At 45.1% G+C, this 144179-nt stretch overlaps 1 protein-coding gene across 1 annotated transcript; it reads right to left on the bottom strand.

Annotated features, from left to right (window-relative positions):
* Positions 1-60187: 60187 nt before the first annotated feature.
* On the bottom strand, positions 60188-123995 carry LOC144754784 (basic phospholipase A2 homolog). Its single transcript, XM_078642990.1, has 3 exons — positions 123835-123995; positions 123629-123735; positions 60188-61191 (listed from the first exon to the last, which is right to left on the bottom strand). The coding sequence occupies exons 1-3, from the start codon at positions 123855-123857 to the stop codon at positions 60923-60925; spliced, it is 399 nt and encodes a 132-aa protein (XP_078499116.1). The 5' UTR covers positions 123858-123995; the 3' UTR covers positions 60188-60922.
* Positions 123996-144179: the final 20184 nt, after the last annotated feature.

The raw sequence follows: 144179 nt of genomic DNA, 5'->3' as shown, positions 1-144179 counted from the left end.
ATCGGTAGGTAAAAGAGGATACCTTCTAGTGGTTGGCATCGGTAGGCACCAGAGGATACTATCTAGGGCCTGGCATCGGTAGGCACAAAAGGATACTATCTAGTGCTTGGCATCGGTAGGCACATGCGTATACTATCTTGTGCATGGCATTAATGGGCACATGAGGATACTATCTCGTGCTTGGCATTGGTAGGCACAAAAGGATACTATCTAGTCCTTGGCAGCGGTAGACAAAAGAGGATACTATCTAGTGCTTGGCATTGGTAGGCACAAGAGGATACTATCTAGTGCTTGGCATCGGTAGGCACATGCATATACTATCTTGTGCATGGCATTAATGGGCACATGAGGATACTATCTCGTGCTTGGCATCAGTGGGCACAAGAGAATACTATCTAGTGCTTGGCCTCGGTAGGTAAAAGAGGATACTATCTAGTGCTTGGCATTGGTAGGCACCAAAGGATACTATCTAGTGCTTGGCATCGGTAGGCACATGAGGATACTATCTAGTGCTTGGCATCGGTAGGCACAAGAGGATACTATCTAGTGCTTGGCATCGGTAGGCACATGAGGATACTATCTAGTGCTTGGCATCGGTAGGCACAAGAGGATACTGTCAAGTGTTTGGCATCGGTAAGCACAAGAGGATACTGTCTAGTGCTTGCCAGTGGTCGGTATAAGAGGATACTGTCTAGTGCTTGGCCACAGTGGCACAAAACAATAGTATCTCGTGCTTGGAATCGGTAGGCAAAAGAGGATACTATCTAGTGCTTGGCATTGGTAGGCACAAGAGGATACTATCTAGTGCTTGGAATCGGTAGGCACAAAAGGATACTGTCTAGTGCTTGGCATTGGTAGGCACAAGAGGATACTATCTAGTGCTTGGCATCGAAAGGCTCAATAGGATACTATCTAGTGCTTGGCATTGGTAGGCACAAGAGGATACTATCTAGTGCTTGGCATCGGTAGGCACATGAGTAATACTATCTAGTGCTTGGCATCGGTAGGCACATGAGTAATACTATCTAGTGCTTGGCATTAATGGGCACATGAGGATACTATCTAGTGCTTGGCATCGGTAGGCACAAGAGGATACTATCTAGTGCTTGGCATCGGTAGGCACATGAGTAATACTATCTAGTGCTTGGCATTGGTAGGCACAAGAGTATACTATCTAGTGCTTGGCATCGGTAGGCACATGAGTAATACTATCTAGTGCTTGGCATCGGTAGGCAAATGAATATACTATCTAGTGCTTGGCATTTATGGGCACATAAGGAAACTATCTAGTCCTCGGCATCAGTAGGCAAAAGAGGATAGTATCTTGTGAATGGCATTGGTAGGCACAAGAGGATATTATCTAGTGCTTGGCATCAGTAGGCAAAAGAGGATACTATCTAGTGCTTGCTAGTGGTTGGCATAAGAGGATACTGTCTAGTGCTTGCCAGTGGTTGGCATAAGAGGATACTGTCTAGTGCTTGGCCTCGGTAGGCACAAATATCTCGTGCTTGGCATCGGTAGGCACAAAAGGATACTATCTAGTGCTTGGCATCAGTAGGCAAAAGAGGATACTATCTAGTGCTTGGCATCGGTAGGCACAAGAGGATACTATAGTGCTTGGCATCAGTAGGCACAAGAGGATACTATCTAGTGCTTGGCATCGGTAGGCACAAGAGGATACTATAGTGCTTGGCATCAGTAGGCAAAAGAGGATACTGTCTAGTGCTTGCCAGTGGTCGGCATAAGAGGATACTATCTAGTGCTTGGCATCGGTAGGCACAAGAGGATACTATAGTGCTTGGCATCAGTAGGCACAAGAGGATACTATCTAGTGCTTGGCCTCAGTAGGCACAAGAGGATACTATCTAGTGCTTGGCATCGAAAGGCTCAAGAGGATACTATCTAGTGCTTGGCATCGGTAGGCAAATGAATATACTATCTAGTGCTTGGCATTTATGGGCACATAAGGAAACTATCTAGTCCTCGGCATCAGTAGGCAAAAGAGGATAGTATCTTGTGAATGGCATTGGTAGGCACAAGAGGATACTATCTAGTGCTTGTCAGTGGTTGGCATAAGAGGATACTGTCTAGTGCTTGCCAGTGGTTGGCATAAGAGGATACTGTCTAGTGCTTGGCCTCGGTAGGCACAAATATCTCGTGCTTGGCATCGGTAGGCACAAAAGGATACTATCTAGTGCTTGGCATCGGTAGGCACAATAGGATACTATCTAGTCCTCGGCATTGGTAGGCAAAAGATGATACTATCTCGTGCTTGGCATCGGTAGGCACAATAGGATACTATCTAGTCCTCTGCATTGGTAGGCAAAAGATGATACTATCTCGTGCTTGGCATCGGTAGGCACAAAAGGATACTATCTAGTGCTTGGCATCGGTAGGCACAATAGGATACTATCTAGTCCTTGGCATCGGTAGGCAAAAGATGATACTATCTCGTGCATGGCATTGGTAGGCACAAGAGGATACTATCTAGTGCTTGGCATCAGTAGGCAAAAGAGGATACTATCTAGTGCTTGGCATCGGTAAGCAAAAGAGGATACTATCTAGTCCTCTGCATCAGTAGGCAAAAGCGGATACTATCTCGTGCTTGGCATCAGTAGGCAAAAGAGGATACTATCTAGTGCTTGGCATCGGTAGGCACAAGAGGATACTATCTCGTGCTTGGCATCGGTAGGCAAAAGAGGATACTATCTCGTGCTTGGCATCGGTAGGCAAAAGAGGATACTATCTAGTGCTTGGCATCGGTAGGCACATGAGTATACTATCTAGTGCTTGGCATTAATGGGCACATGAGGATACTATCTAATGCTTGGCCTCAGTAGGCACAAAACAATAGTATTTTTTGCTTGGAATCGAAAGGCGGAAGAGGATACTATCTAGTGCTTGGCATCAGTAGGCACAAGAGGATACTATCTAGTGCTTGGCATCGGTAGGCACATGAGGATACTATTTAGTGCTTGGCATTAAAGGGCACAAGAGGATACAATCTAGTCCTCTGCATCGGTCGGCAAAAGCGGATACTATATTGTGCTTGCCAGTGGTCGGCATAAGAGGATACTGTCTAGTGCTTGGCCTCAGTAGGCACAAAACAATAGTATCTCGTACTTGGAATCGGTAGGCACAAAAGAATACTATCTAGTGCTTGGCATCGGTAGGCAATTGAGTATACTATCAAGTGCTTGGCATTTATGGGCACATAAGGATACTATCTAGTCCTCGGCATCAGTAGGCAAAAGAGGATAGTATCTTGTGAATGGCATTGGTAGGCCCAAGAGGATACTATCTAGTGCTTGCCTTTGGTTGGCATAAGAGTATACTGTCTATTGCTTGGCCTCGGTAGGCACAAATATCTCGTGCTTGGCATCGGTAGGCACAAAAGGTTACTATCTAGTGCTTGGCATCGGTAGGCAAAAGAGGATACTATCTAGTGCTTGGCATCGGTAGGCCCATGAGGATACTATCTAGTGCTTGGCATCGGGAGGCGCATGAAGATACTATCTAGTGCTTGGCATCGGTAGGCACAAGAGGATACTATCTAGTGCTTGGCATTGGTAGGCACAAGAGGATACTATCTAGTGCTTGGCATCTGTAGGCACATGAGTATACTATCTGGTGCTTGGCATTAATGGGCACATGAGGATACTATCTAGTACTTGGCATCGGTAGGCCAAAGAGGATACTATCTAGTGCTTGGCATCGGGAGGCGCATGAAGATACTATCAGGTGCTTTGCATAGGTAGGCACAAGAGGATACTATCTAGTGCTTGGCATCGGTAGGCACAAGAGAATACTATCTAGTGCTTGGCATCGGTAGGCACAAGAGGATACTATCTAGTGCTTGGCATCGGTAGGCACAAGAGAATACTATCTAGTGCTTGGCATTGGTAGGCGCATGAGGATACCATCTAGTGCTTGGCATCTTTAGGCACAAGAGGATACTATCTAGTGTTTGCCATCGGTAGGCGTATGAAGATACTATCTAGTGCTTGGCATCGGTAGGCGCATGAGGATACTATCTAGTGCTTGGCATCGGTAGGCGCATGAGGATGCTATCTAGTGCTTGGCATCGGTAGGCCCATGAGGATACTATCTAGTGCTTGGCATCGGTAGGCACAAGAGGATACTATCTAGTGTTTGCCATCGGTAGGCACAAGAGGATACTATCTAGTGCTTGGCATTGGAAGGCACAAGAGGATACTATCTAGTGCTTGGCATTGGTAGGCACAAGAGGATACTATCTGGTGCTTGGCATTAATGGGCACATGAGGATACTATCTAGTACTTGGCATCGGTAGGCACAAGAGGATACTATCTAGTGCTTGGCATCGGGAGGCGCATGAAGGTACTATCTAGTGCTTGGCATCGGTAGGCCAAGAGGATACTATCTAGTGCTTTGCATAGGTAGGCACAAGAGGATACTATCTAGTGCTTGGCATCGATAGGCACAAGAGAATACTATCTAGTGCTTGGCATCGGTAGGCACAAGAGGATACTATCTGGTGCTTGGCATTAATGGGCACATGAGGATACTATCTAGTACTTGGCATCGGTAGGCGCATGAGGATACTATCTAGTGCTTGGCATCGGTAGGCACAAGAGGATACTATCTGGTGCTTGGCATTAATGGGCACAAGAGGATACTATCTAGTGCTTGGCATTGGTAGGCACAAGAGGATACTATCTAGTGCTTGGCATCGGTAGGCGCATGAGGATACTATCTAGTGCTTGCCATCGGTAGGCACATGAGGATACTATCTAGTGCTTGGCATCGGTAGGCGCATGAGGATACTATCTAGTGCTTTGCATAGGTAGGCACAAGAGGATACTATCTGGTGCTTGGCATTAATGGGCACAAGAGGATACTATCTAGTGATTGGCATTGGTAGGCACAAGAGGATACTATCTAGTGCTTGGAATCGGTAGGCGCATGAGGATACTATCTAGTGCTTGCCATCGGTAGGCACATGAGGATACTATCTAGTGCTTGGCATCGGTAGGCGCATGAGGATACTATCTGGTGCTTGGCATTAATGGGCACATGAGGATACTATCTAGTGCTTGGCATTGGTAGGCACAAGAGGATATTATCTAGTTCTTGGCATCGGTAGGCGCATGAGGATACTATCTAGTGCTTGGCATCGGTAGGCGCATGAGGATACTATCTAGTGCTTGGCATTGGTAGGCACAAGAGGATACTATCTGGTGCTTGGCATTAATGGGCACATGAGGATACTATCTAGTGCTTTGCATAGGTAGGCACAAGAGGATACTATCTAGTGCTTGGCATCGGTAGGCACAAGAGAAAACTATCTAGTGCATGGCATCGGTAGGCACAAGAGGATACTATCTAGTGCTTGGCATCGGTAGGCACAAGAGAATACTATCTAGTGCTTGGCATCGGTAGGCACAAGAGGATACTATCTAGTGCTTGGCATCGGTAGGCACAAGAGAATACTATCTAGTGCTTGGCATCGGTAGGCACAAGAGGATACTATCTAGTGTTTGCCATCGGTAGGCGCATGAGGATGCTATCTAGTGCTTGCCATCGGTAGGCGCATGAGGATACTATCTAGTGCTTGGCATCGGTAGGCACAAGAGAATACTATCTAGTGCTTGGCATTGGTAGGCGCATGAGGATACTATCTAGTGATTGCCATCGGTAGGCACAAGAGGATACTATCTAGTGTTTGCCATCGGTAGGCGCATGAGGATCCTATCTAGTGCTTGGCATCGGTAGGCGCATGAGGATCCTATCTAGTGCTTGGCATCGGTAGGCACAAGAGAATACTATCTAGTGCTTGGCATTGGTAGGCGCATGAGGATCCTATCTAGTGCTTGGCATCGGTAGGCACAAGAGAATACTATCTAGTGCTTGGCATCGGTAGGCACAAGAGGATACTATCTAGTGTTTGCCATCGGTAGGCGCATGAGGATCCTATCTAGTGCTTGGCATCGGTAGGCACAAGAGAATACTATCTAGTGCTTGGCATTGGTAGGCGCATGAGGATACTATCTAGTGCTTGGCATCGGTAGGCACAAGAGAATACTATCTAGTGCTTGGCATCGGTAGGCGCATGAGGATACTATCTAGTGCTTGGCATCGGTAGGCGCATAAGGATACTATCTATTGCTTGGCATCGGTAGGCACAAGAGAATACTATCTAGTGATTGGCATTGGTAGGCGCATGAGGATACTATCTAGTGCTTGGCATCGGTAGGCACAAGAGGATACTATCTAGTGTTTGCCATCGGTAGGCACAAGAGGATACTATCTAGTGTTTGCCATCGGTAGGCACAAGAGGATACTATCTAGTGCTTGGCATCGGTAGGCACAAGAGGATACTATCTAGTGCTTGGCATTGGTAGGCGCATGAGGATACTATCTAGTGCTTGGCATCGGTAGGCACAAGAGAATACTATCTAGTGCTTGGCATCGGTAGGCGCATGAGGATACTATCTAGTGCTTGGCATCGGTAGGCACAAGAGGATACTATCTAGTGCTTGGCATCGGTAGGCGCATGGGGATACTATCTAGTGCTTGGCATCGGTAGGCGCATGAGGATACTATCTAGTGCTTGGCATCGGTAGGCGCATGAGGATACTATCTAGTGCTCGCCATCGGTAGGCACAAGAGGATACTATCTAGTGTTTGCCATCGGTAGGCACAAGAGGATACTATCTAGTGCTTGGCATCGGTAGGCGCATGAGGATCCTATCTAGTGCTTGGCATCGGTAGGCACAAGAGAATACTATCTAGTGCTTGGCATTGGTAGGCGCATGAGGATACTATCTAGTGCTTGGCATCGGTAGGCACAAGAGAATACTATCTAGTGCTTGGCATTGGTAGGCGCATAAGGATACTATCTAGTGCTTGGCATCGGTAGGCACAAGAGAATACTATCTAGTGCTTGGCATTGGTAGGCGCATGAGGATACTATCTAGTGCTTGGCATCGGTAGGCGCAGGAGGATACTATCTAGTGCTTGGCATTGGTAGGCGCATGAGGATACTATCTAGTGTTTGCCATCGGTAGGCACAAGAGGATACTATCTAGTGTTTGCCATCAGTAGGCACAAGAGGATACTATCTAGTGCTTGGCATCGGTAGGCACAAGAGGATACTATCTAGTGCTTGGCATTGGTAGGCGCATGAGGATACTATCTAGTGTTTGCCATCGATAGGCACAAGAGGATACTATCTAGTGCTTGGCATCGGTAGGCACAAGAGGATACTATCTAGTGCTTGGCATCGGTAGGCGCATGAGGATACTATCTAGTGCTTGGCATCGGTAGGTGCATGAGGATACTATCTAGTGCTTGGCATCGGTAGGCGCATGAGGATACTATCTAGTGCTTGGCATCGGTAGGCACAAGAGAATACTATCTAGTGCTTGGCATTGGTAGGCGCATGAAAATACTATCTAGTGCTTGGCATCGGTAGGCACAAGAGGATACTATCTAGTGTTTGCCATCGGTAGGCACAAGAGGATACTATCTAGTGTTTGCCATCGGTAGGCACAAGAGGATACTATCTAGTGCTTGGCATTGGTAGGCACAAGAGGATACTATCTAGTGCTTGGCATTGGTAGGCGCATGAGGATACTATCTAGTGTTTGCCATCGATAGGCACAAGAGGATACTATCTAGTGCTTGGCATCGGTAGGCACAAGAGGATACTATCTAGTGCTTGGCATCGGTAGGCGCATGAGGATACTATCTAGTGCTTGGCATCGGTAGGTGCATGAGGATACTATCTAGTGCTTGGCATCGGTAGGCACAAGAGGATACTATCTAGTGCTTGGCATCGGTAGGCACAAGAGGATACTATCTAGTGCTTGGCATCGGTAGGCGCATGAGGATCCTATCTAGTGCTTGGCATCGGTAGGCGCATGAGGATACTATCTAGTGCTTGGCATCGGTAGGTGCATGAGGATACTATCTAGTGCTTGGCATCGGTAGGCACAAGAGAATACTATCTAGTGCTTGGCATTGGTAGGCGCATGAGGATACTATCTAGTGCTTGGCATCGGTAGGCACAAGAGAATACTATCTAGTGCTTGGCATTGGTAGGCGCATGAGGATACTATCTAGTGCTTGGCATCGGTAGGCGCATGAGGATACTATCTAGTGCTTGGCATTGGTAGGCGCATGAGGATACTATCTAGTGTTTGCCATCGGTAGGCACAAGAGGATACTATCTAGTGCTTGGCATCGGTAGGCGCATGAGGATACTATCTAGTGCTTGGCATCGGTAGGCACAAGAGGATACTATCTAGTGTTTGCCATCGGTAGGCGCATGAGGATCCTATCTAGTGCTTGGCATCGGTAGGCACAAGAGAATACTATCTAGTGCTTGGCATCGGTAGGCGCATGAGGATACTATCTAGTGCTTGGCATCGGTAGGCACAAGAGAATACTATCTAGTGCTTGGCATTGGTAGGCGCATGAGGATACTATCTAGTGCTTGGCATCGGTAGGCGCATGAGGATACTATCTAGTGCTTGGCATCGGTAGGCGCATGAGGATACTATCTAGTGCTTGGCATCGGTAGGCACAAGAGAATACTATCTAGTGCTTGGCATTGGTAGGCGCATGAGGATACTATCTAGTGCTTGGCATCGGTAGGCACAAGAGGAAACTATCTAGTGTTTGCCATCGGTAGGCACAAGAGGATACTATCTAGTGTTTGCCATCGGTAGGCACAAGAGGATACTATCTAGTGCTTGGTATCGGTAGGCACAAGAGGATACTATCTAGTGCTTGGCATTGGTAGGCGCATGAGGATACTATCTAGTGCTTGGCATCGGTAGGCGCATGAGGATACTATCTAGTGCTTGGCATCGGTAGGTACAAGAGAATACTATCTAGTGCTTGGCATCGGTAGGCGCATGAGGATACTATCTAGTGCTTGGCATCGGTAGGCACAAGAGGATACTATCTAGTGCTTGGCATCATTAGGCGCATGAGGATACTATCTAGGTCTTGGCATCGGTAGGCGCATGAGGATACTATCTAGTGCTTGGCATCGGTAGGCACAAGAGGATACTATCTAGTGTTTGTCATCGGTAGGCGCATGAGGATCCTATCTAGTGCTTGGCATCGGTAGGCGCATGAGGATACTATCTAGTGCTTGGCATCGGTAGGCACAAGAGAATACTATCTAGTGCTTGGCATTGGTAGGCGCATGAGGATACTATCTAGTGCTTGGCATCGGTAGGCACAAGAGAATACTATCTAGTGCTTGGCATTGGTAGGCGCATGAGGATACTATCTAGTGCTTGGCATCGGTAGGCACAAGAGAATACTATCTAGTGCTTGGCATTGGTAGGCGCATGAGGATACTATCTAGTGCTTGGCATCGGTAGGCGCATGAGGATACTATCTAGTGCTTGGCATCGGTAGGCGCATGAGGATACTGTTGTATAGCTCCTATATATCCTTATATCGTGTTAAGTTAGCATAGGTACATTTGAGATTTAAACGCCATTTTTCCTTTCTTGCAACTTCTGCACACGACCCTTAATTGTTGACTTAGCTTTCAACCTAGTGGTTTGCCGTGGTGTATGTGAGAATAATATGTTATTGCTCTGATATCAGTTTTGTTTGTTAAACCATGTCTGCACGGAGAGTGCTGAAGTTTCAGGAGCAACACGATATGGAATTGTTATGAGGTCTGATCTCCACGCCTTCATAGTCATAACACAAGTGCAGCCTTTGCCAACTTGGGGTTGAGGCGGGATTGATATTGCTTTGCACGAGAATTGTTAACACACTTGATGCGGTGCACATGCAGAGAGAGCTGGTGTATGCTGATGTGATTCCTTCATGCTAGGACACTAAGGTATGGGCCCGCCCTAAAACAACCCAAAGAGACCTTCTTAGCTAATAATATAATATATGTGTTAGGGAGGGTGAGATATAAGTGTTGTTAACTCTTATTCATTACAGCATGTTAACATGCTGTCACCATTCGCTTTTTATGTCTTAGTAACTATGCTGATAATTTTGCTACTGATAATAAGTATACTTGTATTATCTAAGATACTGCGCCTGAGAAGACGGCATTCGTAAATAAACATTTCAAATGCACATGTGTCTTCTTTACTCCATGTTCTGGTTTGTAATGATAATATAACGAAAGAGTGTTCATGAGTCTCACGTACCCTGAGGTACTGTAAGTTCATGTTCTGGTTTGTCTAAACATTGGGAGTTTGATATGTCCAATGAGACACTGTAGCTAGCTCGGTAAGGGGTGAGTTGGTTGCTAAGGTAAGTTTTGGGACACCCTAATATACCGAGGTTCCACTCCTCTGTGCACAGTTCTGTGTGAGTACAGAAACCCTGCAACATGGCGCCCAACGGTTTCGGTGGTCTTATATCATGACACTCGAGTAGTTTATCGTTCATGCCTTAACCCCTTCACATCCGTTTCCGGAAAACGGGGTGTCGGTGAAACCTACCTATTTTTTGAAATAGGTCTTTATTCAAGCTTGATTCTTTCTTAAACGGTTTCTTTGAATTACTACCCAGTTGTGCTACAAAGTATTCTTTGTGTGTTCTTGTTTCCAGTGTTGTCATGGCGGCGGTGGCTATTGCGCAGCATAGTCGCGTAGCGGTACGCAACCATCTTCAGACGTACCAGGTCCCAGTAGATGGGATGGCTGTGATTTTCGTGGTATGTGCAGATCCGGCGTTTCCTTACGAGTTGTTTTACTCTTGGGTTACGTTTCCGGCTGTGGACGCTAATTCTGGTTTGTTCCACTCCTACACCGCCTCGGATGTCCCAGCTGAATATACGCCGTACAGGGCATTGGAAATACCTATTGATCATTGGCAGCATCGAGTTTGGTTTGATGGCGCCCTCCCCCACTCTTTGTCCGCTGCGAGGTTAGGTCCACTCTCAATTCCAGGTACAAATTGGCCTGCGTTGGGTGGCTTTACCCCGCACCCGAATCACGGGGCTTGTACCCTGGCAGAAATTCGCAGGCTACATGTTGTTTCCATTTCCGTGATTCGTGCTTTAGTGCAATACATCGGTCGACATCTTCCTGGTGGTCCCCAGGGGGGTGCGGCCGCTCCCATGGAACGAGGCGGAATGCGTCTCAATCCAGTGATGGTTAATTCGGTTTTTGGTGCGCGTCCTGTTGACAACGATGACTTCCCATTCTGGCTAGCAGAGAAGTTTGATCAACTGGAGGCGGTTTTTCCGAATTCTACTCCTGCTGATAAACATAGAATGTTAACGATTACTCTACCGAAGGATATTACTCCTGAACTTGCTGACTGTGAAAGCTGGGGAAAAACTTTTGCGGCAGTTTATACGAGGTGCTTCGGCACCCCTTCTATGAATGCTCTGCCTGAAATCATTAGACGTGTTCAGAATGATCACGGTCCAGAGGCAGCGGTTGAATTGGGTATGCGCCTGTGTGGTTCTTTTGAGATTGTAAGTGATCTCATTCTCTCCAATGTTAAAGGAGATGCAGTTAACTTTCAGGTGTCGAATGCTTTGGCTGCTCTGCCCGATGCCGACAAACCCCGCCAGTTAGCAAAGATTGTGGTGGCCGCTTATAAGACAATTGGCCGCACAAGTAGAGGTCTGAAATATTTTCCAGTGAAGGATAAAAAACAACCTCAGGGACAATCTGCAGTGACAGATGTCCAGCCCAAGTCCAAAAAACAGAATTGGCCTAAAAAACAGACACAGGGGAAGCAGACTAGGCAAACTCAGGATCCTGTTCCTGCAATACAAGCTCCTGCGCCGGCAGACAGAGTTTATGATTTGCGCGATCGCGCGATGATTAAATCACCTGATCGTTTTCAGGGTTCTGATCAACGCTCTCCTCGTTCCTTTCAGGAAACATCGGCCCAGAAGACCGGTGGTGGAGGAGGGGGTGGACGTGGACGTGGTGGCCAGCAAGGACGTGGTCAGTCCCGCCAGACATACGGCGCAGTGAAGCAGGAGGATTCTACGCCTAAGCGTCCGCAGTTTGCGAAGAAGAAAGTCGCGGCCTTAACAGCGCATAGATATGCCACAGATAGTGAGAACGCGGCTTCGGAATCTGACGTGGGCTCTGACCTTGCTGGACAGCGCGGCGGAGATTACCATAGTCAGAGAGGCGCTCCGTCCACTACTGAGGGTGACAGCGACTGAAGTTTTTGTTGTTATAGAAACAGCCGATACGAGATTGGCTCCCCCTGAAAGACTTTTTGAAATTGTCCTGTTAATTGAAGGTGACATACAGCGTACTGTCAGAGGGGTATTTTGGGAGAACCTTTCGTCTACGTACGACATTTTGCTTTCCGAGGCTGACTGGCCCCCACCTTTTGTGCTCGCAGCGCCGCGAGGGGAGGAGGTAATCCTTCCCAGTTTCGCGCACACTGTCTCAACTGAGCATGCGCAGCATTTTGCAGAAGAGTGGGCTCGTGCTCTTGCACCGGCTCTCTACCGCAACCAATGTGGTTGGGACAAATTGTCCCCATGCCACGAAATTCCTTTGCGGTCTGAGCCGCAGCCTCAGCCTCAATATCCCATACGGCGTGAAGCTAAAGCGGCCGTCGCAGAAATCCTTGAACAATTGGAATATCAGGGAGTTATTGAAACGTGTGTGTCACCAATGAATAATCCCCTTTTTACTGTGACCAAACCTGACGGATCATATCGTTTGGTATTGGATTACCGCCATTTGAACTCGCATTGCCGTAACTGTGCAGTACAGAATACTCACGGCTCTGCCCTAGTGGATAGTCTAGTGCGTAAGCGTTTCAAGACAACGCTTGACATTTCCAATGGTTTTTATGCCCACAGACTGGATGGCTTTAGCTCCCAATGGACAAGTTTTACGTCCGCTGGTGTGCAAAAATGCTTCCGGCGACTCCCAATGGGCTACAAAAATAGTCCTGGGGTCTTCACCTCCAGAATAGTCACACTATTGGAGGGAATCGATCCGGATGCATGTTCTTATGTGGATGATATTTATCTCACAGACGACGAAATTTGGATGCATCTGTGTCGAGTGAATTCCATAATTTGTACCTTTGCAGACATGGGTTTCAAATTTAATTTTGCAAAATCGCACATTGCAGAACACACAGTGTTGTTTTTGGGCTATGAGCTCAACAATGAAGGTAGAGGTTTGGCTCCTCACTTCTTAGAGAAGTGCGCACAATTGCGCGCTCCAACAACACTGAAAAAATTACAATCTTTACTGGGCTTTTTGAATTTCGGCAGAACTTACATTCCGGATTATGCCCAGCGTATCAAGCCTTTGTATGCTTTGATACAACCAACTTTCTCAAAATCATGCTGGCTGCCTGAGCATTCAGCCATTTTGCAATCCTTGCAGGCTGATCTGCTCGCTTCTAAATATTTACTGACTCGTGATAACCACACCAACCTGGTAATAAGAATAATTCCCGGGACGGTGGGTTTCACATACCTCACTTTTAATGAAGGTGACACAGTACCTATCGCTTACAAGTCACACTTGTACACTTCGGCTGAGATGCGGTTTCCCACAGTGGAAAAAGTTTTAACTGCTGTACAGATGGCAATTCTAAAAGAACGAGCACTGTCTCAGGGGAAACGCATGCTAGTGGTAACACCCTGTCCTCATTTGGAGGCAGTCACGAAAGCCAGTGTACCAAATTCAAAGGCTTTGCACCCTCGGTGGATTCAGTGGGCTGCGTCATTGTCATCCACGGATGTCATGTTTATTTTTGACGCATCCTTACGGTCGCAGGAGTACTTGCAGTATGAATTCGTTCATCCTGCTCCTCTGGCGATGCGACCTTTGGAGGACTTCCATTGCATCATTTACACTGATGGGTCAGCGCAGGTTGCGCATGGCTCTAAACATGCCTACGTTTCCGCATGCGCCATTGTGGTCGGTGCTATGTTGAATGATGAGTTCATTTCCAGGGAGGTACACACGTTGCCCCTGGGCGATTGCACCGCACAATTGGCAGAGCTTCGTGCTCTCTTACTAGCTTTGGAGTACGCAGATCCAAGTGTTACTACTCTAATTGTAAGTGATTCTTACTACTGTGTCCAATCTTACAATGAAAACTTGTTCTTTTGGATTCAAAATGATTTTCATGATTCCAAGGGTAGCACAATAAAACATAAAATGATCTGGGTTCGAGTGGCAGAGCTTAAGGCTATGTTGCCACTCGTTTATGTGATTCATACTCTCGGTCATCAGCGCGTAGGAGTTCACGCTGTTGGCAACTCGCTTGCTGATGAAGCGGCGAAATCAGCAGTATCTACATACTTAGTTGCAGCAGTTACTAGGTCTAAAACCAAGATTGATAGCGACATCTTGGCAGCGATTGCTGCCTCTGAGAAGGGAAGTAAACATCCTGCGGGATTCCCTTCGAAGTATAAATACCACTTAAGTCCCGAAAAGGTTCCTTTTGTGACAATTCCTGATGTTGGGGAACGGCTGATTCCCAACTCGGATCGCAGAGCAGACTTGATTACAGCGGCTCATGAAGGTGTGGCGTCTGCGCATGCGGGCGTCTCGGCCACTGTAACTCAATTACAACTACGTTTCTGGTGGCGGGGACTGTACAAACAGACGCGTGATTATGTCCTTCTTTGTGACATATGCCAGCAGATTAAACCTTCAACTGCTACGCGTCCGCCTCAGACTCAGTTGTACATTTCTAATAAACCGCTAGGCTGTGTTTATTTAGATCACTGCGGTCCATTTTCATCTGATACTGCGTATAAATACATCTTAGTAGCAGTTGACTCATGCACACGCTTTGTGTGGGTATGGCCACATCGCAGCGCTGATTCACGGACTGTCATTAGAGATTTGCGTATCTTTATAGGGATTTTTGCCTGTGGTACCTTCCATTCGGATCAGGGTCCGGCTTTCGCCTCTAAGGCGTATAAGGATGCCATGACTTCGATGGGGGTCCAAGTCAAGTTTTCGTCACCCTACAGACCTGAGGGTAATAGTGTAGTTGAACGAATGAACCGTGATTTAAAGCAATCTTTGACAGCCCGAGTTATAGGCACTGGCAGAAACTGGCTGGCTCACCTCTATGGCGTGCAGCGTGCTCTTAATAATCTCCCTAGAAGGTCTCTGGGTGGGCGGACCCCATACGAAATGCTCTTTGGCATCAAGATGTACGTCCCTGACCTTGACGGTCTAGACTCTGTGGTTCGCGCCACTTCCTTTGACGCAGATGAACATTGCAATGTTTTACAGAATCTACAAAAGACCAGAGACAGTCTTGCAAAGGAACATTTGCCCTCCACATCGGATGATGCGTTGCAGATCCCGGTAGTTGGCTGGCTACCCCAAGTTGGAGAACTGGTTCGAGAGAAGATCGACAACAAGAAAGAGTTTGGTCCCTCCTATCGAGCTCCAGTCCCAGTGCTTGGAGTGAAGGGCACAAGAACAGTCATTTTACCACCACTTCCAGGTCGTAAGGAAAACAGGTTTATTTCTATTGACAATGTCAAGATACACAGAGTGGCCGATTCTTCTTAGCATGACACCGGCTGTTTCCTGTCCTTCCATTGTGAGAAATTCAATTATGCCCACTGCCTCTAATATTGAACCTGAAGTGGCCATCGAATTACCTGCTGTTTCCAGTCCATTATTAAATAATTTGCCCGGAACTAACATTGATGAGACAGACTATACATACCCCACTGATTTGTCCATGCCTGACCTGCAAGCTCGTTTAGCCACGGAATCCAGATTTTCATTTGACTCTGCTTCCCTTGCCTCGAAAAAACCCTCTCAAATTGCGGTATATGCTAGCCTGTTTAAAAAACATTTTTTGATTCCTCCTTGGATATACATTTGGCTGGTCCTTTTTTCGGTTTACCTTTTTATGTCAATTGGTTTTGTGTTTTATTTTTTTCGGATTATGAATGGACACTATGTCGAGGAGAGAACTTGCATTACTCATTTAAATGGAACATTGGCCCCACTTTCCTCTTCACATTCTACACACAGATTAAAAAGAGACTTGACTTTGGTTAACATCACAGCATGGCCTGTTCTGGATGGAATCGCGTGGGATGCAGTTCGTTTTCAGATTCATGGCCCAACGGAAGTCGTTAATGTTCCTAATGTACTAAGAGTTAATATGGGGGATGTGGTGAAACAAAACATTCGTTCTGATGATTGGGATGTTAATGCTGTGGAAAGTTTGTTTTCTGATTTGAAATACTATGCTGCTTTTGATGCTGAGGATTTATATTTAGAATCTGCTAATTATGGTGAATTGTTCTGTTACCAACATTATGGCAATCACTTCTTACACAAAACATCTTCCCGAAGGGATGCTGTTAATTTTACTCAGTGGGAACATTGCCCAGCTCCTACACAAGGGAGTTCAGAAACGTTTCTTAAAAAGTATACTTATTTCACTGACTTTAACCAGTCCAATCCCGAGTCCTTTTATTTTAAATTTCACAAACAGCCACTGTCCAAGGTTAGACTTACCGATACAAAATTGTTGTACTCGAAGGCCTTCCTAGATCAATTAGTTACTGGGGGCTATGAGTTATGGAAGGAAACAATAGACCTTAAATCAGTTTGGGGTTCAAGGGCCTGGCAGGTACGAGGCACTGAGGCTTTGCACCGTGCATGTCTCATCCCGAATCATATGTTGTTTTTAAATGAAACCATTTCCCAGACCACATGCTTTGGATTGGCTACATCTAAAAGGTTAAACACTCCGTCTTTCCCGGAGTTGGAGGAATATGAGAATTGGAGTAATTTTACTCAATTGTCCATTAAAGATATACAGGCTCTGCTTCTTAATTCCTCCTTTAACATTTCCAGTATGAATCCCAAGGGTTGGCTGCGTTGGCACCGTAGTGCTGATTCTTGCCAAAAAAGATTTTTTAATATATCTGACGGTTTTAAGACTGTTAGATCTGATCCCCGGTTTGATTTGAGTCATACTGTCACCTCTTACTCTGTGGGCAAGTTGTGTCAAGCTTGGCTGAAACATTCAACTTTACCTGCGGTTAAGTATCACCTTTCCAAACTGAATGCAGACGTGGATTTGAATGATTTCATTAAAGGCCCAGCTAGTGGCAGGTCGAAAAGGTGGTTATATGGGGTTTACAATGAAATTTGGAAACTCTCACAGATTGAGGCTGCTTCACGCCTTAGGGCTATTGATCAGGCGAATCTTGAGAAAGTGCTTGCAGTTGTTGACAATAGCATTAACGTGCTTTCCTCTAGAATTTACACATTAGATAATATTGTGTCGTCTGTTGTTGATATTGTGCATGATGAAGTGTCAGTATTATACCATGGTCAAAATCAATTACGGTCAATCATGCAGTTTGCATGGACACTTCAGACTCTGAAAATGGGTAAAGTTCCCTGGGGATACATGAACGTTTCCTCTTTATTTTCACCGTTTAATTTGACAGACAAACAACGCTTGCTTTCAATGCGTGATGCTTCCTTTTCTATGCTCCATATTGAAAGGTTGGAATCTTTACCTTTTTCTGTGGCAGAAGCCACTACTGCTACGTGGCTTATCCACGGTTTAATAACACTGCCTTTTGCTTTATATAAGTTTTCAAATTGTATGAAATATGTGCCAATAGGTCGTTTTGAACCCTTAGGTAGCGGTTTTCTTCATGAGGTCTGGTCACTCCCATACACATACAGATGTTTTAAGGATGAACAAGAAGTTTATCTAACAGGGGATGAGTGTACTGAGACGCCAGATCATTCTTTAATGTGCAGACACATACAGTTACACGGTTCATGTAACAAGGACCGACCGAATATGGCTTGCGTTTTACAGGGCACGCCAGTTCCTGCTATCATCCCCACGTTTAAATTGTTAGAGAATGGTAGTTATTTAATGCTCAATAATGAAAACTGTTGTGGTTTAATTAAAGGTATAGCTTTCATAGTAACAGTTAGTGAGCGAGTTATTTGCTGCAGAAATGTTCTTTATCCTCCCACACGTGAACATAGGGAGTCTTCCATTTGGCCACAGATACCGACCTTGGGAGCAGAATTCAGCGGCATGGCTAGAATAAGAGCTCTATTGTCCCAGAAAGAGGTGGCCTTGAGCTCAGCCCGTGAAACTTTCGTGCTTCACATTGCTAACACCCGTACGGAGGTTCAGGCTCTTTTAAATACTGATTTGCCTTTGCATTTCGGAGCCATGGTCCGTTCTATCTTTAACGCATCCTCCACAACGGGCCTAGCACATTTTTTTAAAGTTGTTAGCGGTGGTCTCGTGACTTCCTTTGAGAAGATTTTTGGAGTCATCCCTGCCTTCTTCCATTCTATTTTTTCATCCTTATTTGGAGGGTTCCCGTTTTTACTTGCATTAGCGGCTGGCGCATTGGTGGTTTTCTGCCTTTTTAAATATGGATGCCCTTCCTGTGCAAGACCACGCTCAGCTGCTACTGACGCGGTTTCGCAACCGCATGCTTGATTATTATGGCACACTGCCGTTGGCGACTCTAAGCACGGCGTTTGGATTATCTTTTCGGTTCTCCTATTTCACCTGTGTCCAGCCTGTATTTCGCTGCCTGACCTGTGATTTCCTTTGGGCCATTGATTTGTGTCTCTGCGGACCAATATCTTCTGACGTCGATTTTGATCAACTGATGAGTCCTATCATTGCTCACGAGTTGGTTTGTTCTGACGAAAGGATTATGGCCTTGGCGGTGGCACATGGACTAATGGGTCCCTGGGATGTGTTGTCGGCAGCGCAAAATTTCTTGGAACGAAGTTTTCTTGAAAACCCACCGAGCTGTCCTCTGATGGTTATAGAGGATCCGGTGCTGGAAGATCACGTATGTTCCTTTCATCTTTTAAATTGGATGGCTGAACTGTTTTCGGATGAGGACAGTGACTTCCTCCTGGAGGCTGTTGCAGCTTACTTTTCATATACAGTCTTATCATAGACACTGCCTCAAATTGTCATGCTGATTGATAGCATTTCCTTGATTTTATTGACTTTTAGTCAAGACATTTTTTTTCTTGCCTATTGGCTTGAGCCACATTATACTTGTGGGCTATTTTTTAGCATTAGTTTTTATAATTGAATTTTTATTCATGCTCGTTTATAATTGGATTCTGCTCTCATGTGATGGCACTTCTGTTATCTTATTTAGTCCGTTCTCGGATCATGGGGGGGTGTTGTATAGCTCCTATATATCCTTATATCGTGTTAAGTTAGCATAGGTACATTTGAGATTTAAACGCCATTTTTCCTTTCTTGCAACTTCTGCACACGACCCTTAATTGTTGACTTAGCTTTCAACCTAGTGGTTTGCCGTGGTGTATGTGAGAATAATATGTTATTGCTCTGATATCAGTTTTGTTTGTTAAACCATGTCTGCACGGAGAGTGCTGAAGTTTCAGGAGCAACACGATATGGAATTGTTATGAGGTCTGATCTCCACGCCTTCATAGTCATAACACAAGTGCAGCCTTTGCCAACTTGGGGTTGAGGCGGGATTGATATTGCTTTGCACGAGAATTGTTAACACACTTGATGCGGTGCACATGCAGAGAGAGCTGGTGTATGCTGATGTGATTCCTTCATGCTAGGACACTAAGGTATGGGCCCGCCCTAAAACAACCCAAAGAGACCTTCTTAGCTAATAATATAATATATGTGTTAGGGAGGGTGAGATATAAGTGTTGTTAACTCTTATTCATTACAGCATGTTAACATGCTGTCACCATTCGCTTTTTATGTCTTAGTAACTATGCTGATAATTTTGCTACTGATAATAAGTATACTTGTATTATCTAAGATACTGCGCCTGAGAAGACGGCATTAGTAAATAAACATTTCAAATGCACATGTGTCTTCTTTACTCCATGTTCTGGTTTGTAATGATAATATAACGAAAGAGTGTTCATGAGTCCCACGTACCCTGAGGTACTGTAAGTTCATGTTCTGGTTTGTCTAAACATTGGGAGTTTGATATGTCCAATGAGACACTGTAGCTAGCTCGGTAAGGGGTGAGTTGGTTGCTAAGGTAAGTTTTGGGACACCCTAATTTGCCGAGGTTCCACTCCTCTGTGCTCAGTTCTGTGTGAGTACAGAAACCCTGCAACAATACTATCTAGTGTTTGCCATCGGTAGGCACAAGAGGATACTATCTAGTGTTTGCCATCGGTAGGCACAAGAGGATACTATCTAGTGCTTGGCATCGGTAGGCGCATGAGGATACTATCTAGTGCTTGGCATCGGTAGGCACAAGAGAATACTATCTAGTGCTTGGCATTGGTAGGCGCATGAGGATACTATCTAGTGCTTGGCATCGGTAGGCACAAGAGGATACTATCTAGTGTTTGCCATCGGTAGGCACAAGAGGATACTATCTAGTGTTTGCCATCGGTAGGCACAAGAGGATACTATCTAGTGCTTGGCATCGGTAGGCACAGGGGGATACTATCTAGTGCTTGGCATTGGTAGGCGCATGAGGATACTATCTAGTGTTTGCCATCGGTAGGCACAAGAGGATACTATCTAGTGCTTGGCATCGGTAGGCACAAGAGGATACTATCTAGTGCTTGGCATCGGTAGGCGCATGAGGATACTATCTAGTGCTTGGCATCGGTAGGTGCATGAGGATACTATCTAGTGCTTGGCATCGGTAGGCACAAGAGGATACTATCTAGTGCTTGGCATCGGTAGGCACAAGAGGATACTATCTAGTGCTTTGCATCGGTAGGCGCATGAGGATCCTATCTAGTGCTTGGCATCGGTAGGCGCATTAGGATACTATCTAGTGCTTGGCATCGGTAGGCGCATGAGGATACTATCTAGTGCTTGGCATCGGTAGGCACAAGAGAATACTATCTAGTGCTTGGCATTGGTAGGCGCATGAGGATACTATCTAGTGCTTGGCATCGGTAGGCACAAGAGGATACTATCTAGTGCTTGGCATCGGTAGGCACAAGAGGATACTATCTAGTGCTTGGCATCGGTAGGCGCATGAGGATACTATCTAGTGCTTGGCATCGGTAGGTGCATGAGGATACTATCTAGTGCTTGGCATCGGTAGGCACAAGAGGATACTATCTAGTGCTTGGCATCGGTAGGCACAAGAGGATACTATCTAGTGCTTTGCATCGGTAGGCGCATGAGGATCCTATCTAGTGCTTGGCATCGGTAGGCGCATTAGGATACTATCTAGTGCTTGGCATCGGTAGGCGCATGAGGATACTATCTAGTGCTTGGCATCGGTAGGCACAAGAGAATACTATCTAGTGCTTGGCATTGGTAGGCGCATGAGGATACTATCTAGTGCTTGGCATCGGTAGGCACAAGAGAATACTATCTAGTGCTTGGCATTGGTAGGCGCATGAGGATACTATCTAGTGTTTGCCATCGGTAGGCACAAGAGGATACTATCTAGTGTTTGCCATCGGTAGGCACAAGAGGATACTATCTAGTGCTTGGCATCGGTAGGCGCATGAGGATACTATCTAGTGCTTGGCATCGGTAGGCACAAGAGGATACTATCTAGTGTTTGCCATCGGTAGGTGCATGAGGATCCTATCTAGTGCTTGGCATTGGTAGGCACAAGAGAATACTATCTAGTGCTTGGCATTGGTAGGCGCATGAGGATACTATCTAGTGCTTGGCATCGGTAGGCACAAGAGAATACTATCTAGTGCTTGGCATTGGTAGGCGCATGAGGATACTATCTAGTGCTTGGCATCGGTAGGCGCATGAGGATACTATCTAGTGCTTGGCATCGGTAGGCACGAGAGAATACTATCTAGTGCTTGGCATTGGTAGGCGCATGAGGATACTATCTAGTGTTTGCCATCGGTAGGCACAAGAGGATACTATCTAGTGTTTGCCATCGGTAGGCACAAGAGGATACTATCTAGTGCTTGGCATCGGTAGGCACAAGAGGATACTATCTAGTGCTTGGCATCGGTAGGCGCATGAGGATACTATCTAGTGCTTGGCATCGGTAGGCGCATGAGGATACTATCTAGTTCTTGGCATCGGTAGGCGCATGAGGATACTATCTAGTGTTTGCCATCGGTAGGCACAAGAGGATACTATCTAGTGCTTGGCATCGGTAGGCACAAGAGGATACTATCTAGTGCTTGGCATCGGTAGGCGCATGAGGATACTATCTAGTGCTTGGCATCGGTAGGTGCATGAGGATACTATCTAGTGCTTGGCATCGGTAGGCACAAGAGGATACTATCTAGTGCTTGGCATCGGTAGGCACAAGAGGATACTATCTAGTGCTTGGCATCGGTAGGCGCATGAGGATCCTATCTAGTGCTTGGCATCGGTAGGCGCATTAGGATACTATCTAGTGCTTGGCATCGGTAGGCGCATGAGGATACTATCTAGTGCTTGGCATCGGTAGGCACAAGAGAATACTATCTAGTGCTTGGCATTGGTAGGCGCATGAGGATACTCTCTAGTGCTTGGCATCGGTAGGCACAAGAGAATACTATCTAGTGCTTGGCATTCGTAGGCGCATGAGGATACTATCTAGTGCTTGGCATCGGTAGGCACAAGAGAATACTATCTAGTGCTTGGCATCGGTAGGCGCATGAGGATACTATCTAGTGCTTGGCATTGGTAGGCGCATGAGGATACTATCTAGTGTTTGCCATCGGTAGGCACAAGAGGATACTATCTAGTGTTTGCCATCGGTAGGCACAAGAGGATACTATCTAGTGCTTGGCATCGGTAGGCGCATGAGGATACTATCTAGTGCTTGGCATCGGTAGGCACAAGAGGATACTATCTAGTGTTTGCCATCGGTAGGCGCATGAGGATCCTATCTAGTGCTTGGCATCGGTAGGCACAAGAGAATACTATCTAGTGCTTGGCATTGGTAGGCGCATGAGGATACTATCTAGTGCTTGGCATCGGTAGGCACAAGAGAATACTATCTAGTGCTTGGCATTGGTAGGCGCATGAGGATACTATCTAGTGCTTGGCATCGGTAGGCGCATGAGGATACTATCTAGTGCTTGGCATCGGTAGGCGCATGAGGATACTATCTAGTGCTTGGCATCGGTAGGCACAAGAGAATACTATCTAGTGCTTGGCATTGGTAGGCGCATGAGGATACTATCTAGTGTTTGCCATCGGTAGGCACAAGAGGATACTATCTAGTGCTTGACATCGGTAGGCACAAGAGGATACTATCTAGTGTTTGCCATCGGTAGGCACAAGAGGATACTATCTAGTGCTTGGCATCGGTAGGCGCAGGAGGATACTATCTAGTGATTGGCATTGGTAGGCGCATGAGGATACTATCTAGTATTTGCCATCGGTAGGCACAAGAGGATACTATCTAGTGCTTGGCATCGGTAGGCACAAGAGGATACTATCTAGTGCTTGGCATCGGTAGGCGCATGAGGATACTATCTAGTGCTTGGCATCGGTAGGCGCATGAGGATACTATCTAGTTCTTGGCATCGGTAGGCGCATGAGGATACTATCTAGTGTTTGCCATCGGTAGGCACAAGAGGATACTATCTAGTGCTTGGCATCGGTAGGCACAAGAGGATACTATCTAGTGCTTGGCATTGGTAGGCGCATGAGGATACTATCTAGTGTTTGCCATCGGTAGGCACAAGAGGATACTATCTAGTGTTTGCCATCGGTAGGCACAAGAGGATACTATCTAGTGCTTGGCATCGGTAGGCACAAGAGGATACTATCTAGTGCTTGGCATCGGTAGGCACAAGAGGATACTATCTAGTGCTTGGCATCGGTAGGCACAAGAGGATACTATCTAGTGCTTGGCATTGGTAGGCACAAGAGGATACTATCTAGTGCTTGGCATCGGTAGGCGCATGAGGATACTATCTAGTGCTTGGCATCGGTAGGCACAAGAGAATACTATCTAGTGCTTGGCATCGGTAGGCGCATGAGGATACTATCTAGTGCTTGGCATCATTAGGCGCATGAGAATACTATCTAGTGCTTGGCATCGGTAGGCGCATGAGGATACTATCTAGTGCTTGGCATCGGTAGGCGCATGAGGATACTATCTAGTGCTTGGCATTGGTAGGCACAAGAGGATACTATCTAGTGTTTGCCATCGGTAGGCGCATGAGGATCCTATCTAGTGCTTGGCATCGGTAGGCGCATGAGGATACTATCTAGTGCTTGGCATCGGTAGGCACAAGAGAATACTATCTAGTGCTTGGCATTGGTAGGTGCATGAGGATACTATCTAGTGCTTGGCATCGGTAGGCACAAGAGAATACTATCTAGTGCTTGGCATCGGTAGGCGCATGAGGATCCTATCTAGTGCTTGGCATCGGTAGGCACAAGAGAATACTATCTAGTGCTTGGCATCGGTAGGCGCATGAGGATACTATCTAGTGCTTGGCATCGGTAGGCGCATGAGGATCCTATCTAGTGCTTGGCATCGGTAGGCACAAGAGAATACTATCTAGTGCTTGGCATCGGTAGGCGCATGAGTATACTATCTAGTGCTTGGCATCGGTAGGCGCATGAGGATACTATCTAGTGCTTGGCATCATTAGGCGCATGAGGATACTATCTAGTGCTTGGCATCGGTAGGCGCATGAGGATACTATCTAGTGCTTGGCATCGGTAGGCGCATGAGGATACTATCTAGTGCTTGGCATTGGTAGGCACAAGAGGATACTATCTAGTGTTTGCCATCGGTAGGCGCATGAGGATCCTATCTAGTGCTTGGCATCGGTAGGCGCATGAGAATACTATCTAGTGCTTGGCATCGGTAGGCACAAGAGAATACTATCTAGTGCTTGGCATTGGTAGGTGCATGAAGATACTATCTAGTGCTTGGCATCGGTAGGCACAAGAGAATACTATCTAGTGCTTGGCATCGGTAGGCGCATGAGGATCCTATCTAGTGCTTGGCATCGGTAGGCACAAGAGAATACTATCTAGTGCTTGGCATTGGTAGGCGCATGAGGATACTATCTAGTGCTTGGCATCGGTAGGCGCATGAGGATACTATCTAGTGCTTGGCATCGGTAGGCGCATGAGGATACTATCTAGTGTTTGCCATCGGTAGGCACAAGAGGATACTATCTAGTGCTTGGCATCGGTAGGCGCATGAGGATACTATCTAGTGCTTGGCATCGGTAGGCACAAGAGGATACTATCTAGTGCTTGGCATCGGTAGGCACAAGAGGATACTATCTAGTGCATGGCATCGGCAGGCACATGAGGATACGGACTAGTGCTTGGCCTCGGTAGGCGCATGAGGATACTATCTAGTGCTTGGCATCGGTAGGCGCATGAGGATACTATCTAGTGCTTGGCATCGGTAAGCCCATGAGGATACTATCTAGTGCTTGGCATCGGTAGGCTTAAGAGGATACTATCTAGTCCTTGGCATTGGTAGGCACAAGAGAATACTATCTAGTGCTTGGCATCGGTATGCACAAGAGGATACTATCTAGTGCTTGGCATTGGAAAGGCACATGAGGATACGCACAAGAGAATACTATCTAGTGCTTGGCATCGGTAGGCACAAGAGGATACTATCTAGTGCTTGGCATCGGTAGGCACAAGAGAATACTATCTAGTGCTTGGCATTGGTAGGTGCATGAGGATACTATCTAGTGCTTGGCATCGGTAGGCACAAGAGAATACTATCTAGTGCTTGGCATCGGTAGGCGCATGAGGATCCTATCTAGTGCTTGGCATCGGTAGGCACAAGAGAATACTATCTAGTGCTTGGCATTGGTAGGCGCATGAGGATACTATCTAGTGCTTGGCATCGGTAGGCGCATGAGGATACTATCTAGTGCTTGGCATCGGTAGGCGCATGAGGATCCTATCTAGTGCTTGGCATCGGTAGGCACAAGAGAATACTATCTAGTGCTTGGCATCGGTAGGCACATGAGGATACTATCTAGTGCTTGGCATCGGTAGGCGCATGAGGATACTATCTAGTGCTTGGCATCATTAGGCGCATGAGGATACTATCTAGTGCTTGGCATCGGTAGGCGCATGAGGATACTATCTAGTGCTTGGCATCGGTAGGCGCATGAAGATACTATCTAGTGCTTGGCATTGGTAGGCACAAGAGGATACTATCTAGTGTTTGCCATTGGTAGGCACAAGAGAATACTATCTAGTGCTTGGCATTGGTAGGCACAAGAGAATACTATCTAGTGCTTGGCATCGGTAGGCACAAGAGAATACTATCTAGTGCTTGTCATTGGTAGGTGCATGAGGATACTATCTAGTGCTTGGCATCGGTAGGCACAAGAGAATACTCTCTAGTGCTTGGCATCGGTAGGCGCATGAGGATCCTATCTAGTGCTTGGCATCGGTAGGCACAAGAGAATACTATCTAGTGCTTGGCATTGGTAGGCGCATGAGGATACTATCTAGTGCTTGGCATCGGTAGGCGCATGAGGATACTATCTAGTGCTTGGCATCGGCAGGCACATGAGGATACTGACTAGTGCTTGGCCTCGGTAGGCGCATGAGGATACTATCTAGTGCTTGGCATCGGTAGGCACAAGAGAATACTATCTAGTGCTTGGCATTGGTAGGTGCATGAGGATACTATCTAGTGCTTGGCATCGGTAGGCACAAGAGAATACTATCTAGTGCTTGGCATCGGTAGGCGCATGAGGATCCTATCTAGTGCTTGGCATCGGTAGGCACAAGAGAATACTATCTAGTGCTTGGCATTGGTAGGCGCATGAGGATACTATCTAGTGCTTGGCATCGGTAGGCGCATGAGGATACTATCTAGTGCTTGGCATCGGTAGGCGCATGAGGATCCTATCTAGTGCTTGGCATCGGTAGGCACAAGAGAATACTATCTAGTGCTTGGCATCGGTAGGCGCATGAGGATACTATCTAGTGCTTGGCATCGGTAGGCGCATGAGGATACTATCTAGTGCTTGGCATCATTAGGCGCATGAGGATACAATCTAGTGCTTGGCATCGGTAGGCGCATGAGGATACAATCTAGTGCTTGGCATCGGTAAGCGCATGAGGATACTATCTAGTGCTTGGCATTGGTAGGCGCATGAGGATACTATCTAGTGCTTGGCATCGGTAGGCACAAGAGAATACTATCTAGTGCTTGGCATCGGTAGGCGCATGAGGATACTATCTAGTGCTTGGCATCGGTAGGCGCATGAGGATCCTATCTAGTGCTTGGCATCGGTAGGCACAAGAGAATACTATCTAGTGCTTGGCATCGGTAGGCGCATGAGGATACTATCTAGTGCTTGGCATCGGTAGGCGCATGAGGATACTATCTAGTGCTTGGCATCATTAGGCGCATGAGGATACTATCTAGTGCTTGGCATCGGTAGGCGCATGAGGATACTATCTAGTGCTTGGCATCGGTAGGCGCATGAGGATACTATCTAGTGCTTGGCATTGGTAGGCACAAGAGGATACTATCTAGTGTTTGCCATCGTAGGCGCATGAGGATCCTATCTAGTGCTTGGCATCGGTAGGCGCATGAGAATACTATCTAGTGCTTGGCATCGGTAGGCACAAGAGAATACTATCTAGTGCTTGGCATTGGTAGGTGCATGAGGATACTATCTAGTGCTTGGCATCGGTAGGCACAAGAGAATACTATCTAGTGCTTGGCATCGGTAGGCGCATGAGGATACTATCTAGTGCTTGGCATCGGTAGGCACAAGAGGATACTATCTAGTGCTTGGCATCGGTAGGCACAAGAGGATACTATCTAGTGCTTGGCATCGGTAGGCACAAGAGGATACTATCTAGTGCTTGGCATTGGTAGGCACAAGAGGATACTATCTAGTGCTTGGCATCGGTAGGCGCATGAGGATACTATCTAGTGCTTGGCATCGGTAGGCACAAGAGAATACTATCTAGTGCTTGGCATCGGTAGGCGCATGAGGATACTATCTAGTGCTTGGCATCATTAGGCGCATGAGGATACTATCTAGTGCTTGGCATCGGTAGGCGCATGAGGATACTATCTAGTGCTTGGCATCGGTAGGCGCATGAGGATACTATCTAGTGCTTGGCATTGGTAGGCACAAGAGGATACTATCTAGTGTTTGCCATCGGTAGGCGCATGAGGATCCTATCTAGTGCTTGGCATCGGTAGGCGCATGAGGATACTATCTAGTTCTTGGCATCGGTAGGCACAAGAGAATACTATCTAGTGCTTGGCATTGGTAGGTGCATGAGGATACTATCTAGTGCTTGGCATCGGTAGGCACAAGAGAATACTATCTAGTGCTTGGCATCGGTAGGCGCATGAGGATCCTATCTAGTGCTTGGCATCGGTAGGCACAAGAGAATACTATCTAGTGCTTGGCATCGGTAGGCGCATGAGGATACTATCTAGTGCTTGGCATCGGTAGGCGCATGAGGATCCTATCTAGTGCTTGGCATCGGTAGGCACAAGAGAATACTATCTAGTGCTTGGCATCGGTAGGCGCATGAGGATACTATCTAGTGCTTGGCATCGGTAGGCGCATGAGGATACTATCTAGTGCTTGGCATCATTAGGCGCATGAGGATACTATCTAGTGCTTGGCATCGGTAGGCGCATGAGGATACTATCTAGTGCTTGGCATCGGTAGGCGCATGAGGATACTATCTAGTGCTTGGCATTGGTAGGCACAAGAGGATACTATCTAGTGTTTGCCATCGGTAGGCGCATGAGGATCCTATCTAGTGCTTGGCATCGGTAGGCGCATGAGAATACTATCTAGTGCTTGGCATCGGTAGGCACAAGAGAATACTATCTAGTGCTTGGCATTGGTAGGTGCATGAGGATACTATCTAGTGCTTGGCATCGGTAGGCACAAGAGAATACTATCTAGTGCTTGGCATCGGTAGGCGCATGAGGATCCTATCTAGTGCTTGGCATCGGTAGGCACAAGAGAATACTATCTAGTGCTTGGCATTGGTAGGCGCATGAGGATACTATCTAGTGCTTGGCATCGGTAGGCGCATGAGGATACTATCTAGTGCTTGGCATCGGTAGGCGCATGAGGATACTATCTAGTGTTTGCCATTGGTAGGCACAAGAGGATACTATCTAGTGCTTGGCATCGGTAGGCGCATGAGGATACTATCTAGTGCTTGGCATCGGTAGGCACAAGAGGATACTATCTAGTGCTTGGCATCGGTAGGCACAAGAGGATACTATCTAGTGCATGGCATCGGCAGGCACATGAGGATACGGACTAGTGCTTGGCCTCGGTAGGCGCATGAGGATACTATCTAGTGCTTGGCATCGGTAGGCGCATGAGGATACTATCTAGTGCTTGGCATCGGTAGGCCCATGAGGATACTATCTAGTGCTTGGCATCGGTAGGCTTAAGAGGATACTATCTAGTGCTTGGCATTGGTAGGCACAAGAGAATACTATCTAGTGCTTGGCATCGGTATGCACAAGAGGATACTATCTAGTGCTTGGCATTGGAAAGGCACATGAGGATACGCACAAGAGAATACTATCTAGTGCTTGGCATCGGTAGGCACAAGAGGATACTATCTAGTGCTTGGCATCGGTAGGCACAAGAGAATACTATCTAGTGCTTGGCATTGGTAGGTGCATGAGGATACTATCTAGTGCTTGGCATCGGTAGGCACAAGAGAATACTATCTAGTGCTTGGCATCGGTAGGCGCATGAGGATCCTATCTAGTGCTTGGCATCGGTAGGCACAAGAGAATACTATCTAGTGCTTGGCATTGGTAGGCGCATGAGGATACTATCTAGTGCTTGGCATCGGTAGGCGCATGAGGATACTATCTAGTGCTTGGCATCGGTAGGTGCATGAGGATCCTATCTAGTGCTTGGCATCGGTAGGCACAAGAGAATACTATCTAGTGCTTGGCATCGGTAGGCACATGAGGATACTATCTAGTGCTTGGCATCGGTAGGCGCATGAGGATACTATCTAGTGCTTGGCATCATTAGGCGCATGAGGATACTATCTAGTGCTTGGCATCGGTAGGCGCATGAGGATACTATCTAGTGCTTGGCATCGGTAGGCGCATGAAGATACTATCTAGTGCTTGGCATTGGTAGGCACAAGAGGATACTATCTAGTGTTTGCCATCGGTAGGCACAAGAGAATACTATCTAGTGCTTGGCATTGGTAGGCACAAGAGAATACTATCTAGTGCTTGGCATCGGTAGGCACAAGAGAATACTATCTAGTGCTTGTCATTGGTAGGTGCATGAGGATACTATCTAGTGCTTGGCATCGGTAGGCACAAGAGAATACTCTCTAGTGCTTGGCATCGGTAGGCGCATGAGGATCCTATCTAGTGCTTGGCATCGGTAGGCACAAGAGAATACTATCTAGTGCTTGGCATTGGTAGGCGCATGAGGATACTATCTAGTGCTTGGCATCGGTAGGCGCATGAGGATACTATCTAGTGCTTGGCATCGGCAGGCACATGAGGATACTGACTAGTGCTTGGCCTCGGTAGGCGCATGAGGATACTATCTAGTGCTTGGCATCGGTAGGCACAAGAGAATACTATCTAGTGCTTGGCATTGGTAGGTGCATGAGGATACTATCTAGTGCTTGGCATCGGTAGGCACAAGAGAATACTATCTAGTGCTTGGCATCGGTAGGCGCATGAGGATCCTATCTAGTGCTTGGCATCGGTAGGCACAAGAGAATACTATCTAGTGCTTGGCATTGGTAGGCGCATGAGGATACTATCTAGTGCTTGGCATCGGTAGGCGCATGAGGATCCTATCTAGTGCTTTGCATCGGTAGGCACAAGAGAATACTATCTAGTGCTTGGCATCGGTAGGCGCATGAGGATACTATCTAGTGCTTGGCATCGGTAGGCGCATGAGGATACTATCTAGTGCTTGGCATCATTAGGCGCATGAGGATACAATCTAGTGCTTGGCATCGGTAGGCGCATGAGGATACTATCTAGTGCTTGGCATCGGTAAGCGCATGAGGATACTATCTAGTGCTTGGCATTGGTAGGCGCATGAGGATACTATCTAGTGCTTGGCATCGGTAGGCACAAGAGAATACTATCTAGTGCTTGGCATCGGTAGGCGCATGAGGATACTATCTAGTGCTTGGCATCGGTAGGCGCATGAGGATCCTATCTAGTGCTTGGCATCGGTAGGCACAAGAGAATACTATCTAGTGCTTGGCATCGGTAGGCGCATGAGGATACTATCTAGTGCTTGGCATCGGTAGGCGCATGAGGATACTATCTAGTGCTTGGCATCATTAGGCGCATGAGGATACTATCTAGTGCTTGGCATCGGTAGGCGCATGAGGATACTATCTAGTGCTTGGCATCGGTAGGCGCATGAGGATACTATCTAGTGCTTGGCATTGGTAGGCACAAGAGGATACTATCTAGTGTTTGCCATCGGTAGGCGCATGAGGATCCTATCTAGTGCTTGGCATCGGTAGGCGCATGAGAATACTATCTAGTGCTTGGCATCGGTAGGCACAAGAGAATACTATCTAGTGCTTGGCATTGGTAGGTGCATGAGGATACTATCTAGTGCTTGGCATCGGTAGGCACAAGAGAATACTATCTAGTGCTTGGCATCGGTAGGCGCATGAGGATCCTATCTAGTGCTTGGCATCGGTAGGCACAAGAGAATACTATCTAGTGCTTGGCATTGGTAGGCGCATGAGGATACTATCTAGTGCTTGGCATCAGTAGGCGCATGAGGATACTATCTAGTGCTTGGCATCGGTAGGCGCATGAGGATACTATCTAGTGTTTGCCATCGGTAGGCACAAGAGGATACTATCTAGTGCTTGGCATCGGTAGGCGCATGAGGATACTATCTAGTGCTTGGCATCGGTAGGCACAAGAGGATACTATCTAGTGCTTGGCATCAGTAGGCACAAGAGGATACTATCTAGTGCATGGCATCGGCAGGCACATGAGGATACGGACTAGTGCTTGGCCTCGGTAGGCGCATGAGGATACTATCTAGTGCTTGGCATCGGTAGGCGCATGAGGATACTATCTAGTGCTTGGCATCGGTAGGCCCATGAGGATACTATCTAGTGCTTGGCATCGGTAGGCTTAAGAGGATACTATCTAGTGCTTGGCATTGGTAGGCACAAGAGAATACTATCTAGTGCTTGGCATCGGTATGCACAAGAGGATACTATCTAGTGCTTGGCATCGGTAGGCACAAGAGGATACTATCTAGTGCTTGGCATCGGTAGGCACAAGAGAATACTATCTAGTGCTTGGCATTGGTAGGTGCATGAGGATACTATCTAGTGCTTGGCATCGGTAGGCACAAGAGAATACTATCTAGTGCTTGGCATCGGTAGGCGCATGAGGATCCTATCTAGTGCTTGGCATCGGTAGGCACAAGAGAATACTATCTAGTGCTTGGCATTGGTAGGCGCATGAGGATACTATCTAGTGCTTGGCATCGGTAGGCGCATGAGGATACTATCTAGTGCTTGGCATCGGTAGGCGCATGAGGATCCTATCTAGTGCTTGGCATCGGTAGGCACAAGAGAATACTATCTAGTGCTTGGCATCGGTAGGCGCATGAGGATACTATCTAGTGCTTGGCATCGGTAGGCGCATGAGGATACTATCTAGTGCTTGGCATCATTAGGTGCATGAGGATACTATCTAGTGCTTGGCATCGGTAGGCGCATGAGGATACTATCTAGTGCTTGGCATCGGTAGGCGCATGAAGATACTATCTAGTGCTTGGCATTGGTAGGCACAAGAGGATACTATCTAGTGTTTGCCATCGGTAGGCACAAGAGAATACTATCTAGTGCTTGGCATTGGTAGGCACAAGAGAATACTATCTAGTGCTTGGCATCGGTAGGCACAAGAGAATACTATCTAGTGCTTGGCATTGGTAGGTGCATGAGGATACTATCTAGTGCTTGGCATCGGTAGGCACAAGAGAATACTCTCTAGTGCTTGGCATCGGTAGGCACAAGAGAATACTATCTAGTGCTTGGCATTGGTAGGCGCATGAGGATACTATCTAGTGCTTGGCATCGGTAGGCGCATGAGGATACTATCTAGTGCTTGGCATCGGCAGGCACTTGAGGATACTATCTAGTGCTTGGCATCGGTAGGCACAAGAGAATACTCTCTAGTGCTTGGCATCGGTAGGCACAAGAGAATACTATCTAGTGCTTGGCATTGGTAGGCGCATGAGGATCCTATCTAGTGCTTGGCATCGGTAGGCACAAGAGAATACTATCTAGTGCTTGGCATTGGTAGGCGCATGAGGATACTATCTAGTGCTTGGCATCGGTAGGCGCATGAGGATACTATCTAGTGCTTGGCATCGGCAGGCACTTGAGGATACTGACTAGTGCTTGGCCTCGGTAGGCGCATGAGGATACTATCTAGTGCTTGGCATCGGTAGGCACAAGAGAATACTATCTAGTGCTTGGCATTGGTAGGTGCATGAGGATACTATCTAGTGCTTGGCATCGGTAGGCACAAGAGAATACTATCTAGTGCTTGGCATCGGTAGGCGCATGAGGATCCTATCTAGTGCTTGGCATCGGTAGGCACAAGAGAATACTATCTAGTGCTTGGCATTGGTAGGCGCATGAGGATACTATCTAGTGCTTGGCATCGGTAGGCGCATGAGGATACTATCTAGTGCTTGGCATCGGTAGGCGCATGAGGATCCTATCTAGTGCTTGGCATCGGTAGGCACAAGAGAATACTATCTAGTGCTTGGCATCGGTAGGCGCATGAGGATACTATCTAGTGCTTGGCATCGGTAGGCGCATGAGGATACTATCTAGTGCTTGGCATCATTAGGCGCATGAGGATACAATCTAGTGCTTGGCATCGGTAGGCGCATGAGGATACTATCTAGTGCTTGGCATCGGTAAGCGCATGAGGATACTATCTAGTGCTTGGCATTGGTAGGCACAAGAGGATACTATCTAGTGTTTGCCATCGGTAGGCGCATGAGGATCCTATCTAGTGCTTGGCATCGGTAGGCGCATGAGAATACTATCTAGTGCTTGGCATCGGTAGGCACAAGAGAATACTATCTAGTGCTTGGCATCGGTAGGTGCATGAGGATACTATCTAGTGCTTGGCATCGGTAGGCACAAGAGAATACTATCTAGTGCTTGGCATCGGTAGGCGCATGAGGATCCTATCTAGTGCTTGGCATCGGTAGGCACAAGAGAATACTATCTAGTGCTTGGCATTGGTAGGCGCATGAGGATCCTATCTAGTGCTTGGCATCGGTAGGCGCATGAGGATACTATCTAGTGCTTGGCATCGGTAGGCGCATGAGGATACTATCTAGTGTTTGCCATCGGTAGGCACAAGAGAATACTATCTAGTGCTTGGCATCGGTAGGCGCATGAGGATACTATCTAGTGCTTGGCATCGGTAGGCACAAGAGGATACTATCTAGTGCTTGGCATCGGTAGGCACAAGAGGATACTATCTAGTGCTTGGCATCGGTAGGCACAAGAGGATACTATCTAGTGCTTAGCATCGGTAGGCACAAGAGGATACTATCTAGTGCTTGGCATTGGTAGGCGCATGAGGATACTATCTAGTGCTTGGCATCGGTAGGCGCATGAGGATACTATCTAGTGCTTGGCATCGGTAGGCACATGAGGATACTATCTAGTGCTTGGCATCGGTAGGCGCATGAGGATACTATCTAGTGCTTGGCATCGGTAGGCACAAGAGAATACTATCTAGTGCTTGGCATCGGTAGGCGCATGAGGATACTGACTAGTGCTTGGCCTCGGTAGGCGCATGAGGATACTATCTAGTGCTTGGCATCGGTAGGCGCATGAGGATACTGACTAGTGCTTGGCCTCGGTAGGCGCATGAGGATACTATCTAGTGCTTGGCATCGGTAGGCGCATGAGGATACTATCTAGTGCTTGGCATCGGTAGGCACAAGAGAATACTATCTAGTGCTTGGCATTGGTAGGCGCATGAGGATACTATCTAGTGCTTGGCATCGGTAGGCGCATGAGGATACTATCTAGTGCTTGGCATCGGTAGGCACAAGAGAATACTATCTAGTGCTTGGCATCGGTAGGCGCATGAGGATACTATCTAGTGCTTGGCATCGGTAGGCGCATGAGGATACTATCTAGTGCTTGGCATCGGTAGGCACAAGAGGATACTATCTAGTGCTTGGCATCGGTAGGCACAAGAGGATACTATCTAGTGCTTGGCATCGGTAGGCGCATGAGGATACTGACTAGTGCTTGGCCTCGGTAGGCGCATGAGGATACTATCTAGTGCATGGCATCGGCAGGCACATGAGGATACTGACTAGTGCTTGGCCTCGGTAGGCGCATGAGGATACTATCTAGTGCTTGGCATCGGTAGGCACATGAGGATACTATCTAGTGCTTGGCATCGGTAGGCCCATGAGGATACTATCTAGTGCTTGGCATCGGTAGGCTTAAGAGGATACTATCTAGTGCTTGGCATTGGTAGGCACAAGAGAATACTATCTCGTGCTTGGCATCGGTATGCACAAGAGGATACTATCTATTGCTTGGCATTGGAAAGGCACATGAGGATACGCACAAGAGAATACTATCTAGTGCTTGGCATCGGTAGGCACAAGAGGATACTATCTAGTGCTTGGCATTGGCAGGCACATGAGGATACTGACTAGTGCTTGGCCTCGGTAGGCGCATGAGGATACTATCTAGTGCTTGGCATCGGCAGGCACATGAGGATACTGACTAGTGCTTGGCCTCGGTAGGCGCATGAGGATACTATCTAGTGCTTGGCATCGGCAGGCACATGAGGATACTGACTAGTGCTTGGCATCGGCAGGCACATGAGGATACTATCTAGTGCTTGGCATCGGTAGGCACAAGAGAATACTATCTAGTGCTTGGCATTGGAAAGGCACATGAGGATACGCACAAGAGAATACTATCTAGTGCTTGGCATCGGTAGGCACAAGAGGATACTATCTAGTGCTTGGCATCGGCAGGCACATGAGGATACTGACTAGTGCTTGGTCTCGGTAGGCACATGAGGATACTATCTAGTGCTTGGCATCGGCAGGCACATGAGGATACTGACTAGTGCTTGGCCTCGGTAGGCGCATGAGGATACTATCTAGTGCTTGGCATCGGCAGGCACATGAGGATACTGACTAGTGCTTGGCATCGGCAGGCACATGAGGATACTGACTAGTGCTTGGCCTCGGTAGGCGCATGAGGATACTATCTAGTGCTTGGCATTGGCAGGCACATGAGGATACTATCTAGTGCTTGGCATTGGCAGGCACATGAGGATACTGACTAGTGCTTGGCCTCGGTAGGCGCATGAGGATACTATCTAGTGCTTGGCATTGGCAGGCACATGAGGATACTGACTAGTGCTTGGCATCGGTAGGCACATGAGGATACTGACTAGTGCTTGGCCTCGGTAGGCACTTACCCTGTGTTGACCTCCTGGCTACGGGTGACGCCCGTCCCCTGCTGCTGCTTCTCTCGGTTTGGAATGCAGTGTCAAATTAACATCATTTTTGGAATATATAGATTCACCAGAAATTTCAATTCAGTGGTGTAGTGTAGAAATGCCATTGTCCATGCTAATTTTCACATGTATTCAAAATTAACCTTTACATAGATCCTAGACTCAATCCCTGCACAAACACCACACGCCAAAACCAGCTTCAGGCTTCATACTATCACTCACAATGTTCAAACACCATATCCAATTTGCATGCTTATTTGTAGTTACTCATAGACGTAAAAATGAGAGAAAAGAAAAGACATCGTTTCAATATACAAAAGCAAAATGGGTAATTCAACACCACGTTAACGAAGACAAATACACTCACACCACTTGCGCAAACAAGACTTGGCTTTTTCAAAACAGAGCCCATCCTATGCCATCGGGCATCCGCCTTGTTTAAAAAGGCTACAAAACCTCAATCCCCTTTTCTTTTCTTTGGGTTCTCAGAATGTAGTAATATTATGTATTTTCCAATTTCGCCATGAAGCTCCGCTTTCGCATTATACATTGTATGTTAGCACACCGTATGCAAATCAGTCAAATCACACTCATTTAAATATGTGGCAGCAGGATGAACAGTTTCAGGATGTTTATAAGAAAACATTTAAGTATTTAAAATTTCTGGGCTAGGGGCGGAATCTGGGAGGAATTTATTTCTTCTCATCCGAGCCAGCAGAGACTGACGTTTCAAGGTGGTTTGTGTTGGTATTCAGGTAATCACATATTTTTGAGGGATCTCATGAAATTACCACAGCAGGCACTGGCTTTACGTTACAATGGGACTGATTTAGAGTTTGGCGGACAGGTTACTCCTCGCACATGTGACGGATATCCCATCCACCTTATTACAATTGGCAGAGGTGCAACAAGGGGCACATTTCGGGGGGGGGCTACTAAAAATTTCAGGGTGGGCTGATTCTTCCAGCCATATGCAGAATGGAGATGCAGGGGCTCTAAGAAGGGTTGAAAACACAACAAAGCCTCGTTAGCAAGTAAATGTTCTTTTAAAGACCTGTGAAGTACTCGGGTGCGGCTGTGTGTGTGCCTGGGAAGCACACACACCACAGGGAGGGAGAGGGGGGGGGGCTGAAGCCCTTCGAGCCCAATGGGCGTTGCATGCCTGACAAGTGGATTATATCCTACAGCATTTGTAATAAGTGTGCAGGCTATCCCTGAGGTTCAGGATAGGGTAACCCATCTTTCAAACTCTAAATCAGGTCCTTAAACTCTTCTTGCTGTGCAGAGGCCACATCCAAGGAAGGACCAGTAAGGCCAGGTCTCAATCAGGCCAGTTGTTTCCAAATCCAGTCATTTAAGTCACCACATCTATCTCTGGACGGTAGTTGCCACAGCTATGAAAAATAATGACCACTAATGATATGTCACCCAAGTCATCAGTGGTTATGGTTCCACCCTTTTTTGTTTATTTTCAGCTTTACTAAATCTTTTAACCCATTGCGAGCGTTTGTCGGCCAACGGCCGTCGTGAGCACTACCTCCGTAGTGCTGCGAACGTCCATTGGCCGAAGTGGCCCCGCCCACTCCGTTAAACCGCTGTGGAATTGCCGCCGCGGTTAAGCGGAAAATAAACATACACACAAACACAAAAATTATTCACAGAGCTGCATCAATGTGAGTCTTAAAACCATTAAACATAAAAATAACGTAAAAATAAACAATTTGCTGAGTTTAAATTCATAAAGCCATAAGTTGACATCATCTGAAGCATCTCATTGTGTTTTCAATAGATAGAGACGTTAATCACTTCTTTAAAGATAATAATTTTGCACATTTTCGGAGGATATACGCAGTGCTTAATTCGAATCCGTGATTGCAGGTGGGACCTGCTGGCACTCATTTTTGGGTACTGGTACTTCTTTTTCCTCATCATGCTTTTATCTCAGAGAAACAGAACAAAAATCCCACAAAGAGAAAGGGAGGGAGAGAGGAAGAAAAGAAAAACAGAAAAAACATGACACAGGGAGAAATCAAGAACCTGCCAGAGCAAGATAAAGGTGCATGGAGTGTCTGTTCGTGGGTGGAAGAGGCATAAGGTGGAACCAGAACTAAGCAGCCTGGGTATTTGACACGCCGACATACAAGACAAACTTTGGGCTCCAACACGTACTCTTTTACAAATTTAGCACTGGCTCTGTGCCCTTGAATTTGCCTCACCCCAAAAATCTAAACACTTGTCTGTGCTTGGGAATCCACTAAGCACCAGATTTGCACTTTGGTGGACAACAAAGTCCGTCACACACGTGATGGTTATCCTGTCCACTGGATTCCAAGTGCTGTAGAACATAATGTACTTATTGTATGGCAGACAGGATATCCGGCACGTTCGGGATGGAGCAACCCATTTGCGGAATTCGAAATCAGGAGCTAAGGTGCTGATTTAAATTTAGGCGACTGGAGCAATTTCAGTCACCATGGTGGAGCACTTTACTCCTTCCATGGCAAGGGTACTCCACCCCCCAACCCCCATCCCCATTCAGTGATGTCAGCTGCCCGTGCGGACTTCTCTTGTATTTCAAGGAACGGCCGTGACAGCGGTTCCTGAAAATGTATTGTAAGTTTGATGGACTGCTCCATCCACATGACTGTCATACATAAAACGTACATATATATTATATTTTTGCAAAAAGATAATCTCAAAACAAGCTTTTGTTTTTTAAAATAAAAAAAAAGAATGACCCCTGTGCCATGGGAGCATTCTCCCATAGCTTGGGGATCATTTAAAAGTTGTCAATGCCCCTTACCGCCATGTTTTCGATTTCTGTGACTGGCTGTGAAAACAGTCATGTGTCCTCCCAGTCTAAATACAGCAGACGGACCAATGGCCAAACATCTGAAGGCCCATACTCCGTTGGAACAAAAAGAATATTCACCTGGGTAAAGAATTTTGTACTCATCACCTTCAATCACATCACCTCACCTATCTTGTATTTATACCATCAAAGATATTTATTCAGAGAACACTGTGAAAACAAGCACATCAATATCTGAAAATTCCTAGTACATATTTATTATTGTTATAAAAACAATCAACAACTCATTTTGTGTTATGTTTTACACCAGTGGTTCCCAAACTGGGGTCCGTGGACCCCCAGGGGTCCTTGACACATTCCCAGGGGGCCCTCAGGCAGCAGTTTTAAAAGCATTGCAAAGTTCCTTGTATAATCAGCAGTTTTTGGGCAGCAAAAAAAGTGTCAAGATGACTCCGGTGATTAATCTACCTGCTTTAGAAGATGGGGGGTTTTGTCCAGGGGCAGCTTTGACTCATCTAAGGAAGCGCAGATGGTTAATATGCCTGCTGAGAAGAATGTCTACCATGCATTTAAAAAAAGAAGTATTTTGTGTTGTGCATAGCTCAGTGGGTTCCTGTTTTTGCCATAGAGATTCTTTTGTTATTGTGCAGTTCACAAGTTCCAATCGTAATCTAGCACAGTGAGCTATGAATTGCCATCAAAGAGCTATATGCAAACTGCATGTTACAATTTAGTAAGTTATGCTTTTCTCCTGGTCTTTCATTATCCCGATTCTGCTAAAAACGTTTGTTTGGGCAGAAATAAATCCTTATTATTAAAGTCAACGCTAACCCCTGTGTTATGTTCTGAATCCTGAGTGTGTGCTTCTCCAGACCAAGCACTCTTAAAAAATGCCTACCTGTATGGATGACTGTGAATCCTACACCTTATAGTTCCCTTTGCCTTATGTAACATTTTCTATTTACTGATCTTCACATGTATGATTCATTGTCTCTGTATGTGTGTGGTGTAAAGTGCTCTGACACCGTACAGTGGAATAAGAGGTGCTATAAAATAAATTAAATACATGTGACAGTGGGGCTATGGAGAGATGAGAGGCACTGTTGGAGGTAGTAGTGAGGGAATCATTGAAGACTGTCAATCATTGAAGATAGCCAAAATATTGTTGTATCCTGGTGCATAATCAGGTAATTATTTACTACGCTTTAAAAGCTAATACAATTCAATATATAATGGCAAATGTGTTGTCAAATGCACCATTTTCCCCCAAATCTTCTTGGGGGAAGAGCACCCCAAAGCCCCCTTTGTAGTGGTCAGGCTCACTTGCTGCATTTGGTGTGCACTGTACGGGGACTGGTATGACAACATTTGCCAGACCAGCTTTAGGTTTCCAGTCCAGCTATTGTCAGGAGCCTCGGGCAGCGAAATAAAATCAAACAATGTTAAGTTAGTCATGAGATGTAGCACCAACCTTCCCATTAAGATTTTTCGAGTTTTGCAAATATTTTTAATATAAAAATAACAATATCTTTAGTAATTCTCAAGTCTAGTCTTTGTTTGATGTGCAGACGTGTGTTTATTTTTCTAATGTTTGACATTTAAATCATACAAATTGCTTGGGGGTCCCCAGCTTCCAGTAGTGACTCAATGGGGGTCCCCAGGAGTAAAAGGTTTGGGAACCACTGTTTTACACCATCAAAACAATATAAAATAAATGTCACAATCAACAGAAAGAACAAAATATTATCAAGCTTGTACATGAGCCTTTAAACTAATCCATATCAACCCGTTGATGTGACTGTGTAATCGTGAATTGATTTTTCATACACAGTCATTTAGTGCAGGAGGATTATGTGGCTATTCTTCGTCTTTGGATTTCGGTGGAAAAAATATTTGTAAACCACCTTCTTCAGGACTTTTAAACTATATATTCTTCCCTGTAATTTAGTAGAATCATATACTGTGAGTAGTAACTAAGAAATGTCTCAATATCCAGAACTCAAATGAGGCTCATAAATATCTAATGTCTCATGAGACGATTTAGATCAATGAATGGCTTTAACTCTGTTATCGATAGGGCTTGAATAAATCCTTACCAAATGCCCCACAAAGAATAAAGAAACGTCTTGTTGGATTTTACTTGTCATATTAAAATATTGCTCCTACTTTAATCACCAGTTTACTCAATGCATTCTCCCACTACTAAACAATGCATAGCGAAAATCCTCTGTTATAATCTTATTACGTTATCCAGCTCTAATGCCGATCGATGAATCTTTGATTCACCAAGGGTACGAAAAAGGAGGATACATACAATGTAATCTTCTATTTATCGTCCACTCTGCTCCTATAACAACAACAAAAATTAATTGTTAGATAGTTTATATAGAAGCAATAAATATTTAATAAGCATATTTAGCTATTGATGTGGTTGTTTTCAAAGTGTTCTCAGAACTGATCTTTTTGCCAGTACAAATACAGTATAGGTGTGGTGGTGTGAGTGAAGGTGGTGGGTAAAAAAAATCTTTACCCAGGGGAATATTCTTTTTGTTCTGGGCCGCAAATCTTTTTCCCTAAGTTTGTGGGTTTACTGTCATTTACTTTTCAAGCTTTACTCTGTCTGAGGTGTGTGTAGGAGGCAGAGCTGGAATAGGCTCTGCTGTCTATACACTGAAGGTCCATCTGACTCCAAATAAGACAGGTGGACTGTCAGGTTACGATGGTGTACCTAGCCCACCTACATTTACATCAGCCCCTAATTTTCAAAGAACCATGCATTCTGGAACCTGCGGTAGTGAGCCTGGTTGCAGAAGAGTTGGGATCTATTTCTTCCTCTCCAGTTCTTCTTTCCTCTCCTTCACTTGCATCTCTAGTTTGATTCTGGAGCTGTTTCAGTCAAAATCAGAATACCAGGAAGATGCAAAGGAAAGGTTGTATCCCACCTTAACAGCATCCTTTTTAAAAAAGAGGGTATACATTAGGTAAAATAATGTAGTAATAAAAGCTTCACAGCTCTCTCAGATAAAATAATTAAGAGAATAAGGAAAATATTGACATTGTTACTTAGCATGAGGAAATAGTAAATGAGATAAATCAGACTATATCATTAAAGTGGTGAACATTGACTTGAAGTCTGAGGGAACCATGAATACAATTGGGAGCCGTCAGAGATAACTTCGGTTGCAAGGCAGAGCCCAGCTCTCATCAGCAGGGTCAAACAGCAGCAAGCAGCACAGCAGAAAAGCAAGCCTTCGAGGTCAGCAGTCCAGCAGTGTCAGTCATTGTCAGGCGATTGCTCAAGGTGGTGGCAGCACCTTGATATTTCATTTTTGAAGGCGAGCAGATTGCGAGGGACTCTCCTCTGCTTTAACTTGTACCCCGCTGTATTGCTGCAGTAACTTTTTAAAACTAACAATTGATTTTAAAAATTGTGCTGTGTGTTCACGTTATTAATTGTACCTTTTTAACTTTCCTGAGCACTGTTACCCGGTTTCCCTGTGCCCCGTTCCACCGCGGCTTCTTGGTGCCGATTGTTGTGGAGGGCTGGGTCGGGCGCTATCTTCTATGAGTCCCGGACCCCTGCGGGACCCGAGTTAGCGGTCTAGCTGGAGGAGGGGCTTGTGTCATAAATAGATCCCGAGTCCGGGGGCCTGGGCGATTGCTCAGGGTGGTGGCAGCACCTTGATATTTCATTTTTGAAGGCGAGCAGATTGCGAGGGACTCTCCTCTGCTTTAACTTGTACCCCGCTGTATTGCTGCAGTAACTTTTTAAAACTAACAATTGATTTTAAAAATTGTGCTGTGTGTTCACGTTATTAATTGTACCTTTTTAACTTTCCTGAGCACTGTTACCCGGTTTCCCTGTGCCCCGTTCCACCGCGGCTTCTTGGTGCCGATTGTTGTGGAGGGCTGGGTCGGGCGCTATCTTCTATGAGTCCCGGACCCCTGCGGGACCCGAGTTAGCGGTCTAGCTGGAGGAGGGGCTTGTGTCATAAATAGATCCCGAGTCCGGGGGTCTGGGCGATTGCTCAGGGTGGTGGCAGCACCTTGATATTTCGTTTTTGAAGGCAAGCAGATTGCGAGGGACTCTCCTCTGCTTTAACTTGTACCCGCTGTATTGCTGCAGTAACTTTTTAAAACAAACAATTGATTTTAAAAATTGTGCTGTGTGTTCACGTTATTAATTGTACCTTTTTAACTTTCCTGAGCACTGTTACCCGGTTTCCCTGTCCCCCGTTCCACGGCGGCTTCTTGGTGCCGATTGTTGTGGAGGGCTGGGTCGGGCGCCATCTTCTATGAGTCCCGGACCCCTGCGGGACCCAATTTAGCGGTCTAGCTGGGGGAGGGGCTTGTGTCATAAATAGTGATGCACTTTAGGACACGCAGCGGCCGCGTGCAGCGGGCGAGCTGTCTGCGCGCCGAAGGAGCGCCAAAGGAGGGCCCGTCTGTGCCCGTCTGTGCTACGGACGTGCTTAGTGCCAGACCCCCTGCCTGTTTACATGGGAAGCAACAGCCTACTACTTTAAGGTATTCACGCGAGGATCTCATAGCGTTGAATGTCCTGAGTTGTGGTGAAGGGAATCCCTGGGGGGTGGCCGATAGTTCATCTCGGGTGTGCGCTGCGTGTAACTTTCACTTTCATCCCACGTTGAGCTGCCCTGGTCGAGTAAGCACAGATCCCATGCTGATTAGAGCAGGGTTAATTAATGCCAAGTCGCTGGTAAAGCATGCTGCCGACATGTTTGAACTTTTGGCGGAGAAGCAATTTCATCTTTTCTTTATTACTGAGACCTAGCTAAGTGATTCGTGTGCCCCGGTGGTGGAGCTAGCTATTCCACGTGGCTTTAAAATCACGTGGGCAGACCGCCCGCTCGGTAGAGGGGGCGGCATCGCCGTGATCTACAGGGACCAATGGGTCTTCTCCTGTGAGCTACAAGACGAGCTAGGGGATGCGGAGTTGCTCCATTTCTCTCTTGTGCTTAACTCACACTTCACCTTAGGAGGTACACTGGTGTATCGGCCTCCGGGTTATGTTGGGAATTTTGTTGGGGCACTGGAAGAGGTCATAGTGCCACGTGCCTTAAGATTTTCAAGGTATCTCCTTTTGGGGGATTTCAACATCCATGTTGATGTCTCAAACTCCATTGAGGCCATCCGCCTAGGGGAAGCCTTAAATATGGCCCACCTCAAACAATGGGTTGCTGCTCCAACCCCTGTGGGGGGCCACCTTCTAGATCTGGTCTGCTCCAATTTCGATATTGTCATGGCCCGCTCTGAGAGCGTGACATGGTCGGACCATGAGTTGATCAAGTTCTCCTGGTCTTTGGATAGAGCTATGGAGATTGAGAGTACCTCTCCATTTGCACATCCACAGAGGATCAACTTAGTCACCTTGTCTGAATCTTTGTCTCGAACCCGTCCGACATTGACCTCGGAGGTTGAAGTGGCGGTTAGTACCTTTAACACATGGGTGGAACAGGGGTCTGCTGCCTCCATTAATAAAGGTTGTATCCGTAGGATGCGGTTTACCCCCTCTAAACCATGGTTTTCCCACACCCTACGGGACCTGAAACTTGGATGCAAGAAACTCTAACGGGTGTGGAGACAAGCCTACCTGCCCGAGGCAAAGAGCAATCTGCATGCTGCTCAAAAAGACTACTATGCTGCTATCAGAACTGCCAATAGCAGTTACTATGCAGGGAGAATTGAAAAAGAAAATAATAACAGCAAGGAAATCTTTTCAATTGTTAAGAGCTTTTTATCTCCATGCGCTGCGCAACCTCTGTTGCCTTCATCTGATCACTAGTGCGAAGAGCTCTCCTCTTTCTTCGTAGACAAAATTGCCAAGATTCAAGAGGACTTGCGAGTCGTCTGCAACGGTTCCATGTCCTCTCCAGCACCACCCCCTTTCTCTGTGCCTAAGTCAGCTGAGCAGTTTATTGTCTTTTCTCCCTCTACTGAGTCTAACACCCTTGCAGTACTTGAGGCCTTGAAGTCGGGGTCCCCCTCTGACCTGTGTCCAGCTAGGGTTCTTGGGGGGGTAGCTGATACAGTATGCAAAGAGATTACCCAGATTGTTAATCTTTCTTTTTCCTCAGCAACTGTCCCGCTATGTTGGAAGCAAGCCAAACTGCTGCTGCTTTCAAAAAAGGCCGGATTGGATCCGGCAGCTCCTTCCAACTACCGGCCCATTTCACTGCTGCCAGCCTTGGCGAAAGTCTGTGAGAAGATTGCTTTTAGACAGTTAGACAACTTTATCGAATCTTCTCAGGCTTTGCACCCGGCTCAATCTGGGTTCCGGGCTGCCTACAGCACTGAAACGGCGCTGGTGGAGATGTCTGAGGCAATTCGGGGGTGCCTTGATTGAGGTGGCAGAGCGGTTCTGATTTTACTAGACCTCTCTGCCGCCTTCGATACGGTGTCCCATGCCCTACTTCTCACTAGACTAGCTGCCGTTGGCATCTCCAGTTTAGCACTTGACTGGCTGACGTCATTTCTGGACAATAGGACGCAACAGGTCTGGATGCCACCACACGCTTCTCTACGTAAGAAGCTCACTACAGGAGTTCCACAGGGGTCTACTTTGAGCCTCCTGCTCCTTAATGTTTATTTAACTCCTTTGATTTATTTGGCAGAACAATTGGGGGCCAAAATAATGGCCTAAGCCGACGATACCCAACTTTTGTTTACCTGGTCAAAGGACAATCTGGATACGTCGGCGGTCCGACTCTGCCTATCATCGGTCTTTCACTGGTTAGCACTTGCCCAGCTTAAGTGTAATGAAGACAAGTCCGAGGTTCTTTTCTATGGCTCCTTTCCTGACAAATTCAGAGACCTCTTATGGCCACGAGACCTGCCATGTCCTAAATCCATGGGTGGCCCACCAAGGAACCTGGGGGTTTGATTTGGGAATGACCTTAAGTTTGAGGACCACATTAAAAAACTTACGGGAGTATGCTTTGCCACTCTCAAAGCCCTACGCAGGTTTTTTCCACTCCTTCCGAGAGAGGCCAAAGAGACTGTGTCACGTGCTCTAATACTTTCCAGACTTGATTACGCGAACGGCCTGTTTAGCGGCCTACCTGCCTATTTGATCCAATGACTTCAGGTCATCCAAAATGCGGTCGCACGACTTCTGTTCAAATTGCCCAGGAGATCTAGCATCCGCCCTTACCTACGTAGCCTCCACTGGCTCCCGGTTGCCCACCAGATTATGTTTAAAACACTGGTTCTCTCTTTCCGTGCGATCCATCAGATGGGACCTGTGTACTTGAGGAAGAGGTTTGCCTTGTATGTTCCAAATCGTTGCCTCCGCTCGGCTAATCAGTGTCAAATGGTTGTGCCTAGATTCAAGTTCTCACGACTAGGAGGCCAGCCCATTGCGGTCAGGGCCTCTATGGCCTGGAACGCTCTCCCTTTTCATCTTAGGGCTGCCCCGACCATTACTGCCTTTAAGAAAGGGCTGAAAACTCATCTGTTTAATATCACCTTATAACTGTCAACTCTCTCCCGCCTTCTGAATAATGTCACGTTCCGCGCCAGGATACTTGCTTAGTAATAGAGCGCGCTATAAAAGCCTTTATAACATAACATTGATGCAGCACAGCACTTCTTCTGACAGAGTACAGTTGTAGGTCCAAAAGTGTCTGATTGGTTGGGCTCAGAGACCCAGTACCTTTACCCAAAAGTGATTTTGAAGTGGGGGTGACTTCAAATAAGGGTCTTTAAAGTGAACAAGTAATTTTTCTTCCTCAGCCCTGGCTCGAAACTATCTGTGGGGGTAATCGGCCATTGGGAGGGGTCAGGCCACTTCCTATTCAGATGAGTGCCAGCCCCCACCTCACTTCTTTCTGCTCAGGAAGAGCCATCAGAATGCAGATGAATGCTGATAAGTACACAGACACACCTAACCTTCCTGTGTCTGTGGCTGTCTAGAGGGAATGCAGAAAGTGTAGCTGTTACACACTCCACATGTTTACCGTAGGCAGGCTGCAGGCACACAGAGTTGTCAGAGCAGAGAAATGTCCACTCTCTAAAACGGTAATGTTAAATCCAACTTGACCTGTAAAGAGGATTTATCATTAATATTTCAAAGATTGAAAATGATGCGGCTACTCCTTTCTAATCAGGAATTATAGCTTAAGTGCATTAAGGAATTCCCAATGTTAACCTTTCAGAGGAGTAGATCTCACAGTAGTGAAAACATATTTAGCTGTTTTTCATGTCCTACCTTTTACTTACACAGCACCCTGCCTTATGGGGCACCTACAGCCTGCCATAGGGGTGACCTGTGCAATAAAAGGGGAGTTTAAGGTTTGAGAAAGGGTTTTAAATACCAAGTCAAAGTGGCAGTAAACTGCAAATACAGGCCCTGCAGTGGCAGGGCTGAAACAGGGTTTAAAGGCTACTTGAGAGGGTAGCACAATTAGTGCTGCAGGCTCACTAGTAGCATTTAATTTACAGGTCCTGGGTATATGGTGTGCCACTTTATAAGAGACGTACAAGTAAATTAAATATGCCAGTTCTGTATACACCAGTGTTACCATGTTGTAGTGGAGAAGACTATGCACTTTAACACTGGTCAGCAGTTGTAAAATTATCAGGGTCCTAAGGCCAACAGAAAGATACAGCAAAAACAAGAGGTAAGCAGGCAAAACATTTAGGGGAAGACCACCCAAAGGATGAGAGGTCTAACACTGGCCTTCACTCTAGCAACTGCAGTTGGACAAATAGACTATGGATTGTGCAGCTGTCTCTCAGGTCAATTTCCTATAGGGAAGTCTTAATGGAGCTTAGCCAAGGGATTTTTAAAGCTTTTGGTTGGATAATAAAATCATGAAGTGCATCCCTAGTCAACACACCAAATACCATGCCAATACAGTTAAGGCTTCAGTTTGCTGAGCTCTACAACAAGCATCAGTGGCGATCTAATCTTAATAATAATAGAGGAGTAGTGTGGCCAAGATTTGTTAAGATCCTTAAAATGTGGTGTCTTCAATCCCTAGGATTGTACCATCACATTGCCCCAAAGCTCTGCAGCATAAAGAGCAGCATTATTTGCTTGGGCTTTATACATTTCAAGTGTTGTGGAGATTAGATACGAAGTAGCCTACTTTTGAAACCTAAGAACAGCTGAGGCTCTTTGCCTAATGAGTAGGGAGCATTACATGATTTGTGACACCTATGAATTGTAGTCGGTAAGTCCGATTCCCAAACTATCAAATTTGTTAACTCTCACAACACTATTCACCCCAAGTCACATTTCTCCTCTAAAATATTTTAACGACAATTGAAATACATAAATTTGGTCAACTGGGCATTAACTTCCAACCTCTGAAGGAGGGTTTGTAGTACTTTTGGGGATTTTGAAATAAAGAGGGTGTTGTCAGCAAAACGTAGCACAGAATCTATCTTCCTGGCTGGAGTCATGGCATGTTTTTCACAATTAGTCAAAAAGTTATACAGCCATTAATAAAAACAAGGAATAGGGTAGGAACCAGGAGTCAGGCCTGACAGACACCTTTGTTGATACTGATTTTACCTGTCAGTTCTTCCTTTTGGTCCCACCTAACCTGAGCAAAACAGTCTTCATGGAGGTGTATTATCATTTTTAAAAGGTAGGGTGATGATACCATTTCAGCAAGAACTCCCAAAAACCTCATTCTATGAACCAGGTTGAATGCCGTTCTGAGAGCAACAAAGGCAACATAAAGGTTTTCCCTGCCAATGTCAACTGTGCTCAATTTGGTTAAAAGCAATTCTTTTTTTCCCCCAAAGCTATAGAATGTAATTTTCCTTTATCCAGTTGCTTAACTTATCAAGGACTTGTGTGAAGAAGATCTTTTGGATGTCATCTCGGAGACTAATGGGGATGATAATTTCCCGACAAGTTTCTACAGCCCTTCTTAAAGATGGATACAATCTCAGCACCCTTCCATGAGAAGGGAATTGGAGCACTTACGGCTAAGGCATTAAAGATTAGATTTATGTAAGGCACCAGATTTTAGTCTCTGAATGGAACAAGTCCACACAGACCCTATCTCTGCCTGGGATGTTCCCCTGCTTCTTGAAAGTAACTGTCTTATCACTAGCTTGCAGAGACAGGGTGATAGTATGTCTAATACTACTTGATCCGGAAGAATTGTTCTCTTCATGTAAGAAATCTGGAAGAGAAAATGGGAATGCATTTCCACGATGTGTTTCAAAATGATTCACACAATCGCTGACCAGGATGTGGATTTCTGGTCTCATGGTGAACTCATGACCACCATCGCTTATTATATGCTGAAAGCTCCTCACATCATTAGTCATGGCTGCTCTAAATATTTCTGCCTACTTTTCCAAATTCCCACTCAATTTTTGCTGAGTGCTGCATAGCTTTGTAGATTGTCCAGGCTTCCAATATCTTGGCCTTTTCTCCCTGCTTAGTAGTTACCAGGAGTGCAGTCTTGACAGCTCTGTAGGTCAATGTAAACCATTATTGGAGCCTTGGAACTCTAGTAATAGGTTTGAATTCTTTCTGAAAGTAGTCTGAGTTTCCCAAAAAAGTCTGGCATGACTCTCTCGGACTAGGCTGGGCTCATATACATTCTCCATCATCAGACTTAATGCAGTACCTATGAACTCATAGATCTTTGACATTACACCATTGGATTTACACATGGCATTCCATCTGACTGCCCTGCGATTGTTGTTAATTATCAACGCATTGAGATTCTTACAAGAGTTACATATCGAGTCATTGAGCTGTAAATCATGTACTTAAAGAGATAATGAGTAATTCTCACTCTCTTCCCTTTAAATTACCATTGCACTCCAAACCCTAATAACCAAAAGTATATAGTCTATATTGCTTCTGTAAACCCCCGTGAAAAGTCAGAGACGCATTGGCATCGGTAGGAAAGACGCAATTACATACACTTAGTCCACCGTGCTATTTTCCCTTACCCTGCCTTCTCCTCCTCTCTCTTTCAATGTGTATGATTTTCCAGATAGACCTCTACCACTGCTGTGCAAAAGAAATGGGAGTAGGCAGCAAACAGATATAATCAGAAATTGGTAAATTGAGAGAGGTGATGTAGCGGAAATAAGGGCTAGAAGAAGAGATGAGGTAGATCGTCAGATGGGATGAAAAATGGATGAGGTAGTGAGAAATATGGGTAGAATGAGGGACGGGTGAGTTAGACTAAGATGTATGATAGAAAGATGAGTTAGAGGTAGCGGTAGAGCAAGAGAGGTAGACGTACAAAGGAAGAGATGTGAGGCAGTGAGAAGTATAGAAAGATGCAAAATAGGGAAAGTCATGAAGTAGAAATAGGCAAAATTGGGAGTTATAAGGAGACAGGTCAGGTAAAGTGAGGCTGAGAGGAAGGTTTATGGAGTAGAGTGAAAGATTTAAAGAAAGATGAGGATCAGATGGTAAAGAAATGATTAGAGAGACCTAGGCAAAGTGGAGGAAGAGGTTAGGTTAACACACAAGAAGAGAGACAGGGTTAGGAAGATAAAGTTAGTTATCAAATCTAGAGAGAGATACAGTTGGCCAGGTGAGGTACAAAGAGACACAAATGGAGGGGGACAACTCAGGTGGAAAGAGTAGGAGAGGTGGAGGGGTGAGGAAGCAAACAATGGTTAGGTAAATAGAGAGGTTATGTTGTAAGGGGAGAGATCGAGATGGAGGAGAAATGGGGTGGTGAGAGCGGTATGAGATAGGAAGATGGGAGGTAGAGAGAGAGAGGAAACAGTGGAAGTGAGGTAGAGAGTGGTAAGGTTGGGAAGGGGGTGAAAAAAAGGAAAGGGAGTTGTGGTATACAGAGATGACAGAAAAGGAGAGGTGGATTAAGGCCAGGGATGAGGTTGAGACAAACGTGAAATAGATGTTGGATATACACAGGGAAAAGAGATGGACTGAAACAGAGCAGTAGGTTGCTGGGAGAGGATAGTGTAGAGTGAGAGTTTGGGTACAGTCTAGGGGTAGAGAAGTAGAAATGTATAGTCAAATAGAGAGTAGTTTGGAGAGTGTCCAGGTGACTTTAACAGAGGCCACCTTGAAGGGTGAGGGCCTGGGATATTGCCCACTTTGTTCATGGTCAGATGCCTCGGGTTGTTTTTCCTTGACCTCATAATATGTAACGGAATGGGGTGAACATTTTGTGTGAAAATGTTATATGGAAGCCCATTGGATAATTGCTGCTATTTCTTTACACAAAATGGCACCAAAATCAAACTTCTGATTTTTTTGATGGGGCCTAAAAAAATCAATTGGAATGGAGGAACAGTGGGAAATAGGTCCCAGGGCCCCCATATTAACACAGCATCTATTGACCATAGTGTATCATTACTGTATCTCTAATAATAACAGGGGTGGAGGGAATCTGAGCGTCAATTGGGGTTTGTAAAGCACAGATACTCATCTGTGAGAGCCTCAAGGTGCTGGAGGTGAGGGGCTGCCAAACCGTCTGAGTGCTGGGTTTCAGTCAAAGAATCAGGTCTTGAGCTCCTGCCTGACTTGGGTCAGCAACGGGGTTGTCTGAGGTGGAGAGGGAGGGTGTTCCAGGTCTCAGCTGTGAGGTAGGAGAAGGATATTCTTCCGGTTTTAGTCTTGTGGATCCAAAGAGCAGTGGCCAGGGCCTGCTGGGCAGAGCAGAGGAGTCAGGTGGGTATGTGGAATGAGAGGTGTTGTTCAGGTATTCTGGTCCTGCATGTGGAGGGCTTTGTAGGCATGTGTGAGGTGCTTGAAAGTAATTTTGTTGACCAAGAGCCAGTGCAGTTCTCTGAGGTGTTCGGTGAATTGTCTGTGGCAGGAATGTGGAGGACTAGTCTGGCTGCAGCATTTTAGAAGTTCTGTAGTTTTCTGAAAAGTTTCTGGGTGACGCCGTCATAGAGTGTGTTGCCGTACTTGAGGCTGCTGCTGATGAGTGCGTGGGTGACCGTTTTTCTGGACTCAGTGGGGATTCATCTGAATATCTTCCAAAGCAGGTGAAGTGTGTGGAAGCAAGATGAGGAGACAGCGTTGATCTGAATTGTTCATTGGGAGAGAGGAGTCCTGTATGATTACGAAATTTCGTGCCAGGTCCTGGGGTGGGCAGGGTTCCCAATGTGGAGGGCCACCAGGAGTCACCCCATGCTGAGGGTATGGGTCCAAGGATGCGGACTTAGGTCTTGTCTGTTTTGAGTTTGAGGCAACCAGTTTTTCATTCAGGTGGCAACTGTCTTCATCCCGCTGTGGAAGTTGCTTCTGGCGGGTGTAGGTTAGGTGGTGGGGGAGAGGATCAGCTGGGTATCGTTGGCATAGGAGACGATGTTGAGTCAGTAGTTCCTAACAATGGCTGCCATGTAGATGTTAAAGAGGGTGGGGCTCGGGGATGAGCCCTGGATAATTAGGCAGCTGATCTCGGTGGGTTCAGAGAGGAGTGGAGGTAGTCTGACTCAGTGTTTTTGACCTGGGAGGAAAGATTGGATTCAGTCCAAGGCCTTGTCATGGATGCTGGTGTTGTGGAGTCTCGTGATTACGGTGCAGTGGGAGATGGTGTCAAAGGTGGCCAGAGGTCCAAAAGACTGAGGGCTGCGGTTTTGCCCCTGTCAAGGAGAGAGCGGATGTTGTCTGTGGTGGTGAGAAGTGTGGTCACCGTGCTGTGGTTTTTATGAAACCGGATTGGGAGATGTCCAGGACGTGGTTTGCTTCCATGAACATGGAGAGTTAGGCGTTGATGGCCTTCTCGATGACCTTGACTGGGAAGGGGAGAAGGGAGATGGGTCTGAAGTTCTTGAGGTCTGTAGGGTCGGCAGATGGTTTATTTAGCAGACAGTTGATCTCGGTGTGTTTCCAGTCATCGGGGAAGGTGGCGGTCTCCCTTTTTCTCTATTCGTCTTCAGGTGCATCTGGACTCATTGAGGGTGGGAGTGAACCAGGTGGCTTTCTTTGAGTGTTGCTTGCCGGTTGCCTTCTTGAGCGGAGCTAGTGTGTCATAGCAGCTAGAGATCCATCGGGGGAGGTTGTTTGCTACGGTATTGGCTTCGGCAGCTGTCAGCATTGTGGTAGTGCTGACGGAGGCGATGAGCTGTTCTTCGGTGACCTTGTTCCAGCTGTGTCCAGAGGGTGGTGAGGGCGTTGATGTACGGTGGGTTTGGTGAAGGCAAAGTGCATGCAGTGGTGGTCGGTCCAGAGAAATTTGGTGGTGTGGCTGTAGGTGACGTGTCCGCTGGTGGAGAGAATGGGGTTTAGCGTGTGTCCTGCTGTGTGGGTTGGAGTGGTGACTAGCTGCTTGAGTCCTACATTGGCAAGTTTCTCCAGAAGGGAAGCATTGTTCTGGTTGTTGGAGTTGTCCAGGTGAAAGTTGATGTCGCAAAGTATTATGTAATTGATGGATGAGAGAGCCTGGGGGATATGAAGTTGATGATGGCTTCTGTGAAGGGCAGGCAGGGGCCCGGTGGTCTGTTGGCGAGGGTGACATGGAGGGGACGTTGGGGTTGGACTGGATGTGGAAGTGGAGGTTTTCCAGTGTGTTGTTCGGCCGTCCGAGTGGGGGGTCAGGCGGAGGGTGTCTTTGTGGATGATGGTGATGTCCCCTTATGGTCGGTTGGCACAGTCCTTGCTGGTGATCTTGTAACCATCGGGGATGGTGGTGGCGATCTCTCAGCCATGGATGGAGTTTGTCCAGGTTTCCGTGAGGAAGGCAATGTCGTAAGAGAATGAATCGAGGAGGTCCCAGATTTCTGTAGTGTGTTTGTAGAAGGAGCGCATGTTGAGGAGGATGCAGCTGAACATGTTGGATCCGCTGGTGGTTGGTTGGGCAACGGGAGGAGCTGGAGTGCGGGGGTGGGACAGGGTGCAGCTGCAGTTTCGGCAGAAGGGTACTTGGGTGTCCATCTGCGTTGCAGGGTGGCAGCTTCTGGTGTCCAGTGTGAATGGTGAGGAGGGTGCTGGCATCGTATCGGTGGATGGTCCGAGGACCAGGGTCTGAGGCACTGGACGTGGTCTAGGCATGGACAGGCACAGACGGGCTGCCCTTTGGCATGCCAGCGGCACGGCCGCATGGCGTTCGCCATTAAGTAGTGTGCGGGGGGGCTGGACAGCTGGGAGGTGGGAAACGCGGGGAGCAGGAAAGTGGGACTGGAGGGGGCAGGGCCACAGAGGATTGCAGGGACAAAGTGCAGTAAAAAGGCGCAAGACGGAATAAAGGAAAAATTGCCAAATGGGTGAAAGGAACAGAAAGAAAAGGCAGAAAACACCAGAAAAAAAGCAGAAAAGGAAAGACATAGGGCAGTCCAGCAGAGGAGAAACGCTCTACTATTATACCACCAGGGATGTGGGAGAAAAGCAGTAAAAAGCAACAAAAAAGCAGAGAGAAGCTAAGAAAAAAGAGACAGCGGGCAGTTCAGCAGCAGAGCAGAGATGCTCTACCACTTTGTCACCAGGGATGAGGCACACGCTGGTGCCTGCAGGTGGAGGAGGGCCTCAAAGCACTGACCCAAGGGAAGATCAGCGGCAAGAAGCTCGGGGGCAGCAGCTACCAGGCGGAGCTGCGCAAGGAAGAAAGCAGTCCACTGAAAGAGTGAGGTGAACATGCTGAGCCATGGGTGACCCAATCTCTGATACATTTCCTGGAATATATCTATATTAAGAGGGATAACTACTTAGAAGATGGGAACACTCAGATGTCTGCTTTGGCATGAATGTTCTCGACCCATCGGATGCAGGTCATCTGCTGAGAGAATAAGTGCCAATTGATACATTAACCCAAGGATAATGAATTGTAGGTAGTGGTTATAAGGGGCCTGAGCTTCAAATTACATTTTCCTTTACTTCAACACAAAAATACATGGTGCAAATATTTTTAACATCTTTTCTAAGATGTCAGGCCACCAGAAGTGATGAGATACTAATTTGCTAGTCCTTCTGATTCTGAGATGTCCTATTTCAGGTAAATCCTAGCCCCACTGTAGGATTCGTTTGTCAGAGTCAGGATGATGGGGGAAATATATGATTGACAAGAAATTGTGGCAACCCCTCAACTGGTCTAGATGTTCAGAACAGCATTCCTGCATATCCTTTTCCTTTCTTCCTTCTGGGGTGCTGAGGTTGTTCAGGAAGCTTTCCCCTTCATTTTCTTTTCCAGCTTTGTGTTGGTGGGGGCGTTATGGATGTAGTTGATAGAGCAAGACAATGCATCTGCCTTTCCATGCCTATATCCAGACTAATTAAAAATAATATGTTGAAATCTCGCGAACAAACAGACATGTCTAATGTTAAATCACTGCATTGATCTGAATATCCCTACATTTTTATCATTGGTCCATACCTTTACATCTTGTTGAGCTACTTCCATATAGTGCTTCAACTGTATAAATACCTTTTTGATACCCATTAATGACCTATCATGGATGGTATAATTTCATATAACTGTTAACAGGGCACTTACAAAGAAAAACAAAGTATGCATGGCTTTTGAGACTGAGGGTCTCTGTGATAAAATGGCTTTTTTTTGTAAAGTTGGAGGTACCTGTCTCCCCCATATCTTTAGCTACAGTCAGTATGTCATGAGGCAGGTGTAGAGGTAGATGCCTCCTTTAAAGTTTTAAAGGTTTGCTGTTATTCAAATTCCCAATGGAAAGAAAAATGTTTATCTGTTAACTGGTTAACTGAGGAGTTTGTAGTATGATTGTGGTGGTCTCCTTTAAACGCCAGTAGAATTTCCTGAACCCTTGAAAATGCTGTCTTTTTTTCACGTTTGTGGAAGTGGGTCATTCTTTCAGTGTGGACAATTGGCATGCATCATAAAAGTTACATCAACCTCACTCATTCTTGTTTGAGGAGACTGAGTTGTGATAATGGAAATGTTGCATGGAACAGAAGGGGAGGAAACATAATCACACAAGTGGTGTAACATCTGCTAAATGAGGAAAACACTCTCCTCCTTTTAATATTTGATCAATGTGTAATCACCTACATGAGTGACCTTGTTCTAACTCCAAGTGTTATTAGTCTAGAAATAATCTAGAAAGAGTATAAAAGAGTTAGAAGAAGACACTATACTGGAGGCGGAGAGGTCCAGCATCTGCTGTTAGAGAACACAGACCTTGTGTCAGAGTCTTTGGTCTTCAACCCAGGCAGTTGCATTTGACTGAGGGAGCCTGACCCTAATTTGCTGAAAGGGGAGGCTCAGGTGCTCTTGGGTATCAGTCCCACTCCTGTGAATCTAAGAGATATATTATCACTCTTGTTATACAGGGTGGATCAACGGGATAATTCCGATTCAGCAACTGTGAGCCAAGAAGAAGTTGAACCTGGTTCATAGGAGGGGATCATCAGCACGTACAATGCTTCAGGGAAAAAGTTATCCATATGTAGTTCAATAAATATGTGGGTTATGTCAAGAAACACCAAGAATTACTGAATAATAAGGAGCATCAATCAAGTTAAGTCAAATTCCAAATACCGCAATCATTTTGAGCATTATTACTGCTAAAGATTCTTTCCTCAAAACTCCTGATGTCAGTAGTATCCCGTCAACAACTTTGGTTTCTTCTGATTCCTTTTCATGCAAACTGGTAAATGGGCCTTTTTTAATGCTACTGTTCAGAACTCACAGAGAAACCCCACACCAAATCAGTACAAAGCCCATTACTTTACCTGATACTTCTAATTCTATTTTTAGAAATGAACCTTCTTGTTGACAACCTGTTGATAGTCTCTTGTGCTTATCTGTGGGTTATCCTAAACAGTCGAATATTGCCAAATACTCAAACCTCTTGGTAAAATATGCAAACAATATCTGTTTTCCACAACAAGGATAGATACCATTCTTCGCCTTCTCTAGTCTGTTGTAAGAGGTTGCTCAATGCTTCCGAACTGTATCGGTTAATCAACTCCTTCAGCATTGCTGGTGGTTGACAACTTCTGCTGAAAGTTTCGGTAGGGGAAATCCTCATCTTTCTCATCGTTGATTCTGTTGTAAGTCTAAGGTGCTAACTCAATCAAAGATGTGGATGTATTCAGTTGAATTACCACCGATGATAGAGTGTCTTTCAGTTCATCCTTTAATCCCTGATGAAAGCGCCACAGCTCACGCTTTGTCAGTCCATACTGCTTTGGAGTCTAAATATAATGCAAAGCCTTGAAGACCTGGCTTTTAACTTGTCCTAACATCTAAGCCCTTAAATCCCTGGACATAACCTACCCTGATCTCTTTCTGTAACGCCTTGATGCTCCTGGGCTAAGTTCGCGCTGGTAATAGTAATATAATGTATTGTATTATTAGCTCTTTGTATTAATTGCAAGCGACTCATACAGGCTGCCTGTCTACTATGCCTCTTTCCAAATATTGAATTGAAATATTATAAAAATGTATCATAATTTGAGAGACAAAGACAGGTTCGGTATAGGGCTGTACCCCTAGTTAAGCGTTTATGAGGTCCAATAATATAGAAGTTATTTTGGCTTATTGGGGTCAAAGAGAGGGCTAGGAGACGAAGTGTAGATTACACTGGCTAAAAATGGCTGAAAGGGCCAAACCTGGCCCTCCTGAATCACCTATATTTTTTGTACCGATAGAGCGGGTGTTTATTTGTACAAGCTGGTCGTTTTCCTGAGTTATCAACTAGGTCTTCAGCTGTAACAAGAAAGCTCATTCTTGCAGTACCGTGATGAAATATTCCTGAATCTTTTTAATGGGGTGTGCCCCATGTGAGGATATTCACTCCTCCCCCATAATCTTTGCCATTGTTCTTTCTTTGTTAGCAGTGCCTACCTCAAATGTCAGAACTGTGATAAGGAAGACTAGAGCGTGGAAAAATGAAGATGAATATGACAACCAAGTATTCAAGGCATTAACTGCTTCACAAGCTTCCTCCTCACAGCCCTACTCTGGCTGGAGACTACAACTCTGTGTGGTACCAGAATTTTGCTGTCAAATTTAAGACACGATATTTGTCTGACAATATTTCTGCACACAATATTCTGACATACAACGCCCCTCTCATTGACACATATGTTGGAGCACTAGAATTGACACTATCAACCAAGGGATCATAATAACACACAATTTTATTCTGATCTTTTGTGGAAGATAGAGAAGTGATGGCTCTGCAACAGGGAGAGGGATATTCAAGCTTAGCACATTGCATGTGTGTAGGCAAATGTGTATGCTTATGTATGTGTGTGTGCGTGCATGCCTGTTATCTATCCCAGAGAAAGCTTAGCAAATACCCGACTGAACCCAACACTTAAACATTGCTGAAAATATTTATTAATTTAAACAGACATTGGGCCATGACAAAATGGTCAAAAAAGAAAACATTGGCCAAATTATTTTCACGTAGATTGAAATAATGAAGACAGAAGAGTGGCGTAGCATTAGCCCCGTGGGGCGTGAGGAGGGTGAACTCCATGGGGCCTCCTCAGCACAGTACACTGACTGGGCCTGGGACCAAGTGGTAGGGGGTTTGCATTGGGGCCCCCTCAAGTTAGGTTACCTCACTGTGATAGGAGCTGGGCAGAGAATAATTAGCCGAGATGTGGATGAAAGACAACACTCTGTATGATAACTTAGAAATAAGGGCGATGAGGATAGGATGAATTCTGTAGACAATAGGGTTGTAACCAAGCAATTGTCAGTTTGAGATCAATGGAATCCCAGCATCTGATTTGGACAGGATTAGAGCAGAGAGGGCACTTGAGGAAATGTGACCAACAGAGTGGGGATCACTCGGGTAGGGAAATGCCCATGATGGCTTTGTGATTATAAAAAAACAACAATGTCTCAACTGGTATTATTGAGAAGATTAGTTATCAAGCATGCACCAAACATTGCAAAAAATGAAAAGTAGGGAGACTCATAGTTCGTTTAAATGTGCCCAAGGCATCATATATTTAGACACACAGATCGTCCCTTGCTAGCTGCTCCTTTGGACAGCCACCTGAGGATCGGAGCTCCGACTCAGATACCGACGATACCGCAGACCCTTTTGTTCCGGATTCAGTTAGTGTGGACCCAACTTCCCCCTATTTGCCCTGCTGGATACTTGGCTCCCATCCAGGTTATCCTGGTAATCTGCAAGGCCCCTTGCTTTTCAGCCTCCGGATTCCGACCTGAACCGGATCTGCTGCCAACCGTTCACCACGTCCCCATTACCTGGTCCATATTTATTGATCGACCGCCCCTCATCGTGGACGCCTGCTTGGTAGTACTCTGCCTCCAGTACCTCCAGGGTCCATCCAGGCCCCACCTCTGCTCCACGTTGTACCCATTAATACCTTACTCCCGGTGAGTTCACTTCCAATCACACCTCTTTGTACCAGTGCCACTTCCCAGCCCTTCACTCACTGGCGCAACCTCTTTCCTTCACAGCTTCATTCATGTCATGGGGTCCAGCCTGACTGAACCGCCGTCAACCTCTTCCTCCACCTACTCTTCCAACCTAAGCTTCCAGGTATACAATTGCCACCCAACTTCCCCCACCCCCCTCCCCTGCCTTTCCTTCCCCTGTTCCACGTTCTTATTTTCCTCTCTCCCTCTCTTGTACAGCACCTTCATTCAGTAATCCGGTCCTGATCATGATCCTAAATCACTAGGATCGAAACGCTATCGACATACCAGCACAACGTCCGGCGCCTTTCAATATGTTCCATAAAAAAGCTTAAAGATAGGTGTCATAAATTCATGTGAATAACTGACTATGAACCATAAGTCCCTTCTTCACCTCGCACCACCGCTGTTTTTACACTCGTCACCTGTGCCGTCCAGCTTTGAGTGTCACAAGCACCTGTGTGCACAAAGTTTTCGGGTTACCTATGTATTAATTGCTTGCAGTGCTGATACAACTGTTTCCAATTTTTCCATAAACCCCTATGTCTTTAATTCTTCAAATGTCTTGCACTCCTCTAAATATATGATTCCGTGGGCACATTTAAACGAACTATGAGTCTCCATACTTTTCTTTTTTTGCAATGTTTTGTGCATGCTTGATAACTAATCTTCTCAATAATACCTGTTGAGACATTGTCGTTTTTTTATACTTCCTTATCCAGGTCTTAATCTGGTCAATGGGGTTACTCCTGTTGTTTATACCTACATGATGGCTTTGGGGTCACCTGGGTAGGAATTAGGGGTCACTCAGTTAGGAAGGAACTTCGGCATCTCCATTGGCTCCCAGTAAAACAGCGTACACAATTCAAAGTGCTTTACACAGTTTTTAAATCTTTGACGGGCAGTGGCCCTGAATATCTGAGAAAACGCCTTCAATGGTATGTCCCCGGAAGAACACTGCGATCCGTGGCGGCAAAGCAAGAGACCATCCCTCGGGTGACAAAAGCCAATTGGGGTGGCAGAAGCTTCATCGCTTGTGCTGCTAAAGCTTGGAACCACTTATCAGCCCATCTCAGGAATGCTACTGAGCTCCTCTCCTTTAGGAGGGGGCTGAAAACATGGCTGTTTTATGAATAGCCATCTTCATTTCTGGTAAACAGTTAGGCACGGCTCAGCGCCAGAACACCTTAGGGAAGAAGTGCGCTTTAAAAGCTTATTAACATAACATTAACATAACCAGCTCCAACACCGGGTTAAGAAAGGAACCAAGCGGGCAAATAAGGGCATGGGTGAATACCATGGGTTTGTATAGTAAGCATCTTCCACTAGTGTGGCTTCATTGCATTTGGGGGGTATCCAGTAGTGTTTAATCACACTTGTTTTGAGGTATCTGAAGTTTCCGTTCGCACATGTGCCTGTGCTTCCGTGGTGTATTTTTCTGACGCGCTGTCTGTTGAGCTGGGTTGAGAGTTGGCACTGGCATCGCTGTGACGTGTACAGGCCGGCTTTTGCCCTTTGCAGGTACTATCTCGTTTGAACATGTTCTTCATTTTATACGTTTTGAAGTTCTTCCTGAAGCAGAGAGAGGCTGCTTTGTCACATTCACAAGTCTTTCGTCCGCACTCCTTAGGATAGCCCCCTGTAATGAAGCACAAGCAATAAGATTTATTAAAACCATAGCCTGGACAGTCCCAAGGCATGAGACCAAAGGTAAAAGCAATGAACAGATCTTTTAGTGCCCGACTGCCAGGCTCATACATTATCCATCTTAAAATGTATAGCTTAACATCATACTCAGTTTTAGGCAGCACAGCTGGCAACGGAACAGGTACAGGGTCCATTTTAGAAAATATCACTTTGTGACACTGTAAGCAATCCTAAAAGGAAAGTATCCTCAACAAACATTCATCCCTGTACTGCTCCATGTTGTTTTGACAAAGAAGAGCTATAAGACACTTCGGGGCACATGCATCAAGGGTTTTTGCATTCGCAAACGGTGCGAATCGCAAAATTCGGCCGTTTGCGAATGCAAATCCCTTTTTTGGGATGCATTAAGGTTTTTGCTATTTTCGCAATTTAAGAAATCGCAATTTGTGATTTCTTAAATGCAATGCTTGAACATTTTTTTTTGCAAATTCGCAAATAGGAAGAGGTAAATTACCATGAAGTTGAACTTCATGGTAATTTGCGAAAACTTTCAAAAATGCACAAAAGTGCATTTTTGAAAGTTTCATTTTACACACACACATGCCCTTGGGGCATGTGTGTGTGAAAAATGTTCTTAAAGTTAAATTTCAGGGGTGCACGGGGGTCCTTTGGACCCCCCCTGCACCCTTGATATAGCATTCTCATTTTGCGATTCCTTAATTGTGAATCGCAAAATGAGAATGGCTTCCCATTCATTCCTATGGGCCTCTAGGGATTCCTTAATTGTGATTCGCAAATTGTGTATCGCAATTAAGGAAAATTAAGAAATCGCAAAAAAAATTGCGATTTCTTAATACATAGCATTTTGCGATTTCTTAATTTTCGCAATTAAGAAATCGCAAAATGTAACAATGATGCATGTGGCCCTTTATTCTCAATCAAAATCCTGCTCAGTTCAGTGTCATTATCCTCATCAGTTGGGACAGTTCTCACTGTGCTCTGTACTGCACCATTTCCTTCCTTGGTGAGTAATATCTTTTGAGAGAATATTGTTGACAGTTTTTCCATTCAGGAAAACCCCAAACGATGCTAACAGATGTCAGAGCTCACTAGCAAGACACACCTGCTTGTAGCTACCTAGATTTTTTTTAAATCAGAAACAAATGTGAACCTTGTGTCTCGAATATAAAGTTATCAAGGTCAAAGTAATTAAATACACTCTTTTGAGTATCAGCTTGGCAATTATGTATAAGTGGCTAGGTTTCAGCACACACAATTAAACCCAGTCATTAGGTTAAGCAAGACTAACATGAGCGATCATGTCACATGAATATAATTCAAAAACTTAAAGTGCTACTAGAACACCGTATTGTCATACCAATTCTCACATGTGAATAGAAAATATTACTACATTAGAAATATGAAATATAGAAAATAAACAAAGTCATGCTTTATGAAACCCAATAAATAATGGTTGCATTAATTCAGATGCGTTGTCCACATATTTACCCAGCATTCCCTGTGCACCAGTCAGTCTCTCTACACGCGTGCCCAGGTGAGCAGACACTTTTGATAAAACTCGTTATTACTCAGCTCCAATTTTACATTATAAATCAGGACCTTGGTAATCTTGACATCCAATCGAACATAACCTCGGCAGGACAGCTCACATGACATCATAAGGAAAAGAGATTCAAGGAAACCCTAGAAACATATCCTGAGACCCTTTAAGGATTATCGATTTGCGTGTATTATCGTCTTGCACTCTCACCCCAAGTAAATTCAGGAAAAGATCTGAAATAACGGTAGTTACATATTTAATTGTTTTCTATCGATACCCCAAAAAATCCTTTTTATTACTAATATTTGTTTTTATAGGTTTTTTTTCCATCCATGTTGTGGTAGAAACCGATGGCAATAATCATTTAGTGCGACAAAGAGGTTATTGTCAATGTTTAGATGTGGAAATACAGAACTCCATGGTCTACGCCTTCGATGATAAAGACAATAGGCGAAGGTTTATTTCACGATTCGGATACAAACATTTGTTGACATCAACAGTCCAATTTCTCCATTCCAAATCCCTCATCACATTCCTTACATGCACATTACAACACATGCCGCAAGTTTAAAAACGGCCTTAAAAGTACATGAATAAAATATGCAGGGTAAAATACAAAACATTAAATATTAAAAAGAAGCCCAAGTTTACCTCCTGATAATTAAAGCAACTATTAAAAGACAACCAATTCTACCCGTTTGTAATGTCTTTCACACAATACATTTTCTTTGGTGTATAGCCTTCCTAATAAAAAGGAGCAGCATTAAAACACACACAATAATCACCAAGTGCAAGCAGGTGTTTCCGTACATTTGTATTATTTCTCATATTCTGAGCAATAAAAATTGGTTTAGCATAATAATACATAAGATTGTTATAAAAGTCGCAGACCGGCATAAAGTGCTGAGTGCTTTGCTTAGTCAAACCATCATGCATGCGCAGGGCGTTGTCATGTCCGAGGGACAAGTCTTATTAGGAAAAGCGACCAACTGATGGACCGTACCAGATCTAACTCTGGTCAAGACATAACGGTGTTGGATGTTATGAACCCAGAACAGATGGTATTGACAATCCTCCCGGTGAGTAAGGGACATGTAGAAAGCAACCGTTGGATTTTTTTAGATCTTTGTACATTCTGTGATCATGTCTGTTTTAAAAAAAAGTAACCTTAATATGCTTCTTGATGAGAGATAAAACTTTAAGTGGGTCTTGCCATACTGACAAGTTAAAGTACTAAAGTATGTATTCATAAAAGAGAGCCCGGGACTAAGACAAACATTATCCAAAGTTAGGCAGTCTAAAATAATTGATTTCGTAAAACATGTTTTCTCTTTTGACTATATGGAAAACCAAAGTAATAAAGGTTTTATTAAAAGCCTTCATATAATGCAGATCCATCTCCTTATGGATGATCAGGGATGAAGCCGAAACCGGTACATATAGCAGGTGTTTTAAAAAGGTGTTTTCCTCAACTTAGAGAGGGTTCATGGGGGTATAAACCCACATTCCCAGCCCAAAAGTAGGAGTGGACACCCTTAGGGACTCCCCAATATTTATTCCCGCATATCATTGTGTAAGGTTTTGTAATGTTAATCACCATTTTTTTAAATACCATAAACTCCCCAAATACATTCATCAGCTTCTGTAGGCCAATGGGTGTCCTAGATATCAGCACAGCATCATTGGCGTACAACGACACACGAATGGGATGACTGGCGATGCAGGGTGCATCGGCCTACAAGGCCTGCAAGGCATCATCAACTCCATTATTAAAAAGTGAAAATAGTGTGGGGGCAAATACGCAGCCCTGTCTAATACCTCTTCCTACTCTAAAAGTGGGAAACATTAACCTTGGGAGCCATATTGAACCTTAGATGATAAGTTCCCATAGAGGTGTGCAAGGAAGCAAACGCTCACCCTCAGGGCACAGAGGAAAACAGGGTTGACCATTCTGACCAGAGAATAGAATGGTCAAATGCACTGCTTACGTCGGCAAAACAAAGGTAAAGAGATCCCAGGTTTGCTCTAGTATACTTTCCAATCAGCATGTCCGAACTTACACATTGCTCAACCATCCCCAGGCCCTTTCTAAATCTGAACTGTGCTTCAGATAGAACAGAATTATCCTGTACCCATTCCTCTAACCCCATTAGTTGATTCTTACTTATCAATTTTACTGAGGAGTCCAGGAGGGAAAATGGGTGATAACATTGGGAATCTGATTCATCATTCTTTTAAAAAACGGGTATAATTATTGGGAAGAATCATACTCTCTCTAGCAGCATTAAACATCAGTGTCAAAATAGGTCCCCGTAGACCCAGGTTGCTTTAAAAGCATCTGCTGGTACACCATCAGGACCAGCAGCCTTTCCGCCTACACTATGATGTAAAGCGAGGACAACCTCTCCAAGAGTGATATTTGGAAGAAAAGAGTTCCAACTTGGGTCTCCCTCACACACAGTTAAGCTACAGTCCTCCAGATTGTTTAAAACTATCAAAAAAGAGCTACCCATGCTTCATAGGAGACTAAAGAATTAAGTTCTGGAATTAGGTTGTATTTAAAAAAAGCGGAATTAACCATATTCCAAGATAGCTTACTACCCTTTGTTTCAGCAGATTGGGTCAGTTTTAACCATGCCTCTCCCTGTAGTACATTCTTCCTGGCTACTAATACCTGTTATTAATTTTTATGGACAGACATAAAAGCCATATGGTACCAGGGAGAACTATAGAGGTGTAATAAGATAGGCTGTAGCTGAATTGGGATGATTTAAGTAGGTTTATTGATTAATTATCGGCTTTAATCATACGATCATTAAAGCCCCACCAGGAGCAGCTCTCTTGCTGCTCAGCCCTCTCTCCCAACTGTCATCCATCCACCAGGCATACACCACATTCTATCATTACATCACACACTCCAACATTCCACTATTCATCCACAGAGGCTGAGCAGCAAGACAGGTTAGTGGGGAAGGTACATGGCATCCAAACCAGAATACCACACCACCTTCCCCCTTAAAGGAACGCAAACAAATGAACAATGTAACATTGAGCATGGTCATTGAAAATTGAAACTTACTTTGAACAATTGAAACTTTCAATAAATGCATAAATGAATCCAATATAACCACCTCTTCCCTCTTTTCAAATAAAATAAAGAAATTAGATTGTTTCAATACATACTTCCGATTGAACTCTATGCCACCAACAGGACATACTAGCTGGCCAGACTAGCATGGTGAAGGTAACAGAGATTTTATCAATTTAAAAAGAATACGAAAATTAAAAGCACAAGAGGTACTATCTGCTACAAGACATACTTAACGTAGCTACAAGTCCTACTAAGTAACGTGTGCACAACGTACTGATAGGAATATGTAGGTGACTAATCCACAGCAAAAACAAATTAAGTAAAGGTGGCAAGTCACATGCAAAGTACTATAATTAAAATAAAACATAATACACTAAAATGTGTAGGTGACGAATCCACGTGAAATAAATCTTAACTAAAGATGGACAGTCACATGCTCATAAGATAACGTATAACACTGCAAATTAAATTAAAATCATGAACAAAAGGTCACATAGTAGGCAATATCTAAATGAATTGTAAGATTTGTATCCATTCCAAAATGGAAGAACAGGGGTAATAAAAGCATATTTCAATCATGTAGTATCCCAAAAATGAAGCATAAACAATAGAACAGTTACCTTTAAAATGTTCAAATAACATATTAATTGTACATATTAAATATGCAATGAATTAAAAATTCATACCACAGAAAGCATTTTAAATCCCATGTACAATTAGGCATAAACGTAATAAGACATCTTATATAATGATCACCAATACATATGAAAATCTAAATACAGTCCCCCATAAAACAATAAATTAAAATAAATGAAGTAGACACCGTTTTCAGGAACAGATGAATGAGTGTGAACATAACCGGAGGCTGACTTAACTCCATGTAAAATGTGGCTGTTCAATTGCAACTGAAATAATCCATGACCTGCAGCAATAGGAGTACAACAATTGATAGAAGTACTTACACGGGCTGCCAACGAAATGACTCGAACTGCCTTACAAAATAAGCATATAAATATAGAGTGCGCATCGCTGGACATAGATGCGCTTTACTAAATAAGGACGTTGCTTAGCCTTTACGTCACTGAGAAGATGGACGTGCTGGATATGAATGTCACTGCTGACAGGAATTAATGTAGACTAAGACTGCAACAAGTCATAAGCGTGCGCGTCGCTGTAATGAGACGCGCTATATTTAATAATTATAAGTAAGCGTGCGCGTCGCTGAAGTAAGACGCGCTATATTTAATGATTCCTTGCTGCCAGGTGGAAACGTTAAGGCATGATTGGCGAACTTTGTCAAAAGGTTGTGTTACCCAGGAAGAGCAGAAGTAGCCAACTTCAAAATGGCGGCATGTTGTCTACGTTGCGCCGTATGGCTCACGGCACGTTTGAGCACCCAAGACTTTAAAATCTGCACAAACGTCACGCGCGAACACCATGGTGAAGGTAAGAACTCTTGCGCATTCCAATTTAAACAGCACTATTACCATTGGACTGCCATGGCTGTGACAAACTCATAGCAGGATTGTAGAAATCTTGTTATCTGCTAAATGTCAAACGATGTTAAAGATTCACATGTCTCAAAGTTCACAAGTCACTTCATGTAATAAAATACAGACTAATTTCCATGACAGGGCAAACGACTGCAACAGCAACAGTGAAACATTCACATGTCGATGTCTTGAGAGTAGACGGACAACACAACACGGGCAGCTCTTCAATGTTGCAGTTCTCCAGAATCTTTCCATAGAATGCACAGATCATGTTGATGAGTGTTTGGCGAACACAATACAGCACACTTTGACTAGCTTTGATCTTGTAAGGCGCTTGAAGACAAAAGTACAGTATGTCAGATGTGCAAAAACTAAGACAAAACACACTTCTACGTGTTTTTCCCTCGTTCCCTTTTTTTAGAGGCTGGAGGAAGACAGCACAACTTCAAGATAGATTCAAAAGCATTTTCTCTGATAAGAAAATTGTTAATTAAAGGCGTGCAGATTGGGTAGGAAAGAGTATCTGCGAGGAGATCAAAATTGCAATAGTCCCTGATGTTCATCCATGCTGAACAAGTATTACCCACAATTACAAGTAGGGGTAGGCAGGAAGAAGCTAGATGCTGTGAACAGGCAGGGACTGGCATACTTAAACTGTATGCTGGCAGTAACTGGGCAGGGTAAAAATTACAGTAGTCCCTGATGCTCTTCTGTATTAACCAGGTAGTGCTCTCAATGAAGAGTAGGACCAGGCAGGAAGAAGCATTGCACTGTGAACAGGCAGGGACTGACATGCTTAAGCTGTATGCTTGCAGTAACTGACACATCCAAAGTTGTGGGCAACCAGTGGTAGGTCACTGGTGGGGCTTAGTTGGGGTGCCAGTAAGCTTGAATAGTTATTGAAAATAATTTTCTCTTACTTGTTAATCTTGATCAGGAAGTTTCTTGAAGATCCTTGATGTTATATGCAGTGTAGGTTCAGACCAATCGTCGCCAAATGAGAAAAGATAGGCTGTAGCCGAGTTGTGATGATTTAAGTAGGTTTATTGATGAATTATCAGCTTGAATCATAAGATAATTAAAGCCCCACCAGGAGCAGCTCTCTTGCTGGTCAGCCCTCTCTCCCAACTGTCATCCATCCACCAGGCATACACCACATTCTATCATTACATCACACACTCCAACATTCCACCATTTATCCACACAGGCTGAGCAGCAAGACAGGTTAGTGGGGAAGGTACATGACATCCAAACCAGAATACCACAATAGGGCAGCTGAGAAGCCTGAGTGGTCAAGCCATCCGTTATTTCTAGTTTGTGTGGGTCTCGGAATTTGTGTCAAAGAGAACTGATAGAACATGTGATATGATTAAAGATAAACAACAGTTTTTCATGGTCCTCTACCTCCTGCAAACAGTAGCTACTCTCAGCTGAATTCTTAGTTAATATTTCATGTAAAAAACTATTAGGCTCTATTCCTGTCCATTTAATCTGAACACTGTTAAGTCTACCTGGCTTATTATTAAGGACTGAAGTGGATACCTCAGTTACAAGCCCTTAAAGAAAAAGGTAACCTTATTGTTTATGGTCACTCATTAGTCAGAGTGATACTAGGGGTACAAACCAGATCACAAGAGGAAGCAAATACCAGGACATGGTCAATAACAGTATTAGAATTTCTACCAATAAAAGAAGGAATCTGTTTCCCATTAGTAACACGTTTATGCTCTAACATAAGAAGATCATATTTAAAAATTACTGAGTTTAATGCATTCACATAGACATTATGACAAAAATGCACAATACCATCCTCATCCAAGCTAGAATAAACACATATCTGCTACACAGGGAAGAGGCATGACTCTATATTGAAATCACCTGCCCATATCAATACACAATTGGAATGGATATGTAAAGTATACTCCACTCCAGTATGAAGATTTTGTAGATTTATTAGGAGGAAGCAGAGTACATCTACTCACAGCAAGCATCTTCTCCAACTGTCCCTACCACACTCTAGAAAACACACACACAGACATACTGCATCGGTCTCCATAGCAATGGTTACTAGGATGTAGTGATCCCACATCTCCTCTTTTTAATCAAACTAAGATAACTATAACAATTACAAATTTAATGAAATAAATTCCTGAGAATAAATGAGAATTAATTAGTTCATAAAGAATACCATGGATAATAAGTTGAGGATTATCCCCCACCTTTGCTAAATTAAAAACAAGTAATTACATAACATACCTGTATCTTGTTGGGAATTTTAACTCTCTACCAACACGTGACGTTTTTCCTGAGATACCAGAAGGCTGTACAACATCACTGGGAATAACTCTGGTAGATTGGGAAGTGAACTTTTTTGATTATTGACAGTGCTATCAGTGACTTCATCCCACATCCAACACATAAAGTTTGAGTAAGAAGGTTTTATAGCTTCTTTATTGTGGTTAATATTATCACACTTAGACAGTCTGTTGTAATGCCAACTTTTTCTATCACTCAAATCTGAAGATTTGGAATATGGCTTAACCACTCGCAATAGTGACGAGTATTTACCTTTTTTTACTTTATAAGGGAGTTTCACTTTGACCCAATCACCCTCTTCCAGATTAATGTCACAAGTGTTGTGTGTTTTGTCAAAATGAACTTGCAAGTTTCATGTATTTTTCTTAAATTGGACCCGACAACAGCTGGTGAACATTTTCCACAAGTCTTCATGGTATTCTAAGCAACGTTGTCTTTTGTGAACAGTTCTCTACCTCTTAATATTCTGAAAGGGCCATACCCTGTACCTGTAGGTGTGATCCTGTAAGCCCAAATTGTACTTAAAAGTTCCTTCTCCCAATTTTTTCCAGCATTGAAAGACGCTTGTACGCTACCCATGATGACCCTGTTGAATCTTCCCACAATGCCATTTCCTGCTGGATGATAAACAGGTGTTCTCCTTCCGCAAATACCATTTCTTTATAAAAAAAATTAATAATTTCCAGATGAAAATTATGGACCATTGTCACTGAGAATGTTCTTGGGAATTCCTTCTAGCATAAATACACTTTCCAAAAATGTTATGACTTGTTTTGTATCAAAGTTGTCAGTGATTTTAATTCCTGGCCACTTTGGGTAATCATCAATGACTACTATAATGTGTTTGTGTTGGCCATTTTCATCTTCAATAGGACCCAACCAATCAATACGGAGGTTTTCCTAAGGTCGATCTGGAAGAAGTCTAGAGCCAAGGGTGGGTCTGAGCACTCTTTGGGTTTTATCAGCATCTTGGCAAATATAACACTGTTTAACACATTTTTCTGTGTCTCTGTCCACACCAGGCCACCAATATGACATTTTGATACTAGCCTTTTACTTAAGAATGCCAAGATGACCTTCATGATTTAATTCAAAAACTTTGAGTTGTAATTTTGCGGGGACAACTATTATTTCTCCTCTGCAGATATAACCAGACTTGTCAATAGATAGTTCATTTTGTATTTCCCACATAGCTCTTAATTCACCTTGACTCTCATTTTTGCTGGGCCATCCTTTGGTGATGAAGGATGTGGCTTTTCTCAATACTTCATCTTGTGAGTATTCAGTGTCCCATTCTTCCTTGGAAATAGCATTAGAATTTTCGTACACCACTGCTACACTGAAGTCATCCCAATCAGATTGCTCTGAATTTTCGTACGGTAAGGGGGATCTACTGAGGTAGTCCGCTACCAGATTCCTTTTTCCAGGTTAGTATTCATATCATAAGTGAAATCTGAGAGTTTAAAGTTAATTTTTGCTATTCTTGGAGTGGCTTTGAATATGCCTTCTGAAGTCAACACTTTAAGCAATGGTTTATGGTCAGTACGGAGAATAAATGTGCTGCCCCACACAAACTGCCTAAATTTTTCCAATGGCCATACTGTGGCTAGCATTTCTTTTTCTACCACTGAGTATTTCTTTTCTGTTGGAGATAGTGATCGAGAAGCAAAAGCGATAGTTACTTCCTCACCTTTGTCATTGATTTGTGATAGAATAGCTCCTAAGCCTTTGCCACTCGCATCTGTGGTGATGATGCTTGGTGCTAGATTGTTAAATGCTTGAAGGGGGAAAGAAGAAATAAGAGCATTCTTTATTTGTGTGAAATAATCTTCAAGTTCCTTATTCCAGATAAATTCTCTGTTTTACCTTAAGTAATTGTCTTAAATTGTAGGTTTTAGAAGCAATGTTTTGTACAAATTTTGAGTAGAATTCGGCCATGCCGAGAAATGACCTTATATCATCTTTTGACTTTGGTGTAGGAGCCTTTTTGATTGCTTCAATTAACCCCTTTGTAGGAGAGATTCCATTACCACATAGTTTGTGGCCCAGGTAAGTTAGTTAATCCTTTTTCAGATAAGATGTGGAGAACAGTTTTTAGTCTCTCATCATGTTCGTTCCTTGTCACGACCCATAATTAATATAATGTCCTGGAAGTAGGTAATGCCATTTAAAGCTTTACATAATTTGTGCATTAATCTTTGGAACATGGCAGCAGCAGAGGAAAGACCAAAAGGCACACGCATAAAACAGTAACATCCAAAATGATTTATAAAGGCTGTTAGGCCTCTACTGCTGTCATGTAGCTGGATTTGGTGATAAGCCAATGTTAAGTCTATTGTCGAAAACCATTTAATTCCATTGGTCTTTGCTAGTAATTTATCAATTCTGGGTAAGGGAAATTTGTCTATTATGATATTTTTGTTAAGATCTCTCAAGTCAATCCGTAGGCGCAACCGTCCATCAGGTTTGCGCGCTACGACTAAGGAAGCAAGCCATTCTGCACTTTCTACAGGTTCTATTGTCCCTTTTTTTACTAGGATGTCTAATTCAGCCATGACACCATCTCCTATGCTAAACGGTATGTTTTTGGCTTCATGACAAACCGGAACAGCATTGTCTTTAAGTATAATCTTCTGAACAAAACCACACAGATTTCCTACCTTGCCCGAAAACACATTAGGAATTTTTTTAACAATGTCACTAGATAAGTTTGTGTCTGTCTCATCTAATAACATAACTTGGTTTTCCATTTTAGGATTAAGGATGATTCCTAGTTCACCCTAATCGATCCATCCTAGTACAGATGGTTCCTTTTCAGCTATGTATAATTTGCACATGGCGCTTCTGTTTTTGAACACAAATAGAACCTCTACATAACCTACCATGGGAATCTTTTCTCCAGTGAACGTTACAGGTTGGATGTCTGGAGGTTTCAATTTTTGTTCAAGAACTTTCGCAAATTTACTCTCCCATATGTCACTTTGAATGATGGTGTATGGTGAGCCAGAATCAGGTACTATTTGTAAATTAACACCACCTATATTGACTTCGCAAATAGGTTTCTTTCTTCCTGATGAACTTACATTCAATACAACATTTTCAGTATCATTTATATCGTTTATGCATAAAATAATGGCGGTATTCCCATCATCAATATGTTCAACATTTTTGTCTTCAATGCATCCTACTACTTTCTTATTGCCTTTCTTAATTCTCCTCCTGCAAACTTTTGTAAAATGGCCTGTAATACCACAAAAACCACATCTGGATTTCAAAGCTGGACACCATTTTTCATTCGCATTATGACCTTTGTAACCACATCTGTAGCAAGTCAATTGTTTCTCATCCTGAAAATTTCTTTTAACATTAAAGTTTTTCTAGTTAACTTCCTTATAGATATGTTGTCAAAATTGTTTTACATCGTTTGTGTTACTGGATACTTTGCTAGCTACATTACCTTCTTCATTATTTTTAAGTGCAACTTGTGCACACCTTTTTGACATTTCTCCCTTTTTGACTATGGCTATATTTTCATTCAATGGAGCATCTCCACATATCCACAGTTTTTCTTGAATAGCGGCATTATTGGAGTGCATAACAAGTTGGTCTCTAATAAAGCTGTCGTGAAGATTGCCAAAATCACAATTAATAGATGATTTTTTCAAAGAAGACACATAATCTTCTACAGATTCTGATTTATGTTGTTTCCTTTGAAAAAAAATCATTTTTACTAAATCCTACCCACACAGTGGGTTGAAAATGTGCATCGAGATCTTCAAAAGCTTCCATAAATACATTAGAGCTTCCTCCAGATCTATCATTTTTTTCCATTTGATAATAAATTCTAGACCATTCTGGTCCTAAACTATGTAAGATTATGTTTGTAGTCATAGTCTCCATCGTTCAATGCGAGGAGGTATCTTGGCCCTTGGATTGCCAAATATAGTTAGTAAAGCTTGTTGATCAGTAACTAGCACAAAAGGCTTTCCGTAGAGGATACATGCAAAGTCCATACTACAGCTTAGCTTTATTTTTCAGGTTGTGAATAAGCATGTTATGTTTGGGATAAACTTCTACTTGCATATGCCACAGTATGCCTTTGAGCATTCGGATGTCTGCTGTGCTTTGCAAGGATGGTGCCGAAACCTCTGTATGAAGCTTTGGATTGAAATATGCCATTTCAGTAGCATTCGCAGTGGCTTGTTTGATATTCTCAAAACATATCTCACATTCATGTGACCAATTAAATTAAACATTCTTTTTTTATCAACTCTCTCAATGGAGCACTTACAGTGGCAAAATCTCGTATATATTTGGAACAGTGGCTGGCCATGCCAAGAAATGTGCTCACCATAGAAACATCTTGCGGGGAATTAGCATTTGATAGAGGTTGTACTATTACAGGATCAGGTGTCATACACTCAGCAGAAAAGATATGGCCAAAGAATTTTAACTTTGAATGCAGATAAATGTCAGTTCCACAAGACAAAGTCTTACCTGCATCTGCAAGTAAATGGCATTCTATTGTGCAAGATTTATTGTGCTCTTTTTTTATGGCTCCAAAAACCAATATGTCAACCCTTCATTACAGGCTGTACGATGCATCAAATTGTGTCTTGTGGATGCCCCGTCCACTGAAATTTAAATCCCATTATATCCTATAGGGTTTATATTTCGGTTAACCTTTTTGCCAAGATCTAAATCGGGTCCTTAGTTCTATACTATTGAAACAGACTAACAAGTGTAGAAAAGGTTGTAATATATCTCCAACTTTCTTCGAGATCTACCTGATGACAATCTTTATTCAAATCAAGGCGAGAGAAGATCTTTGCTCCATTAAATTACATTGTCATGTCAGTAATATGTGGACCTGGATTTCACTGTCATTCATTTGACTTGTTTGGCAGGCGCATGTCAACGCATATGCATACAGTTCCTTCATTGTCATTTTTGGGAACTACCACTATGGATGAAACCCATGGCGTGGAACCAGTAGACCACTCAATGATATCATGTTTAAGTAACGATTAAAGGTCTTTTCCCATAGCATCTTAAAGCAATTTGCCTATGTCTTTGAGTAACAGGAGAGACATCCTCATTATAATGCAGCTTTATTCTCAAACTCTTACACTTTCCTAAACCATGAAACAAAGAAGGGAATTGACTAACTATTTCCTTGTGAGCATTCATGTTGTGGTTTATGGAAATCAGTCCCCCATCAGCAGCTGCGAAGAACCTGCGTAGACAGTCACTTGATGCTATACCTAGAATGACGCTAGAATTAATCAGTCATGTCTATCAGAACACTCTTCAGCTCTGGCAGCCATTAACACTCGCTCCAGATTAAGTTTCTTTCAGCCTTCCTTCTGAATGTGTCAGACAAGCATCCCTCAATAACTCTAAGACGTATAGCTTCTTTGTCATTAAATTAATTGAACTTAGTGTTTGAGTGTGTCAAGTCTCTCCACAGATTCATCAATGGTTTTACCAACTCTGTCATTCTCGACTGAAAATGTATCTTTTGTAATCTACATTAGGCATTGGATTCAACTTGTACCTCAAAGTTTCTTTAATCTGATGGTATGTGATTTCTTCATCAGTTCGCTGCATCCTCCTTATGACTTCTTTTAAACCATCATCAACACAATGTAAGAGGTCTTTGATCAGCTCTTTGCTATCAGTCTCTTCAAGTGCATCAATGAAATCATCAAATGTCTCTAGCCACCCAATCCATCTATCACCAATATTTGACTTTTTGGCGGTGTTGAAATGTGGTGGTGGTCAATTCAAGAAGGCGGCACATTATTAGCATTTATGGTAGTGGCTGACATTGAGGGTGTAGCTCTTTCAGAGATTATAGGCTGGCCACTAGGCCCTGTGTCATCTGCAACATCACTGAGGCCCTGCAGTGGATTGTCCTCCGATTGTCCTGGACAGTATGATACAGCGACCTCCTTCTTTGTATTCACTAGAGCCATTCACTTTCTGGAGACCTCTGGATTTATTCTGAGCCACCACCTGGAAGCTTTGGTGGTGTTTCACTGAAGGTATAGGATGGCTAAGTAAGCACAACCATTGTGCTTCTTCTAGTGTCTTCTCGCTCAGTGCTGCGGTCGTAGAGCTCCACATATCGAAGCTTCGGTAAGTGTAATAATAGTTACTTTCTGGTCAATTATTTAGTCAGCCAACTCTTTATGTATTTTACTACTGCAGTCCTTATCAGTTCTTTTCTATTTCTGTATGTATCCACATTTGACAGCAGTGCTCCATATAAGGAATGACTTTATGGGGCATGGTAGCACTGTACCTTAATGCATGGCCCAACCAGCATGTTTACGACCAGCGGCGTGTAGACTCTCTTCATTGCTTTTGTTATCCTCAACTGCTTCACAGCGGCTGAAGTTGTGCTTTGACTCCAAATCCATTAAGCATGGATTCCGTACGTCTACAATGACACATATGGCATGTATACGAGCAATTTGCTTGCACCACAGCAAACTCGCTGGGAGAGCAGTGACGATCTTTGAGTTACTTATCCCCTATCTCCTCACCATTTGTAGAGTCTTCCCCCGCCTGGGTACCCACCAATGACTATGCCACACACAGAGCTTAGTATTACACATCTTTATTTTTTTGCAGTCAACTTCAAACCTATCATTCTAAATCGGCCTCCACTGCATTCTGCTCGAACACCTACATCACAGCTCTACGGAGTCCATCAGGAGCCAAAAGGGTTCCAGCATTGCTAACTCAAAAGATACTACAGTACTGTCTCTAAGATTAGGAATAATAGGCCCCTGAAGAAAGGCAGGAAAAAGAAAGGAAGGCAACTCTTAGAAAAGGGACCCCCATGAGCCGATGAAAGTCTACCCAGAAAGAGAGAACCCCAAAGGTGGAACGTGCAAGGTCTGTCTGGTCCCCAAGAAGCCCTGAGGTCACAGGCAGCTGATCAGGTTAAGGGTGCCAATCCCTGAGCTATCCGAAGAAGGAGAGGAAGGAGGGTCTCTGCCACAAGATGTGGTAGCCCTCTACTCAGAAAAAGCAGAGGGCACACTGAACTAAACATAGCCCCTACAGTAGCATATCGACCTGTTAGTGGAGAGCTATGGGTGTGGTTCAGAGCACTAACAGCTTTTAGTAGCCCCTGCTGGGTGTTTGCCTTTATGGCAGCACTGTCCCCAGCCTGGTGGTCATACCCATGATGGGTAGCAAGACTGTACGGACTGTTTCCATGAAGAGAAGGGTCAAGGCTGATTTGCATATTGGCTGGATAAAAACTGAAGTGGAATGATGAGCAAAAAAAGTATGGGTTGGAATGCTACCCTTTATGATTGCCAGCACTTGCAATAATTACAAGCATTCCTCCCACCACTTTTATGTATTTTATGTACCGCCCTAAGTAGCATGATTATGCCCAGACGTGGGTCCCGTGCTGACTATGTCACTGGTACCAAGCTGTACCCAGCTGATAAGCCCATAACTAGGGCAAACTGGTCCCTGTTTGCTTATGTTCAGATTGGTAAACAGACATAATATCGACTACAAAATATCGAATGGACATAATATCGAGTACAAAATATAGGCTGGACAAAATATCGAATGTATCAAAAACACTAAAGGGAGGTAGAGCGAAGGGCTGGATTCCTGCTCCACTAAGTACTTAAATAAACAAAGAGAATTCAACTCACAGGGGGGGGGGGGAAGAGTGTTCGACACGGTTGAAGCACTCAGTGTTGTATAAAATACCCCTCACACACCAAAAGGCCCCTTGGTGTCATGCTTCATCATCGGGGTCTTCGCACCCCTCTATCGGGGTGCGGCGTGCTACGACCAACGACTACGCGGGAGCACTTATAGTAATGACTATGTATGGTGTGGATTGTGTGGGGTGTATTTATAAGTGAGTGGTGGGATGTGGTGAAGGATTAAAAAGTACCTGGCACATAAGTCTATAGAATAAAATGTATTCTGAACTCTGGCTGGTACTGTTAAAAGAAGTGCAGTATGAGGTCAATTCTGTTAATTTAAGGAACAGGACCTCTGGTGTGCGTCGACATGTTTCGGAGTCAAGCTCCTTCTTCAGGACAGGGGCACAACTTCCCCACCTTACTCACGTATTTTTAAGAAAAATAAATGTGTATTTACAAAAAAGTGAAATAGAGAGGCTTAGTGTGCCTACAGCGGTCTGCTACAAGTACAATGACCTGCAGAAAGACAAAAAAGAGAGATAAACCAATGGTTACCCTGTAGCGGGTAGTTCAAGCAGGTGCAGTCACCTGGAACCTCACCAAATGCTTATAATAAGCCCTGTAAAAAGAAAAAGAAACTCACAACACATACAACATATAACATAGAAACACTAGGAGTTACTAGCAGTAGTGGTCATACTTATGAAGCTTGTTTGTTGGCCTCATGAGCATAAAGGCACGTCAGGGGTGTTGCTTGATTCGCAATCTGTAGTAAGGAGGAATGATGCAGTTTTTAATAAATCATTCTTCACTTACTTAGGAGAAAGAAGTCGTTTTCTTGGTTGTTTAGGTTAATACTCACATACACAGGACGCTTTGATCACCGTCTTACCCCTCATGCTGCTCCGCTGGTGTGAGGCGGTAATCGGGTTTGCGCTATTTATACTTTTTTGTAATAGGGCGGAAGTGTCTACATGACCTAACATGGATGTTCCGCTCGTTGTCGTTAATTGTACCCATGTAAGGAGCATCCGCTCCCTGACCATACAAAGTACTCGTATGTCTGACACGGGCTCACATATGGCCAGCATCTGTGGGCGCGAGTGTACCCCTTGCGGCGCTCGCGTAGGGGGTACTGATGTTTAGCGCATGAGTGCCTATGTCCTCTGTTCAAAGTCGGGAAGGATATTGACAGATAGGAGGGCTCGTGGGTTAGAAAGGTTGAAAAAATTACGAAGACATGGCACATCAGTAGAATTTACATTCAAGGATGTTTTTAGTCCCAAAATCACTGAGAAAATAAAGTGGGAGTTGGTAATTATCACGCATGTACATATTGGTATTTCTCACTCTGGTAATTGATACCTCTTCAGTATTACGTGTGATTCTGAACATACATATTAATTAGATAGCTGACCCCAGGGCACCTCATCATTGAGCCCGATTTTGTGGGTGCCAAGTCTAAACACCCATCTTTGTTCCTTTTGAAATAGGCCATTCTCAGACGGTAGTTGCTCTATGATGGTCCAGTTTAGATCATTCACACAATGCTGGGCTGTGAGGTAATGTGTGGCCATTTTCGTGATGCTTTTCTTACAGCGCACATTGCTCTTGTGTTCATTCATTCTCGTCTTGATGGCCCTGGTAGTCATACCTACAGACTCGAGATTACAGGGGCACTTTATAAGGTAGACTACGTTTTTTGAGTTACAGTTGGAGAACCTCCTTTGCTCCCAAATAGTTCCATTCCGGAAAGTCTGGAAAGCACAGAATCTGGAGCGGTAAATGTCGATTTTGGTCTGAGGCCGGTATCAGTTGTAGGTGTGGGGGACGGTTTGTCCATGAAGTAGGCCTGTAATTTCAATTTTCGTATGAACTCTTGCATCTCAATGTTGACCCTGAAGATGTCTGGTTTTTGTGTAGGCACAAAACCCAGGCCTTTATTTAGCACTTTTTTCTGTATTTCCGTCAATGGTTTTAGAGTTAGGTTCACCACTAGGTCCCTCTCTGGTTGCTGGTTGACGGTTGGTTGGGCAAGGAGCCTGTCATACTCCTGGTTTGTCGGGGGTTCCCTTGGTCTTTGTCCTCCCATGTGACATGGTTGCCCTTCCGGTTCTTACCCCTCCAGATTCTGTGCTCCCAATAGAGCTACTAGCATTTGAAAAAGCCCTGATGACTGAGGTCAACAAATTGGATGTGTCGTCCTCACGAACATTTCATAACACTACCAAGGAAGAGCAACAAGCTACCAAAGCTCTATCAGAAGACATGAGTATCACTATAAAACCAGCGGACAAAGGCGGAGCCATCGTCTTGCAAACCACAGAAGCTTATGACAACGAATGCATGAGACTGCTGTCAGATAGACGCAACTACATGATTCTGCAACAGGACCCCACTGAGAACTTAAGGATAAAAATCGGAGGGATGATTGAAGAAGCCTTAGCACATGACTGGCTGAGCAAGAAGGAAGGGGAATTTTTGGAGCAGAAAAACCCTCGCATCCCCTACTTCTACTGCATCCCTAAGATCCACAAGAGCCTCACCCATCCACCTGGGAGACCGATAGTATCCGGTATCGGCTCTATTTTGGAACCCCTGTCAAAATTTGCTGACGCTTTTCTAAGACCACTGGTACAATCAACAAACACCTACCTTAAAGACACAAAAGCTGTCTTACAACTTCTCCAAAATACAACATTTGACCCTCAGACCCAACTGCTAATCAGTCTAGACGTAGAGAGCCTCTATACTAGCCTCCCCCACGATGAAACACTTCTGATCATCGAGGAAGTATTATTTTCCACACAATGGAAATATCAAACACCACGAGGGCTAGTATTGGAATGCATCTCATTGGCACTGCAAAAGAATTTTTTCCAATATAAGACCACGATTTATCAGCAATGCCATGGGACCAGCATGGGAAGTACCTTTGCTCCAAGTCTGGCCGGGCTCTACGTACACCACCTCGAGGCAACCAGGATTCTTCACAATTTGAACCCATACAGATCCAACATAAAATGCTGGAGGAGGTACATAGATGACATCCTTGTCATCTGGGAAGGTGACCGACAATCTGCGGAAGATTTCCAAGTCTGGTTGAATAACCAGAACGCATTCCTCAAATTCACGAGCTCGATCTCAGACCACATGTTGGTTTTCCTGGACTTAAACATATACGCAGAAGGAGGCTGTTTGAAAACCACTACTCATTTCAAACCGACATCCAGAAACTGCCTACTACGATACGATAGTTTCCACCCCAGGCACCTGCGTGAGAACCTACCTTACGGACAATTCTTACGCCTCAGGCGTAATTGTACTGATGTGTCAGATTACAAACTACAGGCGCAGGACCTGAAAGAAAAATTGAAACTACGAGCGTACCCGACCAGAATCATTGACAAAGCAATGAAGAGGGCCAAGAATAACAACAGGGAGGCACTATTGGAAGAGCGACAAAAAGAACCAAATGAAAGTAAACGTCCAATATGTGTGACAACATTCAACACTATGTCCAACGATGTATCCAAAATCGTGAATAAACATTGGAAAATACTAACATGTGGTAACTTGAATTTGGAAAAACCACTGTTCGCCCACCGCAGGGGACGCAATCTCAGAGACATGCTGGTGCACACCCGACCAAAACCTACAACAACTGCCATACAACCATCCATAGGTATTCAAGGTCATTTCGCCTGCGGCAACTGTAGCAGTTGCCATCTAACACAGAAAAGCACAAAACTGACTTTCCGGAATGGAACTATTTGGGAGCAAAGGAGGTTCTCCAACTGTAACTCAAAAAACGTAGTCTACCTTATAAAGTGCCCCTGTAATCTCGAGTATGTAGGTATGACTACCAGGGCCATCAAGACGAGAATGAATGAACACAAGAGCAATGTGCGCTGTAAGAAAAGCACCACGAAAATGGCCACACATTACCTCACAGCCCAGCATTGTGTGAATGATCTAAACTGGACCATCATAGAGCAACTACCGTCTGAGAATGGCCTATTTCAAAAGGAACAAAGATGGGTGTTTAGACTTGGCACCCACAAAATCGGGCTCAATGATGAGGTGCCCTGGGGTCAGCTATCTAACTAATATGTATGTTCAGAATCACACGTAATACTGAAGAGGTATCAATTACCAGAGTGAGAAATACCAATATGTACATGCGTGATAATTACCAACTCCCACTTTATTTTCTCAGTGATTTTGGGACTAAAAACATCCTTGAATGTAAATTCTACTGATGTGCCATGTCTTCGTAATTTTTTCAACCTTTCTAACCCACGAGCCCTCCTATCTGTCAATATCCTTCCCGACTTTGAACAGAGGACATAGGCACGCATGCGCTAAACATCAGTGCCCCCTACGCGAGCGCCGCATTTTCACACGCATGCGCGGCACTAAGTATTCAAGCTACGCGCATGCGCGCAAGGGGTACACTCGCGCCCACAGATGCTGGCCATATGTGAGCCCGTGTCAGACATACGAGTACTTTGTATGGTCAGGGAGCGGATGCTCCTTACATGGGTACAATTAACGACAACGAGCGGAACATCCATGTTAGGTCATGTAGACACTTCCGCCCTATTACAAAAAAGTATAAATAGCGCAAACCCGATTACCGCCTCACACCAGCGGAGCAGCGTGAGGGGTAAGACGGTGATCAAAGCGTCCTGTGTATGTGAGTATTAACCTAAACAACCAAGAAAACGACTTCTTTCTCCTAAGTAAGTGAAGAATGATTTATTAAAAACTGCATCATTCCTCCTTACTACAGATTGCAAATCAAGCAACACCCCTGACGTGCCTTTATGCTCATGAGGCCAACAAACAAGCTTCATAAGTATGACCACTACTGCTAGTAACTCCTAGTGTTTCTATATTATATGTTGTATGTGTTGTGAGTTTCTTTTTCTTTTTACAGGGCTTATTATAAGCATTTGGTGAGGTTCCAGGTGACTGCACCTGCTTGAACTACCCGCTACAGGGTAACCATTGGTTTATCTCTCTTTTTTGTCTTTCTGCAGGTCATTGTACTTGTAGCAGACCGCTGTAGGCACACTAAGCCTCTCTATTTCACTTTTTTGTAAATACACATTTATTTTTCTTAAAAATACGTGAGTAAGGTGGGGAAGTTGTGCCCCTGTCCTGAAGAAGGAGCTTGACTCCGAAACATGTCGACGCACACCAGAGGTCCTGTTCCTTAAATTAACAGAATTGACCTCATACTGCACTTCTTTTAACAGTACCAGCCAGAGTTCAGAATAAATTTTTTTCTATAGACTTATGTGCCAGGTACTTTTTAATCCTTCACCACATCCCACCACTCACTTATAAATACACCCCACACAATCCACACCATACATAGTCATTACTATAAGTGCTCCCGCGTAGTCGTTGGTCGTAGCACGCCGCATCCCGATAGAGGGGTGCGGGGGCCAAAATATCGAATGGACAGAATATAAACATCAAAAATATCGTTTTGAATCGAATGTTAAAAATATAGAAAGTTAAAATATCGAAGTATATAATATAGGTTATTAAAATTATCGAATTTTTAATAATATCGATTATTTTTTATAGTGTTTGTTATGTTATTATATGTGTGAAAAGTGTGTATTTATGTTATAATTATTTTTAATTAATGAATTATGTTTTTTTATTTTTTGCGTAATTTAATTCTGTAGCGGGTTGTGGGTTTATAGGGGAATAGGGTGGGAAGTAATTTAATTATAATTAATTAAATATGTAAATGTATATATTGGTATTCATTTTTAATTAATTGTTAATTAATTTATATTTGGTAATTAATTACATTTTAATTGGCAATTAATTTTTATTAATTGATTAATTGCTAAGTATGTTAATTTTACTAATTTATTTTCTGTAGCGGGTTGTGGGTTTATAGGGTAATTGGGTGGGAAGTAATTTATTTATAATTAATTAAATATGTAAAAAATGTTATTGGTATTTTTTTAGAATTAATTGTTAATTAATTTTTTATGGGTAATTAATTAAATTTTAATTGGCAATTACATTTTTTCAATTGATTAATTGCTGATTATGTTAATTTTACTAATTTATTTTCTGTAGCGGGTTTTGAGTTTATAGGGGAATAGGGTGGGAAGTAATTTATTTATAATTAATTAAATAATGTAATTTATTTAATTATTTTTAATTTGAATTAATTGTTAATTAATTTTTAATTGTTAATTAAATAATTGTTAATTTGTAATTAATTTGAATAGGTTACTAATAGTAAAAATTAATTGTAATTTGTAATTTTAATTGATTAATTATTATATTATATTAAATTGGTAATTACTTTTAATACGTTTTTTATAGATATTAATTTATACTGTTTTTAAATAATATAAGAAGTATTTACTTTCCCTACTGGTGCACTCTCTGGAGTGGGAATAGTAATTTTTACCCCTACGCTATCCAACGCCTTCCCTACTGTTGCACCCACTGGAGTGGGAATAGTAATCTTTACCTCTACGCTATCCAACGCTTTCCCTACTGTTGCACTCTTTGGAGTGGGAATAGTAATTTTTACCTCTACGCTATCCAAAGCTTTCCCTACTGTTGCACTCTTTGGAGTGGGAATAGTAATTTTACCCCTACGCTATCCAACGCTTTCCCTACTGTTGCACCTACTGGAGTGGGAATAGTAATTTTACCCCTACGCTATCCAACGCTTTCCCTACTGTTGCACTCACTGGAGTGGGAATAGTAATTTTTACCCCTACGCTATCCAACGCTTTCCCTACTGTTGCACCCACTGGAGTGGGAATAGTAATTTTTACCCCTACGCTATCCAACGCTTTCCATACTGTTGCACTCATTGGAGTGGGAATAGTAATTTTAACCCCTACGCTATCCAACGCTTTCCCTACTGTTGCACTCTTTGGAGTGGGAATAGTAATTTTAACCCCTACGCTATCCAACGCTTTCCCTACTGTTGCACTCTTTGGAGTGGGAATAGTAATTTATACCCCTACGCTATCCAACGCTTTCCCTACTGTTGCACCCACTGGAGTCAGAATAGTAATTTTTACCCCTACGCTATCTAACGCTTTCCCTACTGTTGCACTCTTTGGAGTGGGAATAGTAATGTATACCCCTACGCTATCCAACGCTTTCCCTACTGTTGCACCCACTGGAGTCGGAATAGTAATTTTTACCCCTACGCTATCCAACGCTTTCCCTACTGTTGCACCCACTGGAGTGGGAATAATAATTTTTACGCCTACGCTATCCAACGCTTTCCCTACTGTTGCACTCTTTGGAGTGGGCATAGTAATTTTAACCCCTACACTATCCAACGCTTTCCCTACTGTTGCACTCTTTGGAGTGGGAATAGTAATTTTTACCCCTACGCTATCCAATGCTTTCCCTACTGTTGCACTCTCTGGAGTAGGAATAGAAATTTTTACACTTACGCTATCCTACGGTAATAATATTGGATATTATTTAATTATATTATGTTACTATATATGTGTTTTAACAAATATGATTGTAAAAATTTTTTTTTAGAACTTTCAATAATTATTTAATTATTATAAGGTAATTTAAGTATTTGTAAGTATATTTTAGTAATTCATTTTTAATATTAATTTAATTTAACATTGTTTTTAATAAAGTCGATATTTTTATAAACTATATTTTTGTAAACGATATTTTTTACTCGATATTTTTGTACTTACCTGTTTGTAGATACAAAGTCGATATTCTGTCTGTCGATATTTTGTCGCCGATATTTTTGATAGTCGATATTATGTCCCTCGATATTATGTCAGTGATCCGTTCAGATTCAAGGAGGACCTGTCCTGACAGTTCATGCTGTACTGTTTCCATGAGGAGCAAGGTCAAGCTGATTTGCATATTGCTGGGTCCAAACTGAGGTGCCATGGTGAGAAAAAGAATGATGGGTTGAGATGCTACCCCATGCCAGCTGTTAGACAAATTCCAAGCATTACTCTCACCAACTTTTGTGTTTTATTCTACAAGCGTTAACAGACATCTGTGGAACAACTTGACCCTGGTTCTTGCGCTTGAGTATATTACCTTTGGAAGTATACAAGAGCTTCTGTCTGAGCCGCATTCCTAACTTGCTGGGTGAATCTTTAGCTAATGATGTATTGAATAGATTTTCAGAATTGGAGAAATAGTCCAATCTCCTTATTAGTTCCTGTCATGTCTGAAGAACTGCCTGAAGAGGAATTTATCGATGTGGGTTTACTGGCTATCTGCTATAATGCAAGAGAAGAATATTTGATCAATACGTTGTGTATATAATGATGTATTTAATGCCTCTCTTATCTTAAGTTCTATAATTTTTTCTTAAGATGGACTGTAGAGAATAATGATGGTCGTTGTGTAGTTAATGAGCATAATTAGTATTGCCTGTAACAAAAGAGAGAAACCACCATTTATATATTTAACTCATTTCTGGGGAACAGGCACATCCCACCAATAAACCATTCATTTGCAGGCAAAATCCATCCTTTCATATACATGTTCAAAAAAGTAAATTATAACTGTTGTACACAAAAAACTATAATACAGTGTTTATATTAATAAAAATAATAAAACGTGTTGAAAATAATATAAAAATATATTTCGGAACTACTCTTTCTAGGAAATAAATGAAGTAAACTGAAAATGGATAGTATTATTATTCTCTGCTTTTTTTAAATATATCTCAAGTATTTCTGGTTCCATAAATAACCTAGGGACAGATGTATCATTTTAGTGGTCGGAAAAACCGGCCGCAATTAATGACCAATATTTTTTTCAACCAGTATTGAATTATACAACTAATAGGTTGATTTGTAAAAGTCTGAATCGGAATGGGTCACAATCTGACTTACCTAATTACATTTCATTAGGTAGGTTACACATTGCCACGGACTCCATTTTGATACAGTCGAGAAATAGTAGCACACAAGTGTCAGCAGATCACCCTGTCTGTTGCTGCATTTAAATAAATAAATGATCTTTTTTTTTATTCAGCCAAATTTCCTTGTGTTTAAAAAATAGTTGTAATTTTTTTTAAGTTCTTCGAGAGTTGATAGTTTACTGTGTACTTTCCCAGGATTTAAAATAAAAATCATAATGAGGAAGGTGTGCAAAGGGAACTCTATTTGTGATTGAAAACCACCTAAACTTGGGGTTCAGTGACTTTTTAATGGTTTGCAACTAGAATGACAGTTGCAAACTATTGATACATAAGGTACAGATTTGCGGCTTCAAAGGTATGCCCTAAGCACTCCCCTTTCAAATTGCAATTCAAAATCTGTTTCAGATATCAGTCATTAGTTCGAAAGCAATTACCACAAATTAATTTACAACACGGTTTTTACAACCCAGACAAATAAAACACACTTTAATGTTATCAAATTTTGAATGCATTTACAAACGTGTAATGTCACAAAATGTATAGAATGTAAATGTACTTTATATGACATTAAATTGAGTTGTGCATGTCTACGTATCTAATTCCTTTTCTGTTTACGAATTTTGAACCCTGTAACTTTAAAATAATTTTTACATGTCTATTAATATAATTACTGTTCTGTATGATTTTTTAAATCTGCAAGCTCCGTGCTGGATTTTTAAAATGTAAACATGGGTATTTTGTTGGATGTCTTTAAGATACATTTTCAAGGGATGGACATGTGTGGTATTTTTGCTTCGAAGTTGCATGTTGAAGCATGTTTGTCCGACCCAGAGGTTAATCTTGAGGTCTCGCCTACATGGCGCATGCGCCGTACTGCAAGACGTCTTGGTTACTATTCAATGGGCTTACAACTCGCTCATGGCGTAGCATCAGTTGTGTTTTTTTGCTACTCTCATTTGTAATCTTTCATCTGCATAGTTCCTGCAGGCTTCCCTTCCTTTCATTTGTTAGTTCATCCCTGGAGCATTGAGCAATTGCATGTGTGCTTCATTGTCTTTATTCTTCCTTGTCTTTTTGTAAAGCACTATTTATTTTTTAAGAATTTCAACATTATTCCTGGCCGTGCAATGTGCTTTCCTCCTTTTAAAACAGGCATACAGCTTTTTATTTATGTTGCTTTCACCCTATCTGCTGTCTCTATTGACACTCTAGTTACGTACACCCACAACTGTACTACTCTATGCCACTCTATTCTACGCCACTTTACTTTGTCACTCTACTGTACTCCCATCTACTCCACTCTGAACGACTCCACTTCACACCTCTCAACTCTACGTCACTCTACTATGTCACTCTACTCCATGCCAATGTACTCCACTCTACACCACTCCACACCTCTCCAGTCTATGCAACTCCACTCAACACAATGCTACTCTACAGCAATCTACATCGCTCTATTCTATGCCACTCTTCTTTATGGCACTCAACTTTATGCCACTCCATACCACTTTACACCATTCAACTCTTTGCCACTCTCCTCTAGGCTATTCTATTCTCTCTACACCACTCCACACTACACCATGCCACATCACTCTACTCCACACCACTCTACTACACACCACTCTACTCAGGGCCGGACTGGGAACCACAACTGGCCCTGGCAAAGTGCTCGGCCGGCCCCCTCCCCACTCGGGGGGTTGGAGGTGCCGCTGAGCTCTTTGCCGGGGCCGGTTTTCGGCCGATTTTGTTACAGGGCCGATTTTGCAGCTATGCTGCAAAAACGGCCCTGTAACAAAAACGGCCCCCAAGGGCCCAAAACCGGCCCCCACCCGTGCGGCGCACCAGGGAATGCCCGGTGCCTGCTATGGCCAGTCCGGCCCTGCCTCTACTCTGTGCCTCTCTACTCTATGCCACTCCATTCTTTGCCACACAATGCCTTTCCACTGTATGCCTCTCCACCCCACTCTATGCACTCAACCCCACTCAACTCTAAACCACTGCAGTCTGCTTCAATCTACTCTACTCTACAATGCTCAACTCTAAGCCACTCAACATCACTCCACCCCATTCGTCACCACTCTACGCCATTCTACTCCACTCTATGCACTCTATTCCATGCCACTCCATTCCACTTGGTGCCACTCTACTCAACTGCACTCTACTCTATCCCACTCCACTCTCCTCCACTTCACTTACTATCTGCCAATGCACTCTAATCTACACCACTGCACGGCACACTACTCTAAATCACGTTATGCCATTCACCTCTGCACAACTCTACACCACTCTACACACTCCAGTCAATGCTGCTCTACTCTAAGCCACTCTACTCCGATCTATGCACTCTACACAACTCTATGCCACTCTACCCTATACCTCTACACTCTATGCCACTCCAGGCAACTCTACGACACTCCACACAACCTAATGCTACTTCACAGCACTCTACAACACTCTATTCTACGGCACTCTACAGCACTCAACTTTACATGACTCTATGCTACTACTCTATACCACTTTACACTATTCCACGCTATGCCCTCTACTCTATGCTACTCCATTCCCTCTACACCACTCCACACCACTGTATGCCACACATTGTCACTCGACTCCAAGCCACTCTACTCTACACTGCCCACTCTATGCCACTCTACTCTATGCCACTCTATGTTCTATGTGTGTTCTATGTTAGGAGATTTGTAAAGCGCACTTACACCATAGGTCTCTTGGCGCTGTTCCTACATAAGCTGCTGCGGGGGCCGGTTTAAGCACTTTGTCCGAAGAGCCAGGTTTTTAAGGCTTTTCTGAATGCCAAAAGGCTATCACAGTTCCTGACTGATAGAGGAAATGATTTCCAGAGTCTGGGGGCCAAATAGGCAAACCTACGCCCACCTAGACATCTTAATTTGATAGATGGAATGGACAGAAGATGAAGATGGGCGGAACGAAGATTGCTAGTAGGGACATGTCTCGAGATTAGGCTGTTGAGAAATCTGGGACTGGTGCAATGCAAAGCCTTAAAGATTATACAGCCCGATTTGAATGCGGAGCGTTGCGCCATAGGTAGCCAATGTAAAGTGCGCAGCAGCATCCTGGCAGACTGCCATCTTGGCTGCTTATAGATCAATCTCGCCGCTTGGTTCTGAATTATTTGTAGGCGGTTTACCAGACCAAGAGGAAGGCCAGTATACAGAGAATTGGAGAAATCAAGGCGGGAGAGTACCAACGCAATCACCACCTGGATCAAGGCTTGATGAGATAACAGATAGGCGATCTTTCTTATTTTTCGAAGTTGGAACAGAGAAGAAGAAATAACCGTGCCCACATGACCCCTCAAGGAAAGATCGGAATCTATACTCCCAGACTTTTCACTGATAGGGACGGAACAGGAGGGGGGCCTAAAGCGCCCGGCCAGAAGTGAGGTCCCCAGCTAGTGAGACTCTTCCCCGGCAACACCAATTCAGTTTTCCCTGGGTTGAGCTTTAGTTGGTTCTGGTCCATCCAGCCTTGAATATGCAGCATTGTGTCCTGGAATTCAGCCGCTGCATTTTGGGAGTCCAACTTGAAAACCAGCTGAAGATCATCAGCATAGTTGAATACAATTGCGTTCCTAGCCTTAAGTGAATGAATCAGGGGGCGGATGTACAGATTGAACAACAGTGGGGACAGGGATGAGCCCTGAGGGACTCCACATGAGGTAGTCAGGTTAGGGGCCGTATAGTTCGCAAGATATACCGCCTGCGTTCTACCTGTCAAAAAGGATTCTATCCACCCATAGGCTGTTCCCCGAATCCCCGCTTGTTCGACACGGTGCATTAAGATGTTATGGTTGACCGTGTCGAACGCTGCCGACAGATCAAGCAGTACAAGTGCCTGCAGGATACCCTTATCAGCATTGGCTCTTAGTGTGTCCATCACCGCCAAGATTACCGATTCTGTAGAGTGGGCGGGCCGGAAGCCGGCTTGGTTTGGTTCAAGATAGTTGGAATTTTCAATGAACTTCGACAAGCATCTAGCCACATGGGCCTCCAATATCTTCGAAAGATAGGGGAGGACCGAGATCGGGCGGTAGTTAGCAGCGACGGAGGGATCTGCTCCTGGTTTCTTGAGAAGGGGAACTAACATGGCCTTTTTAAAAGCAGTAGGCACTTCCCCTTTGCTCAGAGATTCATTGAGAAGGGGTAAAAGACTATATGGTAAGGCCGAGAAGACATCCCTCAGAATAGTGGGGGGACAACAGTCATTGGGAGATCCCGACTTGAGACATTAGTTCGAGTAGAGTGACAGAATCGGTTTCCATGAGTTGATCTAAAACAAATCGATTATCAGGGTTGGCCCCAGGGGGTTCCTCCTGGGCTGCCAGAGGTATGCTAGCCCTAATGGCCTCTATTTTCTCCACAAAGAAGCTGTTCAGTGCGTTACACCGCTCTTGTGTAGGAACCAAACAGGGAGTAATTCTGTCTTCGCTACTAAGGACATTAACAATCCTAAAGATTTCTCTAGATTTGTTAGAAGCAGCGAGTACCTTTGTGGAGAAATAAGAGGTCTTTGCAGCCAATAGGGCATTCTTATAGTCCCTGCGAGCAGTGAGATAAAGTAATCTTTCGTCACTGGCATAGCTGTGCCTCCACTTCCTTTCTGACTGGCGTAGGAGTAGTTTTTGTGATTTTAGGTCCGCAGTGAACCATTTGTGGGCTACGGCCTGTCTCGCCCGGGGAAAATTGAGGAGGGGGGCATGGATGTCACTAGCAGCTAATAGCCAGTTAGAGATGCCCTTTTCCATAGAGTCGACATTAATATTAATGTCAGCAGAGGGAAGGGAGCTGGTTAAAATGGCCATGAAATCCTGGGTGGCAAGCGATTTCCAATTTCTGGTCATTCCTCCTACGACCTTTGATGGCTTAGCTCTACCATTGAAAGTGACTGTGAATTCAATTAAGTGGTGATCCGACTAAGCACGGAGAGATCAGCGGGGATGACAGTTCAACATTGTACGACCATAATTGGTCCAGGATGTGGTCCTTTATGTGTGTGGGGGCCAAGATATGTTGGACCAAGTTTAAATTGGTAAGTGTTTCGGACAGTTCTGCCGACTGGGTCCCACCACCATTATCGTTAAACCAGTAATTCAGATCTCCTATAAGCATAACTCTAGTGTGGTTCATAGCGAGATTAGCTATCTGTTCGCTAAGAGAAAGGGGAAAAGAGGGCATGGGCTGGGGAGGACGATAAATGAGTACTAGCGCCAAAGATCCTGAATTTGTGTCGAAGTTGATAACCATATTCTCGACCTCGGGAAGGATCAACGAGTTCAATTTGTTGAACTTATGGCTTTTATTTATAATAGCAGCGACTCCCCCTCCCGTCTTCCCTGCAGGCCTGTTGACTGAGAGAATGTAATAGTCAGCAGGAAGGGCGGCTAGGATGTCAGGGGTGGAATCGGGAGTGAGCCACGTCTCAGAAAGCAGCAAGATGTCTGGTTTCGCTGACGTCAACAATATAAAAATATCTAGTTGATGCCTCACCATTGAGCGGGTATTAAGATACATAACCCGCAGGGAAGTCGACTTAGGTTTTGTAGGTGACTTCACGATTTGTTGGGAAGGAGCAGGGTAAGCTGCATTATCGTGCGAGATACCGTGCATCCTAATCAGGTCCAAGATGTCCGATGGGAGCCCGGATTCATATTGCTCGAGGGATCTAAGCTCTTCTGAGCAATAAACCATAGTTTGACCAGGGTTTGTGGCCCCTGGGCCCGGGCAGACGCGGACGGGCGCAGACGGGCTTGCCTTTGGCGCGCCTTCGGCGTGCCGCCGGAGCGCCCTCTGAGCGCGTCCGCTGCGCTCCCGCGTGCCTATACACATTTATACGTGTACTGTCCCTGCCTCTGAGCTCCGCCCCACTCTAGCTGATTGGCTAAGGCCGCTAGGAGGGTGTCAGGCAGTGTAGGCGATCAGTTTGAATGCCCCACGCGATTCGATAGTGAATTTTAAAACTCTACTCTATGCCACTCTACTCTATGCCACTTTTATCTATGCCACTCTGCTCTTTGCCACTCTAATCTATGCCACTCCACTCTACGGCCCTCCATGCCGTTCTACTCTACTGTATTCTGTGCCACTCAGTGCCACTCCACCCCACTCTATGGACTTTACTGTAAGCCCCTCTACACCACTGCACTCCACACACTCTACTCCATGCCACTCCATTCCACCTCATGCCACTCTTCTCCACTTTACGTCACTCAACTCTACGTCACTCAACTTTACGCCACTCACCTCTATGCCACTGCACTCTATGCCACTTCACTCTACGCCACTCCACTCTACAGCTCTCCTCTCCATTCTAAACCACTCTACTATACACCACACTACTCTAGTTCACTCCACCCGACTCAATGCACTCTACTTTCAGCCCCTCTACACCACTCCACCCTACCGCACCGCACCGCACCTCACTCCACTCTACACACTCTAGTTTATGTCATTCTATGCTACTCCCTTCCACTTGAGGCCACTCTACTCTACTCTATCCCATTCCACTATCCGCCTCTCTACTCTACACCACTCCACGCCACTTTATGCCATGCCACTCTACTCCAATCTATGCACTCTACTCTACACCACTATATTCTACCCCACTCTGCTCTATGCCACTCTACTTTATGCACCTCCCCTCCACTCTATGCCACTGCACTCCACTCTATGCCAGGGAATGTCAGAGAAGCTCAAGTTCGGCAAAGGAGCACTATTAACACATGGCACTATTTGATTTTCGGAATACCTGGCCCAGCTCTGTCCTATTAGACATTGAGAGATGGCATTCCGCAGTAGAACGCAAACACACAAATCCACTACGGTTCATTTACAGTAAATGCCAGCATTGAAAATTACTACACGATGTAAAAAATGCATTCTAAAAGCAAGTCGTTAAAATGATCCATAGTAAATATAATGTACCATTTTAAAACCTAATTAACAACTGGAAAAACGGTTCCAAATCGCTAAAAGAGGTTATACATTAGAAAAGTGTTTTAGCATTCATAAACCATCTGCTTCACCAAATCGGAGGGGTTGAAAACGCTAAAATCCTTTATACATCTGAGCCTTGTAATTGATGGTAGTGGTTCACAACAGCCAGTACCTCTGTGCTAGTTTGCCACAAAGTTGTAAAACGGACAAGGTGTTCTCCAGCATGCTCAATGTTTGTCTTTTGTTGTATCTACATGTCAACAGTGGTGAAGATCTGCGATTATAATAAACTTCTTTTTTTTTTTTAAGGCTTTATTTCGATATAAAAAATACCATAAAAGCATAATACAATGAGTTTAAAAAGATCAACATTTAGGCAAATTCATACTATTTACACAGATAAAACATTGTATGAGCAGTTAAGACAAGCATTAAATTGACAAAGAAAGCCATTTTAAGCGAATTGCCCAAGACCATTTTAGGAACTTGGACACGGCACAGGCAAACAAAGTACGTGTGTCGGACATTAATATTCGTAATGCCACTTTGTACTGCCGAGTGCCTAGTAGTCGGCATAATGGTTTGAGCCAGCACTGCCTCGGCGCTAAATAAGCCGGACATTCAAAGAAAACATGGGCAACCGACTCAACTCGTGTTAGGCATGTTGCACAGAAAGGAGAACGCGGGTGGGAAGTTTTCCAGCGGGTAGTTAATTCGCTTACAGGCAAAGTCCTGATTCTAAATTTAAAATACAAAGCCCGGTCTACAGGGTTAGATATAATATCAAGGTACGGTTCATAAGCCACCACATCCTTGATCTTCATAAAGTTAGTGGTGGATTTGCAATGTTTTGACTCGGTGGAGATTTTACAGTAGATCCAGTTCCAATACAGCTTCTTCAGAACGGCCTTGGGGGGGGGCAGTCCTGAATTCCCACGCATCTCCAAGACCTAAGTCCCCCAATAATCGTTTCACATCCCTCAACCACTTGATCTTAGACCAGCCCTCCATTAGCATAACCTCTAACAGAGCCTCTGCATATGAGGCCAGCTCGGGCACACGCCACAAGTGCACCCAAAGTAACAAGGGGCGTAATTGGGCTTGATCCTTAATCGATCTACAACCCATATCCATTAATACAGGAACTGTAGGGGTGCTCTGCGGAAGGGCCATCAAGTCCTTCAGAAATTTACTCTCTGATCTTGATAGCACTTCAAGGTTACACATACCCCACATCTCCGCCCCATACAAAGCGGTGCTTACCCCTCTTGCTTTGTAAATCTCCAAGACTGGGGCAATAGGCTTAATTGTAGAGGAGCGTTGCTCCTTAAGGAGGGCACCACCCACCCTTTTGTGGCCAAGTAACATCTTTTGGATGTGTGAATTCCAGTGGATTGAATCTGTAAGACGGATGACTAGGTAGTCAAATTCGGCCACCCTCTCCAGAGGTACGGAATTCAACACCGGGGGGCTGCCCAGTTTTTTGGGCGGGTTCAGAACCAGATATTTGGTTTTGCTGGTGTTAATAATCAAGCCTCTATGTGAGCAAAACTCCTGAAAACTATTTAGAAGGCTCTGTAAACCCATAAACTTCTTGGTATTTACACTATTGATTTTGTGCTATTGCTACTAAACCGAATTCTGACTTTGTAGAGTCATTTGCTAAATGGTATTGTGCTGTGCTCTGTCAATCAATATATTGATACATCTGAGCCCTATTGGGGAGGCAAACTTGACAGCACAGACTGTGGGGGAAAAAGGGGAGATAGAACTTGTCACGAGAACAGATAAAGACTAAGAAATCAAAAGCAACATACAGCAAAGGAAATGGAACAATGGAGTGAAGGATATAGGAGAGGGTAAGAAAGGGCAAAGAAAGTGGGTAGTTGTGAAGAAAAATAAAGGATAATGTAAGAGTGATGGTATGAGAGGGACTGGAATGAGCCAAAAAAAAGAGAGTAAACAGGAGATTTTATAGCAAAACCGAAAATGAAATACGGGTAGGACCAAGAAATGCAAGATGGGTAAGAAATAACAAGAGCGGAAAAGAAAAGGTCCATGAAAAATACATACATACGATTGAACTAACAAGAAAATGACACAGGAGTTGAAAAAGAGAGCGTGAGCAGCAGAAATAGATTTTGCACAATTGTAAAACATGGAAATAAGGTTGATGAGTGAGGGAAGAAGCAGCAAGTTGATTGAGCTGAAAGGAAAATTGCTAATGATAAAGGCATGAGGAAAAAGAGGAGATACTAAAATGTCAGTCGGATAGAAGATGTTGATGGGTATATGTGATGGAATGAGAGAGCAGAAGTGGAGGAAACCAAAGTGATGCGAGTTAAAAATTAGAGCAAAGGGTAAAGGTAGAGGCAACTGGTAAACTGGAGGTTGCAGACATGAGAAGATTAGACGTAGAGATGCACATGAAAGTTGTTTTGAATGATGATGTTGAGTGAATGGAAGAAATAAAGGTGATATAAGAGAGGAATTGAATGTGAAAAGGAGTGTAGACGGTATACATATTAGTTATTAGATAAAGACCTTTGAGCACAGAGAAAATGGAAGTCAACAAATGTTTCCAATAAACCCACCCTACTTATTTTGTCCTCTAGGGCCTTTTGTTTATTCTGGTTAGCTTTAAGGATCATTTCTGGCACTGTGTAACCCCAAAGCAATCAATGAGCCTTTGTAGTCCTCTTCCCTGTGTGTGAGGGCCTAGTTTATTTGTCAATACTGCCCTGCTGCCTGATCCCAATGACTTGCCCTTTCCCATATTAAAAACCCTAACTGAGAGAGGTACTTGGAAACGAGTTTTAAGGCCTGGACCCGTCTCTCACCGCTCAATCTTCATTCTGAGTGGACAGTAGAATTGATTGAGCAGCTACAAGATATCCTCTGATCCTACTGGTTGGCAGCCGGAAATTTGGGAGAGGGTGACGATGTGCCTAAAGAGTTCTGTTTCACATTGAACTGTGCAAGCGGGGTGTGGGTGACATTGCATGGATGTCACGGCCTTACGCCAGGCCAAGATGATTCAGCAAGGGCTCCTTTAGATTTTATTCCATGGGTAAGGTGACGATCCCCCATGATCACAGTTCTCCTTTGGTTCTAGCCACTTCTCTGTGGAGTGCCCCAGTCTTGTGTGCTCCAGTGCCACTCACCTGTTGTGCACCAACGTAGCTAGCAGTGTAAGCATGCATTCCACTAGGCAGGATCTGGGCCCCACCAAACCACGATGTGTCACAACTTCGAAACAGACTGTGACCAGGCCGCATCACCAACCCTCTTGTAGCCCAAACTCCAGGAGCAGGCATGTCCATCCCTAGGGGAGATGAAGGAAAGACCAGACTGACCCTCCTCCCTTGCAGCTTCCAAGTCTCATGTGAGGCGTCTCCTTCTGTCTCGACCCAGTAAAAACTTTCCAGCCTGTCTACCCCTCCGCGGCACCTCACACTTGTCCCTCAACCTCAAGGATTCAAAATGGCAACCAATGGGCCAATATCAGCAGGGGTGATTATCACTGCTCTTTCTACGAGCCAGGCAAGTTTCAGTATTAAGGTGGATAAAAGCGATCAGTCGGAAACCCTGCTTTTTTGTGTACCTGGCTAAAAAGTATTCAGTTGGGTTACTTTGCCCTAGTTTTTAATCCAGTTGCACAAATTGTGATAATAAGGTAGTGCTGGAAATGACAATCTTTTCCTTGGTATTCCTCTAGATTTTGCCTTCTCTATCCTATTTTTACTGAACAGTTTTTTTTTGCCATTAGGACTTGATGCAGTTTACTCCTCCTAACCAGTGATAAAGTGCTTGTACACTTCCGTCCAAACATGGTAAAATTGGTGGGAAGGGCATGGCCCAGCACGCAAGAAGGCGGATGCGCACTGAGCGAGCTCCAAGCAGATTTATAAACATCTGACGATAATTCTGCACGCCCGGCTCAGTAGAATGACAGTTCTCCCTTCCATGACTCCTCTAAAATGGCAACAACAGTCCCCTGAAAGTTTGGGAGTGCGGCTGGGTAGAGGCATGGCATGGTGTGGAGCGGCCTGTTACAGTTCTCTTGGGCCCGTTCATCAGATGTTGCTGTGGTGGTGATTAGGGTTGACCGGACCCGCGGCTGCCACCAGGAGCACTGTTTAACACTTCAGAACGAGAGGTGCAGTGAGTGGGGCCTAGGGCTGTGTTTCACCCCGGGGGATACGGTACAGACCGCTGCGGGCCGCCTGATTGGGCCGGTCTTGCAGCATCCCCCGAGCTGGCTCCCAGCAGCCTGTGAGGCGGTTTGCACACTCAGGAAAGAAAAACGCGAACTCATCGGCGCATTTAAGACACTCGACCTGAGCCGGCCATGAACTGAGATGCCGGCCGGGCCTAACTAAACGGATGTGAATGGGCATTGGCCTCTGTTTGCGGGGAGGGGGCGGCCGAGTGTGATTGGCGGCCGAGGTACACTGGCCTGCCTGGCTGGATTTGCTGGCGTTGCAGGCTTGTGATCCCCCTAGCCTTGAATATACCATCTCAATTGGCGTGCCTTGGAAAGGGGTCTCCTAACACACAAGGATCAAAGTGGAGAGTGGGGTGGGCCTCGACAGCTTCCATGCAGCCCCTGCTCTCCCTCCTCCACAAGTCAGAACAGCAAGTGGGGAAGGCCTAAGCATAAAAGACGCAGTGGGAAGCCAGCCAGAGCCTAGGGAAACACTGCTCAGCCTGGATCACCAAGCTCTCCAAACTAAACCCTTAGCCCTCTCCATGGGATACCGGGGGCAGGGTACTCATCCATACGGCTGAGACGGTGCAGTGCTGCATTAGGAAGTACAGCTCCGTGGCTGGCCCCTAGCTGCGGAAGTGGCCAGGCCAGGTTCTGGTGTGGGGTGTGGTTAGGGCAGTCCGAGTAAAATGAATATCAAAAGACCTGCTGCGGTTACAGACAGCCAGCCTTGGGAGTGGAGGGAGATCAAGCATCTACCAGTAGACTGGAACAGCTCAAAGCCCTCAGAATATCTAAGGACAAACCACCACGTCCTAGGCCAAGCAGAGCACGATAGACCAGTTAACATGCGCGAACCCTGGCGGCACAGACTGAGCAAAATCTCCCGTGTGGGGCCCTGACAATGCCACATTGCTTGATGCAATTACTCAATCGGAGGAAGCTTTGGAGGCCAAGATTGAGGATGTGGGAACCAATATGAAATATTTTCACCAAGACTTGAGGAAGGCCGTTGACCGTATTACTAAAGCCGAAACAAGAGTGTCTGAGGTTGAAGATTCAGAAGTGACCTTACAACAGAAAGTCACAGCATTAACTGCTACCGCGCATACGGCCAGGGGGGCCAGTCTCACCTGAAACACTGCTGAAACCACTGCTGGTATCATCACCGCTGGGGCCCTGACGCTGTTTGTTCTTCCCCGCCGCCGTTGCTCGCAACATCGCACGGCCGCAGCGGGGGAAGACTACAGCTCCCAGCGGGCATAGCGGCTGAACCGCCCACTTCCTGCTGGAGCGCACCCGGAGGCGCTTAAAGATCGCTTGCTCCCTCGGTAGAGCGGGAACATCGCGCATACGGTCAGGGGGGCCAGTCTCACCTGAAACACTGCTGAAACCACTGCTGGTATCATCACCGCTGGGGCCCTGACGCTGTTTGTTCTTCCCCGCCGCCGTTGCTCGCAACATCGCACGGCCGCAGCGGGGGAAGACTACAGCTCCCAGCGGGCATAGCGGCTGAACTGCCCACTTCCTGCTGGAGCGCGCCCGGAGGCGCTTAAAGATCGCTTGCTCCCTCCGCGTCGCGGTCGCGCGTGGGCGGCGCCGGGCGGAGCCCGGGCAGAGGACGGGCCGTCTGTGGCCGTCTGGGGACGACAAGGGACGGGACGGGCCAACCCTCTGCGAAGTCCCTTCTACCATGGGTAAGCGCAAACTACTAACCCCTACTAATGGAGGAGGTGTTAAAGCTAAAGTCCCACGTCACTCCTCTACTCAAGCCAACATTTTGTCCTACCTTACTTCTGCCGTGGGTAAGCTAAATAAATAAATCGCCATTACTGAACGGGAGCTGGGCCTGGATGATTCCGCTAGAGAAAGTTTGGGGTCTTCTCTGATTGACAGGCAGATCCCATTGGAGCCCAAGATCCTTATTAAGTCTAGCAAAACCATTTTACCCACGACTAGTACTGTATGCCCCGAGGACGAACTTCCTGCTAACACTCCAACAGAACAAGATCGTCCAGGGGTGCTTTTAAAAGCAACTAAGAAACGTGGCATGAGACAGCTTAAAAGGCAGAAAAAAGGATATTCTGTCACTAGACTTTTTCAAAACTCTATGAAAGACATGGTGGAGAGTATACTCACTGAGAAACTGGAAACGACTCTGACCCAGATATCAAGTGACATTATAGAGACCTTAAAGGAATGTGTAACAGAAATCCTGAAAAAATGTGAGCGCATAAATGCCTTTATAGCCTCTAAAGATTCCTCCCCTCCCTTATCTAAAGTCCACCTGACAAACAAAACACGACCCCAGCTATTACAGCCCTCGGTGGGGACAGGAGACAGTTTTCCATCTATCTCGCTGATCTCTCCCTCTTCGCCGATGCTGCATAGTGGTCTAACATCTTCAAACTTAGACAAGGGCCCTATGAGTTAAGTGACGAGTTTAGCCCATCATAGTCCTCCCCCCCCCCTCAAATCTCTCTTACAGCAGTGAGGGCTTACAATAAGGGCAGGGGTATGGATTACAAACCGATTATCAATCTTCCCCCGGAGGCCACTCCATATGTAGCCATACTAGCTAATGTACCCCCCTAAAACCTGGGGAGATTGAGACTCAGGAATCTCTGTTAGATAACATCAAGACATGGTGTGATGAGAACTGCACGGGGGAAACATCTCTCGGCTAGTATTAACATGGGAAGACGAGTAGGATGGCTGGGGAAGACAAAAAAAACCCTAAAGGGAGATTGCCTGATTGTGAACTTTAACAGACCACATGAGGCGTCTCGTTTATTCTGGAATGCCACGGAAACGAATGACGTGGAGGACGAGATACGAGCCTTGCCATTAGGCTTTTTTTACCCTCGGCCACAGCCACTTAACAGACATATAGGGTCAAGTTGCCCTGCAGAACCAGCCAGACAGCCACCAAGACACCCGGTTCGATTAACAAGTTGGGCCACCAAAAAATCGGGATTATTACCTAAACCACAAAATCATCGTACGGCGGAGACTAAGGTGGGATTGGCACTGTCAAATAGGTTTTCACCCTTATCACATCTGGGTGATATCGATTGACTGACCCAAGATAGTCCTTTATACAAACCAATATGTAATCCATTAAATCAAGAAGGGAGGGGGAAACATATAAAATTGCTGACCTGGAACATTGCGGGTTTACGCTCAAAGAGGGATGATAAAGCATGGATAGAACTCGTGAGGCAGTATGATGTCGTGGCAATCCAAGAGACTTGGGATAGGGACTGTAACTTTTGGGTGGATGGGTTCACTTCATATTCTGTAGCTGCCCTTATGTCCACGTCAGGAAGAAATAGAGGAGGACTTATGTTTTTAATTTCTGTTAATATCCAGGGCATAGTGAAGGTGCTTAACTCCACTTCGTCCAATTATTTAGTACTCGAAGTTACTCTGCCAAATAACAATAAAATCTTATATAATAATTTGTATAATGCAACGCAGGCAGTGCGCCCAAATGAGCACCTCAAATCATTAGCTAACTTTTTAACTACCTACAAGGAATCTCAAACCACTTTTTTCTATGTTATTTTGATGGGCGATTTTAATATTCATTTATGTGACTTAAACTGTCAATACAGAGATTATAATCACCCGGTTCACCCATCCTATCAGCATTTTGAACATAGCGATAAGGGAGCTGCCCTGGAAGATCTGCTCTCAGACATAGATTTGTATTAGCCGGGGTTTGCTGATAAGAAGGATCGGGTTCCCACTTATAGTGCCAGGGATAGTGAAACGATTATAGATTATATGTTCTTATCTCCTGGCTTGTTAAATTCTGTTATATTTTATAATGCTATCCAATCCACTTTTAGTGATCATAATCCAGTGGTGCTGGAACTTGAAAATAACTTAGTTTGCTTTAACAAAACCGAGTTCCCAAAAGCTGTAGTAGAGGTTGTAACACAGGATCAGGGAAGGAGATTGAGATGGAATAAAATCATCCCTGAAGATTTCTTTAACTCAATTAAATCTAAGGCCCAGAAAGAACTCAATACCTGTAGCGACCCGCTTAGATATGGAGGGGATGTTATATCCTCATACGAAGTAATCTGTCAACAAGTGTCAAGGGATCTCACAGTGAAGGTTCAATACAACAAAAAAACGGTTCATGGATGGTTCGACCATACCTGCACAAAAAGTCACGGGTGAGCTTCTAAGAGCACTTAATAAGAATCCCAGAGATAAATCTGAAGTAGCACGTATGAGGAAGAAATATAAAACCACCCTCCAAACACGCAAAAATGAAATTAAGAAAGAGGCTTGGGACTCATTATATGAGAAAGCTACTATGAAGAATAGTTCTAAATTCTGGTCAATCATTAATTGCCCTCTGTTCAGCGGTGAAGATAACGCCCCGCTAGAAGTTAACATCACGGAAAGGGAATGGTTAGACCATTTTGAGAATATTTATGGAAGCAACCTAGAGCTCGATATTTATGTGCCACATGAGAGAGAGTCAATGAGGTTTTCCCTGAGCTTCACTATAAAAGAAGTCCACAAAGCAATAGTAGATACGGCTGGACAAAAAGCCCCGGGTCCGGAGGGGGTACCATCTGATATGTACAAGGCAAATCCGGTTTATTGGTCTATAATCCTCACCTCTTGGTCCCGCTCTATCATAATCCCAGTTTTTAAAAAGGGCCAAAGGGGGGATCCAAGATGCTACCGGCCAATATCTTTGATTGATTCTTCAGTAAAAATTCTGCGGAAAGTAATATTGGCCAGGATAACAGCTTGGGCCACAGAAAACTCCATCTTAAGCAATGCCCAATATGGTTTCAGAGCTGGGAGAGGCACAGAAGATCAGTGCCTAAATTTACATCTTATAATTAACAAATACACGGTTGCGGCTAAGGGCTCAATTTTTTTGGCGGCATTTATGGACCTATCCACAGCTTTTGACCTAGTTAATAGGTCAAAGCTGTGGATGATGTTACTGGAGCTAGGTCTTGACCAGGCTTTGGTGAATTTTTTGGCAGAACTACATAGAGACCTGTCCGCATCTATTAGGATGTCACAAGAGGGAAGGTGTACAGCTGGGTTTAAATCAGGTAGGGGGGTGCGCCAGGGATGTATTCTGGCTCCAATACTATTCACATTATACATAAACTCCCTGGATGATGTTTTGAGAACAACAACAACTGATATTCCGCGTATGGGAGGAACATCCATCCCTGTACTCCTATACGCGGATGATAAAGTGCTTTTGGCTAGGACGCCAAATGCGCTACAACGTCTTCTTAACTCCTTTGGGGAGTTTATGAAAAATTTGGACCTAGTCATTAACACTGAGAAATCGCATGTTATGGCTTTGGGGAACAGGAGAATTTTTTTTAAAACTGTTTCATGCAACGACTCAGTAATATCCAAAGTAAAAGTCTTCACGTACCTTGGGGTCGTGTTTGATGATGTAGGCTCATGGGACCCCCAAATCCTGAATAAAGTAGCTGCCGTAAAAAGATCTTCGGCTGCTATTTTAGGTTTTGCGAAGAGACTGGGTGGTAAACCAGCTGAGGCAATATTGTCCATCTATAAAGCTAAAACTCTGGCCATTGCGAGATATGGGGCAGCAATATGGGGATATAAAGATATAACTCTCATTCAGAGAGAAGAAAATAAATTCCTGCACGCCCTACTAGGGCTCCCCCAATCAACTGCCACATATGCAGTACATTTGGAGCTTGGGATGGGATATATTACAGATTTATTAAACATGGCCCCCATCCTACTATGGATCAGAACCTGGCTGAATCCCAATCTCACACTGAACCATAAGATCATCAGGGACTGTATGCTACTCAATAAAGTAACGGAAATTCAATGGCTGTCCTTTATTAAAGTTACATCGAATATCTTAGGGCGTCCAGAGATTTATACTAACCCAGAAGGTTTAACAAAAGCTGACATCAACTGGGTAAAAATAAACTTTATAAGATCAAGAGAAACAGATCGTGAAGCTACAGAAATAATTAAAACAACTGTGAGGGCCCACTGCATGTATCTATTATCTATGCCTTCTCAACCGTATCTGTCAATTGTGACTAAACCCTTCCACCAATGGTTGCTTACTAAATTTCGTTTTAATCAGTCGCATTTACTATTGGGATCGTTTAGCGAGTGGTGTAAACCGGAGGATGCCGCCCCTTGCAAATGTGATGATCATTCATATCAGGAAACGATGCATTTTGCGTTCTTCTGTCCATTTTATATGGAAGGCAGGAAAAAGTTTATCACGCCATTATTGAAAAATAGGGGTTTCCTGCAGGTTAAACCTGCTCTACTCTATCTTCAATTAATGGAATCCTCAGCTGTTATGTTTGGGGTGGCAAACTTTTTGGTTGCATCTATCCGTAACAAGAAACTAAGATCATTGGGGCAAACATCCTCGGAATATTTAATATCTCAAATTGATATTCCAACTAATTAATTGAGATTACACATGACGCTAAATTTGTACTTTTTAAAACATGCATTGAATCTGTGTTGATCCCATAAAATATGCAAGTTATATTGTATAAAAATCAATTTGACACCACTGTGTTATGCATATATGAAATGTACATTTTTGTAAAATAATTTTAATGTAATTTTAAACCATTGTTTTATCCTGTGATTGAATAGCATACTTTTATGATTTTAAAATAATCGAATAAAGTGGATTTTGACTTGACTTGACTTGACTTGCTACAACCAAGGAACTTGCCATAGGGTTGGAAGACGCAGAGGGTTGTCCGTGAGGTTATAACCTACTATTTGTGAGCTCCCCGGAGGGATACAAAGGCTCCTCTGGGGAACAGTTCCTGACGCAATGGCTGAAATCTGTGGTTCCACCGGAGAGCCTGGCATCATGTTTCGTGGTGGAACTAGGTCACTGGGCCCTGGTGAAGAAGCCACTACCCAGTGCACGATCCCGACCAATCATAGCGACACGCCTATACTACTTAGACCGGGATCCAATCCTGCTTTGTGTCCGGAATCAAGAAAAAATTGTGTATGAATCAGCCCACTTCACGAACTTCACCGATTATACAAAAATGGTCCAGCAACAGAGATGCTCTTTCCTAGTGGCCAAGCAAAAACTGCGAATTCTCAAGCTCCAATTTATGCTGTTATATCCAGCACGGCTGAGGGTAGTGTATAATTCCCAAAGAATACTTTTCAATACTCTGGAGGCAGCCTTCCAGTGGATGGATAAATCCGTGGTGATTAAACAACATACTCCGCCCAGAATGGACTCCGATTCATCACAGAGCAACCAGCACAACTTTCCCAAGAAGTACACTTCCAAGTGCCACAACAAATCTCGATCATCGTGGAGGAGTTCATGCACAGATGGAGATCATTGAAGCTACCGAGGCACTGTCGTCCCATGTGATACTGATACACTGATTACTATATCCCTTTCCAACTTTTTTTTTCTTCTTCAATTTCAAGCTTGTACAGGGATTTCACACTCCATCCTCCTTTGCATGCTTATATTGCATGTGCATGCAGTGTACATTGGGTGGGCCAATTGTGTGTTGGGAGATTGATATGGTTACTAGCCATGGACTGAGCTGGACAGGACACCTGCTTTTAAAGCTGCCACCCAAGAGAGACATTCCTAGGAATCTTTTCTAGAGGTCAAGTTTTTTGGGCGTGTTTCATGGGATTCTTTGATGGTGTTCCTTCACGTTCCCCCAGTTGGGATTCAGTAAGGGTGCATACCATGACAGATGCTTCCAGTTCTGTGAAGTATGGGGAAGGAGGGTGGAGGGGTTGTTTGTTGCATTCATGCTCTATTGGTCATTAAACAGTTGCAGTCCTGTTGTTCACACTACATCTGACATATGCTTAGAGTGGATCCTTCCCTATCAGTGATATACATGACTAACTGCACAACAGAGGGTACAGGGGGTCAACTCCATATAGTAACTTGGAACATGAGGGTGTGCTGAATAAAATTAAATGAGGGGCAGTCCTTCGGCAGGCCAAACACTTGGGGGCCGACTTTACCCTCTTAAAAGAAACCTATCTTATGGGGACAAAAAAACCCTGCCTAGCCTGACTTTTTTCACTCCGGGTTTTCATGGGGCTCCTGGGGCACAGCCATTCTAATCCATCGTAGAGTGCCTTTCACCACCCGGAGGGTGTGGGTGGACACACATGGTCGCTACGTTGTAGTGACAGGTGACCTTCATGGTGAACATCTCACGCTCCTGAGCGTCTATGCCCCCCCTGCAGGGGGCCACCTTTACTGAGGGCTTCCTTTGTTAGTGGGGAGATGCCATGTGGCCTTTGCTTCGTAGGGGGAGACTGGAACGACTTTGTTCAACCCTGGGTAGACATATGGCGACCACGGGGTGGGAGAGACGCCCAACATGACTCTAGGCTGTCCACTCTGAAGACTACCCTGGGATGGGCAGAAACCTGGAGGGCCTATCACCCGGCCGAGAACAGATATACATACTACATGACGGTTCATGGGTCCTTTCCCAGCCTAGATTACCTATTTATCCCTGCCACAAATCTCCACAGAGTGTTATCGCCCCATATTCACCCACAGGGACTTTCCGATCACTCCTCTCTGTCCCTAAAGCTTCATGTTGATGCCAATCACCCTAGATTTCTATGGCGGATGTCACCACGGCATCTCAAGAAGCCAACTTATCGGACCACTATACAAAAAGCGCTAACAGAATACTTTGCTTTCAATACACCCACAGCCTCCACAAAAGTTGTTCTGTGGGAGGTACTTAAGCCAACTATTCGAGGGGAAGAAATTAGCTTCTGGGCGGAAGATCATCGCATAGAACACAGTAACAGGTAAATACCCAAATTGAGAGGCTAGAGGGCAAATGTAGGAAGTCGAACAATAAGGCAGCAAGATTACAGCTTAGTCTGACCCAACAATTATGACCCCATTGATATATTCCATTCTGTGTGGCTTGCCACACTGTCTTCGCCTCGTTAAGTAAGTGCTGCTGATAGAAGTCCAGTCGCATGCTGCACAGGCTAGGTCAAGCTGCGAGGACTGTATCGCCAATACCAGTGGTGCTGGATCAACAGCAGGGGGTTGATTCCGGGGTCGTCGGAAGAAGCCCAATGTTTTGCAGATCATTATAGAGCATTATACACCCCAAATGATCATAAGGTTAGTCCACAAATTCCTCAGAGATATCTTGCCACGACTTTACCAGTAGAGGTGCGTAAACAACCGGAGGAGAAGCATACGGGGGACGAACTGGTGACAGCCCTGGCCGCAATGCATACAGGACGGGCTCCGTCCATCATCTCTTTGTGTTTGCCTTGTTCGCCCTGAGTTGGCAGGGTATGCCCAGACGTTGGTCCCTTGCTCACTTTGCCACTGAATTCAAGGTAGCCTGGCTGATGAAACTGGTCCCAGGATGCTTATTTCCGCTCCAGGGAAGACATGGCTTGGCATTTCGGGCTGGACTGTTCCCACGAGGCACAGGGTCAAGACTGATTTGCATATAGCTGTGTCTGAACTAGGGTGGCAAAGTGAGCTAAAGAACAATGATGGATTCAACCCAGATGTGTGACTTGGGCTGAGTGTCTGAAAATTTTCAGCGCTCCTTCCATCATCTCCTTGTGTTTGCTTTGTACACTGGCTGAAGGCCACTCACACGCAAGTCCAAAACTGGCTGACACACAACCACCTTAAACTCAACAAAGAAAAAACGTAAATCCTCCTTCTGTCCAATCACAGTCAGTCCCCCCCCCCCACCACCGATAAAAGAATGGCTAAATAACCTAGATGTCCTGAAATGCAAATCTAAACATGAGCACTCACACAAAGGCTATAGCAAAGGGTGCCACAATGCAAGCTCTAGTACTATCCAGACTGGACTACGAAAACTACATTCTCACATGCATCCTGAAATCTCGCTTAGCCACTCTGAGATCCACTCATTATGCAGCTGCAAGGATGGTCACAGGAGCAAAGAGATATGACCACATCTCCCCCGTAATGAGTAGTCTAAAGTGGCTACCAATCAAAAAACACTGTTGCTTCAAGTCTGCCTGCATCACCCACAAAGATCTGCACATCCTTAAGGACAAAGTGCAACCCCTTCAGGCCAAGATATAGCCCATCCTGACTGGGGAACCCCCAAGGCACAGATTTAGTTGTGAGAGCCTTCAGAGGCCTAAATGTATGTTACAGGAGATTTTTAAGGGAAATGAAACCATTGTTCCCCTTTAAACTGAGTTGACTTCCAAGAAGTAGCCCAGGAAAATTACCCCAAAGTCGTGTCTCACTGCAGCAAAGCTATCTCCCCATAGACTAATACCTGGTTTCCTTATTACACTTAATGAATTATAAGTTCAGTTTGGGAGCAGATAGACAAATAATTGTTCCACTCATTTGGATTGTAATTTACAATCTTCTTACAATCTTGCCCTTTGTCTCCCCCCCAACAGATAAATTTGAGCCAAACCCAGGGAAAAGGGAAGAACTGGGCAGAACCAATTTAGAGTAAGACAAAGGGTGTGACCCCCACACACAGGCTTGCACTGGTTATAATAGTGGCCGCCTCAGAACCTCTCATCAGAACACTCCTGAACCTGTAAAGACTCAAAAGAAGCAGTGCCCTGCTTTCTGAAGCCTGAAGGAAGACTCACCCTGCTTGCCTTGAACCCAGGGCCCCAGACGTGACTCCAAGGGTCAGTCAGGGGACTCCTGGTTGAGCTAAATGGACACAACAAGATTCCAAAGGCCTTCCCTGCAAATGTCCAGCTGACCAGTACCAACTGGACCTGCATGAACTCTGCTTCTGCCCTGTACTGAAGTGAGTCCTACTCCTCAAGAGGTGCCCTTCCAGTTTCTGGACACTTGGCTGGTGTTACAGTGCACTCTTCCAACCCCACAACTGCAAGAACTGGACTCCAGGTAAAAACCCAGAGGTTCTGGACTCTTCATGTCAAAAAAAGTTCCCCGGTCTCCTTGCAAATGTGAGAGGCCAATGCTGAACCTGTACCCAACTGTTGACACGACCTTCCTGGATACAGACTCACTGGGAATTCTTTGTGTCGTCAGGAAATGCTGGTGCGGTTGTTGAAGTGAAGTACTGAGCAAGGCCTGATACATCAGTAACCCACCATTGACGACCTCTCCGGATTCAACTTACAGCCTGATCTCCGCTAACCTCATAGATGAGTGTTTCTCATATGAAAACTGGACAAAGGTAGAAGGTTAACTTTCCACCAGGTGTATGTGGTCCCTGTACTTCACCCGCTCTCCATCGAGTTTGCCCTGAACGTCATTTTGTTGCCATTTTATTTTCTAAAATTTGCTCTATTTTTCTAAACTAGTTTGGGATTTTTCTTGTGTTGTGATTTCACTTTATTATTATTTGAGTGCTGCATACATACTTTACATATTGCCTCTAAGTTAAGCCTGGCTGCTTTTGTGCCAAGCTAACAGAGGTTAAGCACTGATTTATTTAGTGACTTTTGCGGTTCACACTGACAAGTATTGTTTTTATTATTAAAGTGGCGCTCTCACCCCCCTCAATTAATAATCTGAGTTCTTATAGGTAACTTGCATGAAATGTGTGCACAACTGGGCAGAATTGCATCATTGCAACTGCTGTAACCGAGGGATGAAACTGCTGCAAAACCTGCAAGATATATAGTGACCAGGTTCGATAATAATTATTAGCCTGACCATAAATTATTAAAATCCCTTGTATAGTGATCATCGTTCCTTAATTACGTATAACTCATCACAGACTGTTTGGCACTTTGAGCATTGTTATTAGCAGCACCTCATACCAGTTGCGCAACACCGTGGTTTGCCTTTTGGTCAAGTTTGAACGAACTGCAGATATACATACACATGTACAATCGAGTAGTACCCATACATGCTGGAAGCACTACGGCAAATTACTATTTTATGTATATATTTACAATAAAAAAAATATTAGGAAGTATTAAACAATAAGATAAGAAATTCTGGTGATATTTTCCGTTGTTACACACACATTGTGATGGCCTATTTTGTAGAGATCAGTGATGGGCCCAAAGTTGCAGGAACTGCATCTTCTGAAACACAGGTTTGAGGGGCATATTACCAACAACTAGCGATATTTATCGCTAAATGGGCTTAGCGAGTATTTTTTTAACGCCAAGCATCACCGGATATTATCGCAGAGATAACGTGCTATTAGCGATGTTTATCTCTAAAGCGATAAAATATCCGGCGTTAGCGGCGAAAGGCGTGAATATCGCAGGTAATCCATCGATACTCATGCATTATCGCTAATGAGGACTTAGCCATAATATCCAACTCCCATTGGATATAATGGCTAAGAACTGGTCTGAGTAGGCGTTAGTTTTTGGAGATATTCGCGCTTAGCGCGAATATTTCCAATGCTACGCCTGCCTTGCTAATAGGCGATAGCGACGTTAGCGACTGCTTTCAGTTGCTAACAGGTTGGGTACGCCCACTTTGCATGTCATTAGCGATGAATATCGCTGACATGCAAAGCAGGCCCCAAACCGCTCGCTATCGCCTACAAGCCGTCGCTAACTGCTGTTAGCGACAGCTTGCTACTAGGGCGATAGAATTATCGCCGCTTAGCGGCCGAAAACTGCCGGTAAAGCAGCGATAATCACATATCGCCCGCCTTGGTAATATGCCCCTTAGTCTTTTGTGCATCCAATAATTTCAGTCAGGTACACAATTGTCTGGAAAGCACATGCAGGATTTATTGATACAGCAAATTTCACTTCTAGATAGTCTGGAAGACCTACAAATAATGAAATGTGTACGAGCACCCCTTCAACACAGTCTGTAAAACCTAAGGATTGCTAACTATTTCCTTCCTGAAACTGTGTTGTCAAGAGCACAGTCTGGCAACATTTTGTTCCAAATGTTCCTAAACAGTGAGCCAAATCCCACCCCATGTCTCTTGGAAGAAGTTTGGGGTGCTCACTCATTGTGTCCTGAGGATGGTATTTACTACTCAGTTACAAACTGAATCAACTCTGCTCACTTCCTGTTTTGGAAGATAAGTGAACAAACGTACAGGGAGGTATAGGGAATTGCCTAGGATTGCTCAAATTGGACCACTGTGAACCAGGATACAAGTTTGTCTCCTGGATCCTTTAGTTATAGCACTATATCTAATTGGACTCAGACAACACATTCCTTTACCAGTGTCACATGAATGGCACCACACCAGGTGGACTATTGTTCTATAAAAAGTCAAATACAGATAGTTGAAATTGAAAACAGGATCGAAGAAAACCAGGATGGACATAGCTTAGTCAGAGAGACTTAAAGGGTGTGAATCTCTAAATTCCCAGCTAAAAAAGCATTGATCTGCAGAGTGGAGGGGTGAGATGACCAAGGTTCAGAATGCACTGTTTTTCACAAGGAACATGATTAGAACTGATTTGCGTTAGGTGGAACTCAGTCCAGAGTGGCACTGTGGGCAAATAACCATGGTTTGGAATTCTACCTCAAGCGATTGCCACAGGTTCAACTATTTGCAAGCATTCATCCCATCACCTTTTGAAAGTTTGATTGCTAATTCGACACCTAGAAATGTGAGGCTAGCACAGCTTTCCAAATCTACTTCTGCCAATGTTTGTGAATTCTAAAAAATTTGTACATTTGCACCCATTCAAACAGTGGGTGCAGATGTACTATTTTTTGGTAAACCAGTCACTTTAGGGGCCTGATGTAAAAGATAACTTGCACTGTAGAGTAATGTACACTCACATGTTGTGTCAAAAGTAGTAAACGTACTCAAAAGTGTAAATTATACAAAAGCGTAAGTTACCTTTGTGAATCAGGCTGCATATATTTAAGTTTCCACTGAAATGCTCTCTGTGCATTGAGAACAAGAAAAACTGCACTATTCTACATCTCTGCTATGAGAACCTTTGATGGTAGAGCTGTTGAATCAGTGCATGTAGGCGGAGCCCCACGTTTGCAAGTCCTCGCCTTTTACAAACCATTTTCTCAAATGACTGATGGTTCCATGTACTAGGCCTGAGCTGCAAATAGAGGTGAGCTCACCAGCAAATGAATAGGGTGAGCTGAGCCAGAACCAAGGCAAGGTTCTGAGTTGGGTCTGTGCAGGAGCCAAACCATGAAGAAGTATGACATATATATCTTGCAACATAATGTAAAAATATGATAGTCTGTTCAAAATTCAAGAAAATGTACTTTTTAAAATGCAAACGTGTTTCACCTTAGTACAACAGATTGCATCAGAGCATAGACAGACATTTATTAAAAGTAAGTTTTTAAACATGAATTTAGAAAATATTAATGGCTTGCTCCAAACAACAATGCCATTAGTGAACTAACAAGTCACTGGGCATGTAAACCCTAACTGTGGCCTATCTTCTCATTGTAGATGAAGCAAGATTATAGTCTATTAAATCAATTCATAAAAGCTGCTTTTACAGCACACATGGTGGACTCAAGTATTTAAAAGTGCTCTTAGATGTGATGATAAATTAAAAGGAGGCTCCATGAAATAAAATGCTAGCCTAGGATCACACAATTTGGACATGCAGGCAAGCCGGTTTTGATTCCAGGTTATCTGGTTTCACATATTGAAATTCAGCCACCAGGGGCCCTATTACACATAGGGTGCACTTACACTTTAGACAGATGCCCCAGGCACAAACACGGAAAGTACTCCCTGTTACATTGAATGCACTGCCCTCAGGGCAGCTGTAGAGTCGTGCTGCCCTGAGAGTGGTGCATTCAAGTGAAAACCGAAGTGGCTTTGAAGCAGCAGCTCCGTATTTCTCGTGCAGGCGGCAACCCGTCTGCACTTCTAAGAGGGGTGCGAGATCCCATTGCAGGCAGGTGCAATGAATGACTGCACAAGCCTGCAAGGGGATGCATAGGACCTCTTTCAGAGGGCTGCCATCAGGTGCTCCTCCTGACAACTTCTTTGCCTCTGCGCCCGCGTCTATAATACGTCTTGGGAGCAAAGGGAGTCCCTCATTTGCATGGGGCGAGGCCTCTATGCAAATGAGGGAATACTATCTGGTGATAGCACTGGCGCTATATGTGCACCAGCGCTATCTGTATTAGAGAAAGGGCCGCAAAAGCGACTACGGCCCTTTCTGTAATACCAAAGTGCCCCGGGGCGTGAAACGCGGGTGCACGTGCCCGCTGCACCCCCAGGGCTTTTCCATAATACAGCTCCAAATGTATATTTCTGTGTCTGTCTGTAATGTTTAACAACAGAGGTCACTGTTTTATCTTTAATCCTTGCCACCCAATGAGAAAAACCAACACAGACTTAGTAGACTAGCATCAGGGCTCTCTTACACAACCACCAAGTCATGGATGCATTTATTGCGGGGATGTCCCACCCAGGCACCCCTCCTGAAGCTAGGCCCCTGCACCAAACACAATTTGTAATCATGGGGTAAAAGTAGCTATGAGAATTTAGCCTTCATTTCTATTCAAATGGATTTCGTTTGTATCAGCATATTCTACATAAAGCAAGCCACTTTAAGTTTCTTTAATGATGAACCCCTAGCCACCTATTTTGTAAACGAATAACTCTGAAAACGTTTTTAAATGTGCCATAATGTTACACTTTCCACAGAGCATGTTGATCTCCTTGGGGCTAGTTATATCTCAGAAACTCCTGCAAGTATTTTAAAGGAGGCTGCAGGGTGAAATGCTGTTAATCGGTGAGTGGATTGCAGGGTGATTTTTTTTTGTAAAGGATCCACACGTCTTACACGGAGGTCCTAAAGGTTTTGTTATCACTGCCCTTTCTCACCCCTAGGCTCCTTGCATTCAGCCTCAATTTGATACTGTGACTTTACTACTGCTATTTGTTAATTAGGGCACTTCTCAATTGAGCGTATTGGGGGTGACCTCTATGGGGTTTTGATGAGTGATTGAATTGTGATTACTTTTATACACTAATGAAAATGAAGTAAACTTAAATGCTGCATGTCCTAGTCACCAATAGGTACGTAAACATATGGGGATTTTGATCTCCACTTGAACTTTTATGTTTTTGGGTGTTTACCAGCATTACCAATACTCAGCCTGTAAAGTTGTGAAAGGTGCAGATGGCATATGACAGGTGATGCAGGGACCTATTCCTGCTGTGCAGATTACTACACTTAGGGGCCGATTACGATCTCTGTCGGAAGGGCTCCGAATCGGGTTTGGGATTCAGTGGGTCAGATTCGGAGGCTGAATTTCCGTCCGGTTTGTACACGGGTCTGGACGATGAATACGATGCGAACAAGCGCGAAATCTCCGGCCGAATCGTTTCCGGGTCCGAACCGCTCCGTACGTATCGGCCGTAAGCTAACCGTGGCGCGCAATGGAGGCGAATTCTGACCGAGCCAGTACGATGCGCGATTCGGACAGCCGGATCGAGCCGGAGCTTCCGGCTCGCAATAGCTCCCAGAGCTGGACTTTGGGGGTCCGCATCGGACCCCCTGTTACCCCCAACCTTACGCATCGGACACATGGGGAAACCCATGGGTCTCCCCAACACAGGCATGTTCTGTGCGGATTGCACTGACGCGTACACACTGTAGGGGGCACACTTGTCCGGAACGTACTCATTCAGTCAATGGGAGCCCATGTACACGTTGTCCGACCAGCTCCCATTGACTTCAAGGTGAGTCCGACCGAAACGAGTCCGACAGCATACGGCCGCATCGTACTCGCTCGGTCGGACTGCAGGAGTCAGATCGGTCGGAAAACATTCTGGATCCGGCTCAGTCGGGGTGATTTCCGACCCAGATCGGAATCGGCCCCAGAGTAGAAATCCTCACAGTGCAATGGGTGCCTCCAGCGCTCAAACTTATTTTTTCACAGGGATAAAAAATAAATGATTTCCCCTGAGGAGAAAGCTATTCTTCCACTCCCCACCAAATATGAGGGTGATCCGTTCCCGTTCCCCGTTCTTGAAAGAGATATGAAATTTCTGACCATTTCTTGGCTGGTTAAAGGGGTTGATCGGAGTTTGGGAATGCCTGCTAACATACATGTTCCCAAACGTCCTAGGAAAATCCTCCTTTGGGATGCACATTTCCCCTTTGAATGGAATTGAGTACTCTGGGAGTTTCCACACCTTTCACGGTGAAATCCTCAGTTGTAAAATACATTTACATCACCAGCAATACCAATGTCAATTCCTGACAGGTGTAAAAGAGGTACTTTCTGTCATGAATTTGCGTTTTCTGCCAAAAATACATTTGTGAACATACACTGATGTATTTTGCTATATCTACGTGTAAACGAACGGCTCTTAATGATGTTGTTTTTTTAGATTGAGGAGCAGTTCGAAAAATAGTTTGACTTCTCTGACTGGCTGGCACGTTTGACTTCTCTGACTGGCCTGACTGGCACTATCACGCCGATTGACAAGATACTTTACAAGGCAACTTGGAGTACACACTCAATGAACCAGTACCCAGGTGTCTATAACGATTTTAGGGTACATATTTACAAGGGCTCTATCTCCGCTTTTTTGGCTTACAAAGCCAAAAAAGCGGAGATAAAACCAGCGCCCTATATACAAGAGGGTGCTTACATGCATAATCACATGTTAGCACCCTTTTTTCCAACGCCTCCCTTTGCATCTCCAATGAGATGCAAAGTGGGCGTCACTGGGCGTACCCTGGATGGACTAGCTTGCAAATATCGCTGATGTTCACATCGCAATATTTACAAGGCAGCCCCCATGATTTTAGCACACATTAGATTTTGCCGAAAACGGCTGTTTTTGCCAAAATCTAATGTCTGCTAAAATCCTGACTTAGCTATCCCTAACAGAGGGGGGCGGGGGGTTATGCTGAATCGACCCTGTGGGTCGTATCAGCAAGGTTATCGACCTTTTGCAGGGAACATCACTGGAATACCAGCGATGTTCCCTGCAAAAGGGCGATAACCTCGCTATCTCTGGAATTGTTATCGCCCTGGAGTAACGCGTTGTTAATTACGCGCTACCAGGGTGATAAATTCCAGAGATAGCCTGTAATATTTTAATTATCGCTAAGCATGGCCAGCGATTATTATTGCTGGCCGTTGTTAATATGCCCCTTAATTTGTCCCGCTCCGGTTAGCTCCGTAAGAGGAGAATCATCGTAATTGTTCTGGCGCGTTTTTTCTACATGTCAGATTTCGACGTGAATGAAAGGAAGTGTTAACCATTAAGTCATATTAGGAGACTACAATGGAGATACCTCGGGGGCGTGGCTACGCGGGCGAACGAAATGGCCGCCTGATCGTAGAGCTCCGCCGGGCGAGAAATGACCGGGGCCGTTCGCCACTGATCCGGCGCTGCGCTGAGGACGAATTACGCCTGCAGCCGATCCTTGGAGCCTACTGATGCAGCCTGCCTAATCTGGAGGACGGGGAACAACGTGGAAGGTCGGAACAGCTGAGTGGTGCTGCGGCCGGCTGCGCCTCGCGGGCCGTTACGTTGCAGCTGCGGAGCGCCTGGTGAGTCTCCTGATTGCCCCCTTGCTGTCCCCCTCGGCACTAGGGCCGCTGTAGTTCTCTCCCGGGTCCGCTGCTCGGCCCCGGTGGTCTCCGTGGGTGGAGGTGCGGCCCCTCGGTGCGTGACCGGCACTTGCGGCCTGGTCCGGCCTTGGGAGCCGGGGCCTCGATTTTTGGGGACCGCCGGGTGGGGCGGCGGCGAGCGGGGAGCGCGGGCGGCGGGGTGAGGGGCGCTTGGCGAGGGGTGTGGCCGGCGGGCTTCAGGGCGCTCTGCGAACGGCCTGGCGTCGCTGCACTCGGTGGGGGCCTACCTCCATTGCCCCACCGCTACCGTGCACCCAAGACCTGCGCCTGTCCCCCTGCGGAACTTGGCCTCCTGCTCTCCTGCTGATGCGGTGGCCCTGTTTGTCTGCCGCCTGTACAGCTTCTTGTGACCGACGCTGGCTACCTGACCTGCGAGACCTGGCCCAGCTGAGTTGCCTTTGCCTCGAGGCCTTGCCTACTTGGTCCCCCCACCACACCACCTTTGGCTGCCTGTCTTGGTGGGCCCCTTGATCCGCCGGCTGCTGCCGGGTGGCTGCCGCAGCCGCCTGCTGACCCTACTTCTTGGCCTCTGGCGCACTCCTTCAGCCAGATTCATGCCCTGCTGTCCTGTGTGCAACCGCCCTGGCGACTCGTGGGCTCCCGCAGCGTGAGTCAGCCCTGGGACGGTGGACCGACGAGTACCCCTGCTCTGGTCCCGTCCTACCCGCCTTGCTACTGGGGTGCCCGGACACTGTGCTTGACTCTCTGGGTGCCGCTGTTGTCATAGAGTCCTGTGCCACTGGCGATTTGCCCGCCACTGCTTCCACCATGGTGAAGAAGGATGTTACCCAGAAGCGACTTACCTTCAGTTCAGCACCCGTACGTGCTTCTGCAGCTTCGCCGGCGGCGGAGGTAGACACTGGGGGCCAGTTGGCAGCGAAAGACACTGCGGGTATGGTTGCTGAGATGATGGGTGAGATGAGGGCTGGATTCAAGGCCTTGGATTCTCGTTTTGATACCCTCGAAAAGAAAATGGCGGACATGGGCGCGACGATCCAACTGCACGATAGGCGTCTGGACCTGGCGGAATCCAGAGTTTCCGACCTCGAGGATGGTGCGGCGTCGACGCTGAAAAGGTTGGAACGAGTGGAGAAGATCCTTAAAGACGTCGCAATTAAGAACGAGGATTTAGAGGCGCGCAGCAGGCGCAATAATATCCGAATTATCGGCGTGGCGGAGACGACAGCTACCGGACGCTTTGACACTTTTGTGGAACACCTCCTGATCGAACTTTTTGGCCGAGACACGTTTACCGCTGGCTTCGTGGTTGAGCGCGCTCACAGATCGCTGGGGCCCCGAACTAACCCTGGCCTGCCGCCCCGGCCCATTATTGCCAGGCTTATGAACTTCAGGGACAGAGGTGCGGCGCTGAAGCCTGCCAGGGAGGCGGGCGAGGTTCGGTGGCAGGGAGATGTGCTCTCTTTCTACCCGGACTTCACCATCATGGTCCAAGATGCACGCCGTAAATACACTGGTGTCAAAGCTGCCTTGCGCAAAATGGGATTGCGCTATGGTATGCTGTATCCTGCCAGGCTCCGGGTGGACGTGGACGGCAGGTTTCGCATTTTTGACTCTCCTGCGGAGGCACAGGAATTTTGTCGAGCCTACAAAAACAGGGGGTCCCCTCGACAATCTGATGTTGCTCAACAGTCTCCGCCGCACACTGACTCGCAGGCTAGTGCTGACCTGTTTACCGAAACCGGACAGGGTTGACTTAGCACCTTTCCATCTTCTCGATCCGGAGTGTTTGCCCCAGTAATCTGCATCTGATACTACTGTTCCTATTTTTTTTACTTTTGCAGTGCTTTTTCATACTTGCTGACATTTGAACGTTGCCCCGGTTGTGGTTCTTGCATGGCGGAGCGTCGCCTACCCCCATGGCGCGAGCCGCATTGTTTTTTTCTCTAACATTGTCTTTATTTTACAGGTACATTAGTGGACAACTGTTGTTGTTTGTTGCTCTAGGTTGTTTCCGGAAGGGTGGGTTTAGCCTCCTTGGGCTTGAGGAGTGGCTGGGTGGTGGGTGGTTGGGATGGGCTTGTTTATGCTTTGATCTTGTTGTTTGTGCATTCGCACTGTTTTTCTATCTAAGTGATGCCTTTTTTGCGATAGGGAATGGCAGGTCCGTACACGCATGTTTTCTTACGATTCCACCGAGTTTGAATGGCTAAGTTAGGACAGCAGTCTGGTCCTTCCAGGCTTACCTCCATGTCTTGGAACGTCCGAGGTTTAAATGATACGAGGAAAAGGCGACAGGTTCTAAACTATGCAGCGCGGCATGGGGTGGATGTCCTATTTTTGCAGGAGACACACCTAGTGGATGCTGACTCTTCCTCCTTTGCAAAAAGCTGGGGCGCGCACAGATTTTTTTCTAGCTATAGCAGATATGCAAGGGGGGTTGCAATCCTGATACATCGACGTGTTCCATTCGTGCTCTCAGACAGCATATTGGATGTAGATGGCAGATATGTTGTGGTTACGGGGGTGCTTCTGGGCTTTAAGGTCACCTTTGTTGGAATATATGGCCCCAATTCGGACTCCCCTGCCTTCTTCCGGGGACTTCAGGATGTTCTGCTGAGATTAGACACTGATATGATGATACTGGGGGGTGACTTTAACCTGCTCATGACCCCTGCCAGGGACAGCACCTCCTCTTCCCCGGATTGTAAGCCCCGCTCCCGTGCTGTGCTGGCGGATGTGTGCGCTCATTACTCACTGATTGACATTGAGGCCCGTTTGCATTCCACCTCACCCGTCTACACCCACCACTCGGGGTATCACAACACTAGCACCAGAATAGACTACTGGCTCCTTTCCCCAGGGGTAGCCGGTTGGGTGAGTGACCATTTGACACTCCCGCGCACTCTGTCTGACCACTCTCCCATAGTGCTGACCCTGCTCATCCCCAGGTTGGGAGGGTACGAGAAACAATGGCGTTTTCCTGGCAGGGCGTTAGCTGACCCGGTCTTCAAGGAGGACATTCGCATTGCCATAGAGGAGTACTTTGAGTTAAACGAGGGCACAGTGGAGGCTTGGGCTACATTGTGGGAGGGTTTCAAGGCCACCATCAGGGGGGTTTGCATCAACAAACATGTAGGGGCTTTGCGCGACATCCGTGCCTCCCTGACCCGTATTGAGAAGGACATTGCCGCTTTGGACACTAACACGCTCACTGACACGGATGGTGGGGTAGAGGCAAAGAGGTTGGCACTGCTGCAAGAGTTCAGAGACACTGCAGACAGAGAACTGACATATCTCTGCACACAACACTCGGCTAGGCGGTATGGTGAAGGAGACAGGCCTGGCAAGCTCTTGGCCCATCTGCTTCGTCCCCCCCGCCAGGCTTCATTTATCTCGGACATGGTAGATGATCAGGGAGCTCGTCATCAGACCACCCCTGCCATCTGCGATGCCTTCCTATCCTACTACAAGGACTTGTACACCTCGGGACTATCGGCTGACTGTCGCGACCCTGGCCCCTATATTAACGAAATCTCTATGGTCTTCCTGGAAAAACACATGCAGGACTTTCTGGCGATGCCTATTGAACCGGACAGCGTTGTGGAAGCCATTGATGCATTGAAAGGCTCGTCGGCGCCGGGGCTAGATGGCTTTTCAGCTGACTTCTATAAGGAGTACAAGGAGGAACTGGTACCTCGCCTGATTGAGGTGTATGCGGAGTCACTCGAGACGGGGATTCTGCCACCCACATTGCGGGAGGCCGTTATCATTTTACTCCCCAAACCGGATCGGGACCCCACTAGGTGCGGTTCCTACAGGCCCCTTTCCCTGCTCAATCTTGACTATAAAATTTTGGCGAAAGTCCTTGCCACCCGACTATCTTTACTTATGGAGTCTATCATTTCGCCAGCCCAGTCCGGGTTCGTTCCCCATAGATCCACCTCCTTTAATCTGCGGACGCTGTTTTCTGTTCTTCACAAAATTGAGCCGACTACGCCGGCAGCTGCGGTGTTTTTAGACGCCGAGAAGGCGTTTGACACCTTAGAATGGTCGTTCTTTCTATCTGTCATGCACCGCATGGGCATGCCGTCCTTGTTTGTCTCCACGGTCGAGCTGCTTTATACTGCCCCCAGAGCGAGACTGCGCCTTAATGGCACGCTCTCTGATAGCTTCCCTCTTTCCCGGGGAACCAGGCAGGGATGCCCCCTGTCCCCCCTGTTATATATTCTAGCCATGGACCCTTTGGTACGTCATTTTCAGGAGCGCCACCTGCACCGCGGGCTCCAGTTCCGGACAGGCCCGTTACTCGTCTCCCTCTACGCTGATGATACCATTCTGTATGTCAGGTCTCCGGAGACCAACCTGTCGCCTTTGCTGCTTGAGGTGGAACGCTTTGGGAGGTACTCCGGTCTTCGTATTAATTGGCATAAATCTGAGATCTTTCCGCTCACCCCCTCCACTGCTCGCTAGGACTGCCCGTTCCCGCTGGAATGGAATACAGACTCGGTGAAATATCTGGGTATCCACATTCATCTAGAAACGGTATCCATGATTCGTCTTAACTATGGGCAGGCGTTGGACTTTCTGGAGGATAATATTGCACGTTGGATTCGCCTCCCTATCTCTATGGCCGGCCGTATCGCCATAATTAAAATGATCATTCTTCCCCGCTTTCTGTACTTATTTAATAACATACCGGTCCCGCTCACTCGGATTTTCTTCACGCAGCTCCGCTCATTGTTGTTGCGGTTAGTGTGGGGGGATAAAAGGCCGCGAGTTTCTTGGCGCATTTTAACGCTGCCTTATGAGCGAGGTGGCTTTGGAGTGCCGGACTTTTATATTTATTACCTGGTCGCGCAGTGCGCCTATGCACACCCTTGGTTTCACCCGGACGCTCGGATCCCGTATTTGAGACCTGAAGCAGACTTGGTGCTGCCACTTACCCTCAACTCGATCTTGCCCGGAGGCTTTCCGCGTGACCCCCTTGACATACAAACTGTGTCCACTACATCGTGGGCCTGGATGCAGGTGCGTAGACTGCTCCAGCTGGACATACTGTATTCCCCGGCTCTTCCATTACCTAACCCTCACTGGCTCCCCATCACTGCGGAAGCGGTGGTCTGCAGAACGCTGGCCAAATACCAGCTCACCACAATAGGAGATCTGTTTCCGGACGGACATGTTTTCTCTGTGTCCGAGGATCCACGGTTCACGGACCGGACATTTATGGATTCCTTTGTCCTGACCAGACTGAGGTCCCTGCTTAGAGCGCAGTTTCCGTCGTTCCCATTGCCGCCGGATGAAATGACAGCACTGACTTTTCTACTCCAGTCGCAAACGGGAGCCCATATGGTCTCCAGGTTGTATGGACTTTGTGTGGCGGCCCTCCCGTCTTCGGATGCGAGGGTTCGGGCGGCGTGGGAGCTTGATTTGGGCGGCCCCATCACAGATGCCCAATGGGATGCCTGTTGCCGCTCCACTAAAGAGGTCTCTATTAACAGTAGACATAAACTAATTCATTTCAAATTTTTGAGGCGACTATACTTCACTCCGGCGCTGGCCCACAGAATCGATCCAAACAGACCTCATCACTGCCCTAAATGCAAAGCTCCCCATGCCGATTTTGCACATCTCACATGGACCTGTCCGAAACTGCACACTTACTGGCTACAGGTACACCACATTTTGGGAGACATTCTAGAGTGCGAACTGCAACATAAGCCGGAAATTGCACTGCTTGGCTATGTCGCGGAGTTCCCCCGGGCCACGCGTAAGCTTGCCGCCATAGGTTTCTTGCTGGCGAAAAGGGAAATTGCTTTACTTTGGGGGTCCAGGCGAATCCCTACTTCCGTGAATTGGATGCGCAGCCTTGCCCAATGTAACACCAATAGTGTGGAATATTCCACCCAGATTCCTACAGCATCACGCCCACTTGACATTTGGGGCCCATATCGACAGTATCTTAGCAAGATTACACGGGATACACACTCCCAGGCTGCTAGCTCAATTGTCCCAGAGGGGGTGGGCTAGGTGATTGTAGCTGCACCACCAGTGCGCTGCCTATCGGGGTCTGCAGGGCTTAACGTCCACACACTACTGGAGTGGGTTATGAGTGAGCTGCTGATTTTGGACTGTGTGCTGATTGGGGCCGGAGCGTCTCCCTCTTCAGTTCCCTTGCACGCCTTGCCCCGGATGGGGTGGTTGCTTCGCCCTAGTCCTTACGCTTGTCGTTTTAATTACCCTCGTCTGCCTATGCCTCTGGTTATGCCATCTTACTAGTCACTAGGTGTATTGCTTGCCGCTCTGTCTGTCATGAAGGCTCACTTGTTTTCGTTTTGTTTGTGAAAAGTTGTATCTCTTTATACCGCGTGTGCAATTTTCCTTCAGGTATGGAAAAGTGAAAATAAGAATCTAGAATGTGCTACACTACCTGTAATGTCATTGGTCTAGTCATCCATGTACTTCTTTTGTATAACGATCATTAACGTTTTTATTGTCGACAATTTCTTGTGTATTTGTATGCTTGCACGGACCAATCTGATGCTAATAAAGAGATTTAAAAAAAAAAAAAAACAATGGAGATACCTCCCTAAAAATGTTATTGCAGCGTGACCAGTGAGACGATTGGAATATATTTTATGTTTTATCAATTGGAGTGATCGACACTCAGATGCAGCACCAGTGCGGTGGATAGAAGGATTACGTTGTTGGGAAATTACATACCGAACAATAGAGAGAACTCAAAGTATTTGTTGTCTTGATATAAATGGGCATGCATTAGGCATAACCATCGAAACGCGTCGACGCTGATTAACAACATAATTCGTGAAGCTACTGGACCTGTAGATACTGATATTTATGGTACTTGGTCGTAGTAGAACCAATTGTTACGCGAATATGTCCAACTCAATGACAAATTGTATTGTCTAATATTTGTCTTTCTCTCTATGTGCAATTGATTTATTTTTTGATTTTTTAGGTAATGTGTTTTATACCTGTGCTGTGACACAGTTTTTTAGTGTAAAGCAATTTGTATTTGTGCATAGTTTTATGAAATAAATTGTTTTTTAACCTTAGTTGCCATGAGTATGTAGAATAAAATTGTGCAAATCTAACTTTATGCAGTTGTTCCAGACTCCTATTTTTCTGAACCTTTTTTTGGTTTCTTTTTTATTTCTCGACTTGACGAATGGTGCGCTATTGGTTGGTGAAAAGTTGATTGTTTGTCTGATAGGTAAGAAGAGACTAGTATAAAATTCCTTGTGGCCAAAACATCAATAATATTAGAATTCACTTTAAGCTTGTGTGTGTATCCTTCATTTTGAGGGTATGATGAATAAGGGATAAGACTATTTTTACTTCTTCTTATTGGCACTTTCACGGCTGTTTTACTAAGAATGTGAGTGTTTTAGTAGTTATGGATGCGATTTTATTAAATACGTTTTGTCACATAATAACCTAGAATGCGCCTTCTCTGTCTCTTCCCGTCCCCTCACCATCTCGAAAGGAAGGCCTTCACTAGAACCAACCAACCAATCCATACATACTCAAGGCTGTTCCATGCCTTTACATTAAGTATCCCTCTAACAGAGCCCTGAAGCCTTCTGAAAGAATAACACAAATACACATACTCACCACACGCTACAATCCCATGGTAAACCATGTATCTGTAGCCGGTACCCTTGGGGTCGCATCCTTCCAGCGCTAACTTATCATAACAGCAGTCGTGAGTCCAACAACACCTACAGAATTTAAACAAATACACAAAATGTCACTCTGATAAAGGGATAAGTTCATAACATCACTGTAAGCATCTGCTCCCCCCATTTAGCTTCACTCACCAGTCTGTGTCATCCACCGGCATTCCAGTTCCACCCTTGCCACAGTGGCATCCATATGATGTGTAATACGGAAAAGAGGGCTTCTCAGTAACTTGTGTAATCAGGACACCAAAGTTTAGAAGACTCCCATAGGCCACATGGAAAACTGCAAACAGAAAGAGATGATGAGTGTCTCTGCCAGAAGTGCACTGCTGAAGATGGAGATTGCTGGGGTCTGTTTAGGGAGAGGTTGCAGCTGTTTACAAGGCCACAGGGTAAATAGTGACTTTCCACTGTGATTTTCACATCTGCTGGCTAAATGGCAGAGATTATGCACTATTTGAGCAGCAGCCATGTAACTGGGTAGCATATGTAATTATTTACTCAGCGGTTGAATCAGTACAGAGATTTTATACTATATGGCTAGCAATCGTGCAAACAGCAAAGAAACGTCACTATTTACCCAGCAGCCGACAAGGCAGCAGAAGTAATGTACTACTTGGCTAGCAGCTGCTCACACAGCAAAGAAGCTTCTCAATTTACCTGGCTGGTAACTAGATAGCACAGATCATTTACTATTTGGCCGGCTTGCTATGTAGTAGTGATCATGCACTATTTGCCCAGTGACAGTGCAAACAATATAGACCACTATTTATCCAGCTGTCAACTAAAACAGTAGAGATAATGGACAATTTCACCAACAACCCTGCAAACAGCTAAGAAACTTCACTATTTACCTACCCTCCAAATAAATAGCAGAGATTGTGTACTATTTGCCCACAGTATGCAAACAGCAAATAAACTTCATTGCGTACCTGGTCGCTGATTAAATAGCAGAGATTATGTACAAATTGGCAATTTACTGTGCAAATAACAATGAAAGTTAACTATTTACCCAGTCAGCAACTAAATGGCAGGGATCATGTACGATCTGGCCAGAGGGCGTGTAAACAGCAAATACTCTTCATTGTTTACCCAGCCACCGACTAGGTATCAGATTATGTACTATTTGGCTGGTGGGAGTTCAAACAGAAAAGAAGCTTTACTATTTACCCAGCCTCCAAATAGATAGCAGAGATCATGTACTATTTGGCCAACGTCAGTGAAAACAGCAAAGAAAATTCACTGTTCTCCCGACAATTGACTAAATTGCAGAGGTTGTGTATATTTGTCCGGCTGCCATTCAGATAGAAAAGAAGCTTCACTATTTACCAAGACACAGCATAAATAGTAAGGTTTCTTTACCATGTGGTAGTTAATCTCTATTTTGTAAGTCACAGTCTAAATAGCAAACATTCTGAACTAGTAAGCCTGTTGCCAGATAACAACTGAAGTTTCACTGCAGATTAGGTGCACTTGATGACTACGGTTGAGGTAAGTGGGGGGAGAATGGATTTATGAAGGAATCTAGGGGGCTGCCACAGGGAAAGTTCTTAAAATAGTTCTTAACATGCTGAGACATGATACACATAACTGGCAGCCTTAAGCTCTGCATTCCTATTTCAGTTTCTGCTCTTACTCTGCAGGCCTCTGTCTACCTCTGCTCTCACCAGACTCTGTCCATCCCTGTACATCTTTGGGATGACGCAATGTCTCTATGACAGTCTTAGGTTTCTGTTTCAAGTACACTCATATACAGTCTGTGCTCTATGATTCCTTCACTGTTTGTTCAGTTAAATATTTTGTGGTTCAGGACTCCTTCTGGCTCCTTACCTTCTCAGGCTGCCCCTGGCAGTCTCTGCATGTGCTGCTATTTTCATAAGCACAGGCCACCTCTGATCCCCTTCAATTTCATGATTGTTCCAGACTGTACCTGTACCTCTCCCTCACACTTGGACTCCCACTGTTTGTGGTAAGGGTAGGTGAGTGATGCAGGATACAACTGGCACTTGAGGCCAACTGAGGGCTAAAAAAGCTGATTCAACTTTTAATTCTTCCCAAATTACTCAATTGAGCTTGGTACTAACACTGGTTATGTAAATCAAACAGTAGGTAGTGGCTATGAAGCTGGCCACTTGATAAGTATTAAACCTTCTCTGCTATTCACTTAGCCACTGGCTAAATAGTAGAAAGTATTCACTGTTTGGCTCTCATCCTTGAGAATAGCAGTTGCTATTCACCCTTCCACTGCCTAATCAATGAAGATTCTGCACTAGTTGCCTGCGGGCCATTAAAATACCAGAAAGCTTCATTATTTACCGGGCTCCAGGCTAAATAGTCAAGTTTGATCACCATTTGGCCAGCAGCCATGCATATAACAAGGAAACTTTACTATTTATCTGGTCACTGGCTAATTAGCAGAGGTTGTTTACTATCTGACCAGGAGTCAAGCAAACAGTTCCATGTGTCCCTGGCTCCTCTAGGTCTTCTTGTCCAAGTCCCATTTTCCGCTCCAGTTCGCATTCCACTTTCTTAGAATATGGTTTGATCCTATGGAGACCACCGTATTTTGTGCTACTTACCTGATTGCTTTTGAAGTATTTTTGTGTATTGTGTTGATATCTCCGAGTAGGAGGTATACCAATGTGATAGTGATATTGTGTTGTAATAAAAAGACTTCTTGTTACTAAACATTGTGGGTTTTTTTCATCTAACTTACACTACAGATTATACTGGTAAAAAAAGCTGTTTAACATCCTTCAAGATAAGCCTGAAGGCTGCTCGCTACAGGTACCACTTTGAGAGCTTTCTATGGTTATCACAGACTACTAAAATCAACAAGCATTTACAATGCAACGGTCTCGCCTTTGCAAAAGTTAGAGCTATTGGCATTGTAAATGACAATTTTTATTTATATGTTGGTTTTGAAAACAGATAAATAAATGGCATTGTCATTTACAATCCCAATAGCTTAATCTCTTGCAAATGCCACACACAAACACACAGACCCACACCCACACACAGAGACCCACACACACACACAGAACTACACACACACACACACACACACACACAAACACAGAGCCACACACACACAGTAGTATGGTTTCTTGAAATCATACAAATCTATCACAAAGAGCGGTACTATTAATGGAAGATTTACCTAATATAAATATCAGTGTCTGAAATTAAAAAGTCTGGGTTGCCACATAGAAGTCTGTGTCACAATGAAAGGATCAGGATAATCCAATCTTAGTAAATTTGTAGAAAGAGACACTTTCACATGGAAGTTATAGCGTAAAATACCCGTAGGAAATGTGTGTACATTTACAGTGTCACAACCTTCCTCCATAAGAAACAGAAAATGGAATGTCGAGGTGTTAAACCCGCATAATTCGGACCCCGGGATAAAATGCCCCTCTTCGTGGAACCTTGGGCAGTACTGTGCTCTTTTCCTCCATCTCTCCTAATTTGGAGGTTCTTTATCATAAGCGCACTTGTGAAACTTGTTATAGTTTTGTTTCTGTACGCATTCAATAGATCCAAATAAATCGCCTCCAGGCGCTTAGAAGAATGGAGAACGAGAATGCGGTACTTGTAAAACTTGTTTAACCAAAGGCACCTGCTGTAAAAGGAGCTGCACGCACAAACCTCCCGGGCTGGGAGCAGCATAGAAACTAAAACACAGACCTGCGGGAGCAGACTGGAGATTCAGAGAATTGCCCAGTTCCCTGCCAAGTAACCCATCCTACAAAGCGAGGTGTACACTGCCCTCTGTGTAGCCCGGTAATAAGAATCACCAACTAGTAGGCTGCTGAATCACCAGTGGTGATGTAATCTAAGAAAGAGAAAGACCTTTCTAGATCCCTGGTCAGAACCATGAAGTGAGTTCTGAGTTTTGTACAGCGCAACACTACAAAGCAATGCCTCGAGGCGCTTCGAGGTTAAGTGGAACTGCAGTTTTTTTTAATATAGACTACGTTTAGTATATCACTAGATGTCCTAGACATTACCAAATTAGGACAATAGGGGGGAAAAGTGATTTTCCAAGGACCACACGATGTAGTCACGTGTGCAAGCTGAGAATAGAACTCAGGGTCAAACTTAGCGACAAGTCAAGTCAAGTCAAGTCAAAAAATTTGTATAGCGCACTACATACCCAGAGGGTTTCAAGGCGCTTAGGAAGGGGAGGAGGATTATTTGTCAAATATCCACGTTTTAAGCTGCTTTCTGAACGCTAGGTGGTTCTGGGTGAGGCGAAGGTAAGCGGGGAGTGAGTTCCATGTTTTAGCAGCCAGGTATGAAAAGGATCTGCCTCCCATGGTGGTCTTGTTGATGCGAGGTACAGTGGCGAAGGCTTGGCTGGAAGAGCGTAGTTGTCGGGAGGGGGTGTAGAAGGACAGTCGAGAGTTGAGGCAATCTGGTCCGATGTCGTAGAGTGATTTGTGTGCGTGGGTAAGCAGTCGGAAAGTGATCCTCTTATTGACGGGTAGCCAGTGGAGGTCTTTAAGGTGACCGGAGATGTGTTCGTTGCGTGGGATGTCTAATATGAGCCTGGCTGAGGCGTTTTGGATTCGTTGGAGTTTCTTCTGGAGTTTAGCGGTGGTACCTGCGTAGAGGGTGTTTCCGTAGTCCAATCGGCTCGTGACCAGAGCGTGGGTGACTGTTTTCCTTGTTTCGGAGGGGATCCAGCGAAATGTTTTTCTGAGCATGCGAAGAATGTTGAAGCAGGAAGAGGATACGGCGTTGACTTGTCTGTTCATTGAGAGTGAAGAGTCCAGGATGACGCCAAGGTTCCGTGCGTGGTCTGTCGGAATGGGTGCTTTTCCGAGGGCTTCCGGCCACCAGGAGTCGTCCCAAGCAGAGGGGGATGTGCCTAAGATGAGGACTTCTGTTTTATCTGAGTTCAGTTTCAGACGGCTTTGTTTCATCCATTCAGCGACTTCTTTCATTCCTTCGTGTAGGTTCGTTTTGGCGGTGCTAGGGTCCTTGGTGAGAGAAAGGATCAGTTGAGTGTCGTCCGCGTAAGAGATGATGTTGAGGTTGTGTTGGCGGGCTATGGCCGCGAGGGGGCTCATGTATACGTTGAAGAGGGTGGGGCTGAGTGATGATCCTTGGGGCACGCCGCAGATGACTTCAGAGGCCTCGGACTTGAATGGAGGAAGGCGGACTCTCTGGGTTCTTCCGGTGAGGAATGAGGTGATCCAGAGCCACAGCTTCCTTTCAGTCAGTCAGTGTTCGAGACACGGAATGAATACCTGGTATCATACAAGCCTAAAGACACCTACGTGCTTGAAGCGGCGAGCGCGCCGCATGCCCTCTCTTTGCCCCGGCGCTGCAGTCTCTTACCAGCTTGCCCTTGCGACTCCGCTGACAGCCCGCCAATGAGAGGCATCCTGAGCGCGCGCTCCGCAGCTGCCGCCGGCCCCTCTGCCACCTCGCGCCCGCCCGCCCGGAGTCCGCGGCTGCTGTAACGAGCAGCAGGTGCGCGTGAGCTCCCAGCTTGCTTGTACCCAGATCAGATGTTTTCGGCTCGGTGTCGCAGGGAAACCATTCCCCGCCCCCTTGCGCCGAGTCCTGACAGAGCGGCATGCTTACACTGTAGAAGTGAACGGAGGGGACAGCTGATCACAATGTGGCAGGAGGCATTTGTACACACATGGCTGGGGGCCTGCGAGCGCGGTCTGGGACAGAGGCCGTCCGCCTTGTGTCGGGTCTCTCTGGAGGGGGCAGTATGGGTGTTTAATCAGTCTCAGGGTGGGCGCTCGGCTCTGGTCAAGACTGGTCCTTTCATTGCTGCTTGGGTACAGTGACAAACAGTGCGGTCTTTTTAGTGAAAGAAAATAAAGCGCAAGTAAATAAACGGTAATGCCTTTTGTTACTCATAACTTGGCTGGGATTCGGGGGCGTGTTTTTCGTGCTCTCCCCTTCCCATTGGCTGGAAGGTAAAATTCCAGCCAATGGGAAGAGGAGAGGGCGGGACTTAAAAAAAGACACGGAAACGCCCCCGAATCGCGTTCCGATGGGGAAAGAGTGATTGACAGCCAATCTCTTCCAATGGCTAGCCTCCATTTATGGAGCTAGCGAATGGAAGAGAAGGCGGGACAAAGCCCCACACTGTAGGATCATAAGATTTCGACCTGCGCGAACGCTGCTGCGCAGCGGATCGCCAGGCGAAACCTAAAAAGGGTTCTCTGACTTAGTGCACGGTGCACCTCTTGAATATGTGTGCACCATATACTAAGCCAGCCTTCTGCAACCGCCAACTCACAGACGACCTAGAATCCAATTACCCGTTCGACCCCTCCGAATTCGGTTTCCGCTCGAACCACAGCTTAAAAACCGCCTTATAATGGCCATAGACGACATCAGAGCCATCCTTGAACATGGTGAGTCAGCAGCCCTGATCCTTCTCTGACCCTGGGGCTGAGGAGGAGGCTCCTAAGTGCTGATGGCACTACAAAGCGCATTTCTTTCTCTCGCTGAGTAGGGTGTACGCAGGCCTCAACCGGGTCAAGGGTGGGCACGTCATAGCCCGGAAGAGGCTGGGCTCGGCCACTCCTCTTGGTTTTGATCCGTGAACAGTGTGAGGCACAGCCAGGCATTTTTCTTTGGGTGGATTTAACAAACCATGGTGACTCCATTTGCTCACAAACTGTACATACTGCTATTTTAAGACGGCTCTCTGCCCTTAGAACTGGCTAACATTATTTATTGATTTCTAAAGGTCTCTTGTTGGAACGCGGGACGTTGCAATGTTCACTATTGATTGCTTGCTTATTTTATTTTTTTTCAAAGTTTTTTTTTTTTTCAAAGGCTTATTTTAATCTATATTCTTTCTTATTTTTATAATCTCTTCTGTGCTACTGCGTTTTTTGTTATTTGATCTTTTGACAGTATTGTATAAGGGGTAAATGTGTTTGTTCCTCTGCATCCTAAATTAAATCGTTATTTGTCTTTTTTGGCATTGCAGTGGCGATTTAGGTCCAGTTAGCGGTAGACGCTTCATTATTGTTCCTCCTTTGATTCTCATTGAATTTCTGTAACTCTGTTTTCCATTAACTGGGAGGATCTAAATCTTGCTTTCTAACCCAAGGTTAATAGGGTTTTGTGCCTTAGCTGTGTTTGGAGGTGCATAGTTGGTGCACAATAGGGAGGAGAGGGAGTGACTACTGGAGTTTAATACCCTAGTCCTAGATATATTGTGAGCATGGTTCAACGCAAAGCAATGGAACCCGCGCTCAGTAAGGGTAAAACCCTAAAGATGAGAACGTGCTGGTGATAATTGTACTATAGAGGAGATTGACACCTTAATTGAAGAGGTTCAATCTATGTTGGGGGACAAGAAGAAGGTGGAGAGAGCACAACACTCAAAAATAACTCTGTTTTATAAGAAAAATAAAGATAAGCAGGAGCCTCCAGTTTCCTCATCTAATCCTACTAAGGACCGAGGCGGTAACCCCTGCAATGATATTGTGACCAATACCCCCAAACCTCAGATATAAACTAACCCGCCAAAAGAGATGAATGACTTGACTAATGGCTCTCGAGTTGAGGCAACTGAATTGGCCTCCAGCGGTACAAAAGGGGGTGGTGATGGACGGAGCATCCGAACCAATCAAACACTCACACCCAGTCAAAAGATCTGGGTTGAATCCATCACCGTTCTTTAGCCCACTCTGCCACCCCAGTTCAGACATGGCTATATGCAAATCAGTCTGACCCTGTGCCTCATGGGAACAGTCCGGCCCGAACTGCCAAGCCATGCCTTCCCTGGACCGGAAACAAGCTTCCGAGGACCAGTTTCTGGCATTACAGCCGTCTTCAGCCCGGCTTGCTTGAATCCAGTGGCAAAGTGAGCAAGGGACTCACCGCTGAGCATACCTTGCCACACTTATGGCAGCCAAAAGCAGCACAAAAGGGGGTGGTGATGGACGGAGCATCCGAACCAATCAAACACTCACACCCAGTCAAAAGATCTGGGTTGAATCCATCACCGTTCTTTAGCCCACTCTGCCACCCCAGTTCAGACATGGCTATATGGCCTCCTCCATTCCTTGCTCAAATAGGTTCTCCTCCTTGGCGTCACCAGCACGCAGTGGCACCAAGAGTATGGAAAATACAACTCCGAGTGAGACACCTTTGAGGGAGCTTAGCTTGGGATCAACTCACTGGCAGCAGAGCTTGAGGAATTAAAATGCTTATTGGGAACCTTAGTTGGGACCACCGAAGTCCAGGGGGTGACTGGACAAAACTCTATGAATGAACCACACTGTAAATTCTGAGGCTAGTACACATTCCACCAAGCTTCAAACTCATTCTGATAAAAGACATACAGCCTGATTCATGAAGCGAAATAGCGCCCGCAATGGCTGCGAAAACGCAATTGCGGGTGCAAAACACGGAATCGGCATTCAAGTACGAAATAGCGAAATCGCTAAAAAATAATAGCGAGCGGAATAGCGATTACGCTGTAAAAGTCGCAGACTCCGGGAAGTCGAGCATTAGCGATAATGAAATAGCGACCAACCACGGAATCTGCGAATTGAATAGCGAAACGCAATATTGTCTCAATCGGCATTCATGAAACAAATACATTAGCGAAAAAGCGCTAATTCGCACATTAGCGCGGCGCAATTTAAGGACAACTCAAAGCAGGTGGTAACCATAAAAGCCATGATTAACCAAAATTTGAAAAACTGTTAGCCAATCACCAACAGGTCCAGGCCTGACCAATCACACATAAGGACATTCAGCAGCAGCAATAGGCGTTCCACAATGCCTGGGATGTACATGGTGGTGAGGCGGCGAAGGCTACAGCGAGCAGCACGGAGGAGACGCATGAGGCAGGCAAGGATTTACCGGCAGCGGGTCACCTTGCTGGGGCAAACCAGAGAACAGATATATGCTAAATACAGGCTGAATGGGGAAATGATCACCTGGCTGATACAAGAACTCGACCCCATCATGCAGCACCCAACAAGGCGAAACAATTCTGTGCCCACACATGTGCAGGTATTGTGCAGCCTGCACCTCCTGGCATCCGGCAGTTTCCAGGGCATAGTAGCCGCTGCTGGGGGGATATCCCAGCCCACCATGTCACGCTGCCTCCACACTTATGTTGACGCCATGCTCACCCAGCTCCACCGGCACATCACATTTCCCACGAGCCAACAGGATTTGGACCTCACAAAACTACAATTTTATAATGTTGCCCATTTTCCCCATGTCCTTGGCTGCATAGACTGTACCCACGTCGCCATCTGCCCACCAGCTGGCACGGAGTATATGTACCGCAACAGGAAGTCGTACCACTCCCTCAACATACAGATGGTCTGCAATGCCAAGACCATCATCACTGACATTGTGGCCCAGTACCCAGGGAGTACCCATGACTCCTTTATCTTCAGGCACAGCGGACTCCACACACGACTGATCAGGGGAGAGTTTGGGGAAGGACACCTACTTGGTAAGTACACTTTGTCGACAATGTCACATTGCTATGAAGTAACTGCGCTGCACAGGCAATCAACATCTGCTCCTCTCATTCAGGTGACAGTGGCTACGCCCTACGGGAATACCTCCTGACCCCTTACCTCAACCCTGCCACACCTCAGCAACGCCGCTACAATGTTGCGCACATCCGGACAAGGAACTGTATTGAAAGGACATTTGGCCTGCTCAAGAGCAGGTTCCGTATACTGCACAAGACAGGTGGGGCCATGTATTACAGTCCTGCAGCGTGCTGCCGCATTGTGGCTGTCTGTGCAATGCTTCATAACATTGCAACCAAGCGCCGGATACCAGTTGACATCTCAGGCAGTGAATCTGAGGGGGACGACCGGCCACCAGCACATGCGCACCATGCACGCGGGGAGAACCCAGCTGAAGGCCACAGACGTCGCAACCACATCACAGCTAACAATTTCTAGCCCACCCCCTTCCCCCACCCCACATATCACAATTGCATGCAAACTGTAATGATTACACAAGGCGTATGTGTGCACCAAAATAAATGTATTTGTTTGAATCACAAAAAAAAGGGTCTTGCTAACAACTATTTACAAAATGCAGTATTCATGCATACTGCATGAGACGGTCCATGGCAGGCTTAAGTTCAGCCTGCGCCTGTGTCCCTGACACAATGTCATTGGCGCCTCCGGCGCACAATTCCCAGGCGCCTGTGAGGCTCTTCCTCATCCTGGGCAGCTGGAGCAGGTGTAGCCCTTGTGCTGCGCCTAGGTGGGGGGGCCTGCGTGGCAGAGTGGCTGCTGACACTGGAGGCACCCTCACTAGCATCATCACCCCCCACAATTGCCGGTAGCACAGGTGCGTGCAGTGCGGTGACGGCGGTGGTCAAATGCTCCAGCACCCGGGTAATATCCTCGCAGCACTGGACCAGTTGGTGCTGCTGGGTCAAGGAGCGCCGCGCAAGCAGGGTGGTGGCATTTGCCGAGACATAATTGGAGCGGCTATAGGTGGACAGCCGGCTCAGCAACTGGTGGTGGCGCCTGCTTGCAACACTGCGGTGCTTCACCAGCGCTGCAGTGTTGTCTTCCATAGCCGCCGTCATGCGGTCCATGGCCGCCGTCATGCGGTCCATCCTCTCGCCTACTCCAGCCACATTGCGGCCTATCTTATGCAGCTGGAGCTGGATGGCTCCTTGCTGCTGGGACTGGCGCTGGTGTATGCGGAGCATGCGCCGCTCCACGCTCATGCAGGCATGGAGATGCCCATTGCCCCGCCTGCTGTTGGGCCGCTGTGTAGCGGATGTGGCTGGCCCAGATCTTATTGGACGTGCTGCAGGTGTTGGAGCAGCTGGTGTTGCAGGTGCGGCAGCCACTGGAGGCACATTGATGGGGTGCCTGGCTCTGGCAGCCGGTGGGCCTGCAGGAGTTGTAGCAGCAGAGGCGGGGGGCCTGGCCTTGGCAGACGGTGGGCCTGCAGGTGTTGAAGCAGCAGAGGCGGGGGGCCTGGCCTTGGCAGACGGTGGGCCTGCAGGTGTTGAAGCAGCAGAGGCGGGGGGCCTGGCCTTGGCAGACGGTGGGCCTGCAGGTGTTGAAGCAGCAGAGGCGGGGGGCCTGGCCTTGGCAGACGGTGGGCCTGCAGGTGTTGAAGCAGCAGAGGCGGGGGGCCTGGCTGCTGGTGTTTGCGCTGCTGCAGGGGCTGGTGGCTGTGTATCAGGTAGGGATTCCTCCTCCTGGGCCTCCTCATCGATCAGCAGCCTCTCACTGTCACTGCTGTCACCCGCACCTGTGAGGGTAAGTGGATACTCATTAGGTGCATGTGACTGTCAGACGTGCAGATGTTACATGCATGCTGGGTGTCATTCCCTGGGTGGCTGTGTATTTGCGCACTTTGGAACCTTTCTGGCCGCATTGTGGTACTACTACATTGTGGACATACTACGTCTCCCACAATGCTTCAGGGCATTTCCTGATGCACAACATAGGCATGACTAAGGGCCAATGAGTGAGCCTATTTGGTCAGGGGCGGTCATAGGGGACAGGGTCGCAGTCGCATGCCACTTACCTTGGGTGTCTTGGGTGGGGCGGGAGGAGTCCAGAGGGGTCACGCCAACACACGCCTCCCTCTCCAAGGTGTCCTCTACCTGGTCCTCCAGGGGGGTGTTGGGTGGGACAGTCGGTCCACCACCTCTGGTGCCTGATGCCTCACCAAGGCGCTCTGCCACCCTCTCCTTGGCACGGCCTCGGAGGTCGTACCACCGCTTTTTAAGCTCCTCCAGAGACCTGTCCGCAACGCCCACAGAGTTCACACTGGAGGCAATCCCCACCCATATCCTCCTCTTCTCCTGCTCTGGGACCCTCCGGGAGTTGGCACCAAACAGCTGGTCGTGGTTGGCCACCACCCCTTCGATGAGGTTCTCCAGCTCCTGTTCGGAGAATTTCAGTTTGCGCTTGCGGCCAGCGCTGTTGCTGGGGCCTTACTGGGGTTCGTCCGACATGTCGGTCGCTATTTCGGCGGGGTTGTGAGTCGCTAACGGCGGTTTAGCGGCAGCTTTCGGTCTTCAACACTCGACTGATAGCGTCACTGTGTTGTTTGGGGGTGGGATTTGGCTGCTTCCTGGTTGTGATGTCATCACGGTGCTCGTAATGCGTCTTCCCGTTTTCCCGATCCCGCGAGATTGCGACTCGCATTCCCGATCGCACGGGATTGCGAGTCGCTATCCCGATCGCACGGGATTGCGAGTCGCTATCCCGTGCGATCGGGATTGCGAGTCGCTATCCCGATCGCAGGTAGCCGGAAATAGCGATTTTTCTGCGTTTTTTGTCGGTCGCTAACGGCTTTAGCGCCCGCGTGCGAGTCGCTATTTTTTCCCCGAAAAGTACATGAATGCCGTTTTGCGTTTCCTCAATAGCGAGTCGCTATATATCGCTATTAGGGACACGCAAAACGGCCCGTACATGAATCAGGCTGATAGTCAAAATTATGAAATGTGAAGGCAGGAGGCAGGAGCTTTGACGAGTTGCGTTGATAACGCTATTCTCCCATGTGCTCTCCCTGGTCCATGGGTAGGTAATAAATCCAGATATACCTACATTGACCCAGAATTATATGTTTACCATGGTCAACCATTTATGAAAAGAGCAAGGAGATATCTCCAGCAATTCCCACCTACTAGGATGAACTTCCACAACACATATTGGCAAAGAACATATGCTCAATAGGTATACAAAGTCAAACTATTAACACAGTGTAAATGATAAATGTTCCTAAACTAGGCCCTAGTGTAAGATAGGATAGGGAGCCTTTGATAAAGAAAGTGACACATTGGATCAGGCACAAGCGTCAATGCTTGTCCTTGGTGCGCTCTTATATTTTAGGTGCAGAGCGCATTCTAGGTGACACAGGTGCGATGGATGATATCAGATTTAACCTGAGGCCCGAGATATGGTGTATGGGCTACTAGCTATGGAGCTTAGAACCCATTCCCCCCCCTCCCCAATTCAATTAAATTGAATATACCTTTGTTACATAACTATAGTAGGAGGAGCCAGAGGAATAAACCTATCCTCACACCTGTTGTAGCTCCTGCAGGCACAGCTCAGACTAAAATTCTTTCCTATATAAGGCCTAAATCACCTGTTAAGATCACACAGACTCATGCACTGAGAGATCCCACTACATCTAATCTGGATTCTACAAATTGACTTTTTCCATCTGCAGTGACCCCTTCCTGCAGATAGGCTCATCTAACGTGTCTCCTCCCCTGTACCTTGAGCCAGCTTTATTTCCATGATCCTAATGAGAATGATATAGTACACCATATGGACCTATTGTCTGGTATTCCTCTTCCCAAGAATGCTAAGATTCAATCAACTGAGGTCCGAAAAATCATTTCATGGAATATCACAGGGTTAAGATCAAAGGTGCTAGATCCTGACTGACAGGATTTTATTGAACGATTCCATCTCTTCTTACTACAGGAAACCTGATTAACGTATTCACCCCATGAACCAGGCTATAAAACATTCTACATTAATGAAACTGTCTCTACCTGTGCCAGGGCGTCGGGGGCCTCATTGTCTGGGTTAAAATAGCATTGAATCCCCCATAGAGACCCATAGTATTGACTCCTCTGATATTCTCTTTCTAAAAATCCATATGCCTAAAGGGCCAGCTTGAAGATTTTTAATGTTTGCCATAGGCCGAGGCAGAGGAATATGGAATCTCCAACCATAACTATATTGGACAACTTTTAAAATAAAAATAAAATAAAGGGCATGATTGTTATTGGGGGGGCATTTCAATATTTAATATGAGGCACTCAGTGGCTTTGATTTGGCTTCTGAGGAGGAAGAGGCTTGTGGCATACACACCATTGCTACTAATTCTTATTACCCTTGTACGGTGGCAGTCATGCAGACGGCTCTTTTTACAATCGCACATGGCTTGAAGGCCTGCAATTGAAAATCCAATTTGGACAAGCTCCGTTCCTCCACCTTTAAGAGAGTTGGAACCAGATCAAAAATCGACAATTTCTTGATTGTGCTCACTTTGTAGGACAAGATGCTTGATTTATGGTTGATGATAGGGAGGGTAGAGATGACTACCCACTTCAACTGACCCGGTTAGGATCATTGATTTAAGTTTTGGATGCCACTGTTGTTCACCCCGCAGTGATACCAATGATAAGTAATGACCGTAGGTCAATACAGTGAACCTTGATACTGGAAAATGAAGTGATTTTATCTGGTATTTGCAATGCTTATACGATGGCTTTTACCCTCCTAATTTAATCTTCCTGTTACTGATATCCCTATAATTGGCATACATAATAAACTGGCAGGCACTTTAAAAATATCCTGAATTCAAGCACTTGCTAGAAACCAACTGCACCCAGAATGAAAAATAACTAGAGTTATCCATGGTTGACAAAGGAATAAGTCAAAAAATGCCTAGTAAACTTTTTAAAATCCGAATTATCATCTAAGAAACGTACAGCCAGAGCTCAGTATAAGAGAGCACTGGTTGAAGCCAAGCATAACTGGGACGATTCAAATTTATCGGACTTAGTTGAGGCATCTAGGCCTGGAGTTTATAGGACCTTTTGGAAAATCATAGCACATGGGAGCAAGCAATCAGCCTCGCAGATTGCGTGCTATCTGAACCCGAAGTTTAAGTGATCATTCTCAATACCGTGTGAATAGAGATTGGCAAAGGGTTCCACCCACTCTGCCTGGTTCCTCCTAATGCTGGGTTGGGGCCAATCTACAAGGGACACGTCCCCAGAACCATACTTAAACTCTGAGGAGAGAAAGTAAGCTATTGATGCTATTAAACTGTGTAAGGCCTCTGGGCCTGAACACATCCCTGGGGAGTTATTGTGAAATGACCTAATTATATGGGTTCCATATGTTAACCTGTTGTGCAACTCTATAGCTTTAGATGCCCCAATACCGGCACCTGCCAAAGGTGCTTAGAAAATTCTCATATATAAAAAAGGGTACTGATACACCCCAGGAAATTATAGACCAATTAGCTTCCTGGACACCCTACAGAAGGTCTATGGATAGAGGCCAATAAGATATTGTCACCTTACGAGGTGGGATTCAGATCAAGAGTGGAAACAAATGACCAGGTTTTCAGGCTCTTTCTCATCGTCCGGAAATACAAAGTTGAGGGATGGTCATCTGTACATAGTCTTCGTAGACCTAAGGGCAGCCTTCCATCTAGTCCCCATGGAGTTCATTGTGGACTTCGCTCAAGGAGCTGGGAGTTCCCAATGGCCTTCTTAGTCAACTAATAAGATTACATCTGGAGAATTATGCTCAAGCCTGGTGGGGTCCACAGTGTCAACCTACTGAGTGTATCCCTATATGCAGAGGAGTGAGATACGGTGGTGTGCTTTCACCTACACTTTTCTCCCTCTATATGGAGAACAAGTTACTTACCTTCAGCAAGGCATTATCTGGTAGAGACATAGTCTAGCTGCAGATTCCTTAACTTTTGAATTCTCCCCAGGCGCCAGACTAGATCCGGAATTTTTTCAGCAGCAGAACTTATGCACATCAGTAGGTGGCACTGTGCTTCTCCGTGTCTACCACTTCAGTGATGTCACTGGAATCTCTATAAGACGCCCTCTGATGCGCCGACATCAATTTTATTCTGTGCCCTGATTCCGCGCCCACACGCGGAGACACCACAGAAACTGGCTGTGGAAACAGTGTGCCAAAAAAGGATGAAAACATTTTTGTTAGCAAAAGTTACAAAGTCTTAAAGAAAGATATGGAAATATCCAGACAAAGGCCTTATTTGGAAAGACTACCCAGACCATAAAGCAAACAGAATGATGACAGTGAGAGAAACCAGGATCCTTGAAGGTGTGTAGCCATAATATAAAATGTTTGCAGAGCAGGGAGGATGGGCGAGCAGTAAGAAATCTGCGGCCAGACTATGTCTCTACCAGATACCAAAGGTAATTAACCTTTTCATCTGATGGACATCTAGTCGCAGATTCCTTGACTTTTGAATTAAATGCCATCAAAGTACTCCACCCGGAAAAAGGTCTGCTAACTGATCCTACAAAAAGTTGTCAAAGAGAACTAGCTGGTCTAAATTAAAATAGGAAATCGGACTTGTGTAGGAAGTTACAGGAGAAGGACCAAAATCTCCCCATAACCACTGTGGCAAGAACCACCAGGAACAAAAGGGGGAAAAGCCTTGAAAGACATGGAAAAACGTGATTATGGCAATGAAGCAATATTGTGTCAGAGGACCACAGTGAAAGGTATAATAAACATCATATAATTCCAAATGTGATGAGCTATGGACAGCTTCAATCTTCATGCCCAACGGTAAAAGCACATGTTACCGAACTATAGAACGTTTTGCCAGCTAAATGGTACTCGAGAGAAACCTATTCTAAGAAACTGAGAAAGTAGACCCAGAACACATCCACACTGAAGTAAGCATGGATCAATACATGCACAAGAAATCTGTGAAGACAATCCAAGAACAAGTGCAGCACTTGTCCTAGAAAAACACTCAAAGGTTGCCCTTGAGAATTCCAATAGAAGCCCATGTTGACACCAGAACATTGGCTTCTATTGGAATTCTCATGGGCATATTATCAAGCCCATTATCGCCGCTTTAGCGGCAGTTTTCTACCACTAAAGCGGCGATAATTTTAGCGCCTGTCCTTGATAATATGCCCCTAAGTGGGGACTCCAAAAAGTGGAAAGTAGAGCAAGTGCATATACCATACCAAATGAAGGCAGCACTGCAACAAAGAGAAAGCAAACATCTATGCAAGATATACGCAAACTCACTCTCAAATTACAATTTCACACAAGATTGACAATCATACACATATGTGCCAAAAAAGATACAAAATATGCATATAAATGTAATAAATGTATATATATATATATATATATATATATATATATATATATATATATATATATGTATGTATGTATATATATATATATATATATATATATATATATATATATATATATATAAATATATATATATATATATATTCACTGAAAAAACCATAGGTTATAGACCATATATAGTTAGGAATTAGCATTTACTAAACCTTATTTTACTCACACAAAACCATTGAAATTCCATATATAGTTAGTTGCACTAACTATATATCGCGCACCCGCAATCCACTGCTGATGATGTCACATATTACATCATTCATGACATGGTCAGTGACATCACTGATGACATCACTGATGACATCTCAAATGACATCACTGATGACATCACTGATAACAACATCCAGTGATTTTTTGTTTCTATAAAGTTTAAATATGTCTTACATATTGAAGAATGAGTGGATGTGTAAGTGTCTGGACGAAGGATTTAGTAGGTGCATGACTGACTGTATGAGTGAGTGATTAAATGTGTCTCACTGACTGCATGGGTTAGTGACTAAACTGTCTTAATTTGTGCATCATTATGTCTGTTGTTCTGTAAACTGCTGCATGTGTTGATCAGTAGCTATATGAGTAACTATATGGGTTATTGATTGATTGCCCAAGTATTTGTATGGGAGACTGAGTGTGTGTGTGGCTAGCTGGGAGGTGTGTGACTCTGTGCAGATCAATCTGTACTTGTATCAATGATTGTATAAGAAGGTAAGTATGTGTTAGTATATGTTTGAAAATGTAAGGTGCTCTATGTTTAACTGTATAGACAAGAAAATGGAAGTGTCATTGATTCTTTACAGGACTGACTAGGTGTGTGAGTAACTCCATGGATGCGTGGCAGACTGTGAGTGTCTGTATAGGTGTATGAGTGCATATGATAGTGTTGTAAAGATGAGTGATTGTATGTATGAATGATTGTATGGGTGAATGAGTGAAGGTGTGTGTAGACGTAGCAATCAGTGAGTGCGTATGTAGTAACTAGTATTGGTGTGTCAATGGTTTCAAAAATTATACTCTCTTTTTAACACTGGGTGAAACAGAGGTTATATTAAAATGTGAGGAGATGCATTGTATTGTCACATGAATGATATCATCAGTGATGTGGTCATTGATGTCAAATGAGATGTCATCAGTGATGTCATCAGTGATGTCATTTGAGATGTCATCAGTGATGTCATCAGTGATGTCACTGACCATGTCATGAATGATGTAATATGTGACATCATCAGCAGTGGATTGCGGGTGCGCGATATATAGTTAGTGCAACTAACTATATATGGAATTTCAATGGTTTTGTGTGAGTAAAATAAGGTTTAGTAAATGCTAATTCCTAACTATATATGGTCTATAACCTATGGTTTTTTCAGTGAATTTTCAAGGTTTTGTAAATGCTAATTCCTAACTATATATGGTCTATAACCTATGGTTTTTTCAGTGAATTTCATTGGTTTTTTAACAGCTAATATCTGTAGCTGTAAAATTTATTCTTCTTTAAATCCAAAAATATATTTTATATGTTTATGAATAATTATTTTTTTAAATATTTTTTTTTCTTCGTTCCCGCTTCGCGAATCGGGAACCTTACAGTAAAAAAATGTTCAGAAAAATAAAAAAAAAAGTTCTTTTCAGAACTACCTCCCCGTTATTAAAAAATTGGTACAATATTTGGAACTGTGCCAACCTCTATTTCTCTTAGTTCGCTTCCTAGTTCGCTCGCTGGTACGCGAACTGGAAGCGAACCAAAAACAGTAAGTATAAGGGAAGGAAACACACACTTATGTTAAAAGAAAGACAGCTATAGGGGAGTAAACTAGAGATACTATTACCCATAATCCACTACTGATGATGTCACATATTACATCATTCATGACATGCTCAGTGACATCATCAGCAGAGGATTGCGGGTTTTTTGGCAACATGCCTTATCGACGGTTTAATAACGCTGCCTTTTGCTTTATATAAGTTTTCAAATTGTATGAAATATATACCAATAGGTCTTTATGAACCTTTAGGTAGTGCTTTTGTTCATGAGGTCTGGTCGCTTCCATACACATACAGATGTTTCAAAGATGATCAAGAAGTTTATCTGAATGGAGAGGAATGCACTGAGACGCCAGATAATTCACTAATGTGTAGGCACATACAGTTACACGATTCATGCAACAAACACCGACCAAATATGGCTTGCGTGATGCAAGGCACGCCAGTTCCTGCTATCATCCCCACGTTCAAGTTGTTGGAAAATGGTAGTTATTTGATGCTCAATAATGAAGATTGTTCTGAGTTAATTAAAAGTATTCCTTTTATCGTAACAGTAAGTGAACGGGTTATTTGCTGCAGAAATGTTCTATTTCCTCCCACACATGAACATAGGGAGTTTTCAATCTGGCCACAAATACCAACCTTGGGACACGTTTCAACGGCATGACAAGAATAAGAGCTCTTTTGTCTCAGAGAGAGGTGGCCTTGAGTTCGGCCCGTGAAACTTTCGTACTTCACATAGCGAACACCCGTACACAGGTTTGCCTTTCAATTTCAGCAACATGTTTCCGACTATCTTTAACGCATCCTCCACAAAATCCCTGGCACACTTTTTTAAAGTTGTTACCAGTGGTCTCGTGACTTCATTTGAGAAAATCTTTGGAGTCATCCCTGCTCCCTTTCATTCCATTTTCTCCACTCTGGTTCGTGGATTGCATTTTTACTTGCATTACCAGCGGACGCTCTTGTGCTTTTTTACATTTTTAAATATGGATGTCCCTCCTATGCAACCTCCGACCCTGCAGCTGCTGACACTGTTCCGCAATCGCATGCTAGAATATTATGGCACAATGCCGTTGGCGATATTAAGCACGGCATATGGATTATCTTTTCGGTTCTCCTACTTCACCTGTGTCCAGCCTGTATTTCACTGCCTGACCTGTGATTTCGATTGGGCCATTGATTTGTGTCTCTGCAGACCGGTTTCTCCTGACGTCGACTTTAATCAGCTGATGACTCCTATCATTACTCACGAGTTGATTTGTCCTGGCGAAAGGATTATGGCTGTGGCATTGATGCATGGACTACTTGGTCCCTGGAATTTACTGGCGGCAGCACAGTCTTTCTTGGAACACAGCTTTCTTGAAAACCCACCGAGCTGTCCTCTGATGGTGATAGAGGATCCGGTGCTGGGAGAGCACGTATGTTCTTTTCCGCTTTTAAATTGGATGGCTGAACTGTTTTCGGATGAAGACGGTGACTTCCTGTTGGAGGCTGTTGCAGCTTATTTTGCATACACAGTTATGTCATAGACCTTTTTCATGTTTCATATGCTGAGTACTAGCATTTCATTGACAATTCATTGACTTAATTGTCAAGTTTTTATTATTTACCTTGCCTATTGGCTTAAGACTCGATAAAGTACTTGGCTGTTTTATTTTTCTTTAGCATTGAATTTTCCTAGTTTTTAATGCTTTACCTTGCGGACCGTCCACATATAAACTTGCAATCTGCTCTCATGAGATGGCACTTCTATTATCTTATTCAGTTCGTTTCCGGATCATGAGGAGGTGTCATCTAGGTCCTGGATATCTT

The sequence above is a fragment of the Lissotriton helveticus genome, chromosome 5_1 (assembly GCF_964261635.1).
Source record: "Lissotriton helveticus chromosome 5_1, aLisHel1.1, whole genome shotgun sequence".
NCBI classification, from domain to species: domain Eukaryota; kingdom Metazoa; phylum Chordata; class Amphibia; order Caudata; family Salamandridae; genus Lissotriton; species Lissotriton helveticus.
The sequence above is the reverse complement of the archived record's forward strand: the minus strand, read 5'-3'. Positions and strand labels throughout refer to the sequence as shown.

Excerpts from the sequence above, each read along its gene's own strand:
- LOC144754784 (XM_078642990.1), bottom strand. The coding sequence starts at position 123,857 with ATGCCGGTGGATGACACAGACTG. Across the intron at positions 123,736-123,834 it reads CCGGTGGATGACACAGACTG|GTGTTGTTGGACTCACGACT; the intron begins GTGAGTGAAGCT and ends TAAATTCTGTAG. Across the intron at positions 61,192-123,628 it reads CCATGGGATTGTAGCGTGTG|GGGGCTATCCTAAGGAGTGC; the intron begins GTGAGTATGTGT and ends GCTTCATTACAG.